General features: G+C 43.1%; 2 protein-coding genes and 1 long non-coding RNA gene across 3 annotated transcripts; 1 reads left to right on the top strand and 2 right to left on the bottom strand.

Moving 5' to 3' along the window:
* Positions 1–3,804: 3,804 nt before the first annotated feature.
* Positions 3,805–13,208, top strand: pex2 (peroxisomal biogenesis factor 2; the record flags this gene model as incomplete). Its single annotated transcript, XM_083901906.1, has 2 exons — positions 3,805–3,842; positions 12,220–13,208. The coding sequence occupies exons 1-2, from the start codon at positions 3,839–3,841 to the stop codon at positions 13,206–13,208; spliced, it is 993 nt and encodes a 330-aa protein (XP_083758032.1). The 5' UTR covers positions 3,805–3,838.
* Positions 6,226–7,268, bottom strand: LOC310937723. Its single transcript, XR_014593024.1, has 3 exons — positions 7,085–7,268; positions 6,410–6,515; positions 6,226–6,339 (listed from the first exon to the last, which is right to left on the bottom strand). It is a non-coding gene; the product is annotated as an uncharacterized lncRNA (long non-coding RNA).
* Positions 13,209–33,777: 20,569 nt separating the features above from the next.
* Positions 33,778–110,705, bottom strand: zfhx4 (zinc finger homeobox 4). The gene is made up of 12 exons (XM_083901655.1): positions 110,664–110,705; positions 87,746–90,260; positions 87,258–87,482; positions 86,645–86,939; positions 84,448–84,986; positions 69,893–70,127; positions 50,852–50,950; positions 43,943–44,082; positions 42,545–42,739; positions 42,319–42,439; positions 36,804–42,194; positions 33,778–36,292 (listed from the first exon to the last, which is right to left on the bottom strand). Exons 2-12 carry the CDS (start codon positions 90,212–90,214, stop codon positions 34,725–34,727), a joined length of 11,277 nt encoding a protein of 3,758 aa, XP_083757781.1. The 5' UTR covers positions 90,215–90,260; positions 110,664–110,705; the 3' UTR covers positions 33,778–34,724.
* Positions 110,706–144,179: the final 33,474 nt, after the last annotated feature.

A 144,179-nucleotide genomic window follows, 5' to 3' on the forward strand; every position in this document is an offset into this window, starting at 1 on the left:
TTACATGGAAACATCATGAATCCTGCAGCGGGTTCATGGATGAATGTTCACTTCTTTTTTTAGTGGACAACCTTTCTGATTAACTGTGCCCATCAACCTTTCGGACTTTGGAGCTCCTGGGTTCTAAACACATAACCTTGTTAAGCAGGCCCTCAACTGAGGCCAGCTAACCGAAACCCATCTCTGAAACCTTGTTACACTAGCTTTGATGCAGAGCTCAGCTCACACAGGCTACATTCTGAGCCTAAATGATGTCACATGACAACCCTGATGATTAGAAACCCCTCTTTTTTAAATATGAGGGTGGATTTGTGTTCCTGATCTCCGCCTCTCAGATGGAAACATAATGCAATTGGCCACCTGTTACAAGTGCTGTGGCTTTATGAAAGCACCCCTGCGCTTCCTACCGTCATTTGTCTGACAGGACAGAGGTCATCCTCTGATGTCCGAGTTATGGTGAACAGGATGCTCTTTGATTTGTATCGGATGGATGATAACATAATGACAACAGATGCTGCAGAAGAAGACACATCCTGTAGAGTCTGAATGTGGTTCTCAATAATTATAAAAAAAAACAAAAAGAATACTCATGCTCCTGACATGAATCCTAAAGTCTCACAGGAAATGGGCAATGAGTTATAACAACGAGTTATAACAATGCCAATATGTGTCATTTAACAATTTCAATCACACTTGTGTCACTTTAAGCCACCACATCATTTTCAGCCAGATAATCTGTGAATTTCGCAAGTCGCGACAAATCACACCTAATATGCATGTTACGGGCCAGTCACCACGTGTGAAATACGCAAAGACGCTGCCCACCGACACCCACCATTGCCTCCCCAGTGCTTCGCAAATGCCACTCACATTTCGAGAAAGCTGGATTTATTCATTTTTTCACTTTAATTCTAAGCACACAAAAACAAAAAGATTTGTTTAGGAGTTACATTTCTAACACTTCCTTTTCTTTTCTTTTTTTATGATTATGCCAATCCATTGTTCTTGACAAGGAGAATCTACTTCACCCCATTTCCATGCGATTGTTTTCTTAATAGATATCAATATTTTAATCAAACATCTATCCCTTGTGGTTATATTTTCCTTATTAAGTGTCAAAGTTACAAAGGTAATGCCATAGCAAGCTGGAATTTTGATCTGAGACTGTGAGGATTAAAACTTCAAGAGCCAATCGTGGACAAGGGCAGGGGGACAAAGGCTGAACTCCAAAGGGAATACAACACCAGTTCAGAGAGGAAAAAGAAATATAACATCTAAATGTGACAGACCAAGGATAGCACTGCTTCAGTAAACGCCAAGAGGTCGACCTAGAGACATGAAATCCACCTAAATTAAACTAAACATTCCCTATATTACTCCTCACATCAGTCAACGGCTCCTTTTTGTGATAGACTGCAAAGCGTATGTACGCCAGTCACTCATTTACAGTAAAGCCACAGCGAGCACATGCACAGCACATGGTGCATTGTGGGGTGCGCAGCAACTCTGAATATTCTATATATAAGTGCATGTAAAGGGATAAGGAATATATCTTCTGACATTGTCACCTCAAAGAACATGTTTTAATAACCACCTTTACACATTTAAATCATTAAAAAGTGTTTAAAAATTCAGTTCGACAGACTGTGGTGAAGAAGAAGGGAATTGGGTCAAAATTCCAGGACGGGCCATGGGCTAGGGTGCCCCTGAGCAAGGCACCCAATACCCCATTGGGCACAGATAAGTGCTGCCCATTGCTCCTGCTCCGGTACTGTGTGTGTGTGTGTGTGTGTGTTCACAATTGGTGTGTAATAAAAGAAGTAGAATGCACACAGAGGTCAAATTCAATATCACTAATTGGTATGTGTGCAAAATGAACTCATTCTAATTTCAAATCTTATTATATTCAGAAACATTCTATGCTCATATATACAAACACACACACACACACACACACCAGTGTAAAACAAGCAGGTGAGCTGTTCAGTGTTTATAAAGAATATAAACATACACACTTCAGTATTAAACTACCTGTTTAACAAACATGCTGAGAAGCACTATTTTGGTCACAGTTTAAGCTGGTTATTACCTCTTTCTCTTACAGCAGTACTATGCATGCTTTAGATCAGGGTTTCTAAAACTGTTGATACCTGGGGCCAATTTAGGAATACAACATTGGACTGAGGGCCGCCAAAAGGAAAAAAAAAGGGGGAAAAAAACCAGAAAGAAATCCCAATTGTAATAATTTTAATGGCCAGATTGCAGTTCTACAGTTTACACTTATTGGTCTGTATCCAGTAATGTCCAATAAACATTTAACAAGCTTAGTAGCTCCTGGATTAAAACTATCAACTGTAATTCATTGCGGGCCGCCAGAAATGTTTCTGCGGGCGGCCATTGGCTCACGGGCCGCACTTTGAGAACCAATGCTTTAAATGCTGCCCTGCTCCAACACCTGATTCAAACGAATGGCTCGTTATCAGGCTTTTGCAGAGCTTGATAACGACCCATTCATTTGAATCAGGTGGAGCAGGGCAGCATCTAAAAAAATTGCATTGAAGGGGTCCCGGAGGGGCGGGATTAAAAAAACACTTAAGCACCGTTAAAAAGACAGAGGTTTTGTAAAATGTGTGATGTTGAGGTTTATTTGAATCGCCCATTATTCTCCTGCTAAAACAATTAATTCTAATCATAATAATTAATCCTTTGGGTATTAATAAAGTAATGTTCTTCTCATAAGGTAAAATAACGCATGCTCTGGCTGCTGTAGAAAAATGGTAGCATAATATGGCTGCCTCCATAAAGCAAGACCCCTGTCGAAAAGGCAATGTGAAGCTGTGAAAAACAAAACATTTTAACTTTCAAGCATTAACAAAATAGTACAAATCTACCCCTGGGTGCCATGTTCAATTCAGACATGAACCTAAGTGTGCAAAGTGATCAGCAAGTTGTGTCGAGTCCATTCAAACTGCTAAAAGGTACATTATTTGTCATTTTTGACATTCAATGATCTTAACATGACTTGAACTCACACCTCCCAAAAAGTCAACAATCCTTGGAACCACTTGACCACACAATCTCGATGTCACACTTCTGTGACTTGTGGTTAAAGTTTAAGCTCACCTGCAGCAGTTGTTCTTGGGTCGTGGTGGTGTCCAGCTCCACCCATCTCAACCTCTGCTCGTGAATACTTTTAACCTCATCCAGGAGCTGTTTGGTGTCATTTGACACTGTCCAGTGCCTTTGCCGAGTCACTTCTGCTTGGTTCAAACTATCGCCCACCTGTCCTGACATCTTCCTGTTTGCCCCTGACTCACGTGGGGTTGTCTTCCAACTCATCCTTGCATGCACATGTTCAGCATGGCTTGAGTAAACCACCTAGTGCTTATAAAAGCTAAGAGCTAACACTTGAACTCGGTGTTAGCTGTTTCTCACAGCCCTGTACTTTACATTAGTGGATCACTACAGAGCAACCTACTGTAACTTGGTGATTTTGAGTGCATGCAATACGTTATTATCTCTTTTGTTTTGTTTTTGAGCGAATCACCGCCGCTTCTCTAACAATGTGGTCGCTATGTCTCGTTACTACAACGGAGAGGCCTGACAATAACTCTTTTTCAAGCTTTTCCATTGCACTTTACCGCGGTGCCGGCGCTGCGTGGACTGATTGGTTGATTGTTAACACGTGCGTCGTGTTTCTGACGTCACAGCACGCCATTGGTGGGCTTTCTCGAAGAGGCGGGTGCATGCGTTTTAACCCGGAAGTAGTGTTTGTTTTCGTTGTATGCGGCAGGACTTGGCTGACGTTGAGTGCGTCCTTCGTCTCAAAATAAGAGAAATGGGTAAATATATATTGTATGTATAAGTCTGCAGTGTTTTGCATACACCCTGGTATTTCGCATGACGCTCAAATGCGCCACGTCCGCTTCGTATCAACGGTTTAAAGACGGGTGGTTCATCGTTATCTCCTCCCCGTGTCTGTGTAATGACAGTGTACCGACAGAAAAGCGCACCTCACTCGCTTTCTTTCCTCCACATTCGGCTCATGCAGTGCCTATTTAAGCGAGCCACTGCTGTGAATCCGTATTCCGTACGAGCCTCTTCCAGATGTGTTTCCCAATTTCAACTGTCGGTTGTAGTGAGTAACCATATGCCTGCGAGTCTGCACATAATTCCATTATTGCCTCCAATAATCAGTGTCAGAGATCAAAACCAGTCACAGTAAGATTCAAGGCAAAGTTGATCTTATTGATTTCCAAGGGACTTAATTTCTTTCATCCTAATCATCACTCCTCCACTCTTATCAGTTTCTTGCTTATATCTCTCTTTTCCAGTGGCATTGACTGCACTGCCCTCACATACTCCATACCAAAACCTAATCCCCACTGTGATTATCTTATAATGCTCTTGCCTTATTATCAAAACGGAGCAGACTGGGTTTTGTTATTGTTTAAGACTGATGGGCACAAGCTAAAAAAAAATAAAAAATAAGTGACAATATATTATAAAATGTATTTCGACCGCCTGATTGCACAAAATTGCACTATAGCGCTGCGCCTGTGGAGCTAAACACTTAGTGTAATGAGTGTGTTTTTAAGTGAGTCAGTGAAGTTAGACTAGGCTGTGATCTCACTCTGGGTTCATGAGGTCATTTTATACAGCTTCCACATGAAGGCAAGTGACAAAGGCGGTGGGGTTATCTGAGAACCTGGAAAATATTCCACCACATGGCGACAGCTAATGGTTGTAATTTTCTGACTAAAAGCATCAAATGTATTCTATTAAAATGATAAGAAACTGAAAAGTGATCAACAGAAGCTGTAATCAAACAACAATCACTGTATTGGATAAAATATTATGGCGCTTTTCCACTAGCTCTATGCTACACGGCACTGAGCGACACGGCACGAAACGGCACGGTTTAGTTGTGTTTCCACTACAGAGAACGTACCTTCTCAACGTGGGCGTGGTTATCACAACACGGCTGCAACCCGGCTGCGCGAAACTGCTATGACGTCCTATACGCGAGACACACACGCACATAAACAATGACGGACGTGGACTCGTTCTGTTGCTCGGTCTGTGGCATTTGTTCACACACAGAAGAGAAGATCGCCAGAAAAAGCTACAGGCGGCAAGAAGAAATACTGTGGAGGAGTACAGAAAAGTTTGGGAAGTCATACAACATGAAACTGAAGAGGAGATGTTACTAGACGACGAGTGAGGGTAAGCTAAATATAGTTGCTATCGATAACTAGCTCATATACAGTACTGTGCAGAAACGCTGTTGTTCTTTGAGTATGTAATACTCACGCATGTCTTGAACCAGAAACATTAATTAAGGTTCCACTCCAGTATTAACAGAGTTGTGTTATTGTTCAAGTGTAAGGGTAGATCACACTAAATACTGGACACCTGTAGAGGATGTTTTTTTTAAACAACAAAAAACTGCATACATATATTCTGATTGTGTTCCAGTAAAGTGAAATAGAAATAATGATTCCTCTATTGTCATTATAGCAACAATCTAATGGTGGCCTCAGACTTCTACATAGTACTGTACAGGTGTACAGTGTAGTAATGACCGAAAGCAATCTCTATTTTTGGTATTCTGGTATTAACGTAAGCATGCTGCCTGTGTGTTTCAGATGGTTCTGTCACTCCTGAAAAGGAATGACTGTGATGTCCAGCTGGTGAAATCCATGGTGGTGACCTGCTGTGCTCTGCATAACCTGTGTGAAAATCATGGTGAGACCTATGACACTGAATGAGATGCACACACAGCAGCTACAGTGGTTAAACCTGTGGTGGCAGTGGCACAGGGTGTAGAGGAGGGCAGAGATGTAGGTGAGGGCCTGATGTGTCACTTGTTGTGAATTTGTAAAATGCTTTATTATTGTACTGTTTTTCACTGAATTACAAATAAAAGTTTGTACTTTCTGCAGAGATGTCTCCTTTTGTCTGTATACGTTGTGTTTGTAAAGGCTGCCACAATTAAAGAAAAAGAAAAGAAATACGCATGACGTAATCACATAAGTCACATTGTTGTTTATTCAAACAAAAAAACACAGCAAACCAAAGTTAAAGTGCACAGCAAATCAAATAAACTGTACATAGGTGGTGGAGTCCTAGGACAGGAGGGAGGAAATAGGTCACATGCTCCTGCCACCTATTGCCTGGACAAGCTGCCCAAGCACTCACAGGAATGCGTGGTTGAACGCAGCACTCCCGTGGTGTGGCGGTCACGTTGTGTCCGGTTCCACTCCTGCTACTGAACATCTTCCACCTGAAGCTCTGCTAGGACAGCCGTGAGCTTCTTTTTCTCTTCCCTCCATAACACTATAGAGAAGAAGAAAGGGGTTATTAAGGAAATACACAAATGCTGTAAATCATGTTTATTATTTCTTACCAGTTGCACAGAGCTGTGGTCTGTGGCGAAGTTGGTGCCCCCGATAACGAAGCAGCTGATGGCTCTGCTGGGGTGGATGAACACTCCTCACATATGGAATGGGATTCTTGAACAAATGAAGTGTATACATACGCTGTAATTACATGCATAACAATATATATATATATATATTCAGCCACAGACTGAAACACCCTAAATGAAGGAGCTTTATCATTATTATTATCCTTTATTCCTCCCTGCAGCTGTTAGCCCTCAGTAGACAACATATAACCACACTCCTCATCCCATGTGCAATATACTGTCTTTTTGCAAAAGTGTAATATAGACATATAATATCCGATGCTCATTCTCTGTCTATAATGTAAATATAGAACCCATGCTGTATATTCTGGTCAAGTCTGTTTTAACACGTAAAAACAAAACGTTACACGGTAGTAAGTGTAATTCATGACTTGTACAAATCTGGTTTCTTTTACAGGTTTACGTAATGTTTTGTTGTAGGTTGAGCACCTAATAGCGACATTGCTAACTAGCTAGCCAACTACGTTGTCTCGTGTAAACAGACGGACAGAGATTACCGACACACATGATGTTACTTTTATAATGTCTTGTTTAAGCGAGTTTATTCTCAGCAGTAGTTAAACGTTGCTCTCAGGCTGAAAATAAAAAACTTACCGTTGGCGTGTGCGGAGTTATTGGAGTTGCTGTGTACGCCGTGAGCGGACATCGACTCCCGGTAAGACCTGCTCGTTACGGGCGGCTCCGTCCAGCTCTCTGTATTTTGTCGTCTCCGACTAAACACAGGACAGTCTGGACCTCGTCGTTGGACCATGGAGTGTTCTTATGCAGAGTCGCCATGTCGAAGTATTTGCGCGCTACTATTTTTTGAAAAATGGTGAAACAGACTCCTGCATCCTGTATTTTATGTCGCGCTCATGACGCACCCAGTGACGACACTTTTGGCCAATCAGTTGCCGGCAGTTTTGACCAATCAGCGCATAGTACCTGCGCATAGTACCGGCACCCATGAATGGAACCTCACCACCGCAGGTACTAAAAATAGTGCCGAGTTCCAGGTACTACGCTAGTGGAAACACTCGCTAAACCGTGTCGTGTAGCGCAGTGCCGTTTAAAGTCGGACCGGTGGAAAAGCGCCATTAGCTATTAATAATCTAACATGTCTTCAGATTATTGTTATTTTTATCTGTGACTGATAGGAACTGATTGACATAAACAGTTATTACACGTGGGATATTTAATGAACAGCTTTGATGCCATTATCTGTGATAGTTAATTTCTCTCCAACTTCTTTTTTCTGTCATCCTACATTGGCTCTGCATACTTGTACATTTTACAGGAGACAAAGGGAAAAAGCAGCCCCGACCTCTACACACATTTTAATTGCTACAAGCATTAAAAAAACAGACAGAATTATGTGTTATTCATGCATAAAGTGAATTGGAGAAATGTTCTGATCAAATATTCCTCAGCATAACGCATTCTATTTGCATGAGGTGAGCCCCCCAGTACTTTCTCATTGACCCCTAAGAAAGACACAACCCCTGTTCTCTCATTTATTAGTTCCGCTTTTTCTTCTAAATTCTTTGTGCCTCTCTGCCCTCTGAATGTTTCATGACTTTTTAAGTTGTTTTTTTTGCAAACCCCTGTTCTTATTACTCGTACAGCCTTAGCATCTTCAACCTTCATTCTCATGAAATCAATTAATTCTCTTAAATAATTTACCTTCTGAGCAAACCAGATTAAGCAGAGCACGTTTTTGTGTGTCACATGTGCTGTTCTAACTGATGTGTATTTTTTTCTGTGTTCAGGCATTAAGTTGGCCCTTACCCCATGGCTTGGAGGAGTCTTTGGTGATTAGAGAGAGAGAGAGGGGAGAGCCTTGATAATGCATTAGTGTGTGACACACACATATACACACACACACACACACAGCCTGAAGACCCCTCTGTGCATTTGCACACATTCATTTTTCATGAAACAGACTCATAACAATTAGTCTGGTTACCGCCTGGGTAATCTTAGCGTCCCTGTAATGCCTGTGGTCTGCTGTATGACATCACTGTCTTAAAAGTTCTAAATCTGACATTCTCATCCGTTTTCATAGTGAGGACATTAGCAGGCCTTAGCTAATAGGCTCGCACTCGTTCCAGGCTAAAGGAGGGCAATAAAGTGAGGAGGCGGGGGAGTGAAGGGGAAAAAAATCAGACTGGACTGCATAGAGAAACAGGCTTTATCCACTACAGCTTTTACACAGATTAATTTACATGAGCGAGGGAGGAAAATGTAAAGTTGTAATTCAGCGTGCTTTGCCAATGCATAGCCTATTTCTCGCAACAAGCATCATAGAAAGCCAAGTGAACGTTTATGCATTATTTCAGCAAATATATTATGCTAACAGCCATAGCTAAGTGCTCAGGAATTTGCACATTACAGCACCCCATGAGCTAAATCGAGACTTTTGGCCATGCAGTTTCCAACAGGAATGAAATGATAGCTGTATGAGCACCTTCAGAGCATTTGAAAAAAATCAAAACGCAATTCCTTAGAGATAGTCCACCTTTCCAGCATCCCCCCCCCCCCGTCTTTCGTCCCCTGCCCTAAACACCCTCATTCCATCCCTAGACACCAAAGCCAAGGTCAAGAAAAAAAAGTGCAGTGCTTCCTCTGTCTAGAGGCTATTCCCTGGGTGCCTACAGCTCAGTATGGCTGAGACGTGTATGCTCCGGGAATGTTCCCTCCTCCTTTATTGTGACCGTCAGTCTGAAGGTCAGCTCCTAGGGAGAGGTTTGTGCTTATCTATTTTTCCCTCCCCTGATTTTTTTTCTCTGTAGCTATCTTTGCCTCCAGTTTCTTTTTTCCCCCTGTATCAGTAGACAGTAGCTCAGAGCTCCCAGCTGGGGGTTTCATCATGACGTGTTGTCTGACGTGTCGGTCTTCTTTTTCTGTCTCCTATGTCCATTCGTCTTTCTGTTCCATAGCTGTCATCGCACTCTGTTGTCTAGTTTTCAGAGAACCTAGTGCAGCTGTACGGCTTCAGTCTGACGTTCTGTACGCTATTTGTTGCCTCATCTCTCCTTCATCACGTTGGTCATGGCACCCGTTTGCCTTGAAGCAATGTTACACTGTGTTCCCTGTTAGATTGGCTATTGTTACCATTGTTGTTGTTGTTGTTGCTGCTGTTGTAGTCTGTGAGCTATGGCAGTCAGCCTGGAGACGGTGCATTTTCTTTGTCTGAACAAGATGCACTGGCTAAAGTAACAAAAGCGAAATAAGAAAACACTCATCTCGCCTAAATCATAATGCCCTTTTAATATTCTAAGGTAATCTTTTTTTCATGTCTCTGGTAGGAAAAGCAACACTTCAGACTTTTTAGCTGATTTTCAGTGAACTTTCCTAACCTGTCTTCCACCTCTGCCAGTTGTCAGGTGCAGACTCGCCAAGAGAGGGCATCTTGTGTCTGGGTTGTTTAGTTGTCTGACCCAGGAGAATATTATCAAGTCGGTATATCACATTAGGTGTGTGTATGTGCATGTCTGTAAGTGAATACTGTAGAGGACAGCATCTGTCTGCTTGTATCGCTGTGTACTTTTGTGTGCAAACGCTGTACTGGCTGTCCTCTCGCACACACCGTGTCAGTACTCTGTAAACATTGGCATTGACTGTGACTTTTGACTATTACATAAGAAACATGGATTTCCAGCTGTCCACAGTAAAAGCCCTGTAAATTCAAATGCTTAATTTTTATAGGCAGCTCAGCATTGACTGAAGTGTCTGCTTGTTATATATTTGCCAAGTGCTGCAAGTCTGAAGGGAAGCTGTCAATAGCAATCCCAGCTATTGATATGGCAGTGGGCAGGAGATGTTACTTGGCCCCCGACTCCGGCATCCCTCTGATCCCTCTACATCATAATTACATTAATATTGACAGACCCTTGACAATAGTCACATTACTATTGATAGGTGGCTGTCAATACCGTGTTTGCCCAAATAAAACATATTCATTCATAACTTGTAAACTGCTCGATAAAAGGCTTTGAAAAGAATATTGGACCCGGTCGGGTTTACTTTCCCGAGAGGGCTGCCACTGTGACGGGGATTTCCACCACCTGGCTGTGTGTGTGTGTGTGTGTGTGTGCAACTATGGACTGATAGATTAACTTAGCTCTGTATCAGAGCTCTGCATAGATCAAGGCTGCACTTGACGTACATATACTGTAGTCACACAGACATACTAGTCTATTGACAAGGTATAATACATATACCGGGATGCCAATACATTATATTGTGATATTGTGTGCCTGTTAAAAACTATTTACCAGTTGGAGGAATGGAAGGATGGGGGAGAAAGTCAAACGGCCAAAAGCCTCCTGCTTAAAAACAACTGTCAAGAATATTTACATATCGACAAAGTGCTTCAAATGCCATCATGAAAGATTGCAGAGTACAGCTGTTGTTTCTTACACCCTGAAGACATGCACACAAAACCCTGTTCTGTAATCAGCATATTTTTTTGCCATCAAGGAAAAACTTTTAGATTATGCTAAATAAATGCAATCTGTTTAATGGTGAGCGTAGACATTCAGACAACCTCCTTTCTAAAAAAAAAAAAAAATCCAAGCTCTACTTCCATCACTGGCGAGGTTTTAGTCACTAAACACCACCGCATTTCAAATGCCCCTCAATAAATTGGTCACACCTGCTTACTTCAGTTTGAATTCACTCCTTTTTTCATTCATTTGCTAATTCTAACTTAGGTGGATGGTGTACCCTGGCTCTATTGAAACATCATGAACATACAGATGGCCCCGTGCACTGGAATAAATCCAAGCATTGCCACTATGTATTAGATTGTGTTTTTTTTCTCCCCCCTCTACCTCCTCACGAAGCGTCTAAAGTGACCATCATCTCCCTCCTTTTCTGTCAAAACTGCCATATTTACCCAGCTGAAATCTCTTTTAAAGCCTCATGACAAATCCTATTCAGCGAGACACACAAGCCACTGTCAAAAAAGGGCCTCTCCGTGGCCCTTTTCGCTCGGTCTCTCCACGTGTTAGTTAGTCTTTCACTTCTTAAGCATTTCATTTGAGCAAAGGCTGGCTAAAACTAAGGGAAACGGTGAGCAGTTTGAAGACATATATATGAAACGCAATCGTCCAGATGTCACAATGGTGCAATTCCACATGGGGTCGACTCTGGGGGGAAGGAAATTGTTCCACATTTGGCAGATGTTTATGGTGTACCAGAGACTGTGCCGTTAGCCTAATCCCTAGTGATGTGATTTGTACACACACCCCTATCTCCAGAGGGAGCAGGCACCAAGGGGCCCTGGGCTTTGCCTCATATGTGTGTGTGTGTGTGTGTATATACACACTAAAGAGAGCAGTCTAAGACCCCCTGCTCCTCTGCATTGCGCAGCTCAAAGGTTGCATTAAGGACGGGTTTTACATGTGAAAAGTGATTTCCTTTCCTATGTAAAAAGAAGAAATAACCTTCCTAACAGGATGGGCTTCACCTCCGGGGCCCCATTTCTCCCAACATCCAAGCTGTTCTTTTAATAGTTCTGCCTCTGTAGGATTCTGTCAACTTTAATAGATCAAGTATGGTTTTACCTTGGAAGTTATTTATTAATTTTTTTTGGTATATTTTATCATTGGCAGTTTTGGAAATCCAAATGTTTGTTAGTAAAATAAAAACAAATCCATCAGAATACAGATTTTAAGATGTATTTCTCTTTGTGCATGATATAAACGGCAAAATTAGAGTCACCTCTCTACTCTGTGTTATTCCAGCAGCTTTTGAAAATGAGGACACCCAGGAAAGAACAGCTGGAGGCTCTGCTCCAGAAAGCAACGTTGAGCTGCAGACCCCAGTATTACGCATCACTCAGCTGGACGCTCATGAGCTGGACTCAGCCCTTGAGCAGCTGGTGTGGACCCAGTTCTCCCAGTGCTTCCAAAACTTCCGGCCCGGACTCCTCACCCCTGTGGAGCCTGAATTGAGGGCTCTCCTCCACCTGCTCGTGTGGAGGTTCTCACTGTATTCCAGCAGCACCACTGTGGGTCAATCTTTACTGAACCTGCAGTATCACAACACTTTGTCCCCTTCTTCCCGCTACAGACCACTGTCACGTAGGCAGAAGTTGTGTCTGTTGCTGCTCACTGCAGGCCCTCGCTGGCTCCATGAGCGTTCCCATAGCCTGCTCCTGTGTTTGGGTATAAGCCCAGGAGGGTCCTTGTCTGAAAGAGACAATGGTTTGCTTGAACGGGGTCTACGTTGTTGCCTGAAACTTGTTTCTGGTATTGCGCAGCTTGCAAGTCTCATCAACTTCCTTGTTTTCCTTAAGAAAGGTCGGTATCCTGTCATGGCGGAAAGGATTGTGGGAGCTCAGGCAGTTTTCAGCAAGCCCAGCGCGGTCCGGAATATCGACTACCAGTACATGAACCGGGAGATGATGTGGCACGGCTTTGCAGAGTTCCTCATCTTCCTTTTACCGCTGATTAACACAAGAAAACTCAAGGCAACGGTGTCTTCGTTTGTTTTTGGGAGAGAAAGTGCAGATGGGAAGAGGGCCAGAGAAGAGCAAGGGTTATTAAAGGAGTGCGGACTGTGCGGAGAGTGGCCCACCATGCCTCATACAGTGGGCTGCCAACATGTTTTCTGCTACTACTGCATCAAAAGCCACAGCATTGCAGATGCTTGCCTCACCTGTCCCAAATGCGGTGCAGAGGCAGGGCAGCCCGAGCCAGTCAAGATGAACGTGGAGATGATTGACAGGTGATGTTATGAAGAATCACTGTGGCTGAGTTTTATTTTGAACTTACTGAAACTGAATACACACAGGGACAAGATTCATTCATAACTACCTGTGCGGATGTGCAAGTTTATCTTTAAGTTAATATTTAATAATTTGGTTTATTTATCAAAAAGACAGCATTGCGTTGTTAACTCAAGGGCAGGGCAATAATTCAATTACAATGTATTGCCAATATCAATTTAACAAAGGTTAAAACTTCGAGACACACATAGTTGCTTTGAATGTTTTAACACGTTTATTGTTTTTCTGTCCATAAATTAAAATTCACCTTGTCTTCTAAGAAGTAGATCTGCATTTATTTTTCTCTAATTATCTGACATTAATTGTGATAATTACTGATGTAGAACTTCTTTATCACGATAAGGTATTTTTGCCATATTGTGCAGCCCTAATGGTTTAACTGTGTCCACTCTATTTTTTTCAAAAATCCACAATGTTGTCGTTTATGAGTTTATGACTGGACTTGAGTCTTTATGATGTCTGTGCCTTTCTGAACACACATCGACCTGCTATGTTTAATGTATGTGTGCATATATTGACAATCCGCTGGCCCTCCTGTTTCTCCAGCTGGACTTTGGACAGAACTATTTGTCTTTGGTGCACCGGACAGACTACAGAGGACCACACAGAGCATATATTTGATGAGCGAACGTGTTGATTTATGCTCCAAATTGGCTCTGTGTTAGTGTGTGTGTGTTTGTTGAAATGGGAATATTTGTTCTGATGAAAAATGCAGAAAGTCAGCTGAATAAATAATGGGAGGAATTTCTGATGCCTCTCATCATTGCCAAATTAGCATTTGTTGTGTATTTTATGCCTAAATTGTATTTCAACATCATTAAAATTGATAGAGTGCTACCTCTTGGGTGTTTATTTAGTTAAGTGGAGGAGAGAACGATGAGTAAAAGTTATAACAATCAGCTCACTTTTCTCAAGACCGGCCCGGTCGTTCTAACTCCCTCTATCCATTTTCACAGCACCCCAACATGCTCAAGATCAAGGGGGCAGCCGGCGGCTTGGATTGACTCACACACACACACACGCGCATACACTTGACAGCCAGCCTCTCTTTTCCCTTGGCCTTTCTCTCTTTTGCTGCCTTACCATCTCTCTCCCTCTGTAATCTCTAGGGCCCTCGCCCCTATAAGACTGTAGTAAACTGTACCAAAACCCTGGCAGTCGTCTCCTTCCTTGCAGGCGAATTACTCTCTAATCCCTGTAATGAGTCCAAAGATGCTTATTTATGCTGGAGTTAACCTCCACCAGTGAGCCCAGCCCGGGGCCAAACGCACCCCAGCTGAGTGAAGCTTCTCCTGGGCTGACAAGAGAGGGGCGGGGTTGTGGTGGTGCCGCGCTTACCCGACCTCCTCCACCCCCACTCTGCCGCTCTCATCACTAGGGCTTAATTGCTGATTGCTGAGACGATCAATCGGAACTGCAGGCGTGATAGAAAGCCTATCGCGGCGGGGCCCGTCTCAGATCTACTGGCTCAGAAAGACGCACACATATTTGCACTCAGATGAGGTTAATGTTTCAGCTGAGCAGCGAGGATAAAGCATGAAATGTTTGTCCTCATTAGGTGCATGGATGCCCTGAAGAACACTGGGTAATAATGCTGCTACAGCTGACCCGCAGTGATCTTTATTTTCGACGCAACTTCTGCAGGTCTGTGGAGCATAAAGGCCAGAATATACGTCCTTGGTTGTAATGCCAGTCCAAAATTGATTAATTGCACGGCGCACATACATATACATATTTTTTTTCTGATTAAAATAAAATGAACACCTTGAGGTGTGGAGGGTTACAGTCCTTTAGGTAATGATTGATTTGATGTTATTGAAAAAACATAAAGCTCATCACATAGATACCCCAAGCTCCTCTCTCACATCAAGGACATTTTTGACTAATTGATCCAATATAATGCAAAAGAGGCTGAGCTAGGAAAGACTGGTTGTCAATATTGTATGCAGTACATGACAATAATACATAGAGAACTACAAAGCAAAAAAATAACATTTTGAAGATTAAAGCCTGTGTAAAGGACAATGTATGATTAAAGGTGCCATATGTAAGAATGTGGCCAAAATCGGTTACTACATTCAAATTCAAAATACCGGAGCTTTTAGGTTTCGTTTTATGACCTAACTGGCAACCCATGGTTGCTCGGCAGCTGAGACGCTACTGACTGCAATGATTAGTTGAAGGCGGTAGGTGGCGCCACATGCCAAAACATGATTTCAAAACATAAACAAGATTTGCAGTCTGCAAAACATTTTTTTTAATGCAAATATTTTGGCTGTACTGTTGTTGTTGGTGAGTTCAATTTGTTATATGAACATTATTCCTGAGTCTCTGTGACATATTAGGAGGATTTTATGGCCAGTTGCTTTAGATTTATTACATAATGCACCTTTAATAATAACTGCTTAACATGTCTATCATTTTTTTGAGAGGTTTTTTCAAGTGTCGATGGTTCAGTGTTTTTCTTAGCATTACCCTTCTCTTATTACTGAACTATAACTATAAACTATGAAACTGCAGTGTATTGGTGTTTTTGTACCTGGATGCCAACATTTCACAACAGCTCTCTTTATTTAAATTCCATAATATAAGAATGATGAGAAGAAGCTGTGGTAGATTGATTTTGCAGAAGGCCACACTGATTAAGAGCTAAGGACTATGAGTCACACATAATCCATTGTTACTTGTAGATGGGGACAATCTCTTCAGTCTCTCATACTGAGGTGGATAGTATGTGCTTTTTGATTTCACACCTGAAAAATGTTTGATTCGATTAAAACAAAGTTTGATCTGATTCTTGTTTTCTTGTTTGTTGTAGTACTCCAAGAAAAGAAGTCTAGGACTCCGACTCAAGTCCTAATTTACAGGAGTCGGGGATCGTCTTGACTTGGACTGGAACACTGAAGACTCGATTTGGACTCGATCACAGAAGACTTGACTAAAACACTGCCTTTCTGCACCAGTGAAGGCTGTCAGTTGAACTCTGGTGCAAAAAAACACATACCAATGGCGTGTTTCCACTGAGTGGAACGGTTCGATATGGTACCCCCTCTTCCCGTGGGGTACCAGAGTAATGGTATGGTCCAGTACGGGTGGAGGTAGACCCACGAATGCCAGCTGATTTGGTGACAGGAAACTGTCAATCCCTTTGCGACCGGTGTATCTTCAACACCTTCAATTTATTCTCATACAAACAATCTTGAGACAAACAGCCACAAACCGAGCAGAAAAAAGCTGCTGGATATCCTCCTTTGTTATCCGTTCAATGTCATCTGACACAGTGCAAACCCCTGCCTGCCAAGACCCTGACCGAGAGCTTTACCATACCGTCAGTGAGTGGTTAATAGCGCATTTTCTGTGGTGTGAAAAACTATTAACACCCATTTATTACTGTTAAAGATTCACAGATGATCAACCTTAATGCCAGTGGGGCATTTACACAACACTTACATTTAAAAAAAACCTGTTTGGCACACATTACTGTCTAACTCCAGTCTGCAATTTCCCCATGCAAGAGAACAGATAAGGAAGAAACATTGCATTTAAGTCTATTAATTGAGTTAGGCCACAGATTGAATTAGTTGAAAGGTGGAACATCGCTCTCGACTTAAAGAAGATGTAGCTCGAGCTCCGTTAAGCCTATCTGTCTTTTGGATCTTTTCTAATTCGCAGGTTCCGTGTGGAGAAGGAAAAGAGGAAGAAGCCGAGATTCCCAGCAGCTATGCAAAGCAATCTGCACATTCGCACGCAGCCATTTAGGGAGCAAATTGGCCCCATGCCCCCTTCGACGAAGGTTTTAAGAGAAAGGGAATTAGGGCGTTGAATCCCTAACTAGATCTCCTTCTTTGATGAGCCTCTTTATCCGACTGTCCCTCATCTCCATTTCTTTGATGTGAGGCGTTGATTTTCCTGATTAAATAGTTTTTAAAGTAAAAAGCTCTTTCCCGGGCTCTGTAATACCGGGTACTTTACTGTACCTTTTGTAGGTTCTTTGTGTGCTTGCTTGTTGAATGGTCCATCTGTGGCATTCTTTAATTGGAAGAGAGCCCTTGGCTTGCAGATACTAATAAGGATAGTACAATAGCTTTGATTCGTACGTGAATATTTTTCTCTGAGAGAGAATGTTCATTTAAGCTTATGCCGAGCTTTTACCTCTTCATTTGAAATGGCTGGGAGGATACAGAAAGCCTTATGCATCTCTAATGAAATTAAAGCGTAAGAACACCTGTGCCTTTTCACATCACCAAATTCCATCTTCCTCTTCTTCTGCTAATGGTGTAAAGCTTTTACCGTCCTTTTAGGGCGCAGACTTGGGGAGGATGTTCTTCTTTTTGTGCAGGAGGATATTTCTAACAAACTGACATCACTCCCAAAAAGTGAATGACATTAGTTTCATGCCAAGAAAACATGAAACAAACAAATGCACCTCTTATTTGCGAACACCCCAGAGGGGTTACGTGTTTTTGTTGTGGCATGTACAATATGTCAATAGAAGTTACAAGTATCTCTCATGTTCAGCCTATTCAATAAAAGTCTTGACAAACACAAAAACACTAAAAATTCCTCCAAGGTAAGGAAATCCTGAGTGTGCTGGAGTTCAGAGCTACAGTCTCTACTGGTACCTGTGTTATGAGAGTTCTTTCAACACCTTCCGGGCTTTGGATACCACCGGGCCCAATTATCTTAGTCTGCCTCCTCTTCCTAACCACCTCCTCAGTCTAACAGGTCAGGGGGACAATCAATCACACCTAAAATAAGGAGTGATTTCCTGTGTTTTCATCGCAGTGTTGGGGTTTTGTCTGGTCGAATTTCACGACTTGAGAAAGACGGAAGCTCAAGCTGTAAATGATTTTTTTTTTTTGTGATCCTGCCTTTTGCCCGATGAAGCTGTAGCCCTGAAACTTTGCAATAAATGGATCGAAAACTTAAACAATGTGTGGGACCTTCTGTTTGCTATTTTTGATATATCCACCACAGTGTGCGTACGGTCAAAAACTGACTTTAAATTGTTTTTATTTTTTATTTTGTGGATATATTTCAGTAACTGGTGAACCGATGGAAGTTTTTAAATATGCTATGTGCTGATTTCTTTTTTGCATACATAATAATTCTGTCTGATCTGCACTCACCGACAGCACCCTGAACTCACTTTCTCTAGATGTTAAGTACGTGAGAAGAAAATACTCTGACTGAACATGAAATTGCAGTGTTATTAAATGACTGGACATCAAATAAAAACACCAAGCAAATGGGTTTTGTCAGCATATTTTTCTATATCTCACATCCTCTCATTCTAACACAGGGCTAAAGAGACGGAAACAAACTCTACCTGACCCGTCTTCTCATTGGAGGAGCGAGGGCAGGAGTAGAGAGGGCATCATGGGGGATTATAGGCAGGTGCGTCGTGGTGTGCCTGGGGTAAGATCAACCAAAGCCAAGCCTGTTTGTGTGTGCTCATCTTCCAGTCCGTGCGTGCGTTCGGCCATCTCAGTCCACTCCTCCTCACTGATGTCTAGAACAGACTAAATGAGCAATAATCTACACACATCCCTCCAGATGTCCCAGTGAATTTCCTGTGGCTTAAGACGCCAGCTGAGCTCTTTGAAAGTTTTGATAACTTCTGCAAATGTGATTGAACCTCTTGCTTGTTCAGGAATGTCATGCACGACACAACATGCTTATTCCCCCCCCCCCCCCCCCCCACCACCCCTCCTCAAAATGATGAAAAGAGAGGCATGTGCCTTCTCTGGTACTCGGGCACCTACTGTACAGTATTAGCAGGATATATCGTTATCAGGAGGGTTGTTGAGGACAGAGGACATGTTTTATGGGAAACTCAAATATTTCCCAAATAAGTTTTCTTCTGTAATTTCACGGTAAAGTTAGTAAAAATGCTTTAAGGTGACGGCACAAAAGCACACAGTATGCACCAAGTAAAAGAGCCTTTGTTTCTCTAATTATATTTTGTACAAATTTCCTCCAAGAACGATACAATGAATAGATATTTAATTCTATATCTATATTGTATATCAGGGGTCTCAAACTCAAATGACCTGGGGGCCAATGCGCATCTATTGTGGTCAAGAGGGGGCCGGCCTAGAGAACAAAAAGTGGGAAATATATATTTCTATATATTTATATATAAAAATATATTTTTATTACATAAATAATAGTGTGGACAACTGTAATTAAAATTCGTACCAGAAGCAAATTCGGCTACTGCCATTCGTGGCTCGGGCCCTAACAAGCGTATTTATATGTAATTGAATACATTTAATAACGGGATAATTATGACCAAATGTCTCATTATTACTGTTATATAAAACATTGCTAGCAAACATATATTATATTCTATCACCTCGCTGGCAGCTGTGCCTCAGCTACACACTGTGTTTAAAAGACGGTGAGGTCTTGGGCCATGTTTTCATTATAACATGATTTTAAGTGGGGGGGGGCGCATGTAATCGATTGGGGGGGCCGCAAGTGGCCCCCGGGCCGCCAGTTTGAGACCCCTGGCATAGACTCATTTCCATACATGTGGTTCTGCGCAACTAGACACTGTCAACAGAGGAAGGTGTCACACTGTATGCAGATCAACGCTGATACTGCCGGGTCCACACAAGCAACCAAAAACAAGCAGGATCACATGTAGAGTGTCATGAAATTTTAGTCGTGTCCCACAAATCCGACAAACACTACTTCAATCCACTGACTAAAACCAACCAACATCATAAATCTCTATGTCAATTTTTTTTTTTTACATTTGCCATGAATGGAAATTCCAATAAAGCATAGAAAGAAGCATCCGCTCCGTATGTGAGGATAATAAAGAGTTTCTGTCTGGAAAATGTAACAAGAAGAATTTCTAAATTACATGTGTAGGCAACACACTGAACAATGAAAAGAGCCGAGGCAGAGAAAGCGCTAACCCTGTTAAGCATGAGGCTGCCAGGTAATGACAATGCATTTGTGCATTTCAGCATCTTGGAATCTCTAGCTTGCCATGGAGGGGGAAAAAAGCATAATTTTGTGGTTACCATGGATACTCATGTGTGTGAAGGTTTTACTGTGTGAGTCTCAACTCCTCTAGGAGATCAGTGTCAACCAACATTAACCTGCTCAGTCCAAGAGATGCACAGAGACACACAAGCACGCGGTAGAATAATAAACACACACACACACATGCGCGCGCTGTACAAACTGAACTGCAGCTGAAAAGCACACAAATGCACAGCCGCGAGTGGAGCAACATATCGTCAGAGCTGATAACGCGGAGCTGTTCTGTGGGAAAAAATAAAAAAAACTTTGGTTAAAATGATGTTTATAAATCCTGAGCTCATTGAGAAGTCGGTGCTCGCCAAACAGTATAAAGTCCTCCCTCTCGAAAGGCAACGAGTTTAACTCAAACTCCGTGTGCATGTAATTCTCAAGCATGTTTTGAATTAACCTGGCATAATGGGCCTTTTTCAGCAGATGTTTGTCGACGTGAAATTGTAGGACAAACACATGTTTTACCAATAAAATTCAATAATTAGTGTTCCACTCCAGGTTTAAGAGAGCCAGGGCCGTGCTATTGTTCAAGAGTAACAGTAGGTCATACTATAAATGGGATCATTTTAACCTGGTGACTATTTTTTTTAAATGATCATTATTATTATTATTTTTTTTAATTATGTTATTTTAAAACTACATTTTCTGGATGTGTTCCGGTAAAGTGACTGAGAAATAATCATACTGAATGGTCAAACAAATTCAATTGTGGCATTAAGCACATTATGCATTCATATTCCTGTAGAGCCAACCAAATTAATATTTATGCATAATACAACTGACCCTGTTAGAGCTGGGTCAAGTACAGTGTGGCATAATACGGAAGTACAGCTCACGTCTTTGTCCGTCTTACTTTTTTTTGTTCCTTCTTAAATCAATCCTGGAAATAAAAGCAACATTAGTTTTTCAAGTTTGTGGTTTGGCCACTCTGTAATGTCCTCTTGGAAGTCACTATGTATTGTTTAATAACTAAATAAATGTAGAGGGGGGAAAAAAGACATAAATTAAAGCCCCCAGATTTTCTTGTATTCTAATTGCGAATAAGCTCTCTGGCATTTTCAGTCTCTGTTTTCACCCTCTGCTAAAACATGCCAGACTTCTCTCTGAAGGGCCCCTGACCGACACTGCGGGCTGGTTGTCAAGTATTATGTTCTCGAGTGTTTGTGCTCGTCTTCTGCGCCAAGCTGCTGGAGTCCTCTCTGCCCCCCGATCCACAAAGGCTTTACACAACATTCAGCAGTCGTATCTCTGATTGTCTATCTCGGAGCCCCGGTGTGTTTTCTTTCAAAGTCAAATTAAAAAGGTATGCCAGAAAAGAAACCGTATCTGCAATTCGGAACACATTTTTCTATCAGACAGGAGATATATTGCCGCCTAAGTATTGTCAGATGTTGGCGAATTCCACATATTTTTCATATCCAGCCCCCTGAAAGTTGGGGCCGTTTCAATACTCAAGGCACATCATTGACAAAGACTGCTTGACCTTAGGTGCACACGCAGAAATGAACCAAATATTTTTTTTAACAAAAATATTTTCTCTGATATAAATGCAATATCACCGGCCATAAATCATTTAGTAAATCATTTGAAAAACACATTTATTTGGGTGTTGGGTGGGGGGGGGGGGGTTCATCAATAAACATAGCTCCTGTGGAAAGTTTTATTTATATATTCATGCATTCAATAGATTCAGTTATTCATGTATTCACTCATTCACAAGGCCTAGTCAGTGACTATGCGTCAGGCCCCAGTGTGTGTGCGCGTGAGTGTGTGTGTGTGTGACCTGCGGCGTAGCCTTGCTATGCTGCGGGCTAGTACTGTTCCCCAGGGGGCTCTCATCTTTTACTGAGCCCTGACAGAAGATGGAGGCTGGGAAAGGAGTCCGCTGCATTAAAAAGCCTTTACCTAGCTCTGATTTATCACCCCTACCTCACACACACACACACACACACACACAACCCTTGCCTGCCAACCCATTCGCCATCTCGCCATTCCTCGCTGCAGCTAGACTTTACACTCTATCAAACACACAGACATATAGATGCGTGCGCACACACACACACACACACACACACGCAGAGTGAAACGGACACACATTCACACACCATCAAACACATACTCGTTCCATCATAAGATGGCTGCCTCAGAGAAAAGAGCGAGGCGCCGCACGCTGCACCACAGTGGTGATTTTGCATTTTAATGGTACCTCTCCCCCCCCCCCCCCCCTGTTACCCTACCTTTTCCCCCCCCTCAGCTGGCAATTTTTGGTTGAGTCGCATGCGACCTCACCACAGGAAGACAGAGCGACACAATTACGGGACAGCGTTTCCTGAACGCGTCACCTGCAAATGGCCGCATTTGAATGTGTCTGCCAACCGAGGAGGTGAAGGAGAGGTGCAGGGGGAAGATGGGTGCACTGTGCAGGAAGTACACTGATCCAGTCACAACCGGTCAGTGATTTTTTAACGTGTGAATGTCAAAACATCAGAACTGGAAAATGTGTTTCGAATCATGTTTTATTTTCTCCCACAAACATATTATGGATAGACACCGATTTGGCCACAGGTAAACCAGTTCCATGTTTTATCATTGTGACTGACAGAGGAAGCGACATGGCGTCCTGGAGGACACCTGCTGCACACACACATTCTATACGAGCCTTTGATTGCACATAAAGGCACTCGAACACACACACACACACACACACACACACACACACACACGCTCACAAAAGGAAAAGGTGAATATGTTCACAAATTTCAAATTCAAAGCCGCGTGCAGTCGCCGCAAAACCGAGACGTGGACAAAGGTGAACGCTGGTTTTTAAAATGAACGACAACAAAGATAAACACAAACATACAAGCACACACACACATGTTCTCTCACACACACACACACACACACACACACACACACACACACACACACACACACACACACACACACACACACACACACACACACACACACACACACACACACACACACACACACACACACACACACACACACACACACACACACAGAGAGAGGACTTTGTCCTTGAGAGGACCCAAGACTTGGTAATCATATTCATTCATTCACTCATTCATATGGGTGGAATGCATTTACTCCATCTCCGCTCGACTTATTGCATGAGCACTGATAAAAAAAAAAAAAAAGTGGGAACAAAAAAAAAATAAAGGGGGGGAAAAAATTGAGGAAATGAATTTCATTTCTGAATAAAGGCACATTAATACAAGTTGACTGCGGAGGAAGATAAATGTTACTGCATTTGACTAATTTGCATGGCATTATTGGTCACGATCACCACAGCGCGGAACTTTTACGGGACGTTCAAACAACAACGAATGACTGAATTCTCCTCTGCACTGATCGTAAGAAATTAAAAAGCTCAAATCAACAAAGCCCATTTTAGAAAAGGTCAATTAAAACTGCCCAAACTATACTCTTTTCAGCTTGTGTACATTTTGATTAACCCATTGTGGTATGATTACTGAAGGCCTTCAAAAAGTTTTTGTAAAATAAATCGATGATTTATTAACACATGTAAAACATTTTTGGATTTGCAAAAACACTCTGAAGGGGGTCAGGGAAGAGCATGTGCACTAAATTGTTCAAAAATTAAATTGACTTTTTTCTTTTGTAAATGCTTGTAAATGAGTGTACAAAATGCCCGACTGAGTACATGTCTGTACGAGCCGAGGCGAATAACAATCTTATGCTCTGTGATTTGAAATTCAAACCTTATGTGTGTGTGTGCGCGCGTTACCTAATATGTACACAAATGTCTGTGTGTGTGTGTGTTTGTGTATAAGGAGGACAGATTGCTGTATTAATGTCTCACTTTTCATAATGAAGGTTGTGATAATAACTCAATTGTTTAACCCATTGTTTAACTTTTAATTCTAAGTAGTTGTAAAAATGTGCATTTACCAATAATAAAAAAAAAGGGGGGCCAGAAATACTACAATGGGAAAATTTAAAATCATCCTTACTGTATACTGTATATGTGTGTGTGTGTGTGTTTCTGCATAAGGACCTTGACCTTGTCCGGATGGGTCGTCCTCATGGAGACCAAAACCTGGTCTTAATGAGGCAGAAGCTCAAGGTTAAGGCTAAGATTTAAACTGTGGTTAGCTTCGGTTTAGGGTTAGAAGTTAACTGGTTAACTTGGGGATCATTTGTTCATCCAAATCAAAGGGGAGCAAATGCAAACCTACGTGTAAGGATTTTCAGCCGCTTTTTTTTTTTTTTACTGTTTACTTATCGCTGAGAAAGCTACAATCTAGATTACACCCAATCTAGATTACCTCTCACCCCTGCATATATATATATATATATATTTATTTGAGTGCGCATGAGTGTGTTTGTCCGTATGGCATAAACAATCCCCTACTCCTGTCAGGAACACAACGTGATCCATCAGTTTCTCCACAGAAAACCAATTTCACTGGAGATGTTCAGTTTTTCACCGACACAAACCACCTATCTTTGGAGAGAGAGAGAGGGAGCTAAAGGGGGGGGGGGGGAGAAACACACACATGCAGGGAATAGTGGGAGATAAAGAAAGAGGAAAGAGAATGGCAAGGAAATAGACCAGAGAAGAGGAGGAAGACAAGGAGCAAAATTGAAAGCGAGGGACGGCGGAAAGAAGAGAGAATAAAGAGGCCCGATCTTGCTGTGTATAATAGGACACACCGTTATTTGCTGTCTCATCAGTTCAATATAGTACATAAATACAGTTCATCTCCTGCCCTACACTTATGTGCACATGGGAGTTGACACATAGCGCCTGTCGAATAAGCTATGAGTGAATGATCCGAAAGGAAAAACATGACATTTTTCAGTCTCTTACACAGTGCTGCATGCAATTAAAAAAATAAAGACAAAACACTGAAAGAGAGAGAGAGAGAGAGAGAGAGAGAGAGAGAGAAGAAAAAAAGGGTTGTTCACTTTTGACCGTTACAGCTTGAAGAGTGGAATTATGCGCGGGGAGCCAGGCACACTGTGGCGGCCCAGTTTTGCTGCTGTTGCAGCCGGGCAGATGACAACATAATTACAGAGCGTCATCTCGCCGACACGTGATTAAACAAACAATGCATGTCGTCTCTTCCTAAGATCCCTGTTGCCGGCGTCTTTTATTTCCACGCTTGTGTTCGCCGAATAGTGGTGTTGCTGCATGTGTTTTTTTTCTCGCGGTGGGGGGAGGAGGGAGAGGGATGGAGGGGTGAATCCGTGCATATTTGTGAACATATGTGGGCACGTGCTGACGCCGCCAGACAGAAATATTGTATGCAGACACAGGCAATGGACAGGAGGCTAATGTATCTGTGTAGTAATGGGCTTAAGTTGAAACAAGATGAGAAAGGCCTTCATTTTAGAGGAGCTGCATTGCTACTAATGACTAGAGGGCCCCAACTGCCATCTCAGCCTATTATAACTTTGTGATGGCTCTTCTGTGTTTTTAAAGATGAATGCAAATTAAAAAGCATTAGGCTACATTCATTTGCGGTCTTTGGCATATAGGCCACTTTTGGTCTGAGGGCCACTTAAGGCTGCCTTATTTCTTCAAATGACCTTGAAATCAAAGAAAGAGCAAGTTTTAATGATTTAGAGGGCTCTTAAAGACTCAAAAGGAAAAGCAACACAGGGTCTCATTAAAATTTTCATTTAAACATTAAAAAAGCTTTTTGTTACTAATGCTCCTGCCAGGATGTTGAGTTGATGTACAAAGCGACCCCTAAGAATGCCCAGCATCTGAGCCAATCTTACGTCTTATAGGCACCTCCTCGTCCCTTCATCGATGATTCGCATTTTTTTTTAATTTTTTTTTTACAAGGCATGCTTATTTGTCTGCTTTCTAATTTTCTTTGTGAGACTCGTGCGATAAACATGCTGCAGTGCCTTGTGATTCGGTGCCGATCCTGTGAATGACCGAGGGAATGCATTGTGTCACTTTATATTTAGCATCTAGTTCCTCAGCGCCCGCTCCTCCGCTGCACATGGTATGATTTCAGTTTGGGGGTGTATGTGTGTATGTACTTGGACAAAGAGTGAGACATATCCCATCAACCCCTAAAATCCCTTCATCCCCCCCCCCATCTGTTGCTCCCTTATTTCCCCAATGACTCAACTTGCCTTGTAAAAAAAAAATAACCCTGTCTACTTGGTGCCCTTTAAAATGTAAAGCAATATTATAAGGTCTGACACGTTAATCTCTCTTTCTGTGGTTTTATTCCTGAGGTCCTGTGAATGTGAGGAAAGCTGTGGCCGTCCACGTTATTCGTTGTTTTCGCGCTGCAAGGAAAATATGTGAGGAACTGACGGCAGAACTGTAACACTGTTTGTTTGTTACAGGTGGTAAGACATTAGGAATGCCACAAAGAGAGAAAATGTGCCACATATTTTTTTCAGCTGTCTGGCATGTGGATCCAGCACCTCCATAACTTCACCTCTCGTGTGTTTAGTTATTTACAGCCCTGACAACAAAAAAAAGCCTTGAACTGTTCAGAAAACTACACAAGCATCCTTTGTGTCACAGGCAAAACAGGAAATCAGGCTTTTGTCCGCTCGAGATGGCATCAAAAAACACCTTGTTTCATCTGTCTTAAGCAATCCCGTCTTGACGCCTTCACGCGTCCCCATGTGGGGCTGTGCTGCTCCTCAGAACAGATTGGGAAACAGCACAAACGATCTGCCGGGGAAGTCCCAGCGGGCTGCCATAACATGCTCGTTTGCCGACGTACCTCTGTTGCACAGAGCCCATGTTTGATTCCTCTCAGGTTGCCCCTCCTTTTCTTTCGCTGCTTCTCTCACTCTCTCTTCACTTCTATCACTCGCTCATTCCGCTGTCTGTGTATCACCTGTTTCCTTTATTTCGCTCTCTCTCTCCGTCTGTCCCTAACACTCTGCCAACCTATTGGGCCCGTCCTTATGAGTCTCCTTCTCTTTTTCCTCTCAGGCCTTCTGCCTCCCTCTCTCCATCACCCCCCCTCATCCCTCCATCCCTTGCACTTCAGAATACATGTTAGTTGGCCGTGTGTCTTGAAGAAATGCCAGCAGTGATTGTATCCTTCATCCACAATGCAATAATAAGGCAGGTGTACTCTTGCCCCCTCCATTTCCCTCCCTTTCCTTCTCTCCTTTTGTACCACAGAAATTAAATTGCACTACTAAAAGCAAGAAGGCCGAAAGAAAGATATACAGGAAAAAAAAAAAAAAAGGGGATTATATTGCCCTTTCGGTAAGTTAGTTTGTGTGCGGCCTTTGCCTACACCTGGGTTAATCCCACAGAAAATGCTGTTAATGTTTAATTCCCATTTTAGAAAATGCGTCGCAACAAATCGTGTCCTTTGCCGTATAATACCGCTTCCTGTTCCCCACAGATGCAGTGCCGCATGTCGACCGTATACAGACAATATTAATCCGCTCATTTGCTAAAAAAGCACACTGAATTTCCTCCTGGGGCTGAAAAAGTTTTGCAGAATCAGTCGTCGGAGTCTAAAAGTTGCATTACACCTGTTAGAAGAAAAAAAACCCACAACAGGTCCCGTTTTTGGTGCGTACCCGTGTGTTCAGCCTGCAATAAATAACAAGGTTTCATGTTGAGTATTTGTGCATGGGGGAGGACGGTTTCTGGATTTCTCAGGTGTAATGCTGTGGTGGATGAATCACAGGTGTTGGGAGCTACTGTATGGTGGATGGAGCCCAGGTGCTGGAGTTATTTCCGGTCTGTGCTGTTAATCACCGACGTTGACGTTAAAATATGGCTTGCAATTTAGCAGTTTTAAAATAGAGTTCCCCTGACTGCATATACTTAGCTTGGGAAATGATAATAAGGGCAAGATAGAGTCAAGAGAATGTTTCATTTGAATGTGAGCCGCAAGAAAAAAAAAAAAAACGTGTTCTGTTTTATCAGTGAATGTGGGCTCAAACTCCGTAGGATAATAGAAACTAAAAAGGATCTGATGCTGTCTGCCTGATAACAATAATTTGACAGTTTCAATTCCTAGGCAGCAATCATGGCTTTGATGTAAGGAGCTGATTAGTTACTAACTTCACCAATTCCTGCAGAAGGATTTTATGTGCCAATGCAGCAAATCTAACAAGAACAAATGAGCGAGAGCAAGTTCCCCCTTTTTCTCCCCCCCACAAAAAAACATGTTGACAACAAAGAGCCGCGGAAAGTGTGTATGTGGGCCTGCACTATTAATCAGAATTCCATAGATGAACCCCATACAACAGTAAATAAACTACAGCAGCGTTATCTATAAAACATGCACTCTCTCTCTCTGTCTCTCTCTCTCTTCCTTCCTTCCTGTTCTTGTTTACATACATTTCTGTTGTGGCCTCTGGAAGAGTCAGAATGTGACAAAGGTTTACATCAGAGACAGACTGTCTAAATATCTGATTATAAGCTGTTTATCCTTGTTAAATGATGACAACATAGTAACGCCAATACGCAGGAGGGCTCAGATGTGAAACTGGTCAATATCTATTGACAGACAAATCATTGTTGTTGTTCTTTCGTTTCGTCATTGTCCAGGCCCCGACGCATGAGGGTCTAAACTGGGAGTGAATGTGATTGGATTTTCAGTCTCTGTCATTAAATTCCCATGCGGGGAATACTAATTCCAGTATTTAGTGCGGTGATGCTAGGGCTTGCTTTCATCTTAAACTGATTCCAGTCTAATTAGATTGGGCATGTGGGGGGTGGTGGATGTATGTCTGGACTAATCTCTGCCTCTCTGTCCCAAACATTGTATTATCCAGAGAAAATCCATTGGCTGCAGGCTATTCAAAGCCAGATCTGCCTCCACTGCAGAGCTTCTGTACTGTATCATCTGGAGAGCTGTGGCTAGAAGGCTACACTGTGCAGTGAGGGTGGAACCTAACGGTCATGAGTGATGTATGGGTTGCAGAAAACGCCATTTAGAATTTACAGTAAACCTTTTATCGTGTATTCAGGGCAAGACCGCTCACTGCTGTGGCCTCTTTAGCAAAGCTGTGTCTGAACTACTCTTCTCTTCAGAGGGCATTTTTATTCTAGGACAGTGCAGTTAAGCAGTGGAATTGGGTGGCCTGTTAAGTACGGCCACATTAAAAAAAAAGGTTTGTTTTCAAGATGATATACTTTGTTCGACCTATAAACTACAATTTCGGACGACGGAAATCAGATGCGGTAAACAATATTCTCCCGTATACCCTCGTGTACACGAACAGAGTCAGATTTGCTGTGCACAGATCAGCCTGTGTCACCCTGCCTGTGAATTACTGACAGACTATAGTGAAAACACAGTGTAAAGAGGTCCTTCCTCCAGGCACTGAGAAGGCCAGAAAAATGAAAGGCCTTCAGCCATTATTCTCCACAAAGGTCAAACACAATTCAATCCCATAGCATTGGAGGGGGGGCTATCTCAGCAACCGCCTGCACTTTATGGGTGAGCAACGGGAAAGGACCATTCAGCAGCACATTAGTCAAGGGCGAGGGGTGAAGTCAGAAGGGGGGAGAAATAAAAAAAAGCTGTTTTTGAGGCTTTTACATGTTGTGGCTGTTTCTCTTCACCCTGTAGTGTTTGAGCAACACAATAAAGGCCACAGCCAATTCTGCCAGAGTGAAAAGATCCTCATCTTCCCCTTCATTTTTGACGTCCTTGTGAAATTTCATTAGGTGGATTTAACGACTTGTGAATGTTGGCTTTCTCTGTGACCCTGACACTGGTGGCGGACACATCTGGGTGGCAGGGTGTGATGTATTGTGCCCGAGATCTTCCTCAGGTTCCATTTTTTAATGTGGCAGCATCTGCTGACCTCAGATTTCAAAAGTCACCCTTCTGTCTCACAATCGTGGCAATTTGTCTTCTCGGTCGGTGCCTATTTATGCATGGAGAGGGAAACCTATTGTTCAGTACGTATTTGTTTGTGTTTCCATTAGGAATAGTACCAAAATAGCTGGCCTCAACCATTCCATTTTTTTCAGCAGATTGGCTGAAACAACTGGTGTTTCTTCAAAGCCTGCAGTCTATTCTCATACAAAGCTTGGCCTCTTGTTGAAACAGGTACAAACAGAGCAGAAAAAAAAAAATTAGCTGCTCCGTTGTCGTCTGTTGTCTGTCAGCGCCGTGGAAAAACATTGCGCATTACCTATCACGCCATCACGGCCATCGGGCACAGCCCACACCCCGCCTACTATACTGTTCTCTGTACAAATTATGCTTTGCTTCATTTGCCTGTGGCATCTGAACAACATGTGAGACTGGTGCTTTACAAACCAATAAAAAAAAAAGATGAAGGATCTGGTGGCAGGAAACTACGTTATGTTATGGTTACATGCCTGGTTGTGGTTTTGTTATTGTGGACTTTTCCCTTGTTATGGTCTGGTTTTGTGTGGCATCTGATCAGATCTGGATTAGCAGACACTTAAAAGCCTAATCCCGACCTCTGAGTCAGATTACCACAAAAACATACAGTAATGATAGCAAATACCCATTATATAATTTTGAATTTCTGACTACTAGCGACAAACATAAGAGTCATTGAAGGGTTGTTGACACAATATGTTACAGACAATGGTGGCTTGATTCAAATGTTTCATTTTAAACATCATAACGAACAGCATTGGGAATTCAACACTAATAAAACTCAGTGTACTGTCATTGAGGTTAAGTTTCGGTCAGTCAGACAGAAAAAAAGAATGTTTTCTTGATTACCTTGACATGCTTCCACCACTTCCTGTGGTCTTCCTCTGAAGGGTCATGTGACGTTACATGTGACGTGTCTTACTTCCTGTTTCATACAGGTTTGTCAGACAGCAGGAGGTGACTACGCCCCCTGTTGTCTGACATCCTGTGGAGGACAGCATGTATGATAGGATGCAAGTTCCCTCATCCTGCTTGATGGTTCTCGGTGCACGTTTCTGGATCTCGATGGTCTTCCCTGATCCAGTGGTGGTGTTTGTTATTTTCAGGTGGTTGAAGCATGTCAAAGTAATCAAAAAACCTTATTTCAAGGTTATTATATTATTTCAGCTCAATGGTATTACCAAAAAGACAGGATGAACCTTTTTGGTCAGAATGTATTGGTTAACACACACTTTGTTCGATTGAAAATTTTAAATATATAATGGTTTGTATTCATATAACGCTTTTCTAGGCTTGATGACCACTCAAAGCTGCTTTACACTAGACTTTTCAGTTTGCCATTCACTCACACATTCATACGCATGTGCAGCCCAGTTTCGATCATGCATCGTTCAATCCCATTCCCACTCTGCCAGCACAGTAGTCAGGAGCAACATGGGATTAAGCTCAATCTCACACTGATCACAGTCGCCATTCAAGCCAATATACTTTATCCTTGTGATAGAATATATATATGAAAAAAAAAATTTTAGTCAGGAAATTGTAAGCACTGCATGACTTGTAAAACTTTAAATAGCCAAATGTGATTATATTTATTGTATCATTTTAAATTGATTGCAAAATATGACGTACAAAATGGGAGGAAGACGAGCTCGGGAGACCGAGACAATAACAACATGATAGATAAATAAATAAATAAATAAAGAGCATGTGGTTGGATCAAACTGGTTTGCAGATACAGTTTTTAATGTATCACAACAATGAGCAACAAACATACTTGATGAACTATTTCCAGAAGTTGTTCAAATACCATCTACAATAAACGTCATTTCAACTATGACAACAGGTCTGTGACAAAATAAAAAAACGGTTTCAAAACCATGTTATTACCGTGATACGGTACAGTTGAGACCTCAAACAGTACAGTAACAAAAACTAATGCGACTACTCTCTATATATAAAACATCAATAACATTTTTGGTTTAGTTTATTTAAAGTTTTAGCCATAGGGGCTTCTTCTTATTAAAACCTCAGGGTGCATTTCCTATGTAACCCAGATGTTGAAGAGTACATATTGTGTAGGATATGATTGCGCCATGAAAATCCCTTTGACATCCAGAAGAACAATTCCAATTTCAACCTTTTGAAGGCTGTCCCCACAAACATGACACAATCCATCCATTTGTTTTAAAAAGTTCTTTTTTTTTTTCTTTTTGGCTGCTGTGCAGTTGCAATATCTATGTACAGTTATATTGTTGGACCATCCTTTTTGTTGGTTTGTTAGCTTTTACCAGTCCTTGGTGTGGAAAGCGTCCTGTCTGATGCTAACATCTTAGCACATGATGCTAGCTGACAGTTCAGTCTTTTAATGCTGAGCCACAGAGTAGGGAAAGGCAAAAAGCCAGAGTTGTGAAAGCCTTTGGAATCAGGACAGTCGCTCATCTTTGTACAATGGCAGAATTGCACCTTGGGAGGCCAGGATGTCTCTTATGAAACACAATCGAAAAGTGTCTTCAGGAATAAAGTAAATGTTAAAATACTAAAAATCCAAAAAATGACATTTAGAAAGCTCACGCAGAAAATTAAAAACTGACATTTTGCTTTAAACTTTGGAAAAAAAAACAAAAAACAAAAAACACCTTTACAATAATAAAACATAAAAGGAAATGTTACTTGATTTCATTGTTTGAAACAATAACTAAGCATGATTTGATTTAACCTGTCAAACAGTTGCATTACATGCTACTTGCTCATCTCAGAATAGGAAATACCAAAAGCAATACATTTTTGCATTTCTTCATATTAATAAATTTGTACCATGCACAGCCAACTACGAATATGTACAACAGCTTAGCTTTCTTTGTTCACAAGCCTTTTACTTTCATACAAATAGCCTTCTGTTACTTTGGAATGAATCACGTTGGTTTCAATTACCAAACTAGAAAGTGATTCGTAAAAAATTGAACACCCTTTGACAGCTTTCACATTCTTAGTTCCACAGCAAAATAACAAAACAAAAAAAAAAACAAAAGCAAAGCAAAGCAATTAATGGATCAGTATTTTGTCTGTTAGAAAGTTGAGAGAATTTATGGCAAGCAAAATAACATTACACAGTAGCAGCAAACTTTGTAAGGTAATACTTTGCAATGTTGAAATCACTGAAAGTGGGAAAATAAAAATGTTGACTGTTAACTGTAGATCATCAGAAGTGCCCAGAGAAATTGATGGGAGGACGTTAACCTATGCAATAAACGTGTGTATACATGTAACACTGTTTTAAGTCCTACAAGTACATGAAAATGTTTTTAATATACAACACAAATGCTGTTGTCCCCCTTTTAAAGCAGCATATTTTCAAACGTATAGCAAATAATCATACCTTTTTTTTCATTTTTTTTTTTTTTTTTAACATTGTGACCAACTTGTACCTTAACATTTTCAAGTATACAGTACTGCTTTCATGGATGCACCAATTAAATAGGTCTCTAGATTGTTAGGCATCAATCCTGTAACAAATATGCTGCTGCAATAGACACAAATAATAATTAAAATACAAACATACATACATACAAATGGAAAAAAAAAAAAAAATCTATTAAATTAACAAATGGCCTACTCAAATAATAAAAAGGTCAAACAAAAACAAAATAAGTGCACTATAGTCCAGACACAAGCAGGTACCGTAACAGTACAGCAATTCACAAATGAAAAATGTTATATTCACATAATCCGAGAGAGTCTATCAAAACTAGAGTTATTACCTCTTCAGAAAAGGGTGTGAGCAGAGGTAAAAGTGAGAAGGTAAGAGTTGGCACAGATTAGTATATACTACAAGAAAAAAAAGGAAAAAACGGGGTGGGAAATAGATACAGCTTGTTGAAATACAAACTGGCAAACACAGGGGGCATCATACACATTTACTTCACCATTCTATATTCCCTCAGTGGCAAAACCATACTGTCTTTGTAGGGCAAAACTAAAAGGATATGCACATCGTCCATTGTAACAGTAATATTGTCTCTTGGTACTCTATACACATCAAGGAAATGCGTCCGATAAAGCTTGACATGTTTTGGTTATAAGCCAAGTATACCCAGGCTTGTTGCTGCTTTAACAAATGAGAAATGTTATGTTCTGACCTGAGAATTTAAAGCTACTGAATTACACCTATCTAAACTAAGAGAGATTCTCTTTGAGGGTTCTGGATCGTCATCCCATACAGTACATGCTAGCATTTGGAAAACAATCCAGCTGAGGTGCAATTTGCTATCGTGAGAGTTTTTGGCTTGAAACAAGCTCCTCAAGGGAGCCTGTGGGATTTTTTCCTACTCCATGTTTTTGTATACAATATAAGCTCAGTCAAGCATCTGCAACAGTTCTGTCCATAACAAAAATCAATCAATATCTTGCCAGCATATCAATATGGGAAAAACAATCCTGAGTCAATCATTTGGTACTGTAATTTTTTTGGGTTAAGAGAGACTTTGGAACTGCAGTTTAAAAAGTCTTATTTTTTTTCTTTGAGCAAGGGATCCTTTTGTCACTCCTACACACTGAACATATCCATTCTGATACTACTGAAGCTCGCGTCTAGGCCAGAGGCCGGCTTAGCCTTGACTTCCAACGCATTTTCTAAATCATCCAGCTTCTGGCTTAGCTCATTGTCAGACTCATCTGAACAACTCTCGGTGGGTAGTGAGGTTGGAACCCCTGAGGTGCTGCAGGAAGTTGAGGTAACCGTTGACGGTGAGGAGAGGGGGGGAGGAGGAGAGGCAGACGGGGAGGAGGAAGCAGCTTTCCGGGCTGTGGTGGCCTGGAACAGGACATTTGGCCAGGACTTCATGGACAAGCGAGAGAGATGAGGAAAGGTGTTATTAGAAGAAGCTGCAGACTGCGAGGTAGATGTGGTGTTAGGAGTAGGGGAGCAGACAGAGTGAGGTAATAATCTAGTATGCTCTTTGGCATTTCTCATTGCTTGTTTGATTGTTTTCTCTTTGTGCAAGCTCGACTGAAGGTGTTGGCCAAGTGCTTCATTCCCGTTAACAACCACATTGCAGGCAACACAAGTATAGTTGCTCACTGCCTTTCGAAGCACTGTCTCTTGCGGATCAGTAAAAGGATGTCCAAAGTAACAGAAGGACTTCTGATGACGCACTACTGAATCTTCGTCAGCAAAAATCATCTGGCACTTCCTGCATATAAACTCATGCTTGACAGATGGTACGATAAAAGCTTCTGATAAATCCATGTTACTTTTGGTATCTATTTTGGGTTCTTCTTTTGTGCTTTCTATTGAAGAGCCTTTGTTGGTGTCATCCTTAGCATCTATAGCATCTTTTGGTTTGAACAAGTTGGTGGTGGTGCTCTGTATGCGCTGGGGTGTCTTCACGGGGGTTGGTTTCTGCTGCTGCTGTTGTTGTTGTTTCTGCTGTTGCTCAAGTTGTCTCTGCTGCTTCTGCTGCTGCTGCTGCTGTTTCTGCAGTGAATCCTGAAGGGACTGCTGGTACTGCTGCAGGAGAGCGGTTGGTGAGAGACCAGTTGCCATGGCAGCTTGTGGGACTGCTGCTGGGCCATATGGAAACAGGCTCTCCATTCCACACAGTGGTGGGAAGTACCCCCCTGTTTGGACCCCTCTAGGAAGTTGGGGAGAGAAGCAGTTGGGGAATCCAGGAAGAAAATAGGGCAAGAACTGCCCCCCAAAGAAAGAAGTGGGATCACTTGCTGCAAGAGCATTTTGAAGTGCCTGAAGCTGTGCGGCATCCAGTGGAGTCTCATTTCCTGGTTTCCCTTGAGCTGGAGATGGTTTCTCCCTTATCTTGGCCATGGTAGGGGTCTCAGGGGGTGAGCCGCTCTCATTCTCTCGTTCCTTCACCTTCATCTGAGTTGACTTATCACCTTGTTTCTTGCTGCTGTCTCTCTCTGTGTCTTTGCCTTGCTGCTCTGTATGATTAACTGCTGCCAAAGGTGTGGAGGGAGGAGGAGGAGGAGGAGGAGGAGGAGGTGGAGGAGGAGTCTGCAGAAGAGTCTTGGTTGGGGTAGTGCTGAGAGACATGGCAGGAGAGGGGGTGGCTGGTGTAGGGAACCCAAGCATGCCAGCACCGGGAGACGCTAAAGCTGAAATACAGTGGTATATAAATATGGAAATATTCAATATTTAAATCGTCAATTCCAATTCACTAAGAAAAAACTGTTTGAGTTAAAGCAAGTTAAAGATGCTAAATTTGACACTGGCTGACTATCTCTCTAATCAAGATTTTGTTATGGATCAAAACTGTCACATGCGCATTATGATAATTTCACTTTGCCAATATACTGTATTACAATATAAACATACCAAACATACAATAAGGGGAACAACAAACACAAAAGCCATGATAAAGTATCTGAAAAATATCTGAATTATCAATTAGCAGGTCAAGTCTGATGCTGACAATAGACATGCACTAACACCCACCAATAGTTTAAAAATAAAACTTTTTGACAAACACCACTGTGATACAGAAAATCCAGTAGTACAATAGAATAAAATAGTGCATGATATAGCTCAGTTCATAAAGCTTAGAGTCTATCTTTTTCTTTTTTTTTTTGATCAACATTTGTTAAACCATTCGTCATACTAACTCACCAGGTGTGTTGGGTGGGAAAACAGGAAGTGATGATGGCCCATTGACCCCAGGAAGCAGCACAGGTGGTAGGCCAGATAACCCTGGGTAGCCTGAAGGTAGGCTGAGACCATGAAGTGCATTATTGTTGTCCAATGCAGTCTGTTGCTGCAGGCTGAGTCCCTCTCCAACTTTCTTCATACGGTCGAGCTCTTGCTGCGCCATGAGCTGACGGACAGTGGTTGGTGCTAGGTAGTCCTTTTCTCTATCAACCTGGTTTCCCAAGGTTTCTTGCACTTTGGCGATGTGCTGTCTGGAGAAAATATGGTCTCGGATGGACATCCGGGCTGTGTACTTTACACAACACAAGGTACACTCGGGCCTAGGACCGTCCGGTGAGCCTTGACTTATCATGAACGGCTTTCCGATGTTAATTTTGAACTTCTTCTCTTTAGCACGGGCATTCTGGAACCACACCTGGACAACACGCTTTGGGAGTCCAATCTCGTTGCCCAGCATTTCACACTCTTGCATTGTAGGAGTGCGGTAGTCACTAAAACAGGCTTTAAGGACTTTAAGTTGCAGGTTACTCATCTGCGTCCTGAATCGTTTGTGGCCTGGTCTGTCTCCACAATTGCTGCCTTTTCCACTCTTGCCGAAGGGGTTACCTGACCCAAAGGGACTAGGGGAACTGGGATCAGCAAGGCTTGATGATTCACTCCTGTCGATGTCATCCATGTCATCATCCCTGGAGCTAATATAAGAGTCACAGTCTCTTCCAGAAAAACTAAGGGCAGGGCTAACCATGCTGAATTGGAATCGGTCACTGCCACTATCAGAATTTGGCATCATGCCACTCTTGCTGTCACTCAGCTTGTCACCTCCATTGGCAGTGAGGCTCTCGACCTCATTGTTATTATACTCATCTCCAGTTGTTGCATCACTTATGGCTGTGTTAATTGATGATGTCTCGTCGAAGTCCATCTTAATGAGATCATAAGATGAAGCTTCTGCTGAATTAATATTGGGCCCTTCAATTTCATCACAGTTTTCAGCTTTTAAGGATGAAGGGCTTAAGAAGTTTTTTAATTGTGTCTCTGATGGTTTGAGTGGAGTAGAGGATGCAGTAGGCAGTTCATACTCATTTGGCTCGGTCTTGGTAGGCAGCTGTGGGAAGTCAAAGTAACTATACTTATTTGGGCTTTCTCCTCTTTCATTGTCTTGATTCATCAGTGGACTTGGTGGTAAGCTAAAGCCTGCCTGCTTAGCTTCATGCCAGTGTCTGGATCGGATGTGGCTATCGAGAGCAGATTTAGCCTTAAACAGGGCTCTGCAAAAGGGGCACTTTTTGTGGGTCTGGGAGGGCCCTATAGCTCTAAACTGCCCTTTTCTCTCTCTTGCACGAGTGTTTTGGAACCAAACTTGCACAACTCTCTTTTTCAAGCCAACCTCTCGTGCAATGTGGTCCAACATCTTCCTTGTTGGGTTAGAGTCAAGTAAGTATTTGTCATAGAGAATCTCCAGTTGTTCTGGTGTAATGGTGGTTCTCAAACGTTTATCTCTGTGTTGCTCTTCACTACTCATTCCACCATCTTTATCATTAGCACTTTCCTCCTTGTCATCTAGTTTCCTCTTCATTGATACAGAGCCTGATGCAGAGGCCAAACCAGCACTACCTTGAGAGGCAATTTGGGAAAGGCCTCCAGATAATAGCTGACTAGCCATCAAGGGATTGTTGGGGTCAAATATCATATAGGGCATGTCCATAGGCCTTTCAATGAACTGAGAGTGAAGGAACTGGTTTTGGGCAGCCAAAAAATGCATGTGCTGGTGCTCCTGCCATAGCTCCAAAGTAGGGAATGCAATCTTGCACTGGTCACATTGGTACTGAAGCATTTGGTGGGGGAGACTGTTTGTTAGTGAGGAAAGGGCCAAGGAGAGAGGACTTGAGGGCACTGCAGCTGCCTGTGGCTGGGAATGCGGTCTTGATATTTGTGGCTGGGGAGCTTTCTGTGGTGGTGGCTGAGGCGTGCAAGCTTTAGATGGTCTGGGTTCTGGTAGTGACTTGATCACTGGTGATGAGGCAGTCTCAGTTTGTTTGAGTTCATTCTCCGGGGTAATGTCTGGCTTGGGAGATGTTTTCCCCATGCTGGTACGAGGAGAAGCCATCACAGGGGAGCTTGAGCCAGAACTGGTGGCAGTACTTGTTTGGGACTGTTTAGGTAGATCCATAGGTACTTGATTCATCTTACCTAGACCATGCTCATAAGAATCTAAGTATTCGTCACAGTTGCTGTACTCATTGCTGCATTCTTCATCTTCATCTTTATAACACAGTTTTTTCTGATGAGTAATAAGGTCAAAGATGCGTGGGAACACAATGTTGCATTTTTTGCACTGGTACTGCATGTTGCTGGTTCTGATGTAACGCTCATTGGTTAGCTCTTTTTTCTCATTATCTTTCGAGTCTGCCTGGTTCTCATATGTCTTGCGGGCTTTCTGCCGGGCATTCTGGAACCACACTACAATGACTCGGCTTGGAAGGTTGAGCACGGTGGAAAGCTGCTCGATCTCATCATCCTTTGGATAGGCATTAGTGTCAAAGAAATCTTGAAGGACCCTCAACTGGTAATCAGTGAATCTCGTTCTTGAGGACCTCTTGTTCAGGGCTGACTCAGTTCTGTAAGAGTCATGGGCACTGAGCTGGGACTCAATTCGAATATCTTCCAATGTAGTAATAGGAGGAATATTAAAATTGTAGGGAGAGTCTTTACTCCGCTGCCTTTCTTTGAAGAGGGTGTTACGGAACCAGTGCTTTATGACTTTTTGGGGTAAACCAGACTTCTCTGACATCTCTTGAATTTGCTCTTCATTGGGGGAATTGTTGATGTCAAAATTGGCACGCAGGATCTTAAGCTGGTCGTCAGTGATTCGAGTACGAGGTCGCTTAAATTGAGACTGACGGAGAAAGTTTGGATCGAGACCCAATTGTTGCTGACAGAGCTGTGTAAGGTCTGTGGAAAGAGAGTCCATATTAGGCAGTTGGAGGGCCAACTGAGGTGGCAGGCCTGGGTGCTGGACAGACTGCATCATTAGAGGTGGGAAAAGGGGCAGATCTAAGGGAACAGACAGTTGCACTTGGGGAGGTGGAGGGGGGGCAGAGGGTGGTGGAGGAGGGGGTGGTGGTTGGGATGGTGGTGTCTGGTGGGATGGTTGGTGTGGAGTCTGATGATGAACAGGAACCGGTGAAGCCGCTGGGGTTTGGGGCTTGGTCATTGATGTAGAAGGAGGCTGAGGAGCCGTCACTGGGGCAGGAGCAGGAGGTGGCGGTGGAGGAGGAGGAGGCGGTTGCGGTGGTGGAGGCTCAGGTGAAGCAGGGTTTATTGGATAGAGTTTGTCATAAGCCTCTCTGTACTGCTGGGCAAACTTTTCAAGCTCCACATATGGAAAGAAGTGACTGTGCACATGTTCCTGGTGGCTTTTCAGAATAAGCATATTGGAGAAGAGCTTCCCACACATTCCACACTCAAGTTTATCAGTATTCAGTTCATTTTGTTCAACTCCTTCTTTGTTTTTCTTTTGGTTTTTTTGTCTGTTTTCATTGTACTGAATGACTAATTCAAAACCAAAATTCTCTAGCAATGCTTTGGCTGCATTGCCCCTGGCTCCTGACACAATGCGTGGAGGTGGAACCAATGGTTCTGAGAACTTTGACTTTTTAGAATCTTTGTCTTTTCCTCCATCATTTCCTGCATCGCCTCCATTTTCCATCTTTGCTCTGTTTTCTTGTTTTTCTACAGCATCCTCTGCCTCTCTTGACATTTGGATGTCTGAAACTGAGATGGTGTTTGACTCAATTTTGGGTTTGTGGTTCTGCAGTTGCTGATTTTTCTGATGCTGAATTTGTGATTGAACAGCTTGCTGTTGTTGCTGCTGCTGTTGTTGTTGAGCCTGTTGCTGTGCCTGAGCCTGCTGCAGCTGGTGCTGCTGTTGCATCTGCTGCTTCAAGTCTTCGAGAAATGATCCAGTAAGGCCAGGCATTCCAAAAGCTGCTGCTGAGTGCAGAGCAAGCTCTGGGCTAAGGTTGAACTCAGCTCCAGGGATGTAAAAGGGGAAAAGGAACTGGGGCTGTTGAAATTGTAGCAGTGCTTCTGGGGTCATAGGAAAATGGGGGAAAAAAGCTGGATTAAGAAACTGAGGCTGGAAGAACGCAGCTTGTTGCTGGAGTTCATGTTGAAGCTGCAGTTGCAGTTGAGCTGCGGACTGAGCTGACTGGTGGCTGCTTGCTTGTGCGGACACATGGTCAGTAGTAGTTGTTTGTTTACTATTGTTGCTGCTGTTAGCTTCTTTGGGATCCACAGTGTTTTCTTTGTTAGCAGAGGGTGTTGCACTTCTAGCAGTATCAGAGTTGCTGTTGCTCCCGTGTGCACTTGGTGCAGGACTTCTTGCAGCTACTGGACCACTAGCAACAGAGATGCTGCTGCTGCTGCTTTCAGGTTTGGCTGTTCTTGCTTTGGTCTGGTGGAGTACTGACCTCATGTGAATTTCAAGAGTGGAACTTTGGCTGTAGGCAACATTGCAAACGTTACATTTGAATGGTTTGTTGTCAGTGCTGTTGCTTGTCTCTTGGGGGACTGGGCTTGAAGCTTCTTGAAGAACCTTCTTTAATTTATGCAGGTGGGACACCGAATTATAGTGAACAAGTAAGATGTTCTTTTGGGTGAAGGACTCCTTGCATACTGTGCACTTGTAAGGCCTGGAAGGATCCAAAAATTTCTCCATCGTAAAATTGGGCCCTTTTCTAAATGGTAGGGTTCGTTTTGGTTCTGCTCCCATGTCATCAAGCAGGGAGCTACTGTCACTTCCTGTAGGACTAGGCTTCTCTTCCTGGTCAATTTCATCATCTTTGTCTAAGTCATGTTCAAAAGCCTGGGCTTCTTCCAGGGCCCTGGCCTCACTCTCAGTTATATCTCCATTCATTGGGAGATTTCCTATTAATTGCTGCACTTCAGCCTCACTAAGTTCAGGATGACCATTTTCCAAATGCTTCCTGAGGGCCAGGAATGTCCTGAAGCTGCGCTGGCAAAGGCTGCACATTGTGGCTGCTCTGATGGCATGGTACTGGGAATGTATCTGAAGCTTCTGCATTGTCTTGAAGGCCAGGCTGCAGTGGTTGCAACGATACTTATAGACATGACGATCAGATACTGAGAGCTGCTGTTGTTGCTGCTGGAGTCTTTGGAGCTCACTGAGATGGTCTTGTAGGGTATCAGGGGACTTGCTATCTTGTCCTAATCCACTGGCTCGCTTCCACTCTGGGGCCTCTGAGGCCTCCTTTGGGGGCTTGAGTTCCTCACCGTGCAGGTCCAATTCATTCTTGTCTTGATTGGTCGGCTCATCCTTTGAGATGTTTCCTAAAAAGAGATATACAGTATGAAGTACAATATACTACATAATTATCTGCTTCCTGTTAGATGAAAATAATGTGACTTGGCCAGCAATTAATTACAGAGAGCACTGTATTCAGATCCTGCTCACCTTGAGATTTTCCACACCTATCAGTAAGAGAGGTAGAGGAATCCAATGGAGACGGACCTTTGTCTTGTCCAGTATGGGGATGCATTACATTATTTGGTGTTGCTGTTTCAGGTCCAATAACCTATCAAGAACAAAACAATTATTTCACAACATATGCTTTGTCAAGCAAGATCATGCACACACATATCCAAAATGATATTTGTTTATAATCATAACTTTTACATACAGTGAGAATAAGCTTTTCCACACAATCTGGAGCCACACTGTGAAGGTGTGTGAGATGCAGCTGCAGGTGAATCTTGTTGCTCAGAACATCCTGGCACAGTGGGCAACGGATAACCGGCTGCATGGAATGCTGTGACATCACATGGAGCTGCATACGATTGGCATCTTTACTGCTATAGTTGCAATATGGACACTGCTGCAGCTTTAAATGAGAGAAAAAACAATATGGTATAATAAATATCTGACATGTAATGGAGCTACAATGATAAAAAAGGTACATCATTTGTGATTCTATTAACCAAGTTGAAATTCTTAATGGGTATCATTCTTGCTCTATACAGATATTAGTATAGACAGATATCCACAAAAGAAATGACCACACTTTAAAAAAAAAAAAACCACAGACAAGGGTTTGATAAATATGTCCAAGAATCATCTCTGCTGAACCATTATGGGTGAAAATGACCACATAATTTGAAAAATAAATTGAATCTTTACAGAGTTTTCCCCATTCCTCACTGGCCATTCACCCTTCCCCACCTACCCCCCATGCCCACCTTTAAACAGAAAATGGTGATCAACCATGTTTCATGTAATTCACTTAAGTCTCAACTCATACAATTTTATTAACAGAAAACACGATTGCCCAGAATTTCTAATCAGGAGATTACAGATGACAAAGGTGTGTACTCTCCCAAGCTACATCTTGCCCTCATTACAGGGAGTACTCTGAACATAGCTGCCTCCCCACCACCTGTCTTAATAGAATCCATTTCTGAAATGACTAAGTCCTCCCTCCTTGCAGGGCCCAGAACCAGACAAGCTAATACTTCATAATCTAATTTAAAAACACATATAATTTAAAGAGATGCAAAAAGGGGGAAACGAAGCACGGGAGGGAGCCTTAAGGCTAGTGCAGGTGTTCCACTTAAGAACACAAAGACCGACCTCCTGTGCTTGATGCTAAAAAGCTCTGTCAGGGAGGGAACGTTGGGCTGCATTTAACTCTTTGATGGAAAGCTGGCTTCAGCACTTGCTTAATGCTTAGCTTAGCATTTCTGCATCTTACAATTCTTCACATTAGCTCATCCCACAGTGACAGCAAAGGTGGGATTTAATTAACGCTTATGAAGAACTCACCTCATTAGCTATTAGCCTTCAGTTCCTTCAAATTCCAACATGCATTTTGACAAATGAACTGTCAGGTGTCCATGGTAAATATATGCACACTAAGCAGCAAAACCTATACACTTGTTCTTTTGCGAGGTCAAAAACTGTTGGAGGTTCATAATAAAACCCTCCGGTGCAACTTGACATTTGCTTGTGTCGTTTGGAACGACACCAATAACACTTTCAAAAAAATGTTTGCAAGGCGATTTATCTTTAATGTACTATAAACCTGTACCTGCTCATTGGCAGATGTCTTCCCCTCCGCAGACTTGGGCCGTTTGGGCGGGCTTTCAATTTGTCGATCAGGTGGCAGGGAATGTTTAACCATAGCATTCGGTCCGGTAACCTCATTGGACATGGCAATCACTCCTGGCAGGTGGTAAAAGGGGAGAGAGAGAGCGGGAGAAGACAGATGGAGAATAAAAGCATTAAAAATTAATACTTTCTCATGAATTAATCAGTTATTATTTCTATTAGGGTCTGCATTTGTGTAATGTAGGCTTCAATGTTTTTTAAAACACATCTTAATTCACGATTTGAATATGAAACAACTGATTGAACCCTATGAACAATTATATATATATATATATATATATGAAATGTACAGAACTGGTATTAATAAATAATACATTTAAATATCTTATATTTTAGACAAGAAAGTGGTCAAAAGAAGACTGGCAAACACATAATAGTGGCTAACAAGTGAACCAAATTAACATTCAGTGGGACAGAGTTGATAATGAAAAAAAAAGATTTGATGACAAGACAACATAAGCATAGATACAAGAACAGACTGTATTATTCACATTCATGAACAATGATGTGTTTTTGCCCTGAGGAAATGTGAAATGGAGAAAACTCAGGCAGGCTCATTATCACAGCACGACATACATTAAATGTTATGGTAATATTATACACTTCATTAGTTCATATACATTTCCCCAGCTGCCTCAACAACTCCTCTGTCTGTACAAGATGCTAAATTTTCGGGGCTTGGTCACGGCTGGTGGTACAGTAGCAACACTACGCGTAGTGTGTGTGTGTGTGTGTCTATTTGTATGTGCACGTTCGTGTGTGTAAGCGTGTGTGACGTTAACAGCAGGGCTCAATGTGGAGAGATCAGCCTCTGGTTGTATAAATGCTGCAGCCGCTGATAAATCTTTCATTAGCTTCATCCTAAGATACAAGCCATGCGGGCTGTGCTGTACTCCTGCCACTGCAATTTACCCACACAAAGACACAACAACAGCAACTCTCACTCCCCGTTTCCCTCCTGCTCGCTTGCTCTCTTCCTCCCTCTCTCCCTAAGCCATCACAACCCCCCTCCACCCGCCCCCTTTTCTTGCCTCCCCTCCCTTGTCTGGTCACTGAAGGCAATATGCGAGCCTCACTCTTGCGAATCAACGCTTCACGCTAGATGCACAAATAGAAAAAAAGGGAAATCAAAGCACCGATACATGGAGAGGGGGGGGTGTTGAAAAAAACATTTTGTATTTCATATTATTTCATGGCTTGTGTTTGTATTGGGTGCATATCAATTCCTCTGGCCTGTTCATGCATTTTAATTCTGTTGCATTAAGTAGGCGTTCCACTTATTTTATTTGTAATCCCCTATATCTGGAGCCTGAAATATTGGCCTGTCAAGGAAAGTGACAAGGGAGAGGGAGGGAGGGGGGGCAAGAAAGGAAGAAAGAAAGTGTGTGTGTGTGTAGGGGGGTGGGGCACATGATCACAATGTGAATTTCCAAGAACATCCGAGAATTGCTCTGCAGCTCAAAAAAGCGAGGTAATCTCGTCTTCCTCTGCCTGTGATGGCCCCTGCAGGGCTCGGGTGGGTGTCTATGTGCATATATATGTGTGCGTGTGCATCGCGGACCTCTATGACAGCACAACTGATACACCGCTGCTCAGATTGGTCCAGGCTGCAAGCACCTGTCATATCACCTGACCTTTTTCCCGAAGCCTGCGCCCGCCTCCCAAATTTATTATGACCATTTCTAATTTCAACTTTCAATTTTTGCCTCCATCTTCCACTCAATTTGCAACTAAATTACATCCCTGCAAAAGGAGATGAGGCGATTGTCGGACAAGAGACTTGCAAATACATTTACAATGTGGCTGGGAAAGAGCCCACACATCACCATTGATTACTGTCATTTTGAATGTAAGTGTATTTGCGTAGTGTGTGTGTGTGTGTGTGTGTGTGTGTGTGTGTTGTGGTTTACGTGTGTGTGCAACATGGAGATATGTCCTTCTGGTGCAGAGTCGTCTTCGACCTGGTGCTTTTACCGGCACTTAAAACACCCAGAAGTAGAAGAACAGTTGGTTAGCCCTGAATGTTGAGAGCGCAATTCTACTCCGTGAACCCTTTAAAAGGCAAATCCTGCGCGGGAATAATAAAGCTATTTTTGGGGGCATTTAATTGCATTCAAAATTGTAGAGATTTTTACAAGGATATAATCGCCTGCAACACAAATACACACAATAGCTCGCACAATCCAATCGCGACATAAAAAGTTAAGAGGGAAAAATTAAAATATCAAACTACCTGCAGTTTCGAACCAAAGTCATACTCTTGGCCCTTAATAAGTGAAATAATTACAGATACATAATGGGAGAGAGCAGGACTGAGAACAAGACAGCTCAGTAGACTTTCATTTTCCTTTGTCTCTGAGTCTGCACCCGACACTTAATGACTGTGTCCTTTTTTTTTTTTTTTTTTTTTACTCCCCCCCTCTTCCATCCCTCGAAACTTATGTGGGCTCCACCAGCTGCAGCCCAGTGAAGCGGAGGGGCAGAATAAACCTGACACCACCAACCCCACTCCACCAATGACAAATGTCTGCATGCAGCAGGACCTTGCTTGATTAGATAAATCAAAAGGTGATTTATGACATTCAACCCCTTTTGCATTGCAGGGGAAGAAAGCGGCACACTCACCACCCATCTTTATTTGCGACTGTCAATGATGCTTAGGGAGCCGCCGCATACGCGCACATATATACATGCATGTGGGCGCTCAAATGGAGAGAAGTACAGCACAATGGAGGGAGAGGCATGGAGACAGAGGGGGAAGAATAAGGAAAAAAAAACACAGAGGACACAGAAACACCTCAGGATATTTCTGTCTCATATTGTTCCTCAAAAGGCAAAACGGACCGACATTGTAGCTAATGCTTTTCCCGTCTATCTATTTTTGAATCTGCCATTTTTGTGTCGGAAAGGGCGACACATTTTGTGCAAACTGCACCCCGCGCATATATATATATATGTTTCCACACAAACACACATAATTGAATCCTTATATCTCTCAGACGACGACTTCAAATGAAATTAACTACCTCATCGTTGATGAAGTCTTGGGAGCGGGCTTTCAAAAATAATCACACTGTACCTAATACAATCCTTTTCTGGGTTTTTTTCTCTCTCTCTCTCTCTTGTACAAGCGGCAAAACAAGTAGATTTCATTCCTGACATTTCATTTCATGAAAATAAAAAATAAAAAAACACCCACAAATACAGAGCAGAGAGTGGTAGTGGTAGTGGTGGTGGTGTTGGTGGGGGACTGTCAATTAAGAGGGAGCAGGCTGGGTGGCAGCAGCTTGGATTTAGTATTCAATTTAGCTGTCCTGAGCTGTGGCAGACTGGCTAAGGTTACGGAGCAGTAAATCTAGAAAGGAGAGCTGGCCAAAACAGGCCAGGGTGGGCCGGCCGGCATGATTTACTGGCCTGGTGCTCTGAGGTTACGCATTAGGCTGACCCCCGGTCACCTGATAACATTACAGCAACACACTCTGAACCCCAAACTCCCACTGAAGCACTCAGCAGGTCCAGATCTAGCCGGAGGGAGGTATAGCGAGACAGAGAGAGAGAGAGAGAGAGAGACAGTGAGATACAGAGAGGAGATTTTTCAGTCCACCCCCCTACAAACCTCTTCCTACCCACTTCCACTACGTTTTTTGCGATCATGGACAAGGTCCACCACTTTAAGTGCCATCCCAAACCAATTATCAGGGAGTGGAAGTGGGTTATAAAACCTTGCTACAGTGAGTGTCCATCGATGCAGACTTAAGGATCACATGCAACGCCAATGTTTTGTTGATTATGCAACAAATGTTATGTACCGAGTGTGTTTCATATGCAATCTTTGACTGGAGTTGCAGTGCTTCTGTCTCCACAGATTTTTAAAGTGTGGTGTTATGTGCAAAAAAATAAATCAACTCAAGATGATGATGTTCACACAAAAAAAAGAAATGGACTTGTGAGTGTGTTTTATTTGGGAGTAGCCATGGTGACGGGGAAATTTACAACAGTTCCCGTTTGTGCTGAATAGTGGAGTTCATCCTGAAGCATGTCACTGTATTTATATCCTACACCTTAGAAAGGGAGCTTCATTCAGCTGAGAGTGTGACTACAAACAGAGTTACAACCGTGACAGAGTTGGGTGTGTCTGCTTTGAGAGAGGCCTTGAGAGAAAGAGAAACTGGAGGAATGGAATAGGATGGAGAGAGGTAGACAAGTTAGACGGAGAGAGGAAGAGAGGAAGACTGTAAAACAACAGCTGCCTTGTAGTTTTTGATTTTTTAATGACAACCCTTCCTTCCTCCCTCCTCCGTCTCCCGCTTGTATACTCATGAGAGATAAATACGAGCGTGGCCTTGTCACATTTGACAAATCGCCCGAGACATTCAACAAGCTGTCATTACGCTAAAAACACATGCGTGCACAAAGGCATTGCTGCAGGCTCATAATTAAAAATGCTAATATGTTTAATGTATTTTAATCTCATCCTAGGGAAAAGAAAGAAGCAAAACTCTCATCTCATATTGGGCAAATTTGTGAGATGTATGCAAATAGAAAGAGAAGGGAAACATTATGAATGTGAACAAGCTAATATGGAATATTTAACATCTCATTTTGTTTGCATGCTCTTCCATAAATGAGTGTTTTGTTTTTTTTTCATTTTGCTATTTCAAAGGTGATAGAGATCTGTGAGGCTGACTCACAAGCTCATTTCAAAGACAGGGCCATTGTTTAGCTTTAGCCCCTGAGCCATGGTGGTGACATGCGGCATCTACAGTGCACACACACACACAAAGCTATGCGGAAGTAATCCACATAGGAGGCATTTGCATGGACATGTAACATGGATTATAATTAATCTAAAGTAACATGGGATTAAAAAAGACATTGTAAATGAAGGAAAGGGGGGTGGAAAAAAAAAATCCTTTGGCCTTTCCTTCCCCCTCCCCCTCATCTCTCTTTCACCTCTGTCTCTCTCTTCCTCTCTCTATCTATCTGCCCCTCTTTGTTTAAGGGATCTTGGTCTTGGAGATGAAGTGTGCAAACATACTGCTCACTTGGTCACACTGTAATCCCTTCCCTAGAGATATACACACACACACACACACACACACACATAGATTGGAACATTTCAAGGCTGCCAGAGATTTGGGGCTGAGGAAAGAGATGCTAAATCTTACCAGATTAAGCTGGAAGAAGAGAAAATGAAGGCCCTTGCCTCTGATGATACTGACACACCAGAGTACCCCCCTTTTTTGCATTTGACTTTTTCAAACTGCCTTTAAACCAAATGCAAAATAAAACACCATTGACAACAGTAGTATCAGGAATCCTCGCCGACCCCGAGGTGGTTCCTCGAACAAATTATATTCTAAAAAAAAAAAAAAAATAGGCATACTATGTCTGACATCTGATAAACTACACTCGGGAACACATACATACGCAAGCACACTTTAAAGTTTTTTCTTTTTTTTTTTTTGCATGTGCACGGTGGTGTTAAATGACACTGGTGGTAATATGCGGCAGTAAATGCATGGATGGTGGTTCCCCGCCAGTCCGTCAGACAGGCCTGTCAGAGAGATAGAGCTGAAAGATAGATGACTAGCTAAACTAATAGGCCCCAGCCTCACTCAGCTCTCCTTCTGCCTCATTGAGCCTCACATTATGGAGCTAGGTATGGCATGGTAGGAAGAGGAGGTGTGGTGGTGTGTGTGTGTGTGTGTGGGTGTGTGGGTGGGGGGGGGGGTGCTTGAGATGGATAGAGGGTTGGAGTTGAAAGGTGTGTGTGTGTGTGTGAGAGTTGGGGTTAGAATGGGTGTGTGTGTGGGGGGGGGTAAAAACAGAAAGAGGCGGGGAGATATTAGTATGGGGGGTGGAGGGGGGGACAGCGAGAGACAGAGAGAGAGAGAGAAAAGCCCATGCAATGACAGAGAAAACAGTGACGAGAGAGAGAGACCCCATGCAATATTCATCCCCAGCCGTGGATTTCCATCTCATACATAAAAAGATCATATGAATTCTTATTTGGGTAAATCAAATCTAACAAAGCCAGGGCTATCCCAACCACAGCCTGGCAGCAGAGGCATTATGTGCTCGCTTCCTCGGCCCAAAATAACAAAAAAAAACAAAAAAAAAAACACCCAGCCTTGTCTTGTACAGATTGTTGCCCCCTCCTCTGCTTACAACGTTGCCATTCTCTCAAACAAATAAACAATTTCTTCTCCCTCATCTCTTTTTTTTTTGTCCATGCCACTGTAATGCCCGGTGATGGGGGTCACAGATTGGACAACAATTAAGAGAAAAAAACAGGGGACAAAGAAAAATGAAGGGACAGGCGGAAAAAAAAAACTAATTTAAAGGTTGCTGGGATGTGGTGCAATATTAGAAAAACATATACACAGACCCCCCCCCCATCTAATCCTGTGCTTATGAAAAATTAATATGTCATCGGAGAGGGCACAAGAACGAGAAAAGATTAATGCAAGGCGCTTATAAATTACAAGCACGCAAACTGATTTGATTAAAAAATAATCTGGGGCCTGGACATTGCCTGGTAATATCCACAACACTCAACTTATCCCTCTCTCTTTCTCTCTCTGGTTTTTTCCTCTTTCCTTCTCTCCCACTGTCTCTCTCTCATTCTCTTTTTCTGTCAGATGGAAACGATTAAAGCAGGTCACATGGAGGCTAGTCAGCAGCCTTCACATGTTACACACACATGTTAGCTGAATCTGAGCGAGAGAGGGAAGGAAAGAAAGAAAGAAAGAAAGAGATGCAGCTCTGAAAAGAAAGGATGCTTATGGTTCATAGGTGTCGTGTATGTGTGGAGACTTACGGTCAGCTCTCCGGCTGTCAGTCACCTCTCGCTCAGCGAGGTTGAGTCCGTGCCTGGAGGAGGAGCGAGGAGGTCTCTCACCATCGTCAGCAGTCTCTTCTGAAAATGCACAGAATAGAAACAAAAAAATACTACGTTACCCATAATGCTCCTGAGATACATAGAAATGTGCCGGCGAGCGACCGACGTTAAAAAAACTCCCATTATGCTTAAGTTGAGAATGAGAGCAGATGTTTTTGTCAGATATAGCTGTGTCACATTAGAGCCAGTTTGACAATATTCCTGTTTGTACATGTACAGTTAATCCTCATAACCCTCTTTATCCCCCCCCCACACACACACACACACAAATCGTCAACTTTATCCTGCTGGACAGTGAATCGCACCAGCAAATAATGCTTCTGTTGACTTGAACAAATGTTTTGTTGAAAATAGCCCCCCCGCCGTGCCAATTCTGGAGGGTGAAACGTAATACGCCCATGGCGTGAAAGCAGGGCAGTTGTGCGAAAACTAAATACGTCCCCGTGGGAAACTATCTCAGTCGTTTTTTTTGTTGTTGTTGTCGCTTCTTCTTCTTCAGAAGGTGCTTTTCAAAAACTAGAATTATTAGCCTAAAGATTTTCTTGGAAATAAATGTTAAAACCTCCCCCGTTCTATCATCAACAGGAAACAGTAATGATGTCGTTGTAATGTAAAAATGTCATTTATGAAAAAGCTACCTAACATTATTGTACAGCCTACATCACACGTTCTGCTCGCTATATAAATATGCACTATAAATAGTGTGCAATAATGAGTCTATGTATCAATGTGTAAATATATGTAGATATTGTGTAGTTTTCTAAATGTGTGTGTGTGCAAGCACAAACACACAAATCAACACATGCACATGCAGCTCTGTACTATTAGCAGATTAGCTTGCCCATCTCCGAGAGTTCAACCCCTTGTTTGATAATTCTGTGTATCTGCAGTGTTCTGCCAGTGGATTAAAGACTGTGTGTGTGTGTGTGTGTGTGCGTGTGCATGCGAGAGAGAGAGAGTATTTGTACAAGTGTGTATGTGTGTGTATATATGTGTCGCCAGCACAAGCTAACACTAATCCTAGCCGAGCCCCAGCGATCCCTTTCATCCAGCCATCATTTGTCTCCGGCTGGGCTGATGTCACTTTGTAATGAATTTTGAGCAGTCTGAGAGAGGCCAGATAACCAGACACACACACACATGCACACACACACACACACACACACACACACACACACACACACACACACACACACACACACACACACAGACACACACACACTACCTTGTTCCATCTCATGGCAGGCGCACACAAATGCAAAAATCAAACAGAAACACTTGCACATAGGTGTCAAAGCATACACACACAGTATCATATTCACAGTCTCTCTCTTGCTCACACACACACACAGACACACACACACACACACACACACACAGACCAAAACTGTTAAAAATTGCATGTCTTCTAAATGGAGGAAGGGGGGCAGCGGGGTCTTTTTCACCACAAAACCCTTCGCTCTGCCAACAAATGAAACTGGTGTGCGTGCACGCGCACACGCACGCGTTCGTGCGAGCGCGTGTGAAAAGAGCAGCGCTCATCAATCCTGCACCGCTGCCTTAATAAACACATTTTACAACATGCACACATGCACTCGCGCAAGAGTCATTTTCATAGAAATCAGGCAAAGGGTGCACCGAAGGTCAGCCTCCATTTGCATACAATCACTTTGGCCATTGTATGACGAGCACAAGCGCTCTGTGAAACCCCCCCCCCCCCCATGAAACATGATATGATTAACCCTTTCACATACGGAGAGGTGCACCCACTCACACACACACGCACACAGCGTCACAGACAGACACATAGACTAAGCACTGGCGCCGCTACTTTAAGCACCAACACATTAAGTGGACATTATATCCAGCATGAAATTTTCATGGCAGAAACTGGCATGTGATTGAGAATTGTGTTTGTACGCATGAGCACTGTTGGATTTTTCTATTTGTGTGTGTGTGTGTGTGCTGTGTACACAGTCAATGTCAAGGTGTATGTATCCCTCCTCCTCGTACATGTGTGTGTGTGTGTGTGTGTGTGAAATAGGGAGAGACTAGGGCTGCACTCTGCTCCTGATGTTTTATTAATATGTCGGTGACAACGGGGATGAAATATCTCCTGTCAGCCAGGAGAGCCTGGACTGCAGAAATTGCAGTTTTCACTGCCGCTGCTGCGACATCTATCTTTGTATTTTAATTCAGCCCACCTTCATATTGAGGGAAAGAGGAAGGATAGAGTGTCCGTGCATGGATGTAAACAGGTCTGAAAGTCCTTCATCACACACTGCTTTGTCTTTCCTCTATTTTTTTTTTTTACTTGTATTCGATGCCATGAAAGAGCAAATGGCACAAATTGAAAAAGCGCGTTTCGCAGAGATGTGAGAAAAGCATGGGCAACAAAACCAAAAAAATATGGATGTGGAAAAAATGCACTTCTGATAAAACAAATGCATTTTTAAAAATGAATTCACCGCTACTTCTAAGAGTGTGCGGCAATATGCACATGGTGATTATCATGTAGGAGAATAATCAAGCTGCTACCACTTCATGTGATGTTTTGCAATCAAACAGTCGAATTTTGAGGGGGGACACGGTCACAGCTGCACAGCCAGTGTCTGATCAGAACTATGCTATGACTAAACCACCAGCTTAATATAACCTCTAGGGGGCACTGCACCTGTAGCTTGATAGGACAGTAGAAAAATGAGAGACAATGAACAGAGCGAAGGGGGGGAAAAAAAGAGGAAGGAATGAGGGTAGAGAGTGGGTGAAGAAAGAGAAAAGGTGGGGTGGGGGGGTGAGGGGGGCTGATCATCTGGGCCTCATCAGTGTGTTTTTTTTCTTCACTTCTTTTCCCTTCTAGTCGCTTAGATCTGTGGTGTGTGTTTGTGTGTGTGTGTGTGTGTGTGCGCGTGCATGTGTATACAGGGAATGTGTTTCCACACTGAAGACATTCCCAGACGAGCTCTCTCAATACATCAGCACAGCGTCTGCCCTCTGACTGACCCTGACTGTTACACACCACACGAATGTGTGTGTGTGTGTGTGTGTGTGTGTGTGTGTGTGCGCACATGTTGGAGTGTGTTTTGTGTGGTTGTGCGCCATTGATCAAGTGAGTGAGACAGTGACTGCATGTGTTTGCATGTGAGTTGTCATGTGTAAGCGTGTGTTCCTGGGAGAGGGAGGGAGGGAGGGAGAGAGAGAGAGAGAGAGGGTTCTGTGGCAGGGACTCTTAACCATCATCTTAATCGCTACCAGAGGACGCACAGAGCAAAACTTTCGCAGTCACCTTCCCCTGCCTCTCTCTCTCTCTCTCTCTCACACACACACACACACACACACACATACAGAGCGAGGGAGCGGGTCAGGCTGTGGAGGGTGTGTGATTTTGGCAGCCTGGTGGGACTCTCTTTGATGTGGGTCGGTCGGAACATTAAAGCTGGCCGGTGAGCTCGAGCTAACCACAGACCATGGGTCTGATTACCATGCAACCAACACCAGCCTATATTTAACTGTTGGGGGGGGGGGGGAGAATAATTAAGTGACTCTTGATCAAATCAGTCTCGTTTTAGATTTAACCATTAATTGTTGGCAAATATAACCAGCGATCATCCTGGATGAATGACTCTCTTGTTTGTCCAAAATAAAATAATCCCCGAACATGACGCACAATAAGACAAATAATTTAAGCACACAAGAAAAAAATACATCACGGTCAAAAATAGAATAGAAAAACAAGTTAAGGACAGATAGGTGTTGGGGGGGATATAGAGAAAGACATACAGAGATGTTTGGAAAGGAAAAAAAGAGAAATAGACATATGGGAGATGGAGGCAATGGAGGATGTATTGAAAGTGTCAGCACACTGTGTTTGTGTGTGTGTGTGTGTGTCTTCTAGCTGTATAATGACCTGCTCTGAGATCACTCTCTCCCTCTCCCATCTCCCCCTAAGGGCCCATAACCACCACGCCGGGTCATTATGTGCCCGGTGGAGGACTCAGTAGTACAGCACACAACCGTAGAGCAACGCCACGCCAGGGAAACTGGACACGGGGGCTCCAAAATGGCTGAATTCATTAGCTGGCCGAGCTGCCTCTAATTTGCTTCCTGAGGGCTAGGATGGTGCTCATTAAAGCAGCAAAGGAGTAAAAAAAAAAAAGAAATCTTATATTATTGTTTATCTTAAATCACTGACACTATGAAAGCAGAACATCAGCTGAAATAATTGTTTCCAAAGAAAACAAAAAGAAAAGCAATTACACAGAGAGACACTCACTGCATCGATGTTATGACTGTATATATGCAGCATTATTATAAGTGCTGTTGTGTTACATGTCTTAAAATAATAATAATAAAGACCAGATATGGTGTGTGTCGACGTCTCCCTGGTAGTGAGGCTGGCCTTTATGTTTTTTTGCGTAACTCTCATGCCTGCCACGTCTTCGATACTTAGCCGTGATGTTGACGATGATTTCTTCCTACAACTCTGGTCATGTCCCCTGCGAGACCATGTTTGCATGTGTGAGTGTGTGTGTGTGTGTGTGTGTGTGTGTGTACGGGCGATAGGGGCCCTGTGATGTCACATTCCTGCGCCGCGCGCGTGGCTCTAGTTTGGCCTCTAGGTTTTAAAGGGGAAAAGCTTTGAAACGTTACACCGTCGCACACAGTCGCAGCCATATGCACGCACACACACTCACACACACATATACACACAGTCAAGGGCCAGTGGTAATACTGCCAGAATAATAACCTTACAAACTTACTGATCTCCCTCCCTCCCGTTCTCTCACCCTCAAATCTTTATTTACCCAACTCTACCTCTTCATCCGCCCCCCCTCCCTTCTCTCCCCTCGTTCTCCCTGTACCTTTCCCCCCCGAAATTTCAGCGCGTTTAACAAGCATTTAGATCTTAACCAGATGTTGTTAATGTAGCATGTCTAAAATACTAAACATCAACCCAGCGGAGAGGGGCTACAGCTCCTGCACAGGGCCTGGGAATAACTGACACACACACCTACACACACGAAAAAACCCTCCACACATAGACTCCCACACAGTGTTCAACGCATTTCACACACACACGCACAGAGGTCTACAGCCCACATGCTTACATGTAAATACACACTCCTGCACAAGCAAACACGCGCGTTTCCACGCACACGCTCCAATCCACCCACACCTTAAAACACAAGAAACTATTACACCAGCAAAAAGAAAAAGAAGAAGAAGAAGAGAAAAATATCTATTGTTTCAGGTTGACTGCGAAAACCCAGACAATAGGATTGTCACATTTAATATGCTCCTGGTGTGAATGTCAATAACTTGAACTGACAGAATAAGCTGCAAAGAAGAAAAAAAAAGAAAAAAGACTTTTGTATAAAAATGCTTGTATCAGCAGCTCCAAATTTGCTTTGTTGTTGTCAATTACGACTTCCTGAGACACTTCATTGTATTTCCTTTCACTCAAATTGCCCGCTTTGCTGTCTTGCAGGCAACTAACAAAACACTGCATTTGGGAGAAAAAAAAAATAAAAAATCATATGAATAAACATACCCAAGATTAAAGGCTTGGGTGTCTTGCTTGCTGCATAGACAGAAACTGTTTTTTTTTCTCCGTGTTAGGAGGGGTTTCATTTTTGGTGCGCGGCGGGGATGATGTTAATGATTCTTTAATAGCAAATACAAAAGGTTTTCGCAGGACAAAAGTATGGCTTCAAAAGGTTCAGTACAGTGGAAAAAAATTGCTGCAACACCTGGTCTCATACAATGGGGCTGAAGCACACCTACTGTACACCTCCACAAGTGTGCACACACACACACACACACACACACACAAAACACCTGCATCTTACACAACAACCATATTGCTTTTCTGCTGTTTGAAACACCTTAGGCTGAGTGGGTGAATTGAGGAGGCGGCACGGCATGCTTACTGAGGGATTTAGGAATAATTTGAAAAGAGGATTCCTCTCCTCTGTTTCATCTCCTCCCATATCTTTCTCTTTATTCTGTTTTTCCTGCTCTTTTATGATTCCTTGGTCCAATATTTATCCAGGCCCTGATTATAAACATCTGGCCGTCGGGGCATTCCGCACAGGAGCAGCTAAAACACACACACTCGCACACACACACACACATTCAGACTCACACTCATAGTGGAAATCTCACACACGTTCGCCAACGTGACCCTGTCAGGTCCAGAATGAAGAAGGTGGGAGGGAGAAGCAGAAAGCGAGGAGGAGAACGAGTTGGAGCAGACAGAGACGTAGAGAGAACTCGGAGCTGAGGGTTAATGGCCTTCCCATCTCTGTGATAAGAATTCATTCTGTTCTATTACCAGCACTTACCTACAGAGGCTGCTGTCCTTCCCCGCTCTTCTTTCTCTTTCTCCCTCACACACACTCACACACACACACACACAGCGAGGGTCTGAGATCGATAGATGAACCTAATGAAGAAAGCAGCTGTTTCTCGGCATACCTGTTCAACTCTATCAGGCCAACAAGATCTCCCTGATGCATTCATCTGTCTATCCATCTATCCATCTGTCCATCTATTTTTATATCTTTTCACACAGACATCCATCCATATGGCTATCCTATCTGCTCCCCTTCGCTTCCATTTATCCTTCTATCTGTCCATCCATCACTACACTGGTAAACAAAGATACCAGCGGGGTAGATATAGTTTCCAATTGCCCAGGCTGCGCCTTGTCGTTTATTCGAGGTTTATCAATTTTCGGGAACTAATACAAGGCCCGAAAAAAGGGAATCTAATAAAATGGCTGCCATGGTTTAAGATAATTGCTGTGCGTGTGTGTGTCTCTTTGCTTAAAATAGGCCTGTGATGGGCAGTGACCAAATGGATAATGGTTAAAAAATATATATTTATCCTATTGGGCTACTGTCCTGTTTTCAGCTGCATAAAATAAAAAAAAACATCTGCTTTCTTTGTCACCAAAAAAAAACCAAGACAATAATCTTGGATGCAAATCAAAGCAAAGGAGAAGATGAAGAGCATAGCGACAGGACTGCAAAAAAAGTCCGATATCGTAATTAATTTACTAATGAAATGGAGCCTTTTAAGTGCATACATAAACTTTAATCATCCTCATTTTCAAGATGTACCGTACACTTATGTTTTATCATCTTTTAAATAGATTGTCGCGTGTGCTTCACTCTCTGTCTTAACTATCATGTTTGTGGGTATTACGCAAAGAAATATGGCAAGAAAAAAAAAATGACTTCGGTTTACCATTTATTCTATTCAGTGTTTTCTATGACTACATTCCTTATTGATAGCCGAGACTGCGGCAGCGCATAGCTGCCATTAGCAGAGAGCAATTTCATATCCAGACAAATGAGTGTGTGTGACATGTCTCTTGCTATAGCGTAAGAGTGCGCAAAACAAAAAATGTGTGCATCATCCGCGGCCTTATTATGGGCTGAGGACAGGGAGGACGGCACAACTCTTCAACATGAGAAGAATGGAGTCACGGGCAGAAAATGAGATGAAATATCTTCAGACCCAAATATGCATTAGGTTGCTCAAGAGTCATGGGATACCACATGGAACCTGTAACACATGTACACACACACACACACACACACACACACGAGCGCTCATATGCAAACACGCACATTGACACACAAACCTGCGGCAACTGCCCTGGAGATGGTATTCACAGACGCTTACAAATAAGGAGTGTTGGCTTTCCTCTGACTTTCACAAAAACATGCAAAAAATGTCCATTTCATTACTGGCTAAACAATGTCATATGGGCCCCCACTGGCCCTAATAGAAGTAGACAAAGACAGAGCAGCACACATATGCTTCGAATAAATCAGATTACTGAGGGAGAGTGGGGGAGAGAACAAGTGAGAGAAAAAGGGAAAGAAAGAGAGACACCGCCAGACACTTAGAGGACTGACAATATTCCCCTTTTCTTGCTACCTCCAACCCCTCCTCCTTCTCCTTCCCTTCACTTTCTTAACCCCCCCCTCCTCCCCAACCCTCCCAGCAGGATCTGTTTTAGATTTGAGCCAGTGCTAGAGCCATATCTCTACCTTATCTCTGCTAGCCGTCAGAAAACAGAAAGCTCCATGTTTCCATGCATTAGACTCCCGGGCCCCTGACACGCCACTTGAAAATCTCACAACCCTTCAAAATGGCTGAGCGGGAAAAATAAAACAGCACAGATATCACTTAATCAAATGAGATGCATGTTACCAGGTTGAATTCATAGCTCTCTCTTTTTCTGCGCTGTAATACAGTGTAATAATAAATAAAATGTCAGTTGTGACAATAACTGGGACTGTGACAACAAATGTCACCCCGAAAATCCCAGACATGAAATCGCTATTGGGAAACCCGCGAGTGCATTCAAAAAAAGCGACGTGAATTTGAGAAGCTGTGACATTTTTTACCCACCTGACCACCTCTGAGTTATCGATCCCCATAAAGATAGTCCTTTGTGTTTTTGCCTCCAATTATGCCAAAGCACTTCTCTGATGACTGTAAAGGGAAGTATTGATTCTACTTAAAGTTGCAACAAAAAAGGAGAAAGGCATAGACAGGGTGGGGAATATGTTAACAATTTGGGAAAAAAAAAAAAAAAAAAGGAAAAATCAATATTCAAATGACTCCAGTTATTGATTTATAATTAAGTCTTAATTGCGGCTAGGCTTGGACTTACAAACCACCCTGTGACAATACCGCGGAAAGAAGATAGGGAAACATTATTGATACACTTTAACAGCAGTGGTCACCCGGACATTGATTTAACCGGTTCTGCGGTGCCTTTGGCATGCACTGAGGATCTAAATGCACATACATTTGAGGAAACACACACACACACACACACACACTTGAGAAAAAAACACCTGCATGCACAAACCAATACAAGCGCCTATAAGTGAATGAACACGGAATAATTAACCTTCATCTGGTTCAAGTCAGATCTGCCTAATCTGCAAACTGGACTCTCTGTGTTAAATATGTGTAAGTGTGTGTGTGTGTGTGTTGTAATTACAGCACGCATGCTGAATGTGATTGACTTCCTAATAATTGGTGGAGGTGTCTGAATGTTGCATGTGTGCTTATTTTATTTTATTTTATTTATTTATTTATGGTTCGCTTTTGTGCTTTTGTCATCGGTCCGTGTGCCATGTGGCAAATATGCGGGAGTTCATGCTGAAAAATATGTATGTGTGTGTGTGTGCATGTCCCCACGGGCCTAATCAGGTATCAGATACCTTTTGTTTTGGGAGCTCATTGATGGATGAAATCTTTATCTGTGCTATTGATCAGGAGGATGCAGGTCCTAAACTGTCTGTCTAGCTGCCTGCCTGCTCCAGCTCTAACAAGATTGCCAGGGCTGAGTATATCAGTTAACATTTAATCAATGGCAGCTTAAGACACTGGGGCTAAGGGAAAGAAGCCCCCCGCTTCAGCCCCCTGCCCCAAACCATTACCAAGGATTGAAAGGGAGCTATACGTGTGTGTGTGTGGGTTCCTCATGATTACAAGGGATTGGGTCTGCTTGATCACATGTCTTCAGGGGACAGAGGTGTGTGAATGTTTGCGTCAGTGTTTACAGGCAGGCGAGCGCTGGCTTGTCGATACATGTTAATATGTCAAAAATGCCAGAGGGGGCGGCGGCGGCGGCGGCATGTGCCGGGCTGCTTCTTGTGCCGCTCCGAAGAAAATAGGGAAACTCAATGAAGTGACTGATGTGTTACGAAAATCGCCATTCAAATCAAGCAGAGGCTTCAAATTGGACATGCCTGCGTGAGAAACACACACACACACACACACATACACACTCACTCACACACACTGCAGTTGAAAGATATGATATATTAAGCAATGCATGATTTTTTTTCCATTTCTGCTTTGCTTGCAAAAAGCCCTCTCATGGTAAAATGCAAAAAAATTGGAGAGTCAGCAAAAAAAAGAAATATTATCAGTCAGACCTTTTTTTTTTTCCCTTTGCTTTTAATATTACCATCAGCTCATCTTACCATAAATGAAACCCCATCAGATATAAGAGGCAGATCCTTCATCTCCCTTCTCATATTTTTCCCTTTCATTTTCTGATTCATGATATCGCCTGACCTCATCATCATCATCATCATCATCATCAAATATCATTTTGAGAGTGTTAAAAATGCACTCGTGGGTCGCCTTTGCCTTATGCGGGTGTCTATTCATGTGTGTGTGTGTGTGTGTGTGCAAGGTACAGAAAGCATGTGTTGGTATGTGAGTGTGTATTTGTCTGTGGGGTTGCTCTGATCGGGGGGGAAACCCCTCTCACGTCGCTGCCTTTCGTCCAAAGCCTGGGAGATTCCCACCACCAAAAATCAATGTCTGTGAGAGCATATGTGCGCCTGTGTGTGTGTGTGTGTGTGTCAAGGTTTTGTAAGACAAATCTCTCCAGCATGCGCCGCTTTAGTGCTATTGAACCAAGCTTCGATCACTCGGCCACTGTGAATAATGCAAGGGAGGCTACTGCTCACTTACAGCAAAAGGATGCTTGCGCGCGTGTGTGTGAGTGTGTGTACGGGCGTGCGACAGTATGGTCCTTTCTCCTTGTTCGCAAATGTTCCAGGGCAGTTCTTCAACGCTCCTGCACTTGGCCCGCTTAATCTCATGTCAGATACAGGAACTCCCACATTGATACTGTCTCTTTTGAGTGCGTGCGTGCGCCCCTCGTTGTGCGTGTGCGAGCGCGGACGCTGGAGGCTTCTTCAGTAGATGGCGAGGAGCTTAACTCAAGCAGACAGCTCAGGCCTGCACTTTGACACACCCTGACTCATTACATAGAGCCAGCACACAGCGGAGTATTGTCATTAAAAAAAGACAATTAGATATGAAGTCAAGGGAGCATCACTTACGCGCACGCGCACACGCTCACGAACACACAGCGCAGGATATATAGGTAAATACACTCTCGTCTTCATATCCCCAGGTATATAAAGCGGAGATATTAAAAATAAGGATGTAACAGAGTAATTAAAATGATTCCGCGTGATGCGTGTCTATGTGTGTGTGTGTGTGTGTGTGTGTGTGTGTTCCTGCGTGCGCTTCTGTTAATTAAGCTGAATGATCTGATATGACACAAACCGTAATGCTTTAATGGTGTCCTATACTTGATGTGGCTGGAGGGGACAGTTGATGGGGCTGTAGGGAGAGGCAGGACGACACACTCACACACACACACAAACAGATACAGCTGCTCACTGGCCCTGCCTAAGAGGAACATCTCCTTTTTTTTTTTTTGACATAATTATCTGTGTCATCACTTATGAGGCAATTAAACAAACATCAGTTCCTATTTCCTGTCCCTCTGTCTCTTCGCTCCTCGTCCACTTCCTCATCCTCAGCCATCTGTGTTCCCATTGCAGCTCCTCCTCTCTCTTTTTTTTTTTTTTTATAATTTTTATTTTATTTAATCTTCTCCTTGCTCCTCTCCTCCCAAACGACCTCCCCACCACCACCCACTGACACCCATGCCACTCCAAACCTCACCACACCTCGTCAACACCCCCACCTCCTGTGCGACTCCAGACAAGGTTTCAATTTCAGCATGCTGATTGTCTCATTGCCGACTCTATGCATGTCTAACACTTACTGGCACTCTGGGGACTGGCAATACACACCATAGAATGCCTATTACACTCCCACATGTTTCTGGCGAGCGTGTGTTCATGCTTGTGTGAGTGTGTGTGTGTGTGTGTGTGCACGCGTGTGTGTTTGCGTGCAAAGGGGTGATGAGGGTGTAAAATGGCTATTACGCTGAGAGTCTGGTCTCTTACACTGGAGAGAATTCTCTGCCGCCTAAAGAGCAGAAAATTGCAACGCTCCTCTTCCTCACTCTCCATTAACCTGCTTTTGAAACAAAGGCCTGGCCAAGGTGTATGTGTGTGTGTGTGTGTGTGTGTGTGTGTGTGTGTGTGTGTGTGTGTGTGTGTGTGTGTGTGCGTCCTTGCCCATAAAGCATCTTATGGACCCAACCAAGCTGAAACCTTAAAATCTCTTTGTTTCCTATTATGTGTACAGGCTATGTTTAGCCAAGTGCACTTGTTAAACGCCGCCTTTTATTCACTTTTCCCCAAATTGTACATAATGTACATTTTTAATGCACTTAAATGAACTCCATTTTTTTCCATCCCTCATAAAAACAGTCAAAGGGAGATGACATTTTACGAGGGGCTTCAAGACGACTAAAGCGGCAGACATATTTGTATAATTTGCACAAAGACATCCACATCAAAGCACAAATCCAGTCCCAAGATCATTCAATGGATTTTTATCAGTCTATCCATTTCTTGTGCCTTTTTTCCTCCCCCCTACACAACATCCTTTCCCTCTCTCTCCGTCACGTTCCTCTTCTCTCTCTCTATTTTCAGAATGTTATTAGGACATGATAAAAGCAAAAGGGATGTCATGACACAGTACCCCCTGTTAGCATTAGGAGGTGGGAGAGAAAACGAACGAGAGAACGAGGAGGGGTGATGGGGTTTGTGGGGGTGGTGGGGGGATGAAAGAGATTTGTCTGGAAATGATTGCTCACAAGGCACTGATTCTCTGCTTTAATCTCGCGCAGTGTGCTCAAATTTCCTATTAGGGAGATGAAGAAAAGGAGAAAGAGAGATGGGTCTTATTCACATAGGTGGGGAGGTGAAACCATAGCATGTCTCTCAGTGTTTGCTTGGGCCGACAAAAGATACAGAACATTTCTCCAGCTCTATATAGAGATGAGTCCTAATTTCTTTCACGGAAAAAATTTGGTTTACGGCAATTTGTTGTGTTGAGGAACAGCTTCGCCGCTGAACTGCTTCAGGGTCACATACAAAGGCACTGACAGCTGCTGTAGCTGCAAAGCTTCCTCCGGGCGGTGACGATTAGCCTCGGCTATAGGTAATCAATAGCTGCTATCAATTCCATACCGCCAATTGATAGATGGAGTAAAGGAAAACAGAGGAGAGTGAGGATGAAGGGAGGAATGTGTTGCTGCTGTAGGAAAAATTCGACCTGACAATACTGCTCTCTTATGTTTTTGTTTTTTTTCCCCTCATTTCTGAGAGTGTGCGTCCATACTCGGGCTGCCTCAAATGTCCATCTGTGAATTGTATCATAGCAGTGACTGAGATTAGTGGCTGCTTGGACCCAGTGAGCATATTGCCTGGTTACCGTGGCTCCGGCTCCACACAGCCCTCCTCCCATCACTGGATTGTTTGTCTTAATGCTATGTGACATGACCCATTGTTTTGTCCATCTGTGGTTAAGAGTCAATGGACACCGGGTGTATGAGGGTAGTGAGGAGAGAAAAGAATGGAGGTAGGGGAGAAGAAAAATAAAGAGGAGCAGGGAGTAAGGGTGTGTGTGTGTGTGTGTGTAGGGGGGGGTGGTGAGAGCTCAGAGGTGAAAAGATATCAAAAGAGAGTGCAACATTACTATGTTTTCAATATGGTCCTCCTCGGACTTTAAGTTCACCACTTCCTTTACCAGGGTCTTTTCCATATGGAGTGGAGCCTCGAGCACTTTGTGATATCACTGATGTGAAAGACGTCCTGGCCCCGTGACGCCAGCTCGCTCTTCAAAGAGTAAAGTCATATTTTACTATGCGTCCTCAGAGCCCCGCGGCTTTGTATTGTAAATAAGACTAACGTGGCATTGGTCAGGTATGCTAATTCAGATAATCAGTGCAATTTCTGTAAATTATAACTGTCAGTGCGGTGGGCACAGAACCTTGGCGGAAAACATGAGGGAACAATTTAGCCCGGGTAATACCCCTCCACTGAAGAGCTGCTCAACTCAAAGAAAAACAATCGGCCTGAGCCCATACCGCCCCGACACACCATTTCAAAAATAGTTTATGGTGAACGAGGTTCATTTTTTTCAGAGGCACAAGTCAGGCTGCTGCCTTTTTTTTCTATGTGCACACACAGACCGCAAAGTAATTATAATTCGCTTGGATGGAATTATTCAAAAAATGGCCACATCTTTTACGCTCAGCCATAGAGAATATGGTTTTGGGAAATTTGGGGTAAATTACTACTTGCTGAAAATATAATAATATACATATATGTATGTGTCTTATTTTGATTTGACAAATGATTTAAAATGCAGTGTATTGTCTCCAACTAATTGCACGGCAATAAAAAAACTACATACTTCACAAAAATCCTCTTGGGTAAAATCACATCACTCTCATCAGAATAGTTTTCCTCGGGAACGGCCTTTTTTACTCATGCTGGGCACATAAAATAACATTCCAAGTTTTTATTATGCGAGAAATGGATCCTGCCTCGGTGAAATCTGCGCGGACTTCACCCTTTTATGTAAGTAACGTCCTGATTCACGATAAATGAAAAGGAAAAGGTCACTAATAAGTTGTTAACTGCAGATAATCGGCTGTACGTAAGCAAATCGATACACAACATAATTAGCTGCCATAATCTATTATAGCCACTTCTAAACATTGATATGTAATGAAGAGATGCAGAAGAGGGATGAAATATCCAAGAGACGCACAAAAATAGTCTCTGAAAGTGGACAATGCTGCCCTTTGATGAGCCAGTCAGCTGCTTTCACCTACTGCTCTCAAATTTGGAAAATGAAAATGACCACCACTGTGCTAACTCTGGTGGTTATTTAGATCTGGGTGTGTGTTGCATCCTTTCTCGCACTCCTCCTGCCGTCCGTGAATGTTTATGTAATGGCCACAAATTACTGAGACAAACCCTGGAAATAGACTTCTGTCTGAGGAGGAACCTCTTCGAAAAAAGAGGAGAGAACCGCCGGAATGGCGAAACCATCGCCACCACCCAGAGGAAAAAAAAATGAAAAAGTACATGATGCAGGAGTGAAAGTGAGGAGGGAAAACCTAATACCTCAAAAGATGCCTTGGTGTCATCACATCATGCTCCTCTGGATAAACGCATGGTGTTTTCCCCACATTGAAAACTGAATAGTTGCTTTTTTGTGTTTTAGGTGCTTTGAGTCATGTGGGTAAATTTGGGGGGGAAAGAGGAATGTCAAGATGGCACACTAGCTCTCTGTCCATTTTCCATTATTCCCTGTGTTTGACACACACACACACACACACATACACAGGCGCGCACACACACACAGAAAAGCACATGTAAGGACGATAAGTGTCCATTAGGCTCAGTTTTTAGCCTAGAGCTGCTATGTAAATGGTTAGCACAGCCACACTAATTCAACTAGGGCCAAAAATGTCCCAGAGCCTTATCACTCAGAGAAAACAAAAGGCTCTGGCTGCACACACACACACACACACACACACATGCACATACTCACATGTACATAGACACACATCCATCCATATGCACATGATAAAAGTGTTGTTGGTGTCTCTAAGTCAGAAGAGGTCTTTTGTTTAAAAAAGGGGACTCAGACAAAGAGGGTCTTCTCCCTCCCTCTCTCTAATGCATGGTCGGTGGTAGCGGTGGTGGGGGGGTGTGTTTAGAGGGATGGAGATGTGAGGGCGGTGGGGTGGTGGACGGATGGATGACAGGCTGGGCTCTCAGAAATAATTACCTCCATAAGATCCCATCTCTCTTTCCTTTTTTTTTGGTGAGGGACAGAGGGAATGAAAGGGGGCGAAAATGACGGAAAGTAAAGTATGCAGAGAAGGCCCTAGTGTTTCTGCTTGGTCTGGCTTATGAGGAGCTTTACACATGATGGAGCAGAGGGCTAATGGGCGAGGAGGACACACGCATAAAAAACACTCTCATTGCACACACACACACACACACACACCTCCTCTCTGTGCTCTTTAAGGCTAAACAAATTGTCAACTGCTTGAGACAGAGACGGAGAAAAAATCACAATAATAACTAAACTTCACAGACTGTTAATGTCTATAAAAACCCGCTGAAGTGATTATTTAAATTATACTGTGCCGTCAATGATGGAATATCCATGACGCACAATCTGTCATATTTTTAAACAGCTGCATTCAGGGTGTAACTTCATTATGGAACTGAAAAGGGCAGAACCAAAAAAAAAAAATCTAATTTCTCTAACAACTTTTGGATGACCATCAAAGCAAAATGGCCTCCACGTCCTCCATGTTGAGAGGCAATTCATTTTTGCATTCTCTTCTGATGCAAGAAAAAAAAAATTCTTCAACACTTCTAATTGTACACAGACAGAGAGGCAATTTATCTCAGCATTGAAGGAACAGTGGGCTTTTTGTCTCTAAAGGACACAGCTCAAAGATCGTGGTCAAAAAGCCTTGGATAAGGGATTTGATGGCCACATAATGTACAAGCATGCACACACACATGTCACTTTGACTGTAAGGTGGCATTTACGCCTGGGTCAAGGCAACACAGCAACTAGTCAAAGGTTCTCAGGTAAACACATGCATCAGCATGCACACATTACCGTCCAGCAGAAGTGTTTTCTGCACACCCCGTCTTTGTTTAAAACACCTATATGCTTGCTGTGCGTCCCTGCAATACTATATCCTTAATTAGGCCATAAAATCAGCATCAAAATTGTTTAATGAAAGCCATTCACGTGTACATAAAGTCCAGAGCATTAGAACTCTTATTCCCAAATGGGCCTATAATTATCTGGCTTGGTTCCAGGTCCCAGGCTTTAAGGGAAAGATACCGGTCAGCACTTAAATTAATCTTTTTCATACCAGTCTCTAATGAACAGAAAGTGCTCGAGTCAGGAGTTGCAGCCCCAGAAAACTAACAGCGCGCGCACACACACATGCACACACACATGCACGCACAAATAGAGTGTCCTCACACTGAACACTGGCTGGAAATGTTGCCTACTATAGAGCCTTTTCCATCGGTGAACACATTCACATCATCTATCACTATATGAGCCTAAAGCAGCTGTAATTTACCTTTTCTTCCAAATAGAATAAACTAACATGCAGTGTTAGCATGTGTAGTTGTGTTTTCTGAAACAGAAGAGGGCTCATTTGAAAAAAAAAAAACTTCTCTCCAGTACAGAACAAGACTAAAACCTCTATTTCTTACATTAACTTTGACAGTTTGAGCTCTAGTTGACACACTTTTAACTCCCCTCTCCTACCAACACCTGCCAAATGTCTACGGTCTACAAGGACATTTCCTTGAAGAATTTACCATGTACCTTGTGAAAGAATACTGTTGTTCACTAAAAATTATATAGAGTGGGCAAAAGGAGGGCATCCAAAAAAAAGTGGATTAACATGTTGGATGATGCCAGCGTCCACTTTTAGCCTCGCGCTGGCTTCCTCATGGAAATTCACCGTGAGGCATCAAAGTATGAAATGGACCCAAGCAACAAATATGGTGTGTTTTAAGAGCGGAACATTTGGAATAGGTGCAGTGGGTGAATATTGCTTTTGACAGTTTTAAAACCTGGTTGCACTCACTGGTTTGAAAATGAAAAGAAGGGGAGGAGAAAAGAGGCTTGAAGCTGGGTTAGGGTTCTTGATGAAAAAATAGACAGGAGCAAGCAGCAGAGATGGAATGAGAAGAACAAAAAAAGGACAGAGAGAGAGAGGGGGGGGGGGGACATCCAAAAAAAAAGAGAGAAAAGTGTGAGGGTGTGTGCGTGTGTGTGTGTGCCGGGGAGGTAATGATTTATCTAAGCATGCTTTTCTTCTGCTTCTGCTGCACCCTAAATCTCACCGAAACTTTGATCCATGGGTAATTAAAACCAAACGTACACCGCCACGGTCTCAATTTCAGGTTTGGGAGCTCCTCTCTTGTCCATGTGTGTGTGTGTGTGTGTGTGTGTGTGCGCGCGCACATGTTCTAATTCACACATGTTTCTAAGCGCCCGGGCCGCCATCTGTTCCGAGAGTACATGTACAGTATAAACAGGACACTTTGGGGATCACAGAGTCATGCAGAAACACACACACACACACACACACGCACCTACGCGCTTGCACACACAGATGGATGCATGGACTAATGCTATGCTGGAATGCTAATCAAAATGTGTTACCCAAACCCCCCACCCCCCCCTCTCAACCACCACCGCCACCCCACCCGCTCCTTCAGGTCAAGCAAAGCAAAAACAAGTTAAGCGCTCATTTTCTCCCAGCAGCATTAACATAGGGATGACTAAATAATGGACCCTGACTCTCCGTCTTCTGGTTTAAATTACAGCGCAGCCCCCTCCCCTTACACCCTGCAACCCCTCACCAACCGTCCACCCCCACTCAAAGAAAAACGATTAATCTTTTTTTTTTTTTTGTCTCTCTGAATGTTTTACAGTTCTGTTACACTTATTAGCTGCTGGCAGGACGGAGACTCTTAAATGAAAGCCAAATTGCTTTGGTCATGAGAAAGGAAATGAAAGCTCACTCCAGGGAGAGACTGTGTAGCCGTAGCATACGTGTGTGTGTATAGATGTGTGTGTGTGTGTGAGTAACATGTGTGTGTACAGGACTTTTTACCATGAGATCCTCCCAAGGTGAAATTTCATGAGCTGACTGCCTGCCTGGGATGTCCCCGTGCACAGGACAGCGTGTGTGTGTCAGTGTGCATATGCGTGTGCGTGTTGCAGATTTAAGTGCGGCAGCCTAATAGGAACAGTATGCTCATTTTGGAGAGATTAGGGGGAATGGACGGGTCTGTATCAAAAGACGTGATCTGGATATGAAGGCCAAAGGACGGAGGGAGGGAGATAGGGAGGGAGGGAGGTTTGACGGTCCAAAGACAGAGTGGTGCAACAAAACTAGGAAAAAGAGATGGGAGGAGTAAAAAAAATGAAGGAAAAAAAAGTGACCACTATGAAATCAGAAGGCAGAGAAGCAAAAACACGAGCAAAAGAGTAAGAAAAATAGGCATGTGTGTGTGATGAATTAGAAACATGTCAAAAAAGACATGTGGAACATGAACGCAAACCCCAAAAATAGCCTTAGAAATAGCAAAAGAACAAGTTAAACAAACAGATTAAAGAAACACAGACCTTGGCTGGGGAGCGACTCCTTGACTTGGAACAGCTCGTGTAAGCTCAGTCCATCCTCGTCTCCTCCCAGGCCTTGCTGGTGCAGCTGGAGTTTCCTCAGTCCTTCGTTCTGCTGGTGGCGAGGAGAGCGACTGTGCTGCACCAGGTTGAGGCGAGCCTTCGTGGAGTAGTCGCACAGTGAGCAGTAGTAGACGCACAACTCCGGGTTGTACGCACTGTCCAGCTTCTGCAAGTGCTGCGGAAACAAGAGGAGAGAGAGCAGATGTCAGACAGTGTTCAAGTTTTAGATTCTTCTATGTCACATTTCTATTGTTGTATTATCTTAGGTAAAACATATTTTGTCTACAAAGTGATCTCTTTGGGTTTTTTTGTCCTTCAAAAACCTTTAAATCCACTCCTTTTCAAGTTCACAGCCACTGAGTCAGTGCGCACAAATCCCGTTTCTCTGGCTTCATACAAGCCAGCAGAAAGTTGGCCCATTATATTCTCTAATGTGCTCGAAAGTACGGGCTGCAGAAAACTTCTACTTCAAACCGCAAAAAGATTAGATTGTAAAAGTACAAATTAAAAGCAAGATTGGTACCTCTTCAATCCCGTGGATAAACCTAATTTTGCATTTTAATTTCAAACAGAGGGGAACACTAAAAAAAAAAAAAAAAAAAAAAAAAAAACGTGTGGCAACGGTAGCTGTGTTTGGTTTTGGGCGCCACAAGCGGCTTCAAATTAACTGGATAAGTTTAAGGTGACGTGAGGATTAAAAAACACACAAAAAGTCAGTTAAGAGGTTGAGTTAAGAACAGGTTCTGTCTTTAACGTGCACATTGTCCAGAACTCCTCATTGTTGGCAGCTGTGGGGATTTCTCATTCAATGTGTGCTGTCAGTTGCAAGCCCTTAATTTCCAGTTGCCTCTTTAATGGCACTGCAGCCATGCAAAGCTACCCCCTACCACTTGCCCTGCCCCAGTGTGTGTCTGTGTGTAGCTGCACACACACACACACACATGCACACACACACACTCCTGCCCCCCCCCCCATCCCACCTTGCCCTACTGCCATACACCCAGTCAAGCCAAGCATATCAAGTGTGCCTCTGTTGTTGCTGCCGGGCTAATGAACAATGCACAAAAACAAAAGACCAGGCCAAGCTTTTATTATCTGATCCTCTCTGAAGGGAGGGAGAGGGAGGGAGGGATGGAGGGAAAGAGGGAGGGAGACACAGAGAGGAAAAGAGAGCAAGGCAAAGAGACAGAGACACAGAGGTGGCTCATGAAGGTTAGTTTATGCTTTGTTAAGATTTATTCATATGGCCATGTGAGGAAACAGGTGCAGGCTTCTGAGCGTGAATTAATACACAAAAAGGTGCGTGCGTGCATGTGTGTGTGTGGAGTGTACCAACTCTCTATTATCTCTTCTATAGGAAGATGTTTCCTGCCTGAATCACATGAAAAGTTAGAAAGGTAATATTTTCTCTTGAGCATTGTTGCATCATGTTATATGGAGCAAAAAAAAAGAGAGAGAGAGAGAGAAGGACTGGAAAAACAACATGTGTGATTTGTGTGTGTGTGTGGGAGGGGGTAGTGTGAGCTGCAGGTGTGTGCGTTCTGACCACCCCCCCCCCCCCCTTCCATTTTTCCCTCTTCCTCCTTTGACAAATAGGGATTAGCAACATAGCTACAGCCCGCTAACACATCTTTTCTCTCTGTCTCTCCCTCTTTCTTTCTTTTGGAGGAAATCTAAGAAGGTTTTTTCTCACGAGACGGTGGGACGTCCCCTCACAGTCAGAGGCCCTTTCAGAAGTCTTAAGTTTTAATTAAGTCAGAGTTGTCAGAAGAAAGCTCTCCGAGTCCAGGGCTCAGGGCCATTAATTACAGCTATCTTTGTTTCTCTGTGAAAGGAGGCCTCCCCTCGCTCCTTCTCTCTCTCTTTCTCTTTGGTTCTTTTCTTTCTTCTCCTCCCTCCCTCACAAGAGGAACCGGGGCTGCTGAGCCTTACCCTGGAAACCACACACACACACACACACACACACACACACACACACACACACACGTGTGCTCAAAGAAGTAAACATGCGCTCGGCGCACACAAATATGCAAACACAATAAGGTTCGAGTTTATGTCTTTTCATTAGAATGTAAACCTCTCAAATTAGTTTCGAGAACTTTCCTAAAATACGGTTTGGAAATGTTACCACCAGTCATCTTGTTCTCGGGCCTTCAGAGTGACTTAGTTCCAAAAATGTCATTTGTTCCGCTGTCAGTTCACGATAAAAACATTATAAAATCAACGGCTGTGGAGTGCACTCGTGTCTGAAGGCCACTCCAGTACACTTACTTTGAGACTATTCTGATTAAAATGGGGGTAAACGTCAAAGTTATACAAAAACATAATCAAACAGGGCCTTTCTTTCTTTCCCGTTCGTTCAACTGCCACCTCACTAAAAATGATGTAACAAAGCACGTGTGTTGTTACATTTTCTGGTGGCTATGAATAACCATTAAAGTAATTATTTTTGAAAATGGAAAAAAAGAAATAGCATAAATTAGACGTGGCCTAAAATACACATCCTTTAATGTCTCAACTTATGGGATTCTATTTGTTTTTATGATATGAGGCTTCAGCTAAGAGTAGCTGAATGATATACTTGGGGTTTGAACTGGGCTGCCAGATAGGTTTAGACCTAATATTAATTCTCTCCCCATCAGCACATTCCAGAGGGTTTGTTTAAGACCTAAACTAGAGGCTGTCTGTCGTTCTCTGGCACTCCGCAGGCCTGAAATGCAGGCGGTCTGGTGATCACAGGCCAGAACATCCATGATTTATGAACTTTTAAAGGAGCACTTTGACTCCTGCCAGGCGTGGGCTGTGTAATGCATATTCAAACACACAAACACACTGTTCCTGCTCCTGGGTTTGCGCCTGTGTGTGTCTGCTTGAAATGTGTATGTAATTTATGCCGCAGCTGATCTGTGCGCGTGGATATCCGCTGCGCGTTGCGTTTGTGCCATATGAGTGTGCACGCAGAATCAAGGGTTGGGGGGGGGGGAGATAAAGGAGGCACATCCCTGTCAATATGGCACCTCTCCAGAGTGCCTGGTGGTTAATTGTTGGGGATTAGTGTTTGGCAAACAACCAAATAAGCTAACACTCCCCGTGGGCCAATCAAAATGGGCTAAACAGCACTCCCTGGGTGGACCTAAACATGGCGCAGACATCTCTGGATGGTGTAGGAGGTGAATACACCCCCCCCCCCCCCAAAACACAAGGGACGCAATTTCATGACAGTGAGGACTTCCTGATTACCTGTCAAAGACACAACGATGTCAGCACTGTGACACACACACACACATACAAACACATTGAAAGAGGGGAGGATTGTCAAATGACAGGTAAAGGAGGGGGGGGGGGTTCTTGTGTAGCACTTTTGCTGCTGCAGTGTGTGTGTGTATGTGGGTGAGGATGACAGAGGACTGTATTCATTATGCAGAATGAGATGTTTACAAAACACCTTTCTCAACACAGCCACAGACACAAACGTGCACATCTCCCCCACCCCCCCTCCCCCCCCTGCTCGCTCCGTAGGTTTGTTGGGAATAAAGCAGCACTGCTGTCTCATATTCATTTGTTCTATCTGTGGTGACAAAGCTGCCTCATTAACTGAATTCTTAATAAGGCACGGCAAAAGACATCTGCTCACAACTTCTTTTATCTTTTGGTGCGTGTGCACATAAGTGTGTGTGCAAGTGTGTTATTCCACAATATAATTTAATTGTTTTTTGTTTTTTTTCTTATTGCATATGTGTGTGTGTGTGTTTTGGTGCGATTACACATGAGTAATTTTGACACACTTCTTTTTTTTTTTTTTTCATTTTACCCCATAACTGTGCTTTTGTGTCTGTCTATAATTTCAATAATGACATCTTTTTTTTTTTTGTCTTTGCCTGTAAATGTGCATGTTCATTGGGTAGGATGACAAAAAATATTTCACAAAAAAACAGCGCAAAGCAGCAGGGTTGTTGTTTTCCTCCATAAACCAAATGACAAATTAGGGTATTCTGTACAAACATGACTCTTTCCTGTCATTAAGTGTAGAACCAGGCAGCTAATGAACACATACTGGAAATAAGAAGCCTCTGCTGCTGCTGCTGCTATGCCTTAATAACCACTATGTGTGTGTAAGGGCAAGTGTGAACATGTTTTATATATTTTAAGAATCAGTATGTTCCTGTTTGTGTCCACTCAGAGTATGTGCATACACAGAAAATGCACACACACACACCCGTGCAAAAACCAAAACCTCTTCATCTGCTTTCATCACTGTTTTCTTTTCAGTGAGGCATTGTAGTTGGCTATACCTTTTTTTTCTGGAATGTCACCAGCTTCCGGTGCCGTCCCCTGGGCCTCTGGGTGCCATCAGAGACAAAAACAGCCCCACTTGGCCCAGCAAACAACAAAAGCGTGTTTTGTTCCTTGAAAGTATTTTAAACACATACCATCACTGCCTGGAAGGCTGCCAAGTGTAGAATTCCATCAGTGCTACCACCTCCCTAACACATGTTTCTGCTAACCGCCGCTCAGCCCCCAAGAAATAGATGTAACGCAAGATCACTGCCAATGGATTTGCTGGCAGACTGCACTGCTGAAAAAGAGATGCTGAGGGCCCAGGTATGTGCTACCCCGCTTCCACAGTTGCTGCACGCACGCAAAAAAAACAAAATATGCAGATAAGGTGTCACATACGGAAATGTGCTGAATGCACATTGCGCAAATTGGCCTTTTTAATGGCAGACACTGTTGACAGTGTCACAGGAGGAAAAGCACAGGTGTAAATAATGAAATGAATCATGGCTGAGTTCCATTCAGCTGCTTCAGTTTCAAGGTTCTGGTACTTTGCATGCTGGCTCACTGTCTCATTGTCTTACTGGGACACTTGAACTGAAAAGAGCCACCATTCGGTTTCACCTGTGAGAGAATACCTGCACCCCTCTCTCTCACAAGGCCACAATAGGTGAGAGGAAATAAAAAAAATGAACCCAGAGTAAAAAATCCCATCTAAATCCATCTGACCTTTTTTTTTTTCTTCTTTTTCTGACTCTTTTGTGATGGTTGTCTTTCCTTTCTTTACAAAGCGCTCGGTTTCACAAATGCAAAGAAAAATATTGCCCTGAGATAAATTACCTCTCCTGTTTCTCGCGGCTCTGGCTGCTGGCGATCACATGTGATCACAGCTCTGAGGCCTGTCCATGAGGTGCAGGGCCTGTGGGCGAGCTTAGCTAAGGTCACCCAATAATAATAAGCATCCATTGCATAATGGCCGCCAAGCCAAATAAATGAATTATCACAATGAGTCTTTCATACAAAGCCTTCTGCCTCTTTTCTCCCCGTCTGTGCCGTCTCGTTTTTCTATCTCTCTCTCTTTTTTCCACTCAACTTCTTCTTTCTAATTTGTCAGCAGAAAAAAAACAAAATACATGAAGACGTTATAGTGACAGGGCTTTGTGAGAGCTTGGAACATAAAGTCCAGTCATAGCAAAGTTTGTCTGACGTACGGTGTAAAGGGCAATCTGAAGTTCACTGCTTCCTGACCTCTGGCCGTTCTATTGGAAAAATCAGTTATGTCCCTCCCATCACCGACTGTCTCTTATGCTGATGTGCAACCACACACACACACACTAACATACACACACACTACACATACACATACCCATATAAAAAAAACAACAACCCTGCAATTTTGCAACGCGATATATTTCTTGTAGTTTTAGTCGCATATTTTATTTACCGGCCCAGCAGAGGGGAATAACAGATTCAAGGAGACAGAGACACCACAACAAATCTTACTTATCAGTGCATGTGTGTGTGTGTTAGGTGTCTTGAAAGCCAGTTCACCTCCACCGCCCCATGAAAATGGATCAGTATTTACATTAGCATTAGATTTAGACAGCATGGCTCAGCCACTTACTCCCTATTAGCCATCCTGACCTTAGCCCATTAGGGGCTAAAAGCCCCCGCTTGTCTCCATCGCCGCCAGGTGAGACTGACCAGACCTCCCCATTTCCCTAAACCATCTTCTTGCTGAGGTTATCTTTTCCATCGACTCGACAGTGGGACAAATCATAAAACGCTGAGCTCCATATCACTGAAATGCTAACATTCTTGTGGGATTCATCTCCTTTCCAGTGCTTTGCAAGGGGTGGGATGTTGCTTCACATTTAATGTTAACATACTTTTAGGTTTGCCATTTTCCATTCTTTGCAATGTGCAAAGCGAGTTTTGAGTAAATGTAATCTACAGGAAAAAGAAAAAAAAAAAAAAAAAAAAAAAAAGGGGGTCTGGAGCTTCTTGGCTGGTGCCATCAAAGAGGTTTTCACTGCAGTGATGTTGTTATGTTCAACTAAAACTGAAATGAAAGAGAAGGGAAAATATTTTCGGAGTAGCAATGTGTTTTTGCCAAGTTTGTTTTTCTCCGCTCTGTTCATAATGGAGAAAATGTTTATTAGCAAGAGTTTGACAAAAGGGAACTTACAGTGAGAGACACTAACTGATAGCTTGAGAGGCAAAGAATCCGAGAATCTATGACAGGGAGAACAAAAGAACAATAGACAGAAAGAGAGAGAGAGAATGATAGGGAAGAATCTAGACAAGCATAGTCGGGTTCAAATCACTAATTACACATTCCTGAGCCTGTGAAGGGGAGTATTGTTTTTCAGTTAGCCCCTACCCTGTCGCATGGTTTCACTTAGAGCAAAACAAAAGGTACAGGGAACAAAACACAAGCCTAATACCAGGCCCGGCTAATGACAGTGAAATGGGAGAAATTATCCCTGGGGTGGATCCTCGTGAGAAAATGGCTGGTGATTACTGGACAAAGGGAGTTCATTTTGAAACTGTCACAAAATGGCAGACTGCTTCTTTCATTTAAGAGCTCTATTTATTTTATTTTTTATTAAATGAGTGCGCTATCGTACTGTTACACGAGCGTGAACATACGGGACGTTATGTTTTGAACACTATAACTGACTGGATAACATTACAGAATCAACTCACCGAGACAAAATGCAGCATTTCAAAACCCCTCGAGGGAACAAAAAGGTGAGGTTGAGGCCTTATTCCCCCGGAAGCTACATGAGAGTGTGGCTTGTTTTATGCACAAGTGTTTGTGTGTGCATGCTGGAGTGTTACCTCTGCCAGGGAGAGCATAATGGAAGCGCCTCTTCAGCTGCACCGTTTTGCATATTGCTACAGGAAATCAAATGCCTCGCAGTTGACCTACAAGATGGCACACTTAATCCCTCCCCGTTTTCTTTATAGAGGGGCGCAAGGTTTTATGCTTTTTGTCTTACTTTACCCCTCAAACAGTTCATAAAGGGGCTTCATAAGGGGCTGTGCATCACAGAGCACACGCATAACAATTGTTGACACCTTGTAGAAACTTAGTCATTGCTGTTCAACAATCTGGGATGTTCTGTCTGCGGCCGTAAACCCATAATGATGAGCTCTGTGCTGTTCCGGCAACAAACAGGACCCCACCATTTTCTGCTTGTGCCGGGGGGGGCAGGGCGCGGGGGATTTGTCTGATAGCAGTGGCAGCACTGGGCAGAATCGCCCGGCTGTGGTAGTGTTTGCACAGTCTGTCTAAAGGAAGAACATTGTTTTCCTCTGAAAAAGCCTCAGCCGCAGTCCGCATACCAGCGTCCACTCAACATACCAATGAGCCCTTTGAAGATTACTCAAATGTTTGCCTTTGTCGTCCCCCCCCCCCCACAACCCCCTCATCCACCCCTATCCCTGGTCCTAACCTAGACTCCTGGCAGAAAAAGGAAAAGGAGAGAAAAGGATGGAGTGGAAAAAAAACACAAAAAAAACGAGATCTTCAGGAAACAGTGGGAATACAATACCACCCCAGGCTGTACTAAGATTTAAAATGTCCTCTGTAGGGGATGGGCAACCGCTAAAATAACGAATAATCACGCTCTGGCCACCAGTAAAGTAAATCAAAACAATAGGAGAGGGGTGGGGTTAATACACAAGTCTGCTGATGAACTGCCTTTATGGACAGTCAAGTCCACATCGCACAGTGCAAGGCTGAGTCCACAACTAAAGTCGAATATGATCTTTACAGTGGGTTAATTTAACTAAATGTGTTGAAAACTCGGGAACCCCCCCCCCCCCCACAACCCCTCACACACACATAGACACACACAACCAACCCACATTAATCCCGAACAAGTAAGTGGGCTTTCTATCAGGTCTAATTCAAAGCATTAGGGATTACCTCACAGAAACTAAGCTGCTTGAACTCACAGGAGGTCAGCGTTATTGTGCCACTGCAGGGTTGGAAGGCCAGTGGTCGACACGGGCAAACAGCTGGACAAGGTCAGTTTTTCTCTTTTTCCAGCTCTCCATCAACCCTTCTCCCTCGTTTTTTTTTCACTCCCCTCTCTCTCATTCACCATATAATCAAATATCTCCCTCTACTTATCTATTCGCTGAGCACCTAATGGTTAAAATCAATTACAGCTGGAATGCTGAAATGCCGAATACCGAGCCACATGCTGATAATGACAGAGAGAGTGTGAGGAAGAGAGAGCGAGAGAGAGACTTGGGACTGTTCCAAGGAAGGCACAATTACCTCCAATCGATTGATTATTGATTTGGAAAGGCGTTGAGGAGTATTTCAGTTCAACTTTGTCCATATCAATATCCCGATATATTCATGAGAGTGGGAAAGCATAGTTGTGCGATCTAAATAGCATTTTAAAGACGATGTAGTATTTCGGATCATTTCAGAGAGTACACTCTCGTTTTTTTTTTTAAATATTAATGCAAATCAGATGCACATTTTTATGTCAGGTGGTTTCAAAAGTAAAGCGAACATATTTGTCTGATCCTGTTAACGTGATCCGTCTGAGGTGCCTCTGATCAAATGAAGCCATCAAAAGATCATATTTATTTCAGATCATGTGCCTTCTTGATCATTATTTTGTTTTGAACGCGACTTTATAAAAAAAAAAAAAAATCTTGTTATCTTTGCCTCCGCGGAATGATTAAGACCCAAGAGGAAACAAGGGCCACTCTGTGTGTGCGAAGGAAATGTGAAGTATGCAGAAAAGTGGAAATATAGACCCCATTCAGCCCTGGTATGAACATCCGTCCTCGGTGATCAGATCACGGCCAGATCGCACTAAGTACAGGTCTGAATGGCCCTAATGTGTCCTGAATGCTTCCTCAGATCTAATCGCAAACTACTCCAATCAGCGCTCGTACGCTCATTTATTTTCCGCCACCATCCCAACATTAACTCTGAATTCATTTTCTGACTCACTCAGCTCATCTTTTTTGTCTTCTTTTCTTTCATTCGCTCACACACACACATACACTATGATTGGATGACTGAGGACAGATGTTAATACCAGGTCTGAACAGGGGCCATAGTGAGAGGGAAAACCAAAAAAAAAATTGCCAAACTCCTGCTTTTTCTTTTGTTCCCACTTCCCAGGGATGTTTCCTTCCTTGTGGTGGTCTGGAAGACACTGACCCTCCTCCCTTCACACACCCCATAACCCCCCACGCCACCCTTTCTGCTATCGTTCCCATACCTGTCAGCCCCGATCTGCTTCACAGTCCCATGCACATGGACAAATGGCTTGGCCCGGACCCGGCCCAAATAACCCACAGTTCAGAAAAGGGGCGTGGAGTGATTATGAAGAGAATCACATCTGGCTATTAATATGAGAAAACCAGTACTGGCTCTTTCTTTGTCTTACTGAATGAAAAAAAAAAAGGAAAACACTTTTGCTAAAGAGAGAAAAAAGTACTCAGAGTTTGTTCCCCATAACTAATTCACAGGAGAGTCAAGATGTATAGAGACAGGGACGGGGGAGCTGGTCAGGGTAATTAAACATTACATATGAGTGTCAGTCAGGACTTGGACCTAAGCTGGACATTTTGTGTGCACACACACACACCCCACACACACACACACACCGGCTAATGCTATGCCGACCATCTGGTTAAGGCGCTGGAGGAAGAATGGGCGAAACTCTTATTAATATCTATGAGGATTATTAGGAATAAAGGGGAGGGTGGGGAAGTCTGTCCATCCAAACCTCTCTGTCAAACACACAAAGCAACAGCAACACACACATCCACACACACACACTTGCTTTTATGCTTTAATTAGTCGCTCCCCCCCCCCCCATTTCGCCACGCCTGGACCTCTGAAAGATTTCCATTTTGATCCCTATGCAGGTGAAACTGGAGACGATTTGAATAATGTACTAACTGCCAGAGAGAAAGAGAGAGCCAGAAACAGAGAGACTGGTGGTGCAACTTCTAGAAGTGTAAAATGAAAAGAGAGATGGAGCGACAACAGATGAAAACGCAGACAGTGTTATCCGTTTCCATGACAGAACATGACGATGTATATCTTGCAGTCAGGTAGCATCTCATGTCAAGCATCTCCGAACATTCTATTTGAAGAGAAGTCACAGTCTGCGAGTGTGCAAGACAAGGATGCAGTAATGAAGAGTCCATGTCTGGAACAAGTGGACATGGACTCAAGTGTAAAACAGTTACTTGATCACCAAGACGACACTTGTAGGTGTGTGTGTGTGTGTATATATATGTATGTATGTACATATGTATGCACTCACTGAGTGTTTGTAATGCTACACCTCCACATTACCGTGTAATAAAACGGTGAAACCGTTTGAGTCTCTTTTTTCCTATTCCAGGGACAAGCACAATGGCTTTTTATGCAAATCTATTGGAGTCAATCTCCTGTCCATTTTCCCATCACACAAGTCCAAATGACAGTCGAATAATTTGGGCTGCATATATATAGGGCCATTTGATTTTCAAATGAGAGTGGGCAGGGTTGACCCTTGCTAATAGCAAAGGCACAGCGGCAGACTTAATATCACAGATGCATAAGCATTGCGATCTCCATCTGAGGGAGATGGAGGAGAATAAAGCCGGGGAGGGTGGGGGCAGAGTTGGATGAAAAAAAGAAATGCCCCTTGGTTGATGGAAAAAGGGAAAAAGGAAGAAAAAAAAGAAAAAAGATTAAGAAAATTACAAGCTAGGACGTCTTTTTCCCTGCATTAAACCCAGTATCCTTTTCTATTTTTTTCTCCCCCCTTTTCCTTCCATCACTTTAATTCCCCCCCCCAACCCTTGATTTTCGGCCGCGGTGTTGCCACGAGGATCATGGGTAATGAGATGGCCTATCTGCTGCTCCCCAGGGGAATGAGAGAGAGAATAAGAGAATAAGAGAGTCGGAGTCAGAGCACAGTGGAAGACAGAGGGAATGAAACACCCCGTTCTTTTTCTTTGTATGTGTCACTAACAAATATTCCCATCCTAATGTCATCTCTCCTCCATCCTCCGTCATAAAAAATGAGCACTTTATGAGCCTGAGATCCTGCGTTCAAAGAGGAGCGTGAAGGAAAGGAAGGAATGTGAAGAAGAAGAAAAAAACGATAAAAAGAAAAACAGAGATATGGAAATGTCCAGTGGACCCCGGACGTCTACTTGAATTATGATGGAAAGTTGAACAGACAGACTGGGTGGGGTGGTTGTGTGGCTGAGGACAGTTTAAGATTTATTCAGACAGCCATCTGAGAAACAGGTGCCATGGCCTATAAGAGTCTATGTGTGTGTGTGTGTATGTGTGAGAGTGTGTGTGTGGTCCTTGACCATGCCACATTGACCATGAACATTCTCAACTCCTAATGACCCAGGGGCAAGCACAGCCCAGATCACTCACACACTCACACACACACGGTCGCTACAATCTAAACCCCCCTACTTAGCCCCGCAGCACTGACAGAATGGCACTGACAGATTTACTCCCGTCTCCATGTGCATTAAGGCCAGTGTTTGTTATTAAAAATCATAACGAAGCCATACATCATCGCATTCGATGCTAAGCCAAACACGAGTCAGGCCAGCTCTGGACACACTGTTCTACGACTCCATTTAATGCGACTTCACAGACGGCTCACGTTCAAACGTGATGCAGATAAAGCATACAGTCCTTTACTCATTCAAAAAAAAAAAAAAAATCTATGTTATAAAGCTTTGTATTTGACAGCTGTGATAATACTAAAGTGACCTTCGATACACATAATTTCATTTGCAACTAAACTGATCCGCTTTTTCCATATAAGGCCGGACTTCCTGCGCCACCTGCTTTGCCCCGGACACCATATGACATTATGTGTGTATGTACTGCTAATGTCATTTTCTTCTTGCTGTTTCAAAGTCTGGAAAAAAAAAAAAAAACACTTTCAAACTCTCTATTCCCCTCAGAAGTACTCCAGTGCTGCTACAAAGCAGCCATAAAATCTCCTGAATATGCTTTTTGTTTGTATCTTCAAATGCTTTCCCATGCCATAAAGACATTCTGCGTTTTCCAAAAAACCAGATGGTAAAGTCGTCAACACTTGGATCTTTTATGCGCTCAGCCAAGCTACCTCCATCCCCATGTGCTTTTCACCTCTGCCAATACATAAAAGGAGAGGTGTTTTTCTGGTCAAATAAAGAAATTACTTTTTTTTCCCTCTGCTATTCTCTCCCTCTCTTTACTTTACTACCACATGTCCAAGGGTAAAATAGTGGGATTTCTGCCAAAAGTATTAAAAGCGTCATCTGTGGAACAGATTTGTTGAGGCCTGTGGGGTAGGTGGGTGGGTAGATGACGTACAGGGGTACACGAGTGCACAGAGGGGGCATCGGGATGACCCTCACTTGTCTTGGCAAAACTGGTGCTGCGGAGGACACTCCCTTAGTTAACTAAACCTTCCTGTTAGGCGAAAATAAGAACTAAATTTGGAATTAGCTCAGACAAACCACTTTCTTTCATTTCTGTGGTGCTGATTGTGCTTCTTGGGTGTGTACATTTATTCACAACTGATATGAATAGCCTGCTTTGTATGGTTTTCAGAGTTCAGCGCAGGCCCGGGTAACCAAGTCTTTCTCTTGACAGTGAGGTCCTATAATCACGTTAATCCTATAGTTTAGAGTCTCAGCTAATGTAGACCAAAGTGGAGGCTGTGTAATTTTGTTGAGAATTAAAATGTACCATATTTCAAAGTAATTAGTGAACGATCCCCTAGGACAGACATCTTCAACTCATCCCACGCCAAGTTCCGTCGTTGCCAAACTGTCAGCCAATCGCGCATCAATATGTACATCCTGTTTAAGTCAACAAAGACTGTTTTAAATCGCCCCCGAGAATGCCGGTGTGCTTGATCCAGGCAAGCATCGGAACTGCAAGAATCAGTCACAGATTTACAAATAAATGATTTCCCTTAAGTGCAACAGCAAACTGCAGGCAAAAAAATAAACATGTGGAACTGTATAGCAAAAGTAATATTAAATGTACAAATCCTTATCTGTCTAAATTAATCTTTTGTCAAACACAGCTAAAACTTACAAATAAAAATCCCACTCACAATAAGCATAAAATACAACACTGGGTATTTTTTTTATAAAGAAACAAATTTATAACGTAGAAAAAATTATTTACATTATTTTTCTAATTTTCTTTACCGCATGCACCTACAAGCACACACACACACACACACACACACACACACACACACACACACATACACATACACACACATACACACAAACACCTCCCACTGCCAAATGTTGCATACAGTAGTAAAGAAATCCTCATTAATGTAATGCACTTGATCCTGTCCTGTAGGTCAAGGCCTGGGAAATGTAACAGCATCCTATTAAGCTGAAGGAGACGTCTGACAAACTAAATCACCTGAAATATATTGGGAGGAAAAGAAGATGCCAAATATTGCCCGTGTTGGAATTTCCTTCCTCAGATACTGTTTATTAAAGAGTTTAATTAGTTAAGTAAGCGACTCGCATGTTATTTCAGCGCTCAGATGAGCAGCTGGTGTGGGAGCTGATGTCTCCCATTGACTTGAGGAAAACGTCATGTTTGTCTACACAAATGCTGTGTCTATATGAACATATATTGTAAAGAACGTGTGTGTCTGGAAATGTCAGTTACGTATGAGAATTTTCAATAGTATTTTTTTTTTTCTTTATGTGCATGTTTGTCATATAAGGCTCCAATGTGTCTTGGGATTCAGTTCCAAATCTAATTCCCTTATCCTGTAAACACATTCAGGATAATTTCTGAAATTATTCCAGAATTATATGCAGTCGAAAACACGGCTAAGGACGATCAAAATCGCTGAAACTACGTGACTTGTGTGTAATTAGCAGTGCCGACGGTGCCAACTGGTCACAAGCAGATCATTTACCCATCCTGGGTACAGTGACCTTATCTTTGTCTGTCATTGCAATTTTTTATGGGAATTTGTATCCATGTCCCACTGACGTCAAGAAACACAAAACATACAAAATACAAAATGTACAGTGAAATCGTGTCCTGCAAAAACAATTAATCTCTAAATCTTTTTTTTTCTATCTTTTAATTGTCGGTTTCTTCCACACATGTAAGTGTGTAAGAAAGTGATGTTTTTGCAGGACAGGACATTACATGGGTAAATGTCTGTTTTTACCTTGTAGAGGCGGATCGCAGCCTCATGCCTCTGGTTGGTGGCATGCAGCCTCAGTTTATCCACGCTGTTGCTGTAGTAGTCACAGGCGTTGCACTTGAGGTGCACTGGGTTGCCAATGGCCACACACTTTAATCTCCACTGGTTGGCCTTGCCCCCCTCCTTGATGTGGGCCACCAGCTGGTGCTTCTGCATGTGCTTGTCTGTCTTGCAGTGCAGCTGAAAGTTGGCCTTAAGCTGCGTGTTGTAGCTGCAGAGCTTGCACTGGTAGACATCGCCCATCACGCAACGCCACTCTTCTTCGGGCAAAGAGCGCTCGGCGTTGACGTGGGCGTTCAGCGCCTCCAGGTTGTCCGTGGAGTAGCAGTTGCACACGGCGCACTGGTAGAGGCGCAGCGTCGGGTCGTTGATGGGTGGCGACAAGGAGGACAGGGAGGGGTCTGATGAGGACATGCCCCCCAGTCCACCTGCGGACACCAGGGATAGGTCATCTGCCATCAGTTGACCACTGGCAAGACGCAGCTCTGACAGGTCACTGTTCACTGTGGAGAAAACAAGTAAAAAGAAAAAAAAAAACGTTAGTAAAAGAGGAAAGAGAGACAGAGAGAGGTCTAAATGGAAGGGCCTCAAGATGAATTACACACATGGAGGCACAGAGGGATAACATGTCAGATAGAAGGCAGACAGTATGCACAGCAGGAAGAATGGTACATAAAAACAAAGAGGTATGACAGAAAGACAAAGCTCCGTTGAAAATGAAAGGCTCACATGCATAGGGAGGGATAAAGGAGATAAAGAAAGAGAAAAGGCTCTTTTTATTAAATGAAATTAAGTGTGGAGAGAAAAGTGAGTCTTCTATGCAGGCCTCTCTCACACACACAAAAGGATTTGATAAAATAAAGCCACACAGAGGACTAGGGCTCCGCACAAAGTCTTGTCTATAAAAAAACCCTAATAGGATTGAATCAGGATCAATTACAATCATCCTTTTCAACTTGCTAACTCGCTCATCAGGTAGCTTTAATTACTGCTCTCAGCGATGGAGGGATGGCGGTTTGAAGGCCCCGGGCTTTTCTCACATCGACACACAGATTTGAAAGGCTGATCAATGCATTACACAGGTTTTCTCTTTCTTCTGGCCCACCCACCTCAGGACAAAGAAGAAGAAAAAAAAACCCAGATCTGCTATTCATACAAATGTAATTAACTATTTTGTTTGATCTCTTCATTGTCTCTGTATGCACGTTGCCAAAACTCATCATGTTTTTTTTTTTTGTTTTTTTTTAATGAATATTATTTAATTGTTTGGCGCACTCTCTCCGTCTTTCTACAGGTAACACGTAGGATGAGCGAATGATGATAAATTATGCTAAATATTATTTTTGCATATTTGCATCCATCATCTATTCATGCATTTTGTGTACGTGCGAGTATTTGAATGCACTGTGTAAATATTCTGCTCACACCGTCTAAACCTATGTACAGCTGCACTCACTATGGGGAGCAGTGAGTTACCAGTGTAATTGACTGAGAATACATCTGCTGGCTGGGCTGTGACCTCCACACTAGAGGAGGGAGTGGGTGTGCAACACTGCAGGGTCATTGTTAAATCTCTCTCACTCCTACGGGAATCCGTTTCCTGCTGTGTGAGAGAGTGTGTATATGTGTGCATGTGTGTGTATGTGTGTGTGTTCTCTCCAGGGTGAGAGAAGGTAGGTTGGGTGTGTGCATGGGGGGGGGGGGGAATTAAGCTGACTTAAGAAAATTACAAATGAAAGATTAAGAATAATTCTCATGTGGTGTCTCATAATCATTTTTTAATCAGTGAGAGGGGTCAAAGAGAGGAGACAATGACAGAGGGACAATATGAGAGGAGCGATAAGAGGCAAAGAGAAAGAGAAGAGGGTGCAGCGAGGGGGGGGGTGAGGCAAAGAGGATGGGAGAAGAAAAAGGGAAGGTGAGAGGGCAGGGAGAAAAATGAGGAGCAATGAAACAAAGGCACAAAGATAAAAACAATACCTAGATATATGTGATAAAACAGATAAAAGTGACTAAGTGAATGATGAGCAGAGGAAAATGAAATAAAAAGCTTGAGGGCAACAATGTTAAAAGGACACTGGTTAGTACTTTGTCACATCCTCACCAGAAAGTGACTAATGTGTGAAACCTCTCGTTTTATTTCGGCTCTAGTATCTCTTACCTAAACCTGATCCGAGAGCAGCTGCGGTCGCAGGGTCGAGCTGGAATGGGTTGATCATCATCTGGGCATCTGGGCCGCTGCTGCCGGCTGGGTTGTCCAGTTTTACACCTGCCATGCCCATGTTTTGAGCCAGGTAGTACTGGTAAAGCTCTGCCTCGGCTGGGGCCAGGCCCAGGTGAAGACTGTGTTGGATCTGCTTCATGTTCTGCTGCAGCAGCATCATGTTGTGCATGTGTTTCTCACTGGTCATATGGATTCGCAGATTCCTCGCCACGTTGGTCTCATAGTCACACACCTGGTAGAGCAAGGGGAATTCAATGTTATGCTTGTCTATCAGCACATTAGAACATCATACTAGTGATCACTATACTAGTGAAGTAAAATAACACTGATCGTGGCATTTTGCAATGCATTTGTGATTCTGACATCTCTAACCTCAGTAGATAATGATACAATGTATGAAACATTCTGTTTTATAATAGCCAGGGGTCAGAGAATGTGCCAAGTAAAATAATAGACACAGTGACGCAGAGGGGTATAACTGGCTCATTGTGCGGATTGTGCAACAAGCATGCTGGTATGCTGCTACCACAGCCTCTGTTCGTTTCATTACCTCACAGCGCCAAGTGGGCTTCTGTTTGGGTTTGGATGGCGAGGGTGCACCACAGCTTACACCTAGGCTGACACTGGGCACAGGGTTGGCATGGGTGTGGGTGTGGGTGTGGTTGTATTGTGGCTCGGTGCCACCATTCTGGAGCGTTTGTACGTTGTTCAGATGCTTGTCCGACTGCATGTGGATGCTAAGGTTGCCTTTGGTGGTGGTTGAGTAGTTGCATACCTGGAATATAAGAGCCAAAAGTGATGCATTAAACATTGTAACAAGCAAATTTTTTTTTAAAGTGTTGATACAACATGGAAGACAAACACAAAGACTTTTCTGTATTCTGACACTAAAAGACAGAAAGATAAGAGTTGGCTTATAGAACCCAGGCAGAAAAATTTAAATATAGTCTTATTCTAATATGGAAATTCCAGAAAGATTAAACAAAAACATATAGGGAAAACAGAAATCCACAGAGATGAAAAATGAGATGGACAGACCTCACAGCGGAAAGGCTTGTATCCACAGGTATAGCTTTCGCCCCTAGCTAAACGAGGATGAGGCTGTCCTGTGCGGCAGTACACACATGATCCACCAGACTCCGGATGTTTCTCCTTCATATGAGCGTCCAGTGTCTGCTGGTACTTGTAGTGCCAGTTACACTTGGGACACTTCAGCGTCTTGCAAGAGTTGCGTGAATGCATCATCGTCATATGCCCTCCAAGGGATCGCGAGGACCCCAAGACTGTGTCACACTTTGGACATTCTACCCCACTTCCTGGTGACCCTTCACCAGGACCAGGGGTACCAGGTGTCCCTGGAGTTCCAGGTGTACTCGGATTCCCTGTATGATGATGCAGAGGCCCAGGACTCTCATCATCTCTGCGCAATATCATATCAAGTGGGTGGGAGTTCGGCGATGACCCATCCCTTCCTGCCAGGGCGTCACTGGTTGAATCATTGCTGCTCTCCCGCTCTCTGGCAGCTGCCAGAGCTGTGGAGAAGCGGCTCTTCTCCATCTCCAGCTTCTCACACATAGTCAGGGAGGAAGAGGAGGTGGAGGCCTTGCGGTCACTATTATACTTTAGCACACTGTTGGAAAGGGGGGAAATACTTTGGTTTAAGAGAGGGAAATCTTTGCTACTGGTGCTGTCAGCCCGCTGGCCTGTCAAAGTAAGGGCCATGGCCTGTTCCTCCTCCTCATCTGCCTCCATTTCTACTCCACCACCATTGGAGTAAGCGTCATCATCCTGCTCTGGACTTTCTCCTCCCATTACACTGGGCTCCCGTTTCATAGACGGGTACTGGCTCAGGTCCGGCCCATTGGGTTGCAAAGTGCATGTCTCCCTATCGTGGCCTTTGCAGTCACTATCAGAGTTCAGACCTTCCAGGTTAACACCAGTGGCAGCAGCAGCAGAACTCCCACTGGGGGTTCTGTGGGCGCCAGCCCCTCCCCCGAGGTTTGGGTTGGTCTCAGCCTTTGGCATGTTTTGGGTTCTGGGGGTTTGGTCATTGGAGGAGCTGCTGGCACTGCCCTTCAGGAAGGCAAATCCTGCTTGAAGGGAATCTGCATTCTCCCCACTACTGTGGAAAGCATTCCACAATCCACGGAGGCCCGCATCTGGCCCTAGGAAGTTGGCAGGTGTGGGAAAGTGGGGTAGCACAGAGTTGGGGGATTTTTTTGGTTCCAGAAAGCTTATAAGAGGTTCTTTGTCCTTGCCGATGCCCTGGATGATGGCAGAGACGTGCTTATTGCTAAGCAGCTTCTGCTCCTGCTCATTCAGGGTCATACGGTGGTCATGGACAGCGTGTGTCACGAAGGAACGGCTGTAGCCAAAAGACAGCTTGCACAGGAAACACATCAGCACAGGCTTCCGCCGCCCATCAGCCACGCAGCCCTCAAACTTGGACAAGTCCACATTGTTGGGGACATCTTTGGACACACAGGAGTTTTTGGCTGCACCATCCGCTGTAAGATAGTCTTTGTCATTCTTGTGGCGGAGGTCATAGACACGGAAACTGTGCAACATGGGACCAGCGCCCGCCAGCCCTCCAGCTGAGGTATTTGGGAAGGAGGGGTGGTCAGCCGCTAGGGGTTTATTCCCCAGGGTTGAGGCGATGTGGAAGGTGTTGATGATCTGGGGGTAGAAGGACATGGGTGCAGCAGGCTGCTCCAACCGCTCCCCCCGTGGGCTCAGGCCACTTTGGCCACTGCTGGCCTGGACACTGGGGAAAGTCTGGGGGGACAGCAGGCCCCTGAATTGGAGAGCCCCAGAGAGCCCCCCCTGGTTGCCACACTGTTCTTTGGTGTCCTCCATGATGAAGGCAGAGCCATCGGGCTGGTAGATGATCTCACCACACAGTTGCTCCACATCACTATCCTCTTCCATTTCCATCTCACTGTTCATCTCCTCCACTTCGGCAGCACCCACCTCACGCTCCCCATCATCTTCACTCTCCTCCCCTACCATCCCTTCAATCTCCTCACCCTCCTCATGACCTCCAGTGGTAGGCAGGCGAGCATTGGGGCAGTGGTGCTCCATGTATTTTTGTAAACTGGAGAAGGAATTAGAACATTCGTTGCAGGGGATCTCTTTTGCCGGGGCCACGGGAGATGTGGCTGGGGCAGAACAGTCCGAACCCAAAACTGCTCCTCCTCCTCCTGGTAAAGTCCCAGCAACACTTCCTTTGTTACTGGTAGTAAAGCTTTCTCTCCGACTCTGTTCAGGTACAGGGTCGGTGGTTGAACTGACAGTGGTGGGGGTAGCAGTGGATGTCAGCGGGCTCACAACAGGCTGTCCAAGGCCATTCTCCGGCTCTCTAATGGCAGCAGGTGATGATTGGTTGTTGTTGGCGACATTGGTCTCCATGGCAATGACGGAGTTGTCCTCAGCAGCAGCGTCCAGCCTCTGGCCACCATGTTCCTGCTGCCGTGACGACACCATAGGGGGAGAGTCACAAGTTGCCATGACGACCACTACATAGGGATCTCATCTCATCCAGCCTAACAGGGACCTGAGTTGTGGAAAACAGAGTAAAAGAAAGAACAATTATTAACTAAATACTTCCAGATACATAGGCTGAACAACCATTTAATTTATTTTAATTATTCCCAACTTACTAGCAGCCATCATTCATTCTCAAGACCATGTGTTGTTTTTATTAAGATAAGATTTTTTTTTTTATAGCAGAGCATGTTGATTTTCACAATACTACTTGTATGAATTATTATTATCATGAGTTATTTTATATTAATCAAGGCCAGATTGGTATTCCTGCAGAATACCCTTCACAAATCAACTCGAGTAATTTGGAAATGTCTTAATGGCGTCTGGAATGTTGGACAATGTTTTGCAGAACCAACCCACTCCACACACACATCAGAAGTTGCTAACCTGTAGCTTGGATGCAAACAAAAAACACCAAGATAAAAAACAAGATGGTAGCACAAAGACAACTTTTGAAATGCTGAGAAATCTAACATTAAGTGCTCCATCTTGCATCTGTGGCCTATAAATGATAGACTGAGATAACTCGCCACAACCACAGAAAAAGGCCATACTTAAAAAAAAAGGTTTTGTCTTCTACTGACCCTGGGGACCACAGCTTGGAAACAGGGGAAATGAGGTATAAATGGATGAAGCAGCTCCCATGGCAGCTGGCAGTAGGGAAGTTTATAGGAATAAGCCAACTGTCTAGTAAATAGACTCTTTGATCGACATACCACTGTGCAACACTGGAAGCTGGAAGCAGTTTTGCCTCGACTGTGTCCTGAGTGTGCTTTTGCTGTATTGTAAGATAATGACTTCAGGCTAGTACAATACCCCCAAAAGTGCCGTTTTGAATAAAACGACTAACAACCAAGTTTATTTAACAACTTGGTAATTGCAGAAAGGTTAGTGCTGTCCTTTAGGGAGGAAAAGTGGATTGGCGTTAGAGGAGTCTTCAATCATTGGCTAAATCTGTCTTGGCGTGTTCTAACCAGTCAGGAGTTGCTAATTAGCAGCACCTATTAACCTATTAATGCCCCGAAGGTACGACTTAGACTCAGTGCGGACAGGGAAAGTAAGACTGTGAATATTGACATTTTGCTAAGTGCGCGGCTGTTCTTGAACAATGTGGAAAAGCAGAACGCTGCCCGTTGGCACAATTTCAAGAGGAGGGTCACACATAGGAATACATCAGGAAATGAAAGAATATTTCACCCAAATGTTTTTTTGTTTATGCAGGAGCAACACAAGGAGAGGGAGAGAGAGAAAGAGAGAAGACGCTTCCATGAGGAATGATGTTTGGAATACCAGTGAGATGTTATCAATCCTGGGCAGCTGCCCATCTCTCGATCCCTCACTACTTCAATCGGTTGGCTTTTCACAACAAGGCACAAATGCAAAGACACACACAAACATGCAAACCCAATGCAGAAGAAAGACTTCTACGCCCACAACGTTTAATGGCAGGCATAAAGTCACCTGAGGGAAAAATACAAAAGGACGGACGAACAATTTGAAATCTGAGCCTTCAACGCGACTGATAAGACAACGTTTTCTGACTCAGCTGAACACAACAAATGAGAAGTACTTGTGCTTGTCGGCATTTTTTTCCCCCCACTTGATACAGTACCGGCTCTTTTCAGATGCTTGCGTGTAAATGAGCTGACATTAAAAGAAAGCTTTAAAGAGCCATGTTAACCTTTAACCCAAAGCCACCTGCTTCTTAATTCTCTCTCTCTTCCTACACTCCCTCTCCATCACAACAAAGCTACAAAGCAATTAGAGGATTAATCCGCAACAATCCAGGGCTAAACAAAGCCAGTGGGAGGGACGGTAAAAGCGTGAGGAATGAAATCAAATATGTGCGAGTATGTTTGCGGGTACATGCGTGTGTGCACGCGCTATAATCAGGTCTAATCTGACATATCCCAGAGATGATTCCATGGTGACTAGTGATAGATTAAAAGAGAGAAATTGTTTTTTTTTTTACCCCCACCCCCCCCCCTTTTTGTATCTCACCGTTTCTCACTATTCTGTTTGTGAGATTAAAAATAAATTACAACTCCACTGTATATTTTCATCCCGTCACAGTTGACGCCACCTGACCGTTTCAGAAGGACAAGCATTAACAGTTCATGTGATGTTTTAAAGTCAAGTGATTTTTTTTTTTTTTTCCCAAAGCCATGGATCATAAAGATAATGATTCTGGTTCACACAAACACACAAACACACAAACACACACACACACACAGTCCACATGTTAACTCAGACTTGCAAAGAAATTAGCAGCAATTAGCTCTGCATTCTAAACAAGTGCGGAGGTGAAGGAGGCCAAAAATGTGTCACGCTACAAGAATGCGTGGTATTATTTGAATGTTTTGGCACAAACGAACGTCTTCCTTTTAATATGTGGCTGCACTGCTGCTGCTGCTGCTGCTGCACAAGCAGATGAAAAGAAGATCAATTTGGTATTGTGAAGAAAAATTATATCAAATGAAGGATTTTAAATCATCCACTTAAATGACTGCTCTTTCGGATGTTCGCCATAAATCATCCATTAAGCTCTGCACCAAAACAACATGCTGGGCTTGTTCCTAGTCTAACATCACACACTTTCTTTTCCATCAGTGTCTCCTCTTAGCTTGTGTTAAATGTGATTGAGGGTAAAACTGTTCAGAAGCAGTGGGTTTTAGGACTAATGTAATGCATACAACAGGATTTACTACTTGTCAGTGGTGTCACTTGACTGCTTATTTTATCTGGGAGCAACCCCTTTAAATTGTAGCTCGGACATAAAACACTGCAGTTTATGAATTATGCATCACCTAACACTTTAAGTATGGAATTATGTCTTATGGATAAGCCAATGTGTTAAGCACTTGGCACTGATATATCACCCCTAATGCTAACAGGTTAGCAGCTGTTTACATGTGTGCAGCCTGCCAACAATAACATAATGAGTCCATTCATTTGTTACCTCTGGTTCTTATTAAACCCACTCATTTTGAAGCTTCTGACAGAACACTGGCGAAGAATGGAAACGCAAACGTGACAAAGGCGTAATGTTTGATATCATTTTATTGCGTTCTTCTTGCGTTTTGCAATTTAAAGTGCCTGAAATAACACCAATCCTTCCCGCGTGTGTGTTTGCACGGTCGGACAAAGACGCAGTGCATTCGTGTTTTCCTCTCCTTGCATTTCTGAGCTCAAAGTGACATTCTAGAAACTGAGATTTGTTACATTTGCGCAGATTTAAACAATATCCCATGTGCTACATAAAAGCGGTTCAGGATAAATATGTGCAAAGGTCGTGTGCGTCTCGATTCTTTTTCGTTTTTTGCTCCATTCCTCAGGCTTCACACCTTTCACAGCGGCAGTGCCCACTACTGCTTCTTTTAAGGTAGATCATGTTACTGCTTGCTAAGAAACCTTCCTCTCGCTCTCTCCCCCACTGGTTTCTTTTTGCTCTGCTAACCAACCAGATGACTTTTATTCGAGAGAGAGAGAGATAGAAAGATATATAAAGGGAGAGTGAGAAACTCACAATGAAGCCCTGGTTTTTCCACATTGCAGAAACGGTTCTCTTCTTATAAGAGAAGAACAAAAGAAATGTCCAGAGCTGCTCCCACCTCTGTTTTTTAATTAAGCATGTCCCCTTGCTTTCACAAGCATGCACACGGACACAGGCTCTCTCTCTCCCTCTCTCTTTTTCATTCTCATACACAAATGCACAAACACACACACACACTAAGGTAATTAAAGTGGCAGATCAGATTCAGTGAGAAGAAAATAATAGCCGAGGAATGCCTGCTTTGGACACTGCTAGTTCTGATGTGAGAGAGGGACTGAAAGTCTCCTTGGCCTATTGTTTTTCTCCCCCCCCCCCTCCCCTTCCCCTCGATTCTCTCTTCCATATCCCTCCATCTGCTTTTCCATAGCTGCCAGAGAGACAGGGAAGCAGTCTAAAAAGCAGGGGATTTCTCCACTTCTTTTTTTTTTTTCCTCCACTTTTCTGTCTCGGCTCAGTTTGTTATTAAAGCACCTCGTCAGACGTTTGAGAAAATCCTAAAAAAAAAGTCAACATAATCTGAGACTGGTCCACAAAATACACGTTACAATAAAACTTTTGTTGTTTCTTAATGAATTTGCTAATAATACTTCATAGTGTCCATAGGGCAGACCTGAGGCACCAAGCTCCCCGACAGTCCTGTCCTACTTTTATCCTCTTGTCAAGACTATCACACATTAGCCAGAGTCACAGCGTGGTAAATGCCAAACCTGTAATTGCAATGTCGCCACACTGTCATCGTTGTTTACATGGGAATCTGCTGACTTCAAATTCTTCTTCCACCCAACTGTCCGACATTTTGATGCGAGGGCAGACAGCACTGTTAATACTGTCGTGAATATTTATAACATCTGTAAACACTAGAATTAGGCAGATCAGTGCCTTGGGATGTGGTCATCTGAGTTCCAAAATGGTTGTTTTTTTTCCCCCCTCTGCTTGTCAAACTGTTTAGAGACATTTCTGAGCGCATGTAATAACTGGTGAAATTAAATCCAGGCTGATTTTTTTTTTTTAAGTTGAACGGTAAAGCTAAGAAAAGTCAGACAACAAAGTCAAAAGACAGGGTGAGACTGAATGTCCATTCCTTGAGGTCTCCTAGAAGGTCATCTCTCTCTCTGCATGTGGCCCCTCGGTCTAACACCAAATCTTCTATCAAAATGTCACCAAGCGTTAGCCAAAGACAAAGGCGAAGGGCACTGTGAAAGCCCATGCATCCATCTCTCACTGTCAGTGCCTTGAATAGGTCTACTCCGGTCTAATTAGACCTGTTTATTTGTTGCCATGCAGAAACGGAGGGATGAGAAAAAAAAAAGTGGATCGAGGAGGAGGGGGAACTATCTCTTTGCTCACAATGCGAGAGCGAGAGGAGCAAACAGTGCTGATGCATGTGTGCGCAAGCACTTAAAGTCACATGCACAGAATTAGAAAAGATAATGCTTTAAGTCTTAAAAGCAAGGACTCTGGGAGAAAATTGCTGAATGATTGGGAAAACGGTGATTGTGTGCGTGACCAACATTTTATTTGTCTTCTTAACTACTTAACTTCACAACAAGTTTTTTGCGCGGCAGTTGTTTGTTGCCTGGAGGTGTAATAGTACACGCGTCATATCCAGTCGATCTCCTTCAGTGGCACCTCCGCACCCTTTTCTGTCCGTCTGTCCTTCCCATTGTCTCCCTTATAAGCAAAGGTCTTCATTACCAAAAAAGACACCTTGTCATTACCGCAAGGTGCAGCCCAGACACCTAAAGCAAGCACAACTCCATTTAGCATGGGAATCTTGTTCGACAAATTACACACTCCGCAAAAAAAAAAGAAAATGCCTTTTAGCAAATCAAAATCAAAATGATGTCTACATGAGCAACGATCTTGGTTTGTATAAAGAATGGAGAGGGACATTTAGAGGAGGAGGAGGGGAACAAGAATAATGAAGCAAAGTGTAGAGGATGGAAGTGGCCTTTTTCTATTTTCCTAGAGCAGGTATGCAGGTTCTATCCCTGCAGGTTGATGACAAGTTAATTGGTCTCATTGGTTGCTCAGGTAACATTACACCCAACCGCCCTGAGGTCCGTACCTGATATTCTATTGTTAGTGGAAATAATATTGTGGCAAATTAGAAAACACAGAGAGTATCACTGGACACAAAAATAGTCAAGTGTGCAAAAAACAAACTTGACTGTTAAAATGAGTGAATTGTGAAACTTCTTTGCTTTTTTCCCCCTTCTCCTCTCCCTCTTTTTTTTTTTTTAGGAGGAGGTTCATCACTCAAGGTACAATAAGACCTAAAATCTGATTTAGGATTAGATTACAACCTTTCCTAACTGAAAAGCGGGACGAGGTGAAAACATCTCTCATGTCCTCCAGCTGCTACTGAAAACCATCCACCCACAAGACGACCAAATATATCTACCGCGTGTTGAGGAAAAGTAACATTTATTTCCATTAAGTAGGTTTTTTTTTTCGCTATGATACTTAGGACATGGGGCCCTTTATCTGCTGACTGTTTGGCTTTGCAGAGACAAAGTTATGTGGGTTATGGACAAGTTTGACTGGATTTAACAATTTTACAAAAGGACTAGGTGCTTACACAATCCAGTCTAAATATATGCACAAGTCTCACGCCTCTGAAGAGGCGATATTTCAAACTAAGCTCAAACTGAAACATGAAAATAAACAGTCAGACACTGCTGGGTCGCAGTCACCACTTACTGCCCTTGCTAAAGATTTTTTCCAGCATCAAAGGCAAAGCCAATCTACATAGCTAATGCCTGTAGTTTTTTTTTTTTTTTGCTTTTCCTCCCTTTCCTCACACTCAAAACTGCAAAGACCATTGAGAGTAAGTAAGAAAAAAAATGGGGATTTTTCTTTCGCTGGCAATCTGGAAACACTCTGTAGTTAATTAGGGTTGATTGGAAATGAACCACACAAACAAAGGGCAGCCTATGCCCCAACTATTATGACCGTGCACACACGTGCACGAGTGAGGGAGGGGTGGGGTGGGGTGGGGGGGGCTATAACAACCTTAGAAGCCCAGGCTGGTAAAAGCTCCACTCTCTCGATCTGTCTCCTCTGTCTCCTTACCCCCTCCACCTCCACCAAGAAAGATTAAGGGAATGCACCGCCAAAGAATGTGTGACGACCTCCACTGCCACGGTGCAAAACTTCCAGCCCCTGACGCCACAAAAGGCAAGAAGGTAATTAAGTTTGAAAGAATAGAAGCACTGCCACAAACAATGCGGCAGTGTCCATGGGGAGGGATTGAAGAGAAGGGGGGGGGGGGAGTGTATATGTGTGTGCCTACATGTGTATGTGTGTGTGTGCATGGTGGGGGTGAAGCAGAAAAGCTATTAGCATTCAGTGGCCGGGGTGAGCGAGAGGAAGGAGGGCAAAGGGGAACTGAGGATGGCATTCTCTCCTCCTGAGCTTCTGCCTGCCTTTCTCTATCGCAGCATGACTTGTCCGTTCATTCTTTTTTTTTTTATTTATCTCTCTTTTTATTCACTCTCACATCTGGTTTGGACCCCCCACCCCTCCTGTTCCCATATTGCCCCCCCAACTACACTGCAACAGCTTTTCAATGCTCTTTGTTTTTGTTGTTGGCCCCTTCGCTGTTTCGTGTTGTTTGGGCCCATGTAAAGGGTGCCCTCCTAAACACAGACAAATGTAACGACACGCGACCTAGAACCTGCATATGCACTTATATAAATGTGTATTTATGTTAAGTTATGCAAGTTGGACACCAAATATCCTGAATTTACCTTAAACAGCGTTACACACATACAGTCACAGTTTCCCTGCATGGGTACCACCTAAGAGTGTTAAGTGCTAACAGGATTATCATCCTACACACTCAGACACACACACACTTGCCACATTGGAGCACAAAACATACACTGGGAGCTTTCATCTTTTTTGCCACATCTCCAGCAAAGCAGTTTAACTCAATTAGCAAAGAATGTAATTTTATTTACAGACTCCCAAGTAACACACACACATACACACATACACACACACAGTATAAGCAAACTAAACTGTCCCTCTCCCACGTGGTTGGAGCTAAGAAAGAAGTATTCATTGCTCATGCATGTGTGTCAGTGAGTGTGTGTGTTCGGACAGTGGAAAGATCATGAGACACATTTACGTCAGATGAGTGAATCACCCAAACCACCGCTAATTTCAAAGAGGGATCCTTCTGAAGACAGGAGGAGGGTGAGAACGCAAACACAGACAACAATAGGCCGTGGGAGCAAGAGATGAGGAAAGTAAAACAGGACTTTTGCCTACACTAGGTGTCCACGTCGTCGACACAGTTTAGTCGCCCCCCAACTAATTGTGGTTTTTGCAGCGTTTTGTGTGTCGTAATCTGCCTCTCTTTTGTCTCTGCATCTCACCAGAGACATGGATTAGCGATAAAATGATGACGGCTTAATCCTTGATTTGCCTGCGCTAAATAAATATTAATCTAGCCTGCTCATCATGCTCTTGTAAGGTACAACATACACAATATGAAAGGGCTTAGCCGTTACATAAATCACAGCCTTATCTTTTGAATGGGGCAAAAGCAGGAAACCATACACGCACACAGGCACAGACACACATCTCATATTTGCAATAAAAGTCCTTTTTTTTTTTAAAGGTGGTAATGTTTTGCCTTTATTCTGCCTCGCTGTGCTGTAAAAAATGTCCATGCGCAGCTTTTGTGCTGGAGTAATACAGAGAGTGGCAGAGGAAGGAGACATGTTGGGACAGACGCCAACGCTATTCTGTTTCACGTTGCACGTCTGGTTCGAGAAGTTGTCATCCTCTCTAAAATCACTCACTGGGGCAACATAATATTGGCTTGTTTGGTTCAGTGTAAACAAGCGATGGCAGCTTAACAAGGGAGTCTCCGTAAAGGCAAGATAACAAGCTGAAGGCATTGGCAAGTTTGCATTATTTGCCGGTGGAAATGAATAATCCTGCTGCCAAATGAAATACATAATGTTGATATAATCAATCATACAAACAAGTTCTCTTTTTCTTTTCTTTTTTGTGTGGTTTGTCATTCGTGTTGATTCAGAGGCCTCGGTATCTTTCTCTCTGAGCAGGTTTGTTTGGAAGAAAAAAACGACTGGGAACATGAAAAATGAAAGCTACCGTTGCTGGACTCTCTCTCTCTCTCTCTCTCTCTGTCACACACACACACACACACTTAAATTGACAAGGCCGTGGTAGTGCAGCGCAGAAGAGGTTAAGCAAACACTGTCCACGTCAGTCAAGGATAGCGCACACACACTCACGGGCAGACACAGAGAGCAGTCTCTGATGCAGACATTTCACATCCACCTGGCAAATATAAACGGCTGGTTATACTGTATAAACGACCACGGGCCTCAGTTTTGACGCTTATTCTATGCTATGATAAGTCGGACGTATGCGAAAACTACCTATGTACTGTATATGCGAGACCTGAAAATAGCACAAAAATGTTCCTCGTCCTCACGTATGGCATTTGAAAAAAACTGTAAAAACCTGAAGTGTACTTTTACAGCGCTGAAATCACTTTTCCAAGAGCAGTAAGTCCTGCTGATAGTTTGAAACCTAATATTAGGCATTGCAAACTAATGTAGCAACTCCCGCTGCTCGCTGCCAAAAGTTCATTCCTTTTTTTTTAAGGAAGGAAGAAAATGTCACAAATGTTTCCCTATTTGGTGAAAGATGACTATCAGTAGCAAATGACTAAAAAAAGAAAAAAAAAGAAAACACGCCGGTGCAGCTAGTTAATGGCTCGAACAGTGTTAGTCAATGCTTCGTTTCCAGAGAAGTATTATTGCCGTCTTAAAAAGCTAGTTAACGCACAAATGTGCTCGGAACAAGAAGGGACCTCTTGTCTCTCAATTGTGTTGTATTCAATTACACTTTCCTAGAAGAGACGAGAAGAGAAGAGCATCTGCTTTTACTGTTAGTATAGTCGTCTTTCAGAGACACCTCGCTAATTGTGCAAACATTTCTCCGCCACGGTGACCAGAAACGTCTTGTTCTTTTCCAGGGGTAACAATAAAGTTTAAAGTTCAAACCCCCCGACTGTTCTCTAAAGACAGTACTCAGCGCGACCCCCAGCCCTGTCATTATCTTCATAAACATAATCATAGGGCAGGTATCCTGACTGACGCCACGAGCTATGTGCCTCTCGCTTAAACATCTCCTGAGCACTCCTGTGACACACCACAAACAGACCATTAATGTCTCAAGCCGTGTGTGTGAGTCTTGCATTAGAAACATTTGAACACACATTTAGGCACACTTGTTTACTGAGATGGGAGCGAGCATGACAGATTTGCGGGGAAGGGGGGGATTGCGTAGAAAACACAAATGCACACATACCTTTTGGTTTTCCGAGAGCTCAAATACTCGTGACAGGTCTAATTTCTGGACCCAGGGAATTACTAATTAACTTAAGCTTGTGGCTCTCTATTTAATTAGAGAGGTCTCCAAATGAACTTTAGACCAAAGCCATTTGCTTTTTAAACAAACCCCCTTTTCTGACAGCTGTTGTGAGTTTGCCCTCTTCTCACAAAAAAACCACAAGGAAAGCACAGTTGTTATTTATGCCATCACAGGCTCTTTTCTGGTTACCGTGGGAGGGAGGGAGAGAAGAGAAAAGGGGGGGTGGGGGGGAGGAGTGGGAGAAGAAAAATGAGCAATGGAGTTGAAAAGTGTACATTTTAATTGGATTCCACTACAAACAAACAACTGTCAGATGCAGTTAGTGTGGTTTTAGATTAGAGCCGCAATATTCCTTTATCAAAAAAAAAAAACACCCATGTCACGCAAATCCAGCCAGCCTGCGGAGAAGGAGCTGGGACCAAATGGACACATTACCCTACCGTTTGTTGTCCGAAATAGCAACAATTAAATATAAATATATAATACTCTGTGACAAATTGAAATGTAACAGGAAAAAAACAAAAAAACTGCTCAGTGTTCTTACCGTTAAATTATAAATGTGAAATTAGGCTTCTTTATGTGTGTGTGTGTGTGTGTGTGTGTGTACATAGCCCTTAATATGTCAACCTGGGGAACATGGAGGTCAATGACACAGCAGCTGAAAACCATGGACAGCAATATCTCACTTTTGCAACTCTTTCTCAAATGAACAGATTATACATACTGTAAAGCAAAGTTGTATTAAAAAAAAAACCAAAAAATTTTTTTTTTCTCTAATATATCCTGAAAATGTATAAAAACTTAACTTTACAGAAGTACAAAATGATATAAACGGGAGCATCCCCCCTCCCCCCAATGGCCAGCAAACCATCCATCAGCACATCTTGACACTTGTTTGAGTATTGTGTTAAGGCTGAGGTCCATTCTTCAGCCATACTTTGCTTTTTTAACAATTCCTCCGAAGCCTTACTATATCTGCTCATCTCAGCCAAGATGAAACACAGCAAAACTCCCCTCTTTATTTAGTCTAGGGGCAGAGAGCTGATACATCAGCGAAACCACTGACAAAACCAGCCCTGTTAATACCTACAATTTCATATACAAGAACATTCCTGTGCTTGCTCTGCTCTTCTTCTTTACTGTCACAGAAAAAAAAGGGAGTCTTATTTTTTTTTTTTTTCTTTTAAAAGCAAATAATTAAAGATTATTCCACGGCTGGTGCCAGGCTAGAAAAAAAAAAGAAAAAGAAAGGCAGGGTTTGAGAGGGATAGTGTTGGCTGGAGTTTCCTCTGGGGAGCTGAGGAAACACATACTTTCTTTGCCTATATTAGATCAGACTGAGACCTACATTGGAAAAAAGGGAGGTTTTGTTTTTTAATACAGTACACGTATGCCTGTAATGACAAAAGAGCACAGAGAAATAGTCTGGCTGTGTGAGTATTTCTTCACCTACGCCGATGCGAGGAACATGTTTCTTTCACAAACAAATATTGTCAAAATAAAGTATGTAGGTTAGAATGATAATAATAAAATAATAATAATAATTATTATTATTATTAATTTCGAACAGCTGAGGAGGTCCCCGTGCAACTGGAGTCAAATTCTTTGGTAAATCCGTCTCATCTCTCATTACACTGTTTGTTTATGCCCACAACTCATGCATAATTAATTAGCCACTTATTCCCCAACGAGCTCTGCCAATGGCCTTGATATCTACAAGCTATTGCCTTCAGGAATACCACATGCCAATCATGTTGCACACACGCCACATACATGAAAACAGAGGCACAGGCAGATGTTGACACACATACAAATAAAGGAATAAAGGAAATGTAATTCGACGCAGGGACTTGGATGGAGAAAAGTGCGGTCTAATCGTCAACAGAAGACTTCATTACACCATTTCTACAGATGTGCACTATCAGTCTGGTATTATTTCCCCATTTTTCCTAAAGGTTTGTTAATGGACAAATGTCCTGTGACTGGGCTCGCTGCTCTCTCAATCCCTGCCTTTGTCTTTGGCCAACAAGGAAGAGAATGCATCATTTGTCATGAGACGCCTTGTGCTATTGTGGTGCATCTTTCCTCAAACGTGGACAAACTTAGTCATTCATTAACTTTTTTTTCTCCTCCTAAACTCAGAGCTGGCTTTTAAGTCCTGTTCACATCAGGTAGTCGGGTGTTATTATCCCCAGTTTTTGTTTTTGGCCTTGCCAGTTTTTTACAGCTATGAAAATATACTTCAATCAATAAAGTGTGGCAAATAACCTTTATTTTAACAGTGCAGGTTTTTTGTTGGTAACTACAAGAGGGACAAACCTCTCTTAAACAAAAGGCTGCTAAATTCTTTGTTGAATATGTGAGACGAGGGCTTTGAGACACTCATGTGGAGCTGCAGGGCTAAGAGAATGTCCTTCACAGTGACTGCATCAAGGGGTGTAGAGGACAAACAAATGTCAGAGTCTGAAAGGTAACCGCAGCATCAAGACTACAAAGAAATAAGCAGTTACATAAATGTACAAAAATAAAGAATGAGTTTTGCTCTTATCTGTGGAGAGCAGTTTCTCTTTGCATTCAAATTACCCAATCACTGCAAGCTATTAACTTGCCCTCCATACCTGACTGTCATGCCTATCAAAAGAAAAAGTAATACTAAAAAAAAAAATGACAACATCCACAGACTGAAATGAAAAATTATACGAAAAAGCAATGGGAGACAGATACCAAAAGAGATATAGGTCGGGAAAGCAAATCTGTAAGAGCATATGCGAGACATACAGGGGAAAGGCCTCGTGTTTTCAGCAGCGCGTTTTAGCTGACCTAAACCTGAGAATCTCAGTCGGCCCCGGATTCAAAAAGACCTCAGATCAAACAGAGAGACTCCTTCAACACATGGCTCTGACTGTTCTATCCCCAACAGAATCCCCCCCACTTCCACTTTGAAATGAAGAGAATAAACATATTATTCTAAATGAAATACCCTGACCTGTGTTTTCTTTTTTTTCCCTCTTTGGCTAATATCCTGTATAAGACGGCTGATGCAAAATAGGCAGTAGAGCCTGAGAACGGGACAGAGCACAGAGGGAAGAGGAAAAAATCCCCCTCTTTCTATTTTCCCTTAAGAGACCGTTGAAGGCCTAGCAAGATGAGAGAGAGCGAGAGACACAGACATAGAAACATGAGAAAGAGAGAGAGTGAGAGAGAGACAGAGAGAGAGAGAGAGAGAGAGTAACACAATCCTGACTGGCGCTTGACCAACAGCAACAAAAACATTTAGATAACCGCGCTCAATAATGAATGATTTCAATGAGGACAAAAATTACATTTCCTACAGATAACATGCCCCCTTCCCATAACAGATCCAGAAGAGCCTCAAAACCACGTCATGCTCTACAGTGGTGCACTGGAGCATTATGTTAAGGGAGAGTTGTAGTAACTATATTAGTATCCTTTTACCCCACCAGAGACGGTGCTTTACTGGTTGTAAGCAGATAGAGTTGGCAGGTCTGAGAGAGACCGGGGAGAAATAGAGACCTTCTATGACAACTTGACTAGCTATACTGGAAAAGCAACAAATCACTCCTCCAAACTGACTGGGCTTGAGCTATAACACTACCGACAGCACGGCTCAAACGATTACCGATCTGCAATAACCACTACAAGGGCCACTCAAAATGTGTCCACATAAACATGACCAAGGATTGCTGCAGTGCACTTGATCCTCACAGGTGGTGTGGGTCACTGCAACAATGCTAACCCCACCTTTCCTATCCACTGAGCACTCACTTCCTTTCATGCCAAAGTCTGTCAAGTTGCTTGAGAGGGGAAGAGGCAAGAAAAGAGGAGATATGGCGTGGAAAGGAGGCAGAGAAAGAGAGAGGAGTCTTTGTCCTCCTCCACTCAGCTCCAGCATGTTTCCTCCTCGGATCTGGCCGGCATTAGCATATGAAAGGCAAGGGAAGGCGTGCAAAAGGTCAAAGAAAGAGGATCCTGTCCAATGAGAGACAACAAAAACAGGCCACACCAGCCTTTGTGACGTTCATGTTCTCCACCACCCAACCTCACGCCCCTCCCTCAACCCTGGATCATTTCCATACGCCAGATGCAATAGCAATAATGACGGTTGATCATAAATTACGCACAAAGTCGATTTTGGGTCATATGGAAGTCACAGTGGCAATTTTAAGCTGCGTCACCACCCTCGTGGCCCCAACCTTCGTGTACCACTCACTCACACACACACACACACACAGGCATCCGCATTAAAACACACCTGTCTCGCAGTTCCACATTTCCCTCTACCAAGACCATATCCGACCAAATCCTTAGTAAACATCTCAATAAAGGAAAATGTAAGAACAGTGTAGTTTGATTTGATCCACGAGAGCCGCTCCCTTCCTTCCATGTAAAAGCTACCTGAGCCACATCCACCTACCACATAATTGCACACTCCAGTGCTTTAGGGATGCAGTTTAGTATATACATGGAGGCTTAGGGAGCCTGGAGTTTACCACAGTTACTCTATTATCATACATATTGCCTCACATGACACCTTCCATCTGCTGGCATCAGAACAAACAGCAAGAAACACTGGCCCGGTGTTTCCGGGGGTTCTCTCCAGAAAACACAGTCCTTCAGCAGCGGCAGCGGCCAGAGACAGAGGGACTGGAGGGGAGAGATGGAAGAGAGCGAGGGAGGGAGGCAAAAGAAGAGGGGTGAAACATTTCATCTCTCTTTCATCTCTGTCACCCAGTCAAGCGTTCAATGCCCCATTCAGCGCCTGCCCAGCATTATGCAAAATAATGCTAATCCCCTTTCCCGTGCTTTCACACTTGTATAAACCGCCATTCCTGCCTCTGAAAAGCAATTATATCAGTTTACGTTCCTGTCAAAAAACAGGATTAGCATGCAAGTACTAGTAGCACCAACTAGGCCCAATCTCTATCCACCTTTGGCTAACGGGAAGCACAGAACATTAAATACCCCCCCCCCCCCTCCCTCCCTCCCCGACCATTACCCCCAACAATAACAAAAAAAAATGTCCTGCTGCCTTGGTTGGGGGTAACTCTAAAGATGTGTCCAAATTACATATTTTTGGGTGGAATAATAAAGGCCTGAAAAGTTTCAAAGGCAGAACTCCTTATCCCTGTTATTTAGGCCCGAGCCTTTTCTCTGCCAGAATCACAGTCTTGTACAATAATCAAAAACAAATTCAGCCATGTCGCTACACAAGGCCATACCAGGCTCACAGTCCAAGTCTTGCTTCACAGGCGGCGGCAGCAGCAGCAGCAGCACATTTGACACACGGCACAAAACTGAACTGTATTCGTCCCCTCTGACCCACCGCTGTGCAGCCTTGCCAGTACAGGTGCACACATGCAAACGCTCGCCAAGGAGACAAGGAAAGATGGCAGAGTATTTTTGAATATGCAAATACTTAGACAAGCAGAATGTGTTTAGAAAAAGTTGTTGTGAGCTGGATTATTCTCTCTCTCTCTCTCTTTCTCGCCTACCTCTCTTGTTTTGGACACACACACACACACACACACCCATCCCAACTGACAACAGATCAGGGCACATTAGTCAGCACAATTAGCCAAGTCGTCATGGCGACTAATGAAATTTGGCAAAGCGGAGACGTAAATGAGCTAGTTGGTTATGTGCTAGCACAGGGGGTTGCTTGGCTGGCTGGTTGCCTTACACACACCCATTATTCTCTTTTCTGCCATGGCGGTACAATAGAGTCACTTGTATCTCAACCGATACCCACCGGCAGTACAAGCTCTCCGCCTGACAATTTGCATATGTTAATATAATTAAGTGCTAATTACACTAAAACTCGCATATTCACAAGCTCCCTCCCCGGGAGCTACGGAGGGGCTTGATCTCGTTCCAAGTCTTTAACCCTCCTCCGCCTCTCGCTCAGTGTGTGTGTGCGATAGAGAGAAAGTGTGTGTTAGTGGTGGTGCCCCAGGGCTGACACAGGAAGCCCCCCCTCTTTGAGACATAATGCCGAGCTGCTGTGGACTTCTTAGCTTCTCCCCCTACAGGCCTCTGTGAGACAGGAGACCCCGACACTACTACTGCATGCTGTCAGCCTCCCACACACACACACACACACACACACACACACACACACACACACACACACACGACATAACCCAGAGAATATCAAACCTTGATCTCTCGAAAATTCAACTGTTAAGCTCCTTGCATCAGAAACGACATGATTGAAACAGTTACATAATACATGTTGTATAAAGCACCATCTATACAAAAACCCACCCCTAAAGAATAAATGTGAAGGAGGAAGACAACTTGGTCCATCAGAGACAAAAACTCTTGGTGAGAGACACTGTGTTTTCATGTCCTCGGCTGGGATTATAAATGCCGCAGCTTGAAATCATTAAAAAACGAAGAATTTATTTTTACTTTGTAATTTCAACCAACGTATCTGCGCGAGGACAACGCTGGGTAGCTTTATTATTGAATCTCCTCAGAGCGGGTGACCGGCGTGATAACAGTTATTTTTGAGCCACAGATAAGAGACAAAAAAAAATCTACATGATTCCCCCCAGTGAGTGCGTGTATGGATGTGAGAGTGTGTCTAGGCCTGCCGTTTTAATAATGGAGGACAGGCGGTTGTGCTTTTCACATCGTAATGGCCGTGAATCAGGGAGGAAGCCAAGCGGTCGTGCTACAATTAGAGATCTTTTGTGCCTCTTCCTCTGTCTCCTCTGTCTCTTTCTCCCTCCTTTTTGTTTTCGCTCGCTGACACTCTCCATATCACTAGTATGTTAAAACAGTCTACTCTGTTCTGCTGCAAAAGCTGAATGGTGGGGGGGTGAAAAAAAAAATTGGTGGCTGAGCGACGGGGAAATTCACACTGTGCTGCTGCTCGACACGCATGCACACGCGCATACACACATGCACCAGATGGTACAGGAAGGAGGATTAAATAAACACACATGCACAGACATACACCTACTGGCAGACAGACGCCTGTGTGTGTGTGTGTGTGTATGTGTGTGTGTGTGTGTGTGTGCACTGTCCCCTAATGAATGTCTATGGGGAGTCAAGGGTCCAAGCTCATTTGGTTGACTTTCAATGAGATGCAGCATTATGACTATGGTAATACGCTCCCCAGTAATCATACACAGGTCAGTGTGTCAGAGTGATTCATTTCTATAACACACATACGCCAGATGTTATTGCACAGGAGAGTAAATCTCTCTCGACAAATGTCAATGGGCTTCTATGCAGAAAAAGGCAAAAAAAAAAAAAAAAAAAGTGGAGGAGAAAAAGACGAAGAAAAAAATATATAGCGTTGTAGCAGCCCAGCGCGCAGTAAGCTATACTGTTCGCTCGAGCATGACGGCTGGTAATGCAGGTTTGGATGTAGCTCTGTACGTGTGTTTGGGGGGGGGGGGGGCAGCTCTCTGTTCACTAATACCTGCTACTCGGATTACCACAGCGACTTAAGTATTCAACCGGACTCATATTTTCCCTTTCAGCCTTTTTAGCCAAATTGGCTGTCTTTACACTGTAAAGCAGCGATATAGCCCTCCTTACTAAGGGCCTATGGGGGATCCACGATGAAGAACATTAAAATGCAGCGATAGCCTTGTTGCAAAGCTCCTCTCTATTTCTCTCTGTCTCTCCCTCTCTCTCTCTCTCTCTTTCTGCAGCAAAGGCTTCTAAATCATCCAGCCTCCTCTATTAGACGAGAGACTTATTGAGGTAGAAACCATAAAAAATGAAGAAGGGAAATTTAATCCTTGAAATATTGATTTGCACATTAATATCAGATAGGCAGAGGGCAATCTAGCCGGGTGGAAATGACACATTGTCGACCCCTAGGAGAGGCCCGAGCCAATCTTCTAGCTGCATGTGTCTTGGGCCCAGGAGTTATAGGACAGACTCAGCCCCTGTCTCTCTCTCTCTCTCTCTCTCCCTCTTTCTCTCCCATCCTCTCCTCCTCCCAGTAGCCTCTCATCCCTCTCACCCCCCCCCCCCCCCCCCCACCTCCGCCCCCATCCGCACCCTTAATGAAGGCTGCAATGCTGAAAATGCATTAGCTTTTAATAATCAAGAAGCATTTTCAAGCCAGCAGCTATTGTCCTCTCAGGGCTATCTGCCCATCTCTCACACTACATGTTTTTTTATTATTCCTCCCCTTCACGAACGGATGAAATTAATGTTACAAGCTGCTTAACTTACATGCATATATGTACACACACACACAGACACACATTCAGGCTTTGATAGTGCTGAGACACAATGAACAGAAAAACAAAAACAAGAGGGCCAGGGCTTGTGAAAACATAACATTTCTCTCATTTGCAGAGTGAGACAATTCCATCATTAACTGATGAAACACACTGCAAATAGACTGGATCAGCTCCTCTCATTATTTCCTCTTATTTTATTTTTATTTTTTTTAATTATTATTTGTTATTATTATTATAATTATTATTGTTATTGTGTCATTATCATTAGGCCTCAGTTGTATTGTTGTGTTAAATGTTAAGATTTAATGCAAATGCAATTAAATCCTGTGTGTGTAGAAATAAGAGAGAGATGAATCCAGTCTTGTTGATAGTTTATCAATAAAGAGAAGTGATTGTATTCAACACAACTGGAAAATAGGAATGTATTCATTTCATTTTGATTTTTAAATGCCAATTTGCCTATTCACACAATAATAATAATAATACATTATAATAATAAATGATATACTGTTATTACTAAAACAGTTACAACGTTGTGAGACTCTACGGAAAATCCCTCATTTTAGGTTAAAAAAGTAGAATTGCAATCTGTAGGATGTATACAATCCCCAAAAAAATGTAGAAGTAAAAGAGAGAAGAGAAGTGGGGTCAGTGAACGCATCGTTTTCGGTGAGAAATACACTCCGCTTTTTGTCCGTGCAAAAAGCCGTGTTCAAATGGCGACAGTCCTATTAAAAGCTCTATCCTGTATTGGCGCACCGTTCATTTGGATCGTACACTCAGTCCCTCTAGGCTTACACACACACACACACACACACACACACACACACACACACACACTACACCGTTACGTAGCCTACCCGAGTTGGAGACAGCCTGGCCCCTTGGCCCTGATGTTTTTTTTTCCTCCTCCCGTGCGATCGATGTCCCCCCTGTCACTGTCGCGTCCCAACCCAAGCCAAGTCTATCTGACCCACCTCAAAAAAAAAAAAAAAAAAAAAGGGCGTAAAAACACCCCTGAGCCCTTCTCTTTACTGTTTTCTCCCCCCCCCCAAAAAAAAAGAAACACAAACATCACTAATCTACAACTTACTCCAACCAACATATGCTGGATTTGAAATGAAATGATGAACAAAAATGATGAACCCATGAAATGTGGACTTAAAAGGGCGGAAATTAAGAATGAGTCAAAAATCCCTAAAAGTGTGAGTTTAGGATGCATTCAAATGCAGGTGCTACCGTGGGGGGGTGAAAAAGGGCAGGGGATCCATGTGGAGGCTCCAGGCTTGGGCTCTGAAGGGACTCGCCATGCTATCAGCAGCCCAGTGATCGCTCTCCCTTTCCGGACAACGCAGCCACCCACGCCTCGGTGAAGCGAGACTCCACTTTAGAAGCGCGGCGGCAGGTAACGGTGTGTGGACTGTGCTCGACACATGTCCGCTCCTTTGGAAACGATCGTGTAATAAAGGTGTTACTTTGTTCTATCTTTTTTAAAGGAAAAAGAAGGAAATTTACACTCGTGCAAACGGAAGGGAATCGTGTCGGGAGGCTGAGTGTCACTTTGGCTGCGAAGGTGCACGAAACCAAAAAAAAAAAAAGGGCTTTGAGCGCAGCGGTGCATCCGTGTGATGTGTCCACGCTCGTAAATGTGATGGTTTTCGGCTTGAAACACGGAGGGTGGACGTGGGAACGAGGGGGAGGACATGGAGCCGGACACCTCGACTGGGAAACAAGCTCAAAGCGGACATGTCCGAGCGATCGGGCTCCTGGGGAAAGGCAACAGCGTGTCCGCACCGCAACAGCCACTAAAGCGGAGGAAACGCTCGTGTCGCTCCTTCTAAATCGTTACATCGCTTCCTTGTTATCTGTCCACTACATAATCTCAATAACAATGGTGTAAACTTTGCCCCAAAAAGAGGCAAATCTGGCGAGTGTGGCAGCGCGGACACGCGTAAAAAAAACGCCTCCGATCCTGTCAATCCCCCCTGTTTTATTGGAGCCAAAGCACCGGAGTTGCGCTGCTGGAACATCACGATATCCGCCTTTATTCTGGACTAAAAGCAGCCAGCACCTGTTATCCGAAGAGCCCCCGTGTCAAAAGATCCACCAGCGAGATAGATAATCGATACCCGACCCCTAAATTTAACACACACACCCCAAACTACTCAATAAAAGTTAAAGGAAAGGAGAGAAAAAAAAAACTTACTTTCTTCCCCCTCCAAAGCCGTCACCTCCGCTTCTGCCTCTGCCTCTTGGATTTTTTATAAAACAGTCACATCCAGCGGCTTTCGTGTTTGGACAATCAAAACGTGGAAAACAGGTAAAATTACAATAATCCTCCAACTTTATGTTGGGAAGAGGGGGTAAAATCACAAATGTCAAGCGCTTTTTGGAGAGCTATCCCTTATTTTGGTTCCGGTGGCGGTGAAACGACGTGTCGACGGGCTGCCTCGCAGTTTCTCTTGTGGACAGGGGTCGGGGAAACGGAGGAAAGGAAATGAAAATCCGATATGTCTTTATTCTGCTAATTATTATCGTTTTAGCCCTGTTTAAAAAAATGGCTGATTAAGTTGAGTGCGCATGTCTTTGTGTGTCTATTTCCCGATATGCACTCTGGGAATGGGTAGAGAGACAGAGAGAGAGAGAGAGAGAGAGAGAGAGAGGGCGAATGAGAGAGAGAGAGGGAGGGAGCAAAGGAGAGACGGAGAGGGAGGGAGAGAAGTGTAATTAGTGAGTTGATCAACAGTCTCCACATTGCAAATGACGCGCACACGGAGGCCTGGCGGCCGCAAAGGTCTGTGCACGCAGGGGGAAAAAAAAGCAGCCTTTTGTATGGTTTTTCTCTCAGAGCGACAAATCACATGTAGAACAATGGACAACTACAATTTCTACCAAGTCTTTACAAGTCATCTTTTCTTTCCTTTCCTTCTAAAAAAAATAAAAACACGTTTTGCAGATGCATATTTCTTAGCTGCGTCTCAAAATGTCCCGACATTGTTTCCATTTTATTAATAATAACAATAATAATAATAATTTTAAAAAATATATAAAAAATACTACTTTGTTCTGCATGTAGTGTTTATTTTTGATGTTATTGATGATGACACTTCAGGTGAATTACCTTTTTTTTCACCCTATCAGACGCGCAGAATGGAGTCTTTGCGTAAAAGTGGCACAAATATTGGAATTTACTTGCCATATTTGTTTTTGTTATGAAATGTGGAATCATTTGTAAATTAGCACAACATTTTTTTCATATGACGTGTGCATATATACATGTATATACAAATGAAAGACATTGGAACACCTTGTGTCGCGTTAAAAAAAAGAAAAGAAAGGCTGCACATTCTGTGGAATATTTATTCTATAGGTGTGCAAACAAAACAAAAAAAAGCTCAAAGCAAATCCACACACGTGAATAATCCACGAGTGTGTCACAGTGTATCTTTTCCCCCTTTCCTTCCTATATGTTTTGAAACAAAAAGCATGTTTTTTGAGGGGGTTGTTTTGATACAGGTGTGGAGATCGCAGCTGATCTGTTGCGCACATGTCAACATTCAAAGCATTTAAAGACACAATCAGAGCCACGACACATCACACACATCACAGTCATCCCACCACATGTTGGAAAGTCATCAGTGCCCTTTCGGGACCACTGAGGCCCCGCGTGGGTTCAACAGAGTCAAACTGCAAAAAATCCAATACAAGGTCACATAAAAAATTTCCCCTCTCTATTCAAAGCTCCATTCACTGGCGTTTACATTTAGTGTCCTTTAGAGAGTGCATTGCTCTGCTGACCCTATACCATCTCAATGCAAACCGTTTACTGTGTGTTTTCCCCTCCTGTGTGTGTGAGTGCGTGTGCGAGAGTGTGGTGTGTGTGAGTGTGTGAGTGTGTGTGTGTGTTTATAGTGGCTTTTGGACAAGAGGAAGACTTTACACAGTCTCAATCGGGGAGAAAATCAAGAGATCTTGTTCGCCTTCATGGAAAAAAAATCGAAGCTGGGGGTGAATTGAACTGCATGAGCCGGGGCTTGGGATGTGATTATAAGGCTGCTGCTGGCAAGTGAACTACTAGGTCTACTTTGCAGCCACATTGACTGGACTGCACCCATAAGAACCTGGATCCTTAAGAAGCCAAAAGATCCGAGCCCGACCCGACCCGAGGCTGTTTATTCTGGGTTTAGAGAGGTCTCTGACAAAGGGGTGGGTGGGTCGAGGTGAGGAACAGAGGCGTCACTTTTCACCCGGATCCAAGGCTCCTGCTGCTGCTGCTGCTGCCGCTACTGCTGCTGCTGCAGCTGCCTCCCTGTCCTCCAGGGGGTTTTCCAGCCTGTCAGCCGTGGGTGCCGTGGCTCACAGACGGCGTGGAGAGTTTACTCTAACCGCTGCTGCTGAGGCTGCCGCAGCTGCTGCTGTTGCTGCTGATGCAGCGGACGCGCAAAAAAAAGTCAACCGGGACGCGAGCGTCGAGCTTTAAGCTGCATGGACTTGGACCTATTTCTCATTCTGCGGCTTTAAAAAAAGAGGCAAACGGAGGACTTTAGTCGACATGAACCACCGTGATGTGACTTTTCTTTTTCTTTAATATATATATATAATATGAGCGTCTCTGTCTTTGAAAAGGATGTATTTGCCCACTTTCTAGCGACGCAGTTCGTGCGCAATGCTGACGTTTTTCAGCCAAGTTCCGTCTGTCAGTTTTATTTGTTTTCCATTAAAAAGCGAGAAAGTACAAAGCGGATTTCGAGATGTGATATATCCGTCTTATCTTAACCTCCTGCGTTTTGTAAATCTCCCCCCCCCTCCTCTCCTCCCCGGTCTCCACCCTCCCTCTCTCCCTGCAGACGATGCTCTTTCTCCGGAGAGCCGCTCGACAATAGACCGCGTTAACTAATATTTCGTCCCATTTCCATATCAGCAGCATCCTCAGTTAATTACAGATTTTTATCAGTAAACTCCGCTCTGGTGTCTCTCTCTGTGTGTGTGTGTGTGTGAGCGCGCGAGTGTGTGCGCCAGTATATGTGTTCCATGATGCAAATTGTAAATAAATGGCACCGTGCAGACCATGGGTGCCTGAAATTAAACTCTGTAAAGTACAGATGAAATTATCGAACATTGAACGCAGTGTGTTTGTTTTGTTTTGCACCGCTGGCAGATACAGTATGAACTCTCATAGTGATCATTTGTCAGTGGATCAATAAGTCTGAATCGTCTGGAGATATTACCATATTGGATTGACACACCAGGGGATGCATGGTGTGACACTATTGTTGTTCCATCAGTGCTTCCGATAAAGTCGAAGTGAAAACATGACTTGATGTTCCGTTAGATTTCCGTGTCATAATTTGCAAAATAATATATAGTCAAATTGTCTGTTGTGCAGCTGGTCAGTGCGCACGGACGTCTGTACCTTGTTTCACCATTTCCTCCGCGCCCTGCATGGCTGACCCCTTCTGCCTTATCAGGACACGCAGGAAAAAAACACGTAAAAAGCCCACAGCTCTGACCTTGCAACCTGCCACAGTGACCCAGTCACTGGCCAACTCTCCTCCAGCAAACACATGCACAAACAAGCTCTGTGAAGGCCCATTAAAACAGCCAGTCAATAAAAAAAAACAGTGCAACTCCTCCAATAAAAGGTAGTTTCATTCATTTCATTCACACAAAAAAATAATAAAGGCAAAATTATAACACACATAAAAACATAGCAGGCAAAAAAAACCATCCCCAATAATTAAAACTATATTTTCACCACAAAGAAAGAAAGTAAATCCTGAGATAAATGCCCTGAATGTAGAAGCACTTCCAAGTCGTCACATGTCTCTGTTAAATTAATTAAAAAGCGACGTTGTAAAAGAAAATCTGTAAAAAATGTATTTAAATGAAAACAGAAACATTTCTGTGATTTAAGCGTCTTTAAAAACGTCAATCAAAGTCATTCACAGACAAAACACACAGCAGAGAAGTGAACAAAAGAGAATCTACTCTTAAACAACAACAACAACAAAAAAGACTAAAAAAATGTGTGGGTGAAAAAAAGGAGAAACTGTCAGTTTTATCATATAGATGCTCAACATAAACTCTATCGACGTTTTCACACTCAGCCCTAAAGCGATCCAGCAACGGTCCATAAATATGCAATCGTTATAAAAACTTCAAATTCACCTCCTCTTATCTCATTTAAATCCCACCAAAAAAAAGCACAAAGTACAGTAAGCCAGTGAAAAAAAGCAAGATAGATAAAAAATGAAGAGTCGGTACCTTTGGTATAAAGCATTCCGTTTTTCTTCTTTTCTGTCTTTCTCTTGCTCAGTAGCGATCCGATAATAGCATATGGAAAGTGTTTTCAAAATGCCCAGATTTGGCACATTGTCATTGAAAAGAGAGGAGCGCAGTGATGCGGTGCTACAACAGGGGAAATGAGTTGCGGATTGGACGCAGCCCGCCTCAGTGCGGACTTATCCCACTTTAATTTAATATTCCGCAATCACACACACTAGTGATGGCATATAATTCAAGGAGAAATTCAGAGGGAAGGAAATGTTTTTGTGTGAGTGTGTGTGTGTGTTTTTTTTTTTTTTTTTTTTTTTTACACCACTTTATTTGATTAAGGAGAGAAGCAGCACCGTATTGTCTTTTTTTCACCCACTTTTCCCCTATTCTTTGCCTCTTCCTATACTCCCGAGTCAGGCTTTATTTATTTATTTTATGTGAGTTATTTATTAATTTTTGTTTACGCATGAAACAATTGACATTTATTTTTGTTTGCGGGGATTTGGGAATCATTTATTTAAAAATCAACAACTGGACTTCTTTGGCGCATCGATGTCACACTGGAATCATCGCTAACATAAAATCGAGAGCCATAAACGCTTGTCTGTAAAACACTGAAACCAAAATCAATGTATTGGGACATTTCGATCGATTATATAAACGAAAATCCATGCGAAACATGAGACCGGTATCAGCCCACTCTTCCGCTCCCTTTTAAAGAGAAAGAGGGAGAGATGGAGAGAGAGAAAGAAAAGGGTGGGGGGGTGAGTGAGTGAGTGAGTGAGTGAGTGGAGGGGAGGAGGGGGGTCAGAGAGGAGAGGAAAAAAAAAGGGAGTGCTTGTAGTGGCTGAGATAAAAACTAAGACTGTCAATGCAGCCCCATTGCCTAAGTCACTTAGATCAGGGCATGTTCACATCAATGACCCGCAAACACACTAACCTCAGTCCAAGTGTCCCCATTTATTTGGATTTTGACCCCTGGATTACCCAGTTTGATCTTTTTTTCCTCCCTTGCAAGAGTGTGGCACCAAGTAAAACTTTTGTGGAGACACGTGTTCTCCAACTGGATATAATTCCACGTTAATGAAATCACAGTGCGATTAAACAGTTCCTCTTTCTGCACTGGGACCCCCTGGCGTGGCGTGGCGTGCGTGGCCTTCACAGGCCCCTTTGAGGAGTCTTTGCACACCACTTTTTTTTTTTTTTTTTTTTTGAGAGGGGGGGGAACCACTGACTTTAGATGTCAAAGTGCTTCCAGATGCACAGTGATAGTGCAAGTCCTGATGACAACAATTAGACAGAAAAATGCCCCTAATCAAACGGGGCCACACGGGGGATTACGTTGCTTTTCAGGGGTCAAGGGGAAACCCCACCCTCCACCTCCTCCACCTCCTCCCCACAACCATCCCTCCGCCTGCACACCAAAATATCACATTTCAGCATCACACAAACCTACACCAGCAACAATCAAGCACTTCAGGCACATAATCAAGTATGCAAATTCCCAGCAAAGACATAGACATGATAGCCAGTGCACACAGTCACATGAACAATTACATAAACTGGTATTATATGCAACACGATACAGGGGAGGCAGGAGTGTGTGTGTGTGTGTGGGGGGGGGGGGGTTTAAAATAAGGAGGTGCCAATCATGTAAAATTTACATGGGACCACAGCTGCTGGGGCTCTGGAGCAGGGGAAGAGGTGGTGGTGGTGGTGGGGGCAGAGGGGTGGGGATTAGGAGACAAGGGAATTAGGGAGGGGTGGGTTGCAGCAGGGTGGTGGGTCGTGCAGCCGCCGGTGCCACTCTGTTTATTTGATAAGAGCAATCGATGCCCCCCTGACTGTAAGTCTTCCCCCAGCCAGATGCGGGCGGGGCAAGGGTCTGGTGTGATATCACTCCCCCCCCCCGAAAGAAGAACAAGTGTTGTGGTAAGCATGGAGAGGTACAAGCAGAAACAAGAGAGGAGGAGGAGGAGAAGAAGAAGGAGAAGAAGAAGGGTGAGGGTGTGGGGATCTCAACACTCCCAAGTTCATGCACACACATCCCTCACACACACACACACACACACACACACACACACACACACACTACTACTGTTTCCATTCAGTGTCCCGTCGCCCTCCTGCCCTCCTCCCACTTGGCCCCGTGGTCCTCCGATCTTTTTCATTGTTGATCCCTCTTTAATAGACACGCGTCCACAGAGTATCCTCCATATACGGACGGGGGTGGGGGAGAATAAAAGCCCCCCAAAAAAACGCCTCCTTGCGATGCCCCGACACACACCTACAGCCCGGTTCAACGCCAAATTCTATTGATTATCACTTAGATACATGTGCACTTGTAGCTATGAGCAGTGGCCCCAGTTTTTAAAGAAAGGGAAATTTATTGACAAGAGCTAAAAAAAAAAAAAAAAAAAAAATTAACTGGAGCTGATTCTGAGTCATTTACCTATAATTTGCATATTTGAATTTTGGAAATGGAGCAAATGAAATACAGATAAATATGCTGGTTGTTAATTATTAATTGGCCAATTATGACACATTTTTTAACCTTACATATATTATGCACACTGCAGTGCAAACACAAAATGCAGATTGAAGAGACAGAGATAACATAAGTGTGGTCCTATAAATGTTTTGTTATTGTTATTTAATTTTATATAATTTTCAGCTGGAAAATAAAAAAATAAAAATAAAAAGGGAAAAATAATATCGTCATATATCATACACGGGCCATCTTGCACTGATTTCTTAATGTCAGTATCTGTATCTGCTTTAGAGAAACCCACATCAGTCCACCTCCAGATGAAATGTTGTACTGCATTATAGAATATTAATGTGATAAAATAATGTCAAATTATATTATGATATTAAGATTTTTTTTGGTGTAATATTTCATTACACTTTTATGTCAAATTAAAGCGACACAAATACAGAACAATTTGAAATTCAATCGAAGGCCTGATATTTAACGGCCTCGTAACACGTCTGTATGTTGTCACATGGCTTAGTTAAGTGCTTTCCTCATGACAAACCAGGAGGTGGAACATGTCAATTTAGTGGTCCGAGAGGTCCTTTTAGTTCTCCAGGAGCCCCTGCTCTCCCTCTCTCTGGGGGACTGTCACCCCTCCACCTTCCCACCCCATCATCCATCCATCCATCCATCCATCCATCCATACACCCCCCACCGAACACACTCACCCACCCAATCCCTCCCTCACATCTGAAACTCAGTGGGTCATCCCAACAGTGCCGAGACTGGTCAGTCCGACGTGGCAACAAATTGACATCGAGGGGGAAAATCATCACAGGCTTGTGCCCAAGACGTGTGGAATTACTCGTCACCTTATTGTAAAATGATGCTATAGCCCACTTCTCTGTGACAGAAGGCCCAACGTTTGTATAATAAAGTAGGATGTTCTGCATAAAATGACCATACAACATCATTATAAATACCACAACTGCACTGTTCCGACAAAAAAAAAGGATTCCTTTATTAAATAATGTGATATTTTGACTCCCCAAAATTTTTTTTTTTTTTACTATGAACATGGTATTTGTGTAACCACCCAGCCTTGTTGTCAGCTGTGAGCCTGTGTACAGTCAGTCTGTCTCTTGCTTGGACGCCATCATCTATCAAGCCAACCAAGTCAACCGGTGCAATGACCAATGCGTAAATGCGCACGGATTAGTGGACGCGGCTCAGACAAATTGGCAATGCTTGGAGCGAAAGAGAGAATAAAGAAAGACAAAGATGGAGAGAGAGAGGGACAGAGAGAGAGAGAGAGAGAGAGAGGCATCAATTTTTGAGGTGTGCAGTGACCCTGAAAGATGCTTGTTGGCTTCATCACTGCATTAGAAGAGTCCTTATGAGGGCTCTTCAACCTCCTTTCCTAGTGACCATCATTACATCTGGATGAGCGGAGTTCAAGCAGCCATTTCTGTAAGCATCTACTGTGCCGAAGTGTCATTGAGCAAAACGCTGGCTCTCTCACAGCTGCAGACACGTTTGGTAGACGAGTCTGACTTCTGACTCCACTGTGATGTTGATGAAAAAAAACAAAAAACTGGTTTAAACAATAAAATCTATTATTATTGAGGGGAAAAAAGCACATGGATATTCATATATAGTATTAGTATATAGTATTTATAGGAGTTAATTATATCTTTCCTTGGGCATAAATTCGTAATTAATTAATTAGTGTAATTACCATTATTAACCATGCTAATTAATTAATACAAAATTAAATTATTAAAAATGTACCACTATGTTGAATATGCAAATGTAGATATTTATACTCACAACATAATATATGAAACACTTGAGGGCAAGAGAGAAAACATATTCTGTTCCGTCGCAAAGTCAATATTGTTTTTTTAAGACTTGAATTCACAATCAAACAAACAAATCAGGCAAACCGTAGATAACAGTGAAACGGTGCCAGTAGCCCCTGAACACACACACACACACACACACACTCATACAGACAGACACACACATACAAACAAAAACTCTGTTATGTTTTCAATTTGGGTTGAAACGTAGACATTTTCCCTTGGTTGCATAACTGCCATCCGTATCGCCCCTCCCTTCAATTAAATGCTATTTCTCCCAAACAAAATGTCAGAATCATTCCACACAGGGTAGTTCAACAGTGATTTGCTCTGAAAGCTATGTGTCTTTCTCTCTGAGACGGTGTGTGTGTGTGTGTGTGTGTGTGTGTGTGTGCAGTTGTGCGTCTGTGTGTCTGTTTGTGTGTCCTGACCTCAATTCTAACTGGGTTCACAAAGGGATGGAAAAAAAAGGTGCCTAAAAATACATTTAATTTACAATCAGTCCAGCTGAGCTGGGAATGACAAATCCTTTTAGAGCGCCCCACGGTGAGATGTGAGATTATGAAACAAAAAAACACACACACACACACACACACACACATAAACAGACACATGTTTAAAAATGACACACATGCGAGGACACACAAAAGAGGGGCGACAACACAATGAGCTGTGGAAATTCCAAAATGAATAGGACTGAAAAAATGACTTTTCTCAAACATATATTTTAAAATCACATCTGGCCTGAAAACTAAAATCACCTTGCTTTAATAAAAAAGACATTAAAATCTTAAATTTAGAGATTTTAAATAAATACTATTTTTCATATATCACGCAATCCTTTTTTTTTTGGTCGTGACAATACACACCGTTCACAAATAACACATTTTGTATTCTATTTGAATGCGCTTTATTTAAAGTGTTGGGCTGCACACAGATCAGTCCATGGACTCCTCACTCACAAGTGCACTGACTCAGAGATTCCAAGATGGCCGTGCACCTGTCATGGAGGTGGATTGTCCTGATTATGTATGGAGATCACCTCAAGGCCTCTGTAAGTTTACGGGGGAACATACACACCTTGAGTTGCTGGTTCAAAAGCACTGTCAGAACTGCTGACTGCCCCTAAGAAAGAAGGGATAAACCCCAGCAGTGTCTCCTCTGTCTCTCTCTTTCACACATACACACATGCATGCACACACCCTTTCTCTTTCTCTCCATTGCTCTCTCTCTCTGTCTCTCTTTCTCTCCCTCTCTCTCTCTCTCGCCCCCTCTCTCACATCAGAAGCGCTGAAATGCACCCCAGGGCCAAATCGCACAGAACAACCCCTCTGAGCCAGAGAAAAAAGCTGGAATCCGTTTGCCCTGATATTTCACCAGCACCAGCCAGGAGCGAGGGGAGAGAGGAAGGGAGAGAGAGAGAGAGAGGGAGAGAGAGAGAGAGAGGGAAAGAGACCAGGGCAGAGAAAAAGGGATAGATGGGAAAACGGCAGACCTGGGCTGTATTTATTGGGGGTGTGAGTGCCGTGCTGTAGGCTGTGGGATGGTTGGGAGAGTGCAAGGTGTTACTGTGAGGTGTGGTTGGGTTTGCAGAGAGCATGCATAGATAGGATGGTGAAGGAGAGGAGGAGAGAAAAAAAAAAAGAGGGAGAGATGGAAGGATTGGTCATGCGCAAGGTAAGAGAGAGGCTTTGTTTGATTGTATGTGGGGGGGGGGGGGTGAAGTGGGGATGAGGGGATGGGAGGGAGGGGGCTGAAGCTGTCGTCTGTGGGGTTATTATTATTGCAGGCAATCTTTGTGTGTGTGTGTGTGTGTGTGTGTGTGTGTGCATGTGCGTGTGTGTGTGTGTGTCAGAAAGTAGAGATGAGGAGATATGAGATTCAGCTGCAGGGTCATTATTTATATATATTTTTTTCTCTGACGGATGTCATGAGGCTACAACAGAAAGCTTGAAGTCATACATTTTGCAGATATCACTAACTCCACAGGCTCATTTGCATACTTAATAAGAATCTTTAACGAAGTTCCAATTATTATTATTATGCATTTTTTTTGCCACCTATCGATCCATTCATCGAAAGTGCGAAAAAACCGTGCTCGCATGCAGGAGGAGGTGACGCACGCGCGTGCGGCGCTCACGTGGACAAGTACGCACATGCAAACACCGAGTAGGCCTCACTGATTATCATCACTCCTGTCTCGGTAATAACTGTACGAGAGGGAAAAGGGGCTATCTGGAAGAAGTGATTAGGGAAGGAAAAAAAAAAGATAAGTAAAAAAATATAAAAGTAGATATAGGGTTGAAATAAAAGAAAGATAAGAGCAGAGTGGGAGAGAAGATCACTTTTTGCCATTTCACCCAGTTTAATAGGAGGACAGTTAATGGGCCTTTTTTTTTTTTTTATCAGGCGCAGGCATCAATCAGAAGGTGTCAAGCTGCCGCTGAATCTGGGCTGTGGTCCTCTTCACAGATGACTGATTAGCAAGCCAAAATCACCAGATCCATCTTCCGACGGTCACTTTTATTACAGTCATTTTTAAAGTGACAGCAACCTGCCTTGTCTCACAACACTGGCCACCGCATATATATTCTCATCTTCTCTCCCCCTCTTTTCTCTCCCTCTCTGCATCTGTCTTCCTCTCTCGTTCTGTCGCTGAGTATTTGGTCAGGCACTCTCCGGTTATTTCTCCCCCCCCCTGCCCGCCCCCAATCGCCTGCCCCTCTTTTAACTACTTTTATCTGACTTTGTCTCTTTCTAGCCTCCCCCCCCCCCCCATCCTCTGTTGGTGCTGCTACACTTTTATACTCTTACTCTGCTGGGCAGGTTGAGGGGAAGCAGGGTCAGGGAGGTGTGGAGAGAGACGGGGGGGGGGGGAAGAGGGGAGCGAAAAAAAGAGAAAATAAGACCCCCTCCTCTTTCATTGTCTGAAGGGTGTGTTCTGAATCCCTGTATCGTTCGCTCTCCAGAGATGGCGAAGAAATCCGTTTTGCACAGTTCCCCACTGTCTTACATTGGAGGAGGAATTTCTCCATTCCCGAGCACAAGAAAAAAAAAAAAAAAAAGAACGCAAATGAAACAGTTTTTCGATGTGGAGTGTGTTGGTCACAGGCGCATTTACATTGCTGCACTTTGCAGGCGGGAAATTTTAACAAACAGACAGGGTGACATTAAAGTTGGAGGCAAGGGAGTGTTAAAAATGTGTTTTTTTGGGGGGGCGAGGATGTAATAATACGCTGCTGGGAAAGGGGTGTCAGGAGACTGTCTCGGGGTAGAATTTTGTTTTGGAGCTTGTCAGTCAGATTTCTCATCCTTTCTTACCTCAGTTTACTTACAGACTGGGTTCAAAATAAATCACTGCATCAAATAATCATCGTGCAATCATTCAAAATGGCAGCTGAGCTATGTTTACCCAACGGTTTATGTACATGTGTGTGTGTGTGTGTGTGTATGAGGCCAGACTCTAAAGAGCACTCCAGTGTCTTGGCAGGAGATATGCTAATCGCAACTGACATCAATCTGAAAAACATCAGCTGAAGTAACATGTGTCTAAGATTACATTTACAACCTTCTGAGCAAAGAAGGACAGAGCACACACACGCACACACACACACACACACACACACACACACACGCACGCACACACACAGTAAAAGAAAAGTGGGTCAGGTAAAACAAGCAAACACATTTCAGAGACAGCCTGCCATTTGCAATGTCCTCAAAAAACAACTGATTGAACAGCCTGTTGAAACATTAAGGCTCAAATGCGAAAGTGATTATTCTATTAAACAAATGTGTTCTTTGTTGTTCACGGCCTGCTTGAATATTTAGCATTTGGATACAGTGACACATGGAAAAAAAAAAACATGATTCATTTCTTTGTCCAGACATGTAAAGTTTTTTTTTTTTTCCAAAGAAAGGGTGCAGGGAATACATGTTTTTTTTTTTTTTCATGCTGATATGAATTAGAAGACAGCGTGAGTCATATTTTACATTGAAGCACCTGAACATCAGAGCAACTCTGACCGGTGTAAAATATGTGTCTCGCTAAAACCCTTTTGGACGGGGCCTTTAGATGTATATGTGTGTGTGTGTGTGTGTGTGCGGAGGGGGCAGATAGACAGCAAAAGACATACACACACAGGAAACCATAGTAATGGTGCTAGCAGCTGTGGCTTTGCTAAGTGAACACATACGACGGAAGAAATACTGGATCGGTCTTCAGCTAAGCTTGGGATCAGATCTCTCCGTGTGTGTGTGTGTGTGTGTGCAAAATAGGCTCCTCTGTCTTCGAATTATAAACTTTGTCCTTAAAATCTCAATCTGTCTCCACTGAAAATCATCGACATTAAACAAACAAACAAACTTGAATGATCAGCGTGTCCCTCTTTCACTTGCACACACACACACAGACACACACACACACACACATATCAGTCTCTATCTGAAGGAAGGACAGCGAGGGCTGCTCAGGGGTCTGAAAGTGAATCTGTACCAAACATCGGCCAATAAAAGATTGCTGCAGTATTTTACGCCAGAAACATTTGATGACAAGCAGTAACTAGTGTGAAATTCCCCCTAGATTAAATGTCCTAGGAGTTGTATTCCCATCCGGCGAAAAACACACACATCTGTGAGCATGTAAGGCTGCGAACACATAAGCTGTAAACCTCAGTCCATGGATCCCCCCCCCCCTCCCCCCCTCCCCCCTGCACCACGAACAGCGGGAAAAGGCAGAGGAAACCAAAAAATAAATAAATCCTGAGATGCACGAAAAAAAACACAGATATGGACATATCGTACACTCGTGTTCCGACACACACACACACACACACTGACATGAGTACATACTGCATATATATATATATATATATATATACACTATATAAATTCATGCACACGTTGGCACAGAGAAACAACGGCTTACTCACAGGCGTTTAGACTGCAGACACACCGGGGGGGCAAATCACAGCAGGAGACTTGTAGTGTGTTTGGCTGATTACCAATCGAGCAAATACCAAAGAGAGCATATGCTTTCACTGCCACATCCGTCCGCCTCCTATACACACACACACACACACACATACATACACACACCTGTTTGTTTGTTGCTTAGTCAATGTAGTGATTGTTTTTTATTCTATTTCTTTGCTTTTTCCCTAATTTTTCTTCATTTTTTGTTTGTCTTATGGGTGGAAGAATGGAAGTTCGCCTCAGACCAAACTCCAGAGAGACACTAAATTAGTTAGACAGGTAACACTGAAGTCAAATAAAGGTGGCTTTATTTATACAGGTACGGTTATTGAATTAAAAGCATCACCTGAATCGGAATTTCACCGTTAAGTAAAACAAAATAAAAATGTGTTGGGGAGTTTCTGAAATGAGTGCTGCTGCGTTTGTCAGTGTTGTTTAGCTAAATGGATGACAGATGAGAACAGAGGGGGCAGAAGGGATGCACGGGGCAGAGTGAGGGAGAGAGAAAACTGCACAGAAACATGGCAGTCTTCTCTGAAAGGTCTGTTTCTATTTCAGTCTCGACCGGTCATCCTGTTAGAAAGCAGACAGCTGAGGGTGTCCATTTAATTCTACATGCTTTGATTCACCGAGCGCGAGAGAAAAGTTCTGCATCTCTCTCTCTCTCTGCGAGGACGTATTACGCCATTTATGAATATTCTTGCAAACAAAACTTTTAGTTAATCAAGTCTTGGAAAACGCACACTTAAGAATGCCATCAATATAGATGAGTTACTGCAGCTTGGGCAACGAAAGAATTTCCCTCCAACATCATTTATGTGCGGGTTTGTCAACCAGCAAGATTCGACTCTGCTCACTCTGTGTGTCTGCAGAAATATCAAACAATGTTAAAAAAAAAAAAAAAAAGTTACAGCTCAACAGACAAACATCATTTTCCATAATGAACAACCACTGAAATATATTTGATGTAACATTTAAATAAAGAACTCCAACTTTTCAGACCCAAACCAACATGATCAAGGTGATACTCGCACAGACATTACGCATCGCCACACGATTTAAACATGAGCATGATCATAGAACAAGACACACACAAATAAAAAAAACCCAAAGGCCATATTATCACATAATATAGGCCGGTAGCAAAATGAATCATCATAGGTCATATCACAACGTCTGCTCCTCCTACACAGAGTACATGTGCGCACACGTGTGTGTCATGAGCAGCCGACTCTTTTCATTCTTCTTAGGTATAAACGTTGAACTCATCCACTGACTCGGGTCAGCGTTCTACACTTGGAGTTCTGGGGTTAATTTTGGAGACAGCCCTTCAAGAAATCTTCCATTTAGTCGCTATCTGTTTTGATTTTGAATGTACGTCAGTGCAGAGAAAAGACTTTTTGCATATGTCGGAACTGAAGCCAAAACGACAGACAGCCATAACAGCCTTGGACAGCTGTGGGTATTCCCTCTCCATTGAAACGCACAACTCAGACAGCATCTTTTAAATTAATTACGCACGTCACTTTTTTTTTTTTTTCCTACGTCTGATGACGAAAATCGAGCGTAATCACCTGCGGGGTCACATGGGGACAAAGAAAATCATTATTGTCGTTATTTTATCATTTGAATTTATTGTATTTTAAATGTCATTTTGTGTCTTATTGCAAATTATAATTGTTTTTTTGGTAATTTCTTGAAAAGTTGAACTGTATTGTTCATTTAACAAACTATAAGACTTTGCTAACTTCTTCCTCATACATACAAAGACATGCAAATAAGTAAATAGTAAAACGTCATTAATCTTTTGATCCATTTCATTTTGACATTATTTTACATCATATTCTTACATCTCTGTCACACAGTACTTTTTACTGAGTGGAAACGGTAAAAAAGTGTCCATTTCTAAGCATTGTTGAGGCTCATATTAACGTACAAAGTCATGATAAATTTACCAAATGGCAGTTTGAAAATCGAGCACATCAAGGCAACGATAAATATACAGTACGTAATGCCACATGGATCTTATGCAAAAGCTTCCTGCTGTTCTCATGCAGGGAAATTTGAAGTGGAGTATATGGAGGTCACACAGAGGTAAGCTTAAATGCAGTCTCTAACTGGGCTGCTTTACAAGCCTTAGTTAAAGATATTGATTCAGTCATAAAAAAGCAACAGTTTAGAGCTTGTATGTTCATATCATCTGCTGGCATGTGTTTCCCTTACCACAGCTATGTGCTATAATTACATTAGACTTATGACCCTTTAGAAGACTGGGAAAGGGCAAGAAAAAAAATCCTTGAACATCTTAATTCGATCCGTTTCAAACAAGAGAGGCCGATTTTTTTGGGAGAGGAGAGGGAGGCTGCACACATAACATATTACAAGGAGAGCGGTGCCAGCTAAAGCAGTGCCCTGTTTTTTATTTTCACTTCATATTCTTCAGTGAAAGGGTTCTTTTGTTGTCTCCTGGCTGATTGACTTTAATGAGAAACATTCCATTGTACCAAACATTGGTTTTACAAAGTGAACTTTGTGTTCTTCGTACTTGTTTTCAAATTAGATTCAAAAAAAAAAAAAAGAAGGAAAAAAAAAGAAAGAAAAAGCGACGCGACTTTGGAGGCAGGGCCTGACCGTTTGTGGATCACAACAACAAACATGACATGCACACAAGTGCACCAGAGTCATTCATACAGATACTTGGACACAGTGCTTTTAATCCCTTTTTCTGTACAATCCAAACATGGTAAGTATTTGCGGTGAGGAGTTGGAAGAGAGGCAATATTAAAGAAGCCACTTCACCCCAAAAAATATAATTTTTAAAAAACTATTTAATCACCAGACAGTGAATCTGACATACATGTCTCACAACAACGGAGGAAGTTTGGATTAAACAAAAATAAATAAAGTTGACTAAAAAGTCAAAGTCACTTCCTTCAGAGAAAATAAAAGCCCTACTCTGCTATTTACTGTGTTTCTAACAAGCTTTATGAGTAAAAGATGTGGAAAAAAAATCAAAAACAAACATTAAAACATTATGATAAAGCATCATAATGATTTTAAGTTTACTGACCTCCACCATGGAGGTGCTATATGTTTTTCGCCTGTCTGTTAGCAACATAACTCGAAAAGTCACAGACGGATTTGGGGGAAAATGTCCACAATGGGACCAGAAACAAATGGTTAAATTTTGGGCGTGATCCGTAAACGCCATCACTGGTTACAACACTTGCTGTCTGACCATAACGTTATCGCTGGTTACAACTCTCGCTGTCTAACCCAGGCGTGCCGGTAGGGTGTATTTTGTAGGCACTGAGCTGCCTTGGCTGAGGTCTGTGCTCTCCGAGTGCTTTTTCTAGTTCTTCATTTGACCAAGAGGGGGAAAAAATGGGTGAAACTGCCCTTTAAGAGATGGAAGGGACAGACATGGAGGAACAAAAGGACAGGATAAAGGATTTTGTTCTAACTTGACCCTCTCATGACACTAAACGTGGCTCAGTTATAAGGCTTCAAGTGTATGTGGGGTTATTATTATTGCAGGCAATCTTTGTGTGTGTGTGTGTGTGTGTGTGTGTGTGCGTGTGTGTGTATGTGTATGTGTATGTGTGTATGTGTGTGTGTGTGTGTGTGTGTGTGTGTGTGTGTGTGTGTGTGTGTAATATTGACAAACTCACCGCCTGATCTGTGAAGAGGTGGTGATGGTGTCTTAAGTGTTGGTTGTGCACAATTTGTGTAGATTTAACAACAGGAAAGTGTGTGTGTGTGTGCTTGTGTGTGTGTGTGTGTGTGTGTAGCTCCTGAAAGTAATTCCTCAGAATAACCAGTGAGTTGGACTACCTGCTGGCATGAGCTAAGCTGCAGATCAATACCAAGTGTTAGTGCTTGTGAGTCTGTATGTGAAAGTATTGTGTTGTGTGTGTGGCTGGGTGGGTGTGGGTGTGGGTGTGGGTGTGCATATGTGTGTGCTGAGGCATCATACAGTTACTGGAACACTTACTATATTTGGCTCCTTCGACGCAACATCAGGTTTTATGAAAGCAATCCATCTGAATCGCGGCAATAAATTTCCATCAGCCGACAATTTCTTAAGTGAAACTAACAAGTGTTTCTAATTTCTTTATGAGATTACATCACGGCAAGAAGTGATTAGATGTTTGGAAAAACATTTAGGTCAATAATGCCGTTTGGACAATGCCTCGGATCAATACGCGCACACGCGGCCCACACACGCACTGTACACAGATTCCGTTGCCATGGCGTCTGTAGGTCTTTTTTCACATGTTTCTGTTACATCAGTGACGAGTGTGTCGTACGCTGAAGGGTAGGGTGACCTGAGCAGCCACAAGCACAGGAGACCCACTTCAATGTGAACCAGAACCACCCTGGCACAAGTCTGCCTCTATCACCAGGAATCACTCCAAAAAAAAAAAATCAAAAAAAAATTCAACACATGTTTGAATTTCACCCATGACACCTACTGAAATTGTGCAGTGTTCATGAAACATGCAGGAGGCCTTGGAAACCTTCAATCTATTGGCCTTTTGGTTTCTGCTGGCATCTGGAAATCTCTGCCACGGGCAAATAAAATGCACAGTCATGTCATATTATTGAATATTTTACATGGCATTAGTGATTGGGCAGGACAGCACTGATGCATCTCTGCCGGTTTGGTCGAATCCAAGAGGTGCTGAGCTTCAGTGACACACGTCTGGCTTATGTGGTTGCATTTACAGCGGTGGATTTGAAGAGTTCACATACTTCTCCTGTGGTTCCTTTTTACAGTGCAAAGGAGCCATAAAACACACCAAATATGTTTTAAAAAGTATGTGCAAAGCGTATTAAGCTTTCACTGCTGTAAAAAAAAGATGCCCTGCAGCAGCACAAACCGCCAGGCAGCTACACCTAAAAGTTTCAAACGCACCGTAGCTTGGAGGTTACGCAGACAGCAAGAGGTCAGGAGGCGCACATTAACTGCCGTTACTGGTGCTGCGCTATGTAATCACAGTTTGCCAAGTAAGCAAAAAATTAAAAAGCGGAGCAGTGTTGCCAGATAACAAAAACAGGGGAGTCTGTTTCTACTCAAATTCTGAATATATGGTGATTACTCCAACTAATTTGCTTTACGTCTAAAACAGTCATTGCTTGGAGCAAACACGTTTTTAATGCGTCCAAAAACAGCCATCACACACTCATAAAATGAAAACAATTGAAAACAGCTACAGTCAGGGTTGTTTTTTTAAAAAGAAAAAAATATTTGTATATAGTTTTATAGCCCATACCATGAAATTACTACTATATATATAATAATTGGCATATTTTAACCCTTTATTGGGCAGTCATTGCAATACTTGGAAATTCAAAATTTCAACCGGAGAGTGTCATTGCATTGGATCAATGAAGTTGCCATATATGGTTCCTTTCCTGTCAAGGGTAAAACATTTTCTAAATGATCTATATCTTAAAAATATAAGAAAAAACACACAAACTTAAAGGAACATTTATCGCTTCCATTCTAATCAATGTGAGCATTTCCACCGTGCCTGCTGCGGCATGTCTTAGCAGCGTCCCAGAAGTGGCCCGCCGCAGCGCTATCGCTAGGTAGCAGTTCTATTTATGCCGTTGCCGAGTAGTGGTGCCGAGCAGATCGCACCACACAGAAGTCCGACAAAGTAAGACACTTCCGTCCCCCTTTCAAAATAAAAAACAAAACGCAGGTCATATAGACTATCGTAACTTCACATCAACATTACACTGCAACCGGTGCTACCAGGTCAACTGATCAGAGTTCCGGGCGCTGCGGTAACGCACCCAGTGGAAATCCGACTTTAGGGTTACAGGGTTAGGGAACCCTAATCCTGGCGGCGTAGCCTAACCTAAGCTGATTGGCTGAGAGAAGCCACATGATTTTATTCAACCTCACTGGGCCACATAGCGATGCCATTCACTTGCCAGATAAAGGGTTAACTTAAAAAAAAGTTTCTCACATCAATGAGATGTTAGTAAGAAGAAAAGATCATCTGTAACTTTATTCCTTAGACAGGCTGTTAGTATTTTGGTGAGCACGTGTCTACACAGAAAAAAGTTGATATGTCTCGTCTGACACCCCGAAAAACAAGGGGAAAGAGTTTTGCAGGTCCTTTTGATGTCGGCAGCAGCTTGGAGTCAGTAATGAGGATGTTGATTTTGTTCTGATTATAGAATTGCTGGTCTGTTTGTTGATATCGCTCAGTTGGGTCCTTCTCTCCCGCTGGGCAACATGGACACCAACTGCCAATATGTGAATTAAAATGACTTACCACCCAATTGGTCCCACTGCTCACACTCACAGAGCAGAAAATGTTCGGCACGGCACGGCACAGGATCAAATTTAGACTCACCTTCCTAAATCGTGGCAATACTTCTAATAAGCAACAATAAAAGATCATAACGCGAGCTACCATGCGGATTACATTGTGGGAATTGTCGGGGGGTGTGCGAGGGAAGTGAGGAGAACACATACCTTCAATGAACTCCGCTCTGACTATTAATAACTTTAGATGCACATGCACGGGCACAATACTCCATTAGCAATCTACTAACTCAAAGGCAGCAAACACCATCCTCAATTTCTCGCACAGACTGTGAATTTTAAGATGCACTTAAAAAGCAGCAGAAACAACTCATACACCCTCAAACCCTCTTAGTAAAAATGCTAAAATCTGAGCACTCCCATTATACATAATTTAGGGGAATCTATATTCATAGAAGTGTCGGGCGTGTTGTGCTCAATGGGGTAAAACGCCCCTGTGTGGCTAATGGAATGGCCTGAGTTGCGTGATTGAGTGAAATGTGCTGGAAAGATCGGGAGGAATTTTAGTGCAGATAAATAAAGAGGAGATTGTGCTTTTTACTGGGCGTCAGCATTAATGCAGCATCTCCCCAGGTGATCAACACATTCAAATGGAGAGATGGAGAGAGAAAGTGATGGTGGAAACAAAGCCAGGGAGAGACAGATGGAGAGACACACGGGGAGAATGAGAGAGAGAAAGAGGGGACACTTTAGGAAATAGCCTAGTCTCAGTCCTACTCCACATGCACAAGGGCCATACCATAGCATCTCATATATCATCATAATGTTACCATTGGAAGGTTCAAAGGAGGAAAAAAAAAAGGGGAGTGAAAAGAATTGGACTTCGCAAATTCAAAGTCAAAATAACCAAGGGACATTATGAAGCTTCTACAGTGACTTGAGAGGGCCAGGCCTGTCACATGCATTTTTTTTCTCCTTTCTTCTCTTCTTACCTTCCATAATTCTACGTCAAATGTGAGCGGGCAGTGCTTTCTTTTCACCTCCCACTCTCCACATCCATTACCTTTGGAGAGATGCAAAGTGAACATTTCAATTGGATTGCAATGGCCAGTTAGCGCTGCTTTGATCCCCACTCTGCTCTTTGAGGGCTCCATTGTTCCTGATTTGCTGGCTTGATTTGCCTGCCCATGGATAATGGCCAAGGAGCCACAGTCTGGCCTTCTCCCATCAACCCATTTTCTCACATATATGAATTACTGTGATGTACCCTTAGGTACGGAGTTCCTCCTTCATCCTTAGCTACTATGGACTGGGATGTACAGTATGTACAGATGCCGTCATATTAAATACACGTCTAAGTACAGTACATCACTGACATGGGTATTCACTCCATGTTAAACCACACAAAACAAAGGAGTGTTAATTCCCAAGACACCAGGCTCTGGTGCCAGGATGGCAGCTGAGAATACTAAGAAGTGATTGTTACACTTTTGTTGGGGCCACATGCTGTTTCATGTCATCAATCAAAGCCTGACAAGATAAATTGGTGCAGAGGTGACTTTAAAGGTGCGGCGGATTCGTGGGTGCATTTCACAGATTGTATGAAATCTGAAAGAATCACCACTGAAAATACATTAGTGCAGCGGCATAATAACAAGAAGAATTGCCAGTGTTTTGCATATAATGCAGTGTCTTTTTACAAAACAAATTATGAACAACATTTACATTTCTTGAGAAAAACAAGTGCAATTTTAACTAGAAAAGCACTCGGAGAGCGCAGACCTCCGCCAAGGCAGCTCAGCCCCCCACAAATTGGCGATAAAAATAATGATGTGGTCTACGGATCATGCCCAAATTTTAATAACTTGTTCCTGGTCCCATTGCGGTTATTTCAGAGGCCAATAACAACAATATTATGCCTATGTTTTTTTTTTCTACACAGACACAAAAGTCACAGGTATCTGGAACTGAAATATGTAGTATTTGACATTACACCCATCTGGTGGGCTGGTTCTGGCCCCCGGGCCCTATGTTTGACACCCTTGCATTAGTGTATATTTGACTGTTTCCCAGAAAACGAATTAAAGTCTACTATTTTATTCTTTATGATCAAAACTACTAATGTGTTTTCTTTCATATAAAATATGGTGATATACTATACTTTAAAAATGCCTTGCGGTAGTTTTCCTTCACTAAACTTTCAGTGTTGATTAAATAAATTCCACTTGTATATATTAAAAGTGCAAAAGAGGTAAATATTTCAGTAACAGATCTTAAAATGTCAATTTTCCTGCAGAGCCGTGTTGAAATTTCTCTCCCTTGTATAAATATAAGATTTCAGTAGATTTTCGTCCTGAGGGTGATCATTGACGGGCTTCACTCTCATTTACACATTTGATTGTGTGGGTGAGATTTTGAAGCAGCAGCCACAAGTGCGCTGCCTCTTTCTAACTCCTTTCACACCACACCTTGAAAACTTACTGCAGCACGTGTTGGAAATAAATAAATAAATAAATAAATAAAAGAATGCAGAGAGAATTTGTTCAAGTGTCTGGTCTCCTCCCAGATACAAATGAACAATTTGTTTTCCATTTCTTTCCAAACCTTCATCGCAGCCTTTCTGCTTTGAAGTGGGGAGTGGAAAGGGAGGTGAAGAGCAGGGAAAAGGTGGGGGCTACAGATTGCGCGATAGTGTGTTTGTCTTCAAAGAGTCCGACTTGCTTACAAATGCACTGGCGGAGTACAACACCTTCAAGGTGAAATTGATAAATCTGGTGGTAAGCTCTTTCATGGCAATAATAAGCAGAATTTGAAGAAAGGGTGGATGGATTTTTTTGAGATGCAAATGTTGTCAAACACCACCAGGCGAAAAAACGAAAATTGAACTGCGCCGAGTAGATAAGACTATTTTGAAGAAGCACAGAGGTACGTAATTACATTCATGAACAATATCCACCTGAGTCTGGCACAGCTTAATCAGGTCCGATACAGTGTTTTATGTGTTCTGTACTCAAAACATCCCGTGTTTGCCCTTTGATCACCACCAAAGTTGACCATCTTCAAAGAATTGTCGTCGTCCCCCATCCACTCTTTTACATATCAAACACATGATCTTATTGTAGTCATTCAAACAGAAACTTTCCACGAGCACCGACTCTGCGCAAACAAACAAACCGTAAGGGGGGGAGAGAAAAAACAGAGGAAGACAAAGAGAAAAGGGATAAAACTCATCAATTGTCCATCTGCTGGATGACATCCTTTGTACCTTCTCTGTCATTTCTTTCTCATCTGCTAGGATGGACAGAATCTCCCCTCTCTCTCTCTCTGGGATGACTGCTTCACTGAAGTCCCCGGAGACACCTTTTCTTTTTTTTCTTTTTTTCCTCCGTCTCTCCTACTTCTATTCTCTCTCCATCTCTTTCTCTCAGTGGCTGCTATTTTCCTGAAACTTTATGAATTAGTTACAACCTTCGTTCTTTTTTTTTTTTTTTTTTTACAACTTCCCCACCTTATACTGTTCTTACTTTCTCATCTCAGCTTGGACGCAGGTCCAACACCTGCCTCTAGACAAACTGTCCGTCTGCCTGTCTGTAGTCAAGCACACCCCCCCCCCCCCCCCACACACACACACACTTTTCGCAATGCCCGTCTGGCCAAAAATCGCCCTGGGAAAAATACAAGATGGAATTAAATGCATGTGTGCGTCTATGTATATATATATATATATATACCATATATATATGCCCTCTCACTGCTTTGTATAAATATGTGTATTTATGCATATATATATATATATGCATAAATACACATATTTATACACACACACACACACACACACACATATATACACACACACACACACACACACACACACACACACACACACACACACACACACACACACACACACACACACACACACACACACACACACACACACACACACACACACACACATATATACACACACAAAGTTTGTGCTTTTGCATTCATAAATGAAATGCAGCTGTGGATCGAATAGCTTCACAACCCCCTGCCGTCTGTACCCCCTTTTTCTTACTCTCTCTAAGATTGGGCAGACACAGGGGGGTGGTGTGTGTGTGTGTGTGTGTGTGGGTGTGTGTGTGTGAGAGAGAGAGAGAGAGTATTTGCGTGTCCAACTCCTTTGTGACCGCTTTCCTGAACCTGAACCCTCTCTGCACAGAGGGAAATGGCGGACTGTGGCAACGACAGGGCAGTTTTACAGTGCACCGGGCTGAATGTTAAACTTATATTTAATGTATGACATTTCACACAAATCATCCGGCCACAGACATGACCCTGGGGTATTCCGCAGATTGCTTTTTCAGTGCCTCAGCAACTGTGGAATTATTCGTCCCAGAGAGAGAGAGAGAGAGAGAGAGGAAGAGAGAGAGAGGAAGAGGGGGGAAAAAGCCTTTGAGTTTAGTGAAATGATCGCCCTCTCACTGCTCTGGCCATCCCAGACTGGAAGCTCTCTCTCTTTTTTTCTCTCTGTGATATCATGATCGCAGGGCTGTGCCAAATTGAAAACATCTTGGCAGTCTGGAGGCTGTATGAAATAACCATATATTATGTGTAGTATAACACCCGATTGGATAGCAAAACAATTATGCTGTTTTGCAGTCTCAAAAGATTCTTTGTGTCCCTCTCAAGCCTTCACTCGCCATTTTTGAGGGAAAAATCTTCAGAGGGGAGTGTGAAAATTATCCCAGATTTGTAAATTGGAGCTGGATTTTAACATCCTACCCCCCTCCCAGAACCTTGTCAGATATGAATACGTCTACAACAGTTTACAGTGGAATGCGCGAGCTTGGCCCTGTGTGCGGATTAAGAAAAACAGGGTAACATTCCTCAAATTTGATTCCCCTCGGTGAGGCGCTTTTGGAGCCAACATGATATGGAAATAGTGGCAACCACAATAAGAGTTCATGAATACACAGTGAGGAGGGCCCTTGCCTTCCCAAAACACTGCAGTGCTGAAAATAAACACAGGGTTGGCTTTTTTTTGCTGCTATGGCAAGCTTTTCAATTTGCTGAAGAGAAAATTTCGACATTTTTTTTTTCGGCGTCTTGTCGGCTCAGCCTTGCAAAAACAACGTATTTACTCCGATGGCTCCCGCAGTCGGGTCATCCATTTTACTTGAGTGGACATTTTTCAACATTTAGGTTTTGATGCGAGATGTGCGCTGTCCACTACATCAGCGTCACTCTCTTCTTTCCAAGGTTACATGGCAGGTGGAGAGTTAAAGAGCATTAGGGCCAAGACCACTCACACACACACAAGCGCTCGCAAAGTCAGATATCTGTAAATATTTATAGGCTTTCGAATTCATACCGAAAAACAGTAAACATCTGGTGTAAGAGGATTTAAATCACTGCATCATGATCAATAATGAGGCATCATTACAGCTTACACCATCAGCAGTGGTAATGTTCGAAAATGATAAAAAGAAAAGTGGCCTCTATCCACTGTGCAGCTGTAACCCACACACCAGCCCTTCAATACATGATGAATATACAAGGTCCAATGTTCAGAAACAATTAAATTCAACTAAATTAGGCAGTTGTGTCTTCAAGCTGAGGCTTAGTGTGCGAAACATGATCTGTAAGTGTGTGTGTGTGTGTGTGTGTTAAAATAAACACTCATGATAAACAACTGAGATAAGAGGATTTGAATCTGTGTATTGTGTCTAATTATGAAAAATCATTTCATACAGCCAATAAAGTCAGCATTATAAACAACAGAAATAGTAAAAAAGAAAAAAAAGGAAGAAGAATATCATGGACACACACACACACTCACATGCGCGCACACACACACACACACACTTAAGTCACAACCACAGTCAACAGCATAATTATCAGTTCCCCCTCAGGGTGTTAGGAAACCTGTTCCTAATTGGAACCCAGTTGGGACTTTACATGGATTAAAATACATGGGGATTCTGCAACAGGGATACACACAAACACACACACACACTTGCACAGACACACAAACATAAACACACAGCAGCCCAATGAGTTGGCAACGTTTCAACCAAAATTTACACTAAATCTGGCATGATTCCCGTTGTCTCACTACACACGGGTCGAGCACAACAACACGAGTCTCCAAAGCACAATTACACTACTATTTTCCCCCTGTTTTGTATTCTGTTTTTCTTTATTTTTGTTCCATTTCCCTGACTTAAGCTGTTGTCTAATGGACAGCATCGTGACAGAAAGGAGTTTGGTATCAGATTGAAGCTGCTTGCCCTTTTTGCCAATTTGCGAGCAGCCTCCGCTGTACTTGTAAGATGGCCAATTAGCTGACCGTCTGACAGAGGCTCTCTGACTGTGGCTATTAAAACACACACTCGTCGGCGCATGCATGCTCACACACACACACACACATACACGCGTACACACACAAGTAGAGGAGGAACACAGACACACATTCATACATGTGTGCACAGGTACACACACACATACGCAGTACAGAGCTGCCTCTGACTGTCCATCTCTATCTCGCTGTTTTTTCAAGAAGCATGCCTAGACCTCACCCCTCACCTTCTACACATAATTAGGACACACATACATACACACACACACATACGCCTTCATTTTCCTTGCAAAAGGACACAATGCTCCCTGACCTCTTTCAACCCCCTCACATCGCCCCCCCCCCACCCCACCTGTTTCCCCCTCCAACCTCCCTCTCTACTGTTTCTCACCTCTTCCCAACCTTTTTCCCACTCCTCCCTGCTCTCTTCCCTCTCGCCATGTTAACCTTTCTACTCGCAATCCACCCCTCACCCACTCTCCCCCCACCCACTTCCTTCCTATACGTCGACTTCTCTTAAACTTTCCTCTTCACTCCCTCCCTCTCCATCTGCCTCCATCCCATTTGTCTGACTCATTTCATCTTGTACAGCTTTTTAAAAAAACAAAACATTTATTTAAGGCCATCTTTAACATGAATACTTACAACACACACACACACACACTGTTTCCTTTATCAAATATGTGCATACATTACCATTATCCTGTTGTCTACGTCCATAAAAGGGTCGTTCAGGGATACATTCAAAGATGAGATAAACACGAACAAACATTTTTAACACCTTTTATATGCATGGCCACATGGGACATACAGTATGCATGTATTATCTCACGACACGACATTTGAGCAAGTAAAAAAAAAAAAGAAAAAAAGAAGAAGCATCTTATAAGACATATAAGAGGCAGTAAAAGCAAATAAAATAGGCCACGTTTAGAACTTTACATGACATTTTAATTGGCTGCAACCTGGGAACCTTCCCCCGTCATAGCATCTCAACCCTTAACCCCACCAACACACACACACACACACACACAGATACACGATTGTCCATCAGGTTTGTTCTTAGCTTCAGCTCCTGTTCCATCACCCATTTCTCTCCACGATCAAGTTCAAGGGTCTCCCACAAAACATACGGGCGGTCGTGGCTGTGAGTGAGGTCAACAGTTCCCTGGGACTATAAAAGCACACGGCATGGACACCTGCAGGTGTGCACGCTTGTGCACCAGCCACACATGGACACGCTCATATTTCTCACACGGAAAGACATATAACACAACGGCGCGCGCACACACACACACACACACACACACACACACACACACACACACACACACACACACACACACACACACACACACACACACACACACACACACACACACACACACACACACACACACACACACACACACACACACACACACACACGCGCACAGAAATATATTCCACAGTTATGGAAAGAGCGAAAGATTCACAGAATGTGTGAGAAAATAAATAAATAAAATGAACTGACACCTACACACTCATCTTGGCGCACCTGCTTCTTCAAGGTCTGTCAGCTGCAGTCAAAATGGTGGCCACAATAACATCGGGCTTAGCTTTGATTCCTAATATGGAGGAAACAATTCTATTTTTCAGTGGGGCCGCTGATACTGGGAGATAAAATTCAACCTCTCTACCTCCCTCCCTTTCTCTCTCACTCTCTCTCTCTCACACACACACACACACACACACACACACCCCATCTCACACCCTATTTCTATTTTCCTTTCTTGATGTAACTGGACATTACTGTGTGTCAGCTTCAGCAGAAACACGTAGAGAAAAGGAGGGCGAAGCAGCGGTTGTGAAAGACATTTCCAGAAATAAATAAGGCAAATATTTTCATTTTGTGCACAGAAATTAAAGCAAAGAAAAAAAAAAAAAAAAATGTCATTCAAGTAGACCTCCGGTCGAAATAGCTTTCCTGTTAGAATCCATGTTGGAAATATATAAATAGCTTGAAAATGACATGTAAAGTTATTGTATTGGAATTAATGAATTTAAATGAACATTTTTTTCTTCTGTTATTGCAGAGAAAAAGTGGCAAAAAAAAGAGGAAACTTGAGTTCTGCTCTGCTAAGAATTATTTGCATTGTTAATGCAATCTGCATGTCTATCTGCAATTATTTCTAATTAATTTCCATCTAATTCTTGGGAGACTATTTCAGCCCCAGAATTAACACAAAAGAACTTCTTGCCTCAGTTCTTTCACCAAAGATAATTATAAAGTTAAGAGGCTTTGCTAATTTAAAAATGCTATCTGCATGACATCAAATATATATCTTTGATCTCACACTGTCCCCCGATGATTAACGGCTTTTAATTATATTCCAAAAAAATTAACTTTCCCGGAATAATTAACAGTGATTCTTGTTTGTGCATTTTTTTGCTTAATTAATTCCGGCGACAAACAAACAGTGCACATAATTATACGAATGTGCCGAAAGTCCATCAAATGCATACGAAAACAATACGCTCAGTAGTGCATTCTCTGTGTGTCACTGCCTTTACGTAATATGTGCAAATAGTGCAATTGCGTCGCCATTCCCCCACGTATATGACTTGCACTTGGAGCAATTTCCTTAAATCCTCTGCATACCATGAGCCATAATACTTCTACAATGTGAAAATTGCACAAAGCACACATATGACCCACATATGTTCTTGACAATCAGGGGGGGGCGGGGACCTTCTCCATATCTCATTATATTCCCCTATAGCATATCAGCATCTCCCTAGGTGTATGTGTATACATACAGAGAGAAAGAGAAAGAGTGAGATGATTCATATTATCTTTATCACCCGGCTACAGGAGCCGGCTTGGCACCCCTCTTTCCTCTTGCCCATTATGTAAAACTATGGATTAAGTTTGTTTGTGAATCCTGCATTTAGAGGTGTGTGTTTGCATGCATGTGTGTGTGTGCGTGCGTTAGTGACGCTATAGCGTGTGTTCGAGAGGATAGTGCCGTGCATATAGCTACATCCATGCATGCATGCATGTATCCATCCATGCAGAGACCCCCCCCCCCTCCACCTCCATCTATCATGCATCCATAGGTCTATCAGCTTTGGGAATGAGGTGTGGAGAGAGAGAGAGTGAGGAAGGGGCGAGGGGTACAAGAAGGGGGGGAAGAGAAATAAATTTAGCCCCCCTACTTTAAAAATGCACATACATTTCCATACATTGGAAAGGCAGTGAGGTGCCCACACCCTCGCTGCCGTATCCCCAATACGCATCCCCTCGTCACAGACACACACACACACACACACACACTCACACACACACCAAAACACAAAATACGGCAAAGATGAATGTGTGTGTCCCGTTCAGTGAGTGCAGGTGAAAATCTACCCCTTGCTATATTTATCTTCATAAGAGCAGAAGGTGCATGCGTGTTTGTCATTATACACACCGGTTGTGTGCCTGGAGTCAGAGTGTGTGTGTTTACTTTTGTGTTTGTGTGTGTGTGTGTGTGTGTGTGTGTGTGTGCATAAGTTCATTTACCTCACCTGAAGAACAAATCCTCCTGCGGTATGAATAATAAAAAAAAAAAAGAGAAATAAATAATAATAATAATAATAATAAAAAAAAATAGAAAAACGCTCAACAGTGTCGATTTTCTTGATACCTCGATGTGATGCACATCAAAAGTATTTGCAGCGCGCACTGCGGGGTCACACAATTCATTCAATCGAACGTCGCACGAGTGACGTGTCGGAAGCACCTTCACGCTATAAAATCCACAATCCTCAAACTAACTCTTCCTCTTCCTTTTTTTTTTTTTTTTCATCATTTCCATACCAGAATTTGTTTGGTGCACAAATAGTTTATTGCATATTTGCCGTCTGTCATGTTCCCACTGCTTTCAGATACAAAAACAACAACCACAACCTTTCCCTAAAAAGCAGCCAAAAAACCCACCCAGCCCTTGTAGATAATGATGGCCTGTCGCGAGAGAGGAGAGAGAAACACGGGTGTGGTATTATTAAGTGAGACTAGTTTGTTCAGGAGAAGTGTTTTTTGGCTTTTAAAAAGTTCCATTTTGCACTCCCCAGGTGCTGCATATGGGGTACCCCAGGGAGGCACGTGTGTGTGTGTGTGTGTTTATGTATTTTTTTTTTGGGGGGGGGGGGGGGGGGTGTGTGTTATGTGTGTGTACTCTAAAATATTCTGACTGAGCTGTCTAGCGGCTCACAGAGCAGAGAGATGTGTCCTGTCTCCTGCATTCTAATGTGAGTGGGCTTTTTGGAAAGCAAAAGTAAACAGATATGCTTGCTTGAACACACACATGAGAACGTGTGTACGCGCACACCTGCTGTCTCGACACGTATGCACGCGAACCACACACAACTACTGTATGAATATGAGCCTAGCGTGTGTGAACACAAGATGTGTGTGTGTGTGTGTGTCCGTCTGTGCACCGATCTGCCCATCAAGCTCATCACGAGAGCGCCTCCTCAGGTCTGACAACCACAACAGTGTCAGTCATGTAATAAATATTCCAAAAAGAATGTTTCTTACATGACCGTTGTTCAGAAACCTAGTCATCGTGAATGTGCCCTTTTGCGAGCCTGCGAGGCTGCACCTCTGCAGGTCTCGGTGAGCTCTCCCATTGCAGTGCTTTTCCATATCACACCTGCAGTATATGGCCTGTAACATAAGATAGTTCAAGACAATGAGCTGCCCCAGTTGCCGAGGGGGTTGGCTGACGGTGTGTTATAGCAGGAGGCAGGAGGGGCACACAGGGGTCGAGCGAAGGGTAGGATGGGGCCCATCAAACATAATATGACCCTTTTACAAGCCGTACCAACACAACAGTTCAGTCCCAAATTTACCTTTCTACCATAATTCCATCCTCCATTTTTTTCTCCGCTAGTCTCGCTGTCCCATCTTCACTTCCCTCTTACTCACCCAATCGGTTCTCACAGTGATGTGTTGTCTGTCAGGAGTGTGATGATAAATTAGCACGAGTGCTGCTGGTGAAATAGGAGCTGGTGTCTGAGTACAGAGGGTGATCCAATGGACAATGCCAGGGATGAACCAGTGATAGCCACAGCTGAACTATCAGTCTGGGGAAACGCTTGTGTGTGTGAGAGTGTGTGTGTGTGTGTGTGTGTGTGTGTGTGTGTGTGTGTGTGTGTGTGTGTGTGTGTGTGTGTGTGTGTGTGTGTGACTCATATTTGTTTCCAGTGCAGTTACAGCATCACTGAATGTTACTCATGTGAAAGGTGAGCAAAAGAGTTTAATGACCAGAAACATTGGTCAACATGTTGATTGCCTTTCCAAAAAAATAGCATGAATATAAAATAGATTTTAAAAAAAGAGTGCGTTTTTAGATTCAATACAGTAATTTAAGCTGTAAGCTGAAAGGTAAAACTTTACTCATATAATTTATTGTCAGATAGTGTTTATATTGATGCCAGCAAGTGCAATCACAATATTTGGCATATACTGTATACTATATAAGGTGTGTGTGTGTGTGTTAATGGGGGTGTGTGAAGTGGGGTGTTTGGTTGGAGGGTGCATGTCGGTGTAGCTTTCTTTTTTTCTTTTTTCTTTTTTGGTGGAGTGTGATTTTGTTTTTTTTACCTGCGGGCTTTGGTTTTTGTGTATCTGTTTGTGTCTATGCTTGCGTCTCTGTGTGTGTAGAGACATGTGTTTCTCATGAAGGCCCATGCCGGGCAAATTAATTCTCAGAAGTTGCGTGGCGGGGGCTCTCCTTCCCTTTGAAATGGGGCATACTGCTCCCTGTAATCAATAAGTCAAGCCATCTCGGCCGCATGTTGCAACCCCCCGGCACACAGATGAAGAAGCCCAATTTACTCATCATAAATTCTGATTCCCACAATAAATATGAGAGGAGGTCCCACGGTATTAGAATATCTGGAATCTCAGGGGTGTTTGAAATACCGACTGGCCCTCGCCTCGGCCTGGAGTTGCTTTGTTGCTTAGAATATGGGCTTTGTGTTGAATAATAATGATGTAAGGGCCAGGAATATTTATTTCTGATGTGAGAAGAAAAAAAAACAAACATCACGAGCCACTTTCATTAATTTAAAAGAGAAAACCTTGTCATACCTGCTTGTGCACAACACAGCTCTTACAACACAAGGTTTCCCATATTCAGAGATTTTTTTTTTTTGTCTACCTCAAAATTTCTCGATTTGTTAAAAGCTTGGCATTTTCTAATGAACCTCGACAGGCTCCTCCAGTCAAGAAGTGACGGGTGCAGGCACGAGCATGTGACGTCGGGGACACGTTAATCTAACGGACAAGAGCTGTCTCTCCTGTTTAAAGACTCTCTGCTCAGTCGGTCTCAGCACATGACAGTGACCTGGGGAGGAAGAGTGGGTTTAAAATGTGACACACCTACAGAGGGGTGGGGCGTGGGGTGCTACTGAAGTGGCTGCGAGAACAGCGGTTACTTTTTAACAACACGGTAGAGGAAGACATGCTTGCAAACCTGCGAGTTTACAAGCACAAATGTTGTGCACATGTATGTCGCCATTATTATGATTTAATGCAACATGGCATCCCCAACACCAGTGGCGCTCTATCCATCTTCCCTTTTTTTTGGCAACGACTTCCTGCTCTCCCGAGCGATTCCGTTGTTACATGACATTTATGGGGGCTCCCGTGAGCCCCGGCTCATTGTAACCCAGGACGACTGAAACAGCCTCAGCACCATGACAACAAAAAAAAGCCAAATACTGTCATGGCCAAATGTGAATGGCCTGCTGCCAACATGACATGGTCGATGAATTTTTTTTTTTGTTTATTATTTATTTGTTATTTATAAAGAAGAGCAAACACACAAGACGAGACGATACGAAGAGTTAGCAAAAGCAAACTGGAGGAGAAAGTAGTTTTTCGCATTAGTCGATAAAGCTGTCTTCATTTGTAAGCCAGCGTTAAGAGCACCAATTCCTGACCCGTTAGTTACATCTCAGAAGAGAGAGAGAGAGCCGTGTCAGGTGCTAATCCATAAGTCTGCTGCTAAGTGGTTCATCAGCCAGTGCCTGAGATCGAATGTCACCAATTAAGATGCCTAAATGCCGGGCTAATTGTACTCAAAGTGTAGTGTTCTGTCTCTCACATGATCACACATGATTAGAGACCTAACGCGCACGCACGCCCGCACGCCCGCAGACACCTAGCTAATCACGAGCATTTCAACTGCGAGGCCTGACAACACGAAAGCAGCTGTAAGTATGGGTGAGAACGCAGGGGTTTTTGATTGGCAAAACAATTTACCCACATAGTCACATCATTAGCAATTAACATCAAACACATCTCGGCTTTATTGGACAATAACACCGGTGGAAGTTTTCAACTGTTAAGAATTTAAATGGAACTGGGAAAAATTAAATGAAGCAGTAAACAAGGTGGAGGGAGAAAAAAAAAAAATCTAATTAAATGTTAATCTCACACCTGCAATTGCAATTGTTTTCACATTGAATCA

This window comes from Microchirus variegatus (genome assembly GCF_963457635.1).
Source record: "Microchirus variegatus genome assembly, chromosome: 15".
In the NCBI taxonomy this organism is placed as follows: Eukaryota; Metazoa; Chordata; class Actinopteri; order Pleuronectiformes; family Soleidae; genus Microchirus; species Microchirus variegatus.

What these genes read in the sequence shown, in the direction of transcription:
- zfhx4 (XM_083901655.1), bottom strand. Translation starts at nt 90,214, where the DNA reads ATGGCAACTTGTGACTCTCCCCCTATGGTGTCGTCACGGCAGCAGGAA. An exon ending in CTGCCAATGAGCAGGTACAG is followed by an intron (nt 42,740 to 43,942) that starts GTTTATAGTACA and finishes TTAAAGCTGCAG; the next exon opens with CAGTGTCCATATTGCAACTA. An exon ending in TGGAAAAGCTTATTCTCACT is followed by an intron (nt 42,440 to 42,544) that starts GTATGTAAAAGT and finishes TGTTCTTGATAG; the next exon opens with GTTATTGGACCTGAAACAGC.